This window comes from Leuciscus leuciscus (genome assembly GCF_965113295.1).
Source record: "Leuciscus leuciscus genome assembly, chromosome: 8".
Lineage (NCBI taxonomy): Eukaryota > Metazoa > Chordata > Actinopteri > Cypriniformes > Leuciscidae > Leuciscus > Leuciscus leuciscus.
In genome coordinates, this window is record NC_138732.1 from 36,957,064 (window position 1) to 37,081,626 (window position 124,563).

The window sequence follows — 124,563 nt, forward strand, 5'->3', positions numbered from 1 at the left end:
TTATCATATGCACAGTTCCGTACAATGTAGCCTACAATGTCTTTTCCACCATGAAAGACGTAAAAAAAAAACAACAAAAAAAAACAAAAAAACATATACATATATAAATAGAAAAAAACATATAAACTATGAATAGGCTACAAACAGACTAGTGCAATATTTATATATAGTGTCTCTGCAAGTTTGGGTGCCTGAGTGATGACAGGTTCAATGAGTGTTTGACCCCTCAGTGTCCTACTTCAGAGATTCTCAAGAAGTAGGGTGCCCACAGCAAAACATTCAGGGGCACAATTCAAATTTTGTAAACAAACAAAATATATATTTACATAATCTTAATTGAAATGCAAAACAAAGTAAACCCCACTAAAAGTAAACATACAAATTACACTGAAATCAAAAAATGTATTTATAAAAAAAAACACACACAAAAAAAACAGAAGACGTGTCTTGTCATTGTTTTCTATTTTTAGATTTTTATTTCACAAATTCAATTCATACTGCAAGCTCACAACCAGTCTTTGTCACAATTCGGGTAAATTTGATTTATTTTGTATTGGCGCTGTCGAACACCTTGAGCAAACATAGAATCCTCATTAATGGCCGTTTCAAAAACCGGTCCGTGAACAACCGTAGTTTGCATGAATGAATATCTATTTCTGCAATATACTTCTTCAGCAGATGATTTTGCTAAACTAACACAATACAACAAGACAAAAGCGTAAGATACCACGACATTAAAACGTCACCATCGTATAAAAACTTGTAATATTGAGTTAATACATATAAAACACAAACCAACACATTCTCACCTGTGAAAGGTTATCCCATTTCTTCCGATAGTATCCAACTGCAGATTTAAATCTCGGAGGTTTCACAACCAGAAGCTGCGTAATGTTTTGCATCATTGATTCTAATTGTGAGTGACGACATATTGACCGTTCCAAGATGGCGTCCGCACCGACGTTTGCTGCGGTCAAATGCAGATTCTATTTATATTTCTATATGTGAGCGACCAGAACAAGCTGATGACACTGCGCATGCGCGTCTCAATACGACGAATGCAGCATGGCTGAACACGGGCAGAAACACGCGCTGGAGATGGTAAGTAAAACTTCATTCACGCTTTCATTTTTTGGTTTTAGTACAGCTTTTGGTCAAATTTGACGATTGTGAATGTTGTGTCTTGATGTATTCGTGGACTGCTAGACTGTAATATGTATCACTTCACTAGGCAGTGTGAGTGGTGTTTTGTCTGTGAAAATATTTGACATGTTTCTCCACTTTGACAAGTCAATACAAAGTAAATTATATACACTAGGTAGTACTATTAATTTTTATTTGCTTTTATATTTTTGAAAAGCAGACCCTGAGAAGTGATAATCATATATATATATATATATATATATATATATATATATATATATATATATATATATATATATATTACTAACATCTATATAACATTATTTATATAATATCTATAATGGATTTTGTATGATGTTATACTGTAGATGTTATTAATATGTTGCCATCTAAACATCTGCCTTTTCAAAATTTAGATGCCAAGAACCTTTATATTGAATAGACGCATATTATATATTATATTTTAATTATATTATGTTATGTTATATTATATAGATATTAGTAATATAAAGATATGATCACTTCTCAGGGCCTGCTTTTCAAAAATATAAAAGCAGATATGCAGCAGCAGGACATTAATAGTATCTTGAAAAAAATTATTTTATATTGACTTATCAAAGTGTTTTTGATAAGCATGTCAGAAGTACATTTCATATAGCTTTAAAGAGAATATATATAAATGCTATATAGCCTAACCCCCAAAGAGCACACTAAAGGCAACAGTTTTATCCAATTGATAAATGAATAAAGAAATTATTAATTATCAAAATAATCATTAGTTGCAGCCCTAGATCAATTATTTGTAGATTGTTCAGATTTAAACTATCAGATGAGTATCAAAACCATTTCATCTGTAGAGAATGTTGAATGTCATCTGATTTACATCCAAAAGTCTCTTTCACCATTTACAACATAAACTTCAGTATGAAGAGTGTTAAACCTCATGTTGCTGCTGAAACCACAGTCGTGATCAACAGTCTTCTACTCTTAATAGGTCCGGACAGATGGAGCAGATGAAGGTTGTGTGACGTTTGTGCTCCATGAAGAGGATCACACACTGGGCAACTCGCTCCGATACATGATCATGAAGAGGTAAGATAAGCTACCAGATTTAACTTATCTGTTTTTTCTTTTGTTTAGCCACCAACATCGGTTGTCTTTGTGATATCAGTGAGAACTTTGTTGAAACAAGTGATATGGACATTGCTATTAACAGGCACTGAGGTGAACATTTTGGCAGGATTGGCAATTGTACTTCTCTGCATCTGTCCGTCTTGGCAGTGTTTAGTTTGATTCATGTGTGACTTTGTTTCCTCAGTCAGGACGTGGAATTCTGCGGATACAGCATCACACACCCATCGGAAAGCAAAATCAACTTTCGGATACAGACTCGAGGTGAGGGAAGTCCTTTATTCAGCTCAGCATGTCATCTCTCACAGTTAAGGTCCTGGCTTTTTGTTGTAATGAAAACCACTAATTTGTAGGCAAAAGCATGAAGACGTGATGCAATAATTGTAGGTCAAACTGTTACATCTCTAGTAACATATCTAGTAACATGAGAAAAATCAGAATAGCGCCTGCACTGAGAGCCTGAATATACCGCAGTATACTTTAAGCAAAATTGAAAAACGAACTGGGATGACGCCATTTAGGACCAAATCCGGCCAAAATGAAGTTTGTTTGGAGTTTGTTGTGGGACTTTGAAACAGCTTGTCCAAGTGTAATTTTTAGAAATGTTCCAGATGCATACATGTAATGTTTGTAAACATGTTTCTTGCATTGTTTGTATTTGAATGAACAAATCATTAGATTGACACTTTTTGAAATTGCGTATATAAGTCTTAATTATCATTTCAAGAGGTCTTAAATTTGGGAATGGGAAAACAGGAATCGCAATATGGCTGAATGTGATTAATTATTAACTTCAAAACAGGCGATGGTTTTATTAAATGTGAGCGCTGCACGTTTGAAAGTAAAACTTGTTCTGTAGGCTCACACTTTCAGTTAAATTTTTTTATTTTACATTTTATATTATTTTATATATTTTTTATTTTACATTTTAGGGTTAGGGTTATTTATATATTTAATATAAATAATAATTTATAATTTTGATATTCCTTTTCTTAAAAAAGGTTAAAAGGCTGAAATGTCAGGTTTATCATGACTGTAGGCAGCATGTAAACATAAGAGTGTTCATTAGCTCTCTGATCAATGTTGCAGAAGGAACTCCAGCATCTGAACCTCTGCGCAATGGGCTGAACAACCTGACTGAAGTGTGCAAACATGTCTTGCAAACTTTTGAGGTAAGACTGAACATGGAAAGTATTATTTCCCTTTAGGGGTGGGCGATATACAGACAGAAATTTGACAACGGTATACATTACGATTGTTCAAAATGCTACCGTGTTTTTAAAAGTGATTTTCCACCATTCAAGCACAATGAGACGTGAAAGAGAACTCGATTCGGTTCTCATGATCTGACAGGCAGTTTTCTGTGCGCACACCCCTGAAGTGCACATACAGTGCATGTAACTACTGATTTGTTTTCTTACTTATTGCAATATTGGCTTATTTAACAGTCAAAGACATGTCAAAATGTCTGCTTTAAGGCTGGCGAATGTGACTTGATATGTCAGTAGAGCAATATGAAGTAGAGCTGCACCAGATGACTTAAATAGCTCTATCTGGATGGAGTTAATCATTCTAGAATGATTGATGTGATTTTGTTAGGATAGTTCACCCAAACATGAAAATTACCCCATTATTTACTCACCCTCAAGCCTATGTGTCAGACGAATACAATCGGAGTTATATTAAATAATGTTCTTGCTCTTCCAAGCTTTGTAATGGCAATGAATAGAGGATGAGATTTTGAAGCCCAAAAAAGTGCATCCATCCATCATAAACGTAATCCGCACGGCTCCAGGGGTTTAAAGGGATGGTTCAGAGTAAAATAAACCTAGGTTCCTTTGCACCATGACCTCGAGCCAAACACCCCCCAGAAGCCTTTTTTCCCTTGGTTGAACATTATTAAAGTTAGAGCTTATTTAGAGAAATCAGCTGGATGGCTTAGTGCAGGCGCTAATGGAACCAAGGATGTATCTCGTAAATTACCCAACTAATAATGCCCAGAATGGTACCAAACTTCTACAGTAGAACAAATAGGTTCTGTACTCATAAAACGAGGCATTGGAAAGTTTGTAAGTACATCAGGAGTTGATTTAAATAACACTTGCCTGATGGCTAATGCTACTGCTAACCGGACGTCGAGGTTACTTCCATTATTTGGCAAAACAATAAAATCCCATATTATTTATTTTAATTGAATATTAAATGTCCCCAACTAAGCAAGCTAAAAGCCAAAGGCGAAAGTGGCAAGGAACCAAACCTCCATCAGTGACAGAATGGAGAAAAAAACCTTGGGAGAAACCAGGCTCAGTCGGGGGCCAGTTCTCCTCTGGCCAACAAACGAACGAACAGTGTATGATTATGATCCAGGCAGCATTACAGGTCAGAAGGCAGGTTGGATCAGAACATTCCGAATATTTATCCAGTTCCATCTGGTTGAATAATGCCGCTTTGGCGTACAATACCAAATAGCAATAAAATATGTACCTAGGGGTGTGCGATATGACGATTTTTTATCGTGGACGATTAAAATGTCTCCACGATCTGGTTTTGAAGAAATATCGTAGTATCGCGCATTCTCAGTTGCTGTTCTGGCGCCTCTGTCCCTTACTGAACAACGCGACGTATATTCAGATCAAATGTTAACGCAGCAGAACGGGACACTGCAGTTTACAAAAGTTCATAATTTGCATGTGCTTTAATGCCTTGTCGGTTAAACATTTAATTCGCGTGCTGATGCGCTGTTCTAACGTGTGCGTTTCTCAGCGCGTACATGTGAAGCTCACATGCACTAAAGCCAGTCTACCAGCGCCTGGATACCAAGGGGCAACATTCTGATCTGAAAAATGAAGCCTACCCGGAAGTGCGAAAAACTGCAATACATCGAAAATCCGCTAGGGGAAGGTCCCAAAAGGGAGCAAATGTCCATAGCCCCCATGTTAAAATGTCCGTTTTCACAGCATAAAATCATGTTTTTACAGGTTGGTCCCATGGACTTTTATTGGATTTTTCGATAGGTTCCGAGTGCCTGACAACGGCGAGGGTAGTGAATTTTTTTCTAACTCGTTAGTTTAGATAGTATTTAGATATAAAATGTATGACAATAAGGGCGTGGTTAACTTTGATTGACAGCTTGATTGACAGCTGAAAGGCAGAATGACAACATAAGAAGCGCCATTTTTTAATACAGTTGACATATAATACTACTGTTTCTGTATCATGAAATGTAGTTTTAAGAGTTTTTCAGGCGAGAATGTAGTTGTTTAAAGCTCAAATCTGTGGTTTATTTATAAAGATTTATGAAAATTGTATCCAGTTGTGAGATCCAGCGATGACCGGGCGCTCGGCGCGATGTACCCCGCCTGGAGCAGCCTTTCATCGGCTAGACGTTTTGAGGTTTGCCGCTGACTCTGGCGTCTCTGTAGTGGTTAAACATGAGATATAATTCGTCTTGTCTATATCTAACGGGCGATTTTTGGTCTCGTGGGCAATCGTTTTGGCTGAGGGGAAGTTTCATAACTTTATAAGCTATATTTAACTTGTACCGTTGTATGGTTAGACTAGATCGAGCGCATGACTTTTTATGTTTGACTGAATTGTTTGCTTTATTTGTATAGCTTATTGTAACTTTACCTTTTACTTATACTTTTATAATAGCTAATATTGATAAAACTGAAATTTAACAAAAAGAGACTGGGTTGAGTTTTGTCATTTTAAATTTTAATACAACGAAGATGATCTGTAATGTTGTTTACTGCAACATCTGTTGTTTAGTACAAATGCACATATTGCCTGGACCATATTAAAATGTTTAATATTTTTATATTATATTTAAAACGAAAAGAGGCAGGTTTGTGTTTTATATTTCGTTTTGTTATAAATAGGCAAACGTTATGTGCAGTGAATATAATCAATACGCGTTGCCTGAACCACATTTGTGTGGCTATAATGTTTAAGATTTCTTTAAATGAAAACGAAAAGAGTTAGTATGGTGTTTTATAACATATTTCGTTGCCTAAAATATACACAGAGATAACCGGAGTAGCTGAGTGACGCGCGCTGCGTCAGAAGGTGGGCGGGGTTAGGGTTTCCCAAGATTTTCCAAGATGGCGCCGCCCATACCCCCCATAAACGGCTTCAAACCCGTTCTTCAGAAAGTCTATGGGTGACGTCACAGACGCTTTGTCCATATTTTTTACAGTCTATGCTGGATACTGGTCTAAGTTATCTTTCGAGTCTTATTGTGCTAATACTGTTATATACACACAAGGTTTACATAAACAAAGTCGGTGATGTCTAAAGTGAAAGCAAACTTGAGAAAATTGAGAGAAAATCTGCTTGTCAAATGCGTGTATAAAAGACGCGTCGAATGCAGCTCTTAAAGAGACAGTAGTAATAGTAAACACGCTGCCGTTTGTCCTTAAAGGGATAGTTCACCCAAAAATAAAAATGATCTCATTATTTACGCACTATAATGTTGTTCCAAGCCTTTATTAATTTCCTTCTAATATTTTTCTAATATTAATATTTTGAAGAATGTGGCTATCCAAACAGTAGCTGGTCCCCATTGACTTCCATAGGAGAAAAATATACTATGGAAGTCACATTCTTCCAAATAACTTTTATTTTCAACCGAAGAAAGAAACTTATTCGAGTTTAAAACAACTTGAGAGAGTAAATTATGACAATTTGACTTTTTAGGAGAAATATCCCTTTATTGTTAATAAAACAACAAAATGCAAAGAGAAAATCACTCACTGCTCTTGACTGATAACTTTAATAGTAGCTTTAATAAGTATCAATTTATAATTTATACAGTGAAGTCTATGTTTTGTTTTATTTTTATATTTGTTCATTTAATTACTTTCTTCAATGCTACTGTTAAATACACCTGTAGCTGAAAACAAAGCACTGTTTATTTAATTTGTATATTAAGTTGTGTGTGTAATGTGTATCTTTGATCTTAATATTTAATAACAAAGAAAATAATGACAAATATTTTTTATCTTTGCCCCGTCTGCCATTCTTTTTTATTTTATATTTTGTTACCTAAGGCTTTGTTTTTAAAATATGGACATTAGTTTGGCTGTAATGCTCAGTCACAAAATAGTAAAACCAACATAAAAAAGAATCGTGATAAAATCGTTAATCGTGATTTTCCTGAAAAAAATCGTGATATGATATTTTTACCATATCGCCCACCCCTATATGTACCCCTGATTCAAGATTCAAGCGTCTTTATTGTTATTTATGCTCACACATAACGAAATTTTGTATGAGACTCTCGGCTTTAAACGTTATCAAGAGCAAAAAATAACACAAACAATTATATAAACACTAGCAATTATAAACCCAGCTTTTAAATAGAAATATAAAATAGAGATAGAAATGTCAACTCTAAACACCTCAAGTAAGAACTAGACACTGGGATACATTGTATGTACCTAAGAGAAATAAATAATTAAATAGCAGCAGAGTAAATATAAACTAGAATGTAAATAAAGTCAAATAAAATAAAAACGAAGTGCGGTAATGCAACAGCAGTCAGAGTTATGTATTCAATATCCTTTTGCATCAGTAGGGGTAAGTGTGCGTGTGAGCGAGTAAGTGTGTGGCTGTGTAAGGAGGTTGCATGTGTGTATGACTGCGAGGGAGTGGAGGGGTGATGGCTTTCACAGCTCTAGGAGCATATTGATGTGTAACATACTTGTGAGTGAAGCCTATTACCCATTAAAATAGTTGAAGGCAGCGGGTCTCCAAGTGATTAGTCATTTATAATTATGTTTCAAGTTCCGTTTTGTGTAATAATGCGTTAAATATGAATTTTCTGATTATAGGCGAGGGGTGAACCAGCTCCAGGGAAAGTCTAAGGAGATGCGCTTCCCATTTAAAAACACATTTAAATAAATTTCCTTGAAATAGTTTTAAGTTACTTGTCACCGCACAACCTACACTTCTCAGCATAAACTGCTGATAAATGATTTATTAAAGCGTCTGCCCCCAAATTCCCCCCTTGGCGACGGGCCTGTTCTCAGGCAAAGATTCTGAAGTCATTTGCAAATACAATGTGTCATTACAAGATTCAAACAATGTTGTGTTTCTCTCTGATCCTGATTTAAACAGGCACGGATGAAAGCATTCAAGGATAAAGAAGAATCGATGACATGAAGATCTACACTTGTACAGTGCCGGACATTGATCTGCTGAAGAATGTAGAAGCTTTAGGAAGGAGTAAATGACAGTCAGACGTGTTCCTTGCAGTTCCTCTCTTTTTGTGAGGAAAAACAACAAAATCCTTTGAATTTGTATATTGATTTTTTTTGAGTACATGAACATTGTTTTGTGCCTGTGCACTAAAAAAAAAGTTTCAAAGGTTATAGCAATAGAGTATATATCCAGTAAAAAATTCTACTTATGAAAATAGTTGTAAAATGTATTTGATTCAGAATGTGTTTTAAAATCATGCAAGTAATGCATTTTCAAATATAAAAAACACATAAAAGGTCTTGGATTAATATTTATCTGCAGCATTTAACATGTATACAACAGATAAGTGCTGCAGGTGCTTTGATCTCAGATGATACATTTTGATAGAGCATTCCTGAACAATAAAAACAGTATGTATGTTTTTCGCAAGTCTTCATTCCTTCTCTCAGAGAGAGAGAGCTTTTGCACTTGACAACATTCTCAAGCTACATTTGGACTTAAAAGGGTTAGTTTGCCCAAAAATTCTGTCATCATGTACTCACCCTCATGTCGATCCAAACCTGTAAGATTTTCGTTTATCTTCGGAACACAAATGAAGATATTTTTAATGAAATCTGAGAGATTTCTGTCCCTCCGTTGACAGCTACGCAACTACCACTTTGACGCTTCAAAAAGTTCATAAAGAGATCGAAAAACTAATCCATATGAATTGAGCAGTTTAGTCCAAATTTTCTGAAGAGACTCGATTGGTTTTATTCGCATATAAACATTGATCAGTGAACATAAACAGAAGCACAAATGTTCTGCATAACACGAGAATGAACCTCGTTGGTTCTCGCATGTCAAGAGAACATGCTTAAGCTTCCGTTAACCACAACTGATGTGTGTGTTGATGAGCTAAAGTCTTACGGGTTTGTAATGACATGAGGGTGAGTAATTCATGACAGAATTTTCTTTTTTGTGTGAACTATCCCTTTAAAAGCATAGTTCACCCAAAAATTTGAATTCTGTCATCATTAACTCCCAGAATTGTTTATCAACATTCTTACAAATGAAAATAATGCAAGTTAACGATAGAATTTACTTTTTTATATTGTCATCAAGCTAAGATTCCAGTGCTTCTGTAAGATTTAAAGTCTGTGTGTGAATCTCACAAAAATAATTAAGCCTTAATGTGATGTTTTATGCTTATATCCCTATCATATTAGCAGCAAACACAAGAATATTTTAGTCAACATATATTTCTCATGGCTAAGATTGAAATCTATAGCTGTCAAATAATCAGCTGATTTTTTTTTATGTTTATTTGAATTTGGAGTTCACAATAAAAAGACTCGAGTGGCTTCAGCGGGCACCATAAGTGTGTGATAAATCACAAAACTGTGCCAATTGACAAGTCAGACGGTACATTTGTTGTGTTTAGTTTAAAGGACTGGATTTTATGTTAAATGTTTTTAACTGTTCCTGTTCAAATGGTAAAGTGTGTCTCTATCAACGCCAACGTCATGAGTTTTTTGTTGCTCAGACCCTCCACCAAATTACAGATTAGTCAAACATGTACAATTGTCAATCAAGGATGTTTTTTAATCAAATAATTGTGACAGCTCATTTTTACGCAGAAACAGGTCTTGAAGTAAAACGCCACAGGGAGGCCATGCTGATGCCAGCATTATCCATCACCAGCAGAAAACTACTGCAACATGGAGTTTAAAGAGCACAGGTCTCTCTCACGTTTACATTTAAAATAGTAGTGGACAAGCAGCATGGCTGACCTTAAAGAATTGGTAAAGATCGACTCCTTATGACACAAGGAACATATGCCCTGTTTCACAGACAAGGCCTATAAGCCTATACACTCAGGAAAAAAATTCAGTTAAATTGACAAAAAAAAAAAAAAAAAGCCAGCTGTGGTTGCCAGAAATTTATCGTATAAAATAAGTTGGTAACATTTTTAGGTTTCACAGATTTAACTTAAAATTGCAGTAAAACAAATTATTAAAGACCCCCTGTAGTGAAAATCATGTGGTGTTTTTAAAATGGTTTAAGACAAACCATGTGTAAAATCATAAGTTAATGTTACACATATAGAAAGGAGCAGACGTTGTTTCTGGTGCAACACAATTAATAACAACTGCCTTTGTATTACGCGTTCCTGAACATTTTCTAAATACTCTATAACATTCTCTGTTGTTCACTAAACTAATTTAAACATATTCACTTAAAAATTGTTTGCATATCAAGCATGTGAACACACATCTTGCTCAATAACATCAAAAACAAACACTGTTAAACTGAATTTAAACATATATCTTATTCTTTTTCTTTTAAACACTTTTCAGAGTACATCAATTCTCTGTCCAATTATGTGATAATTGTTTATTAAGCGTGCAGTGCAACCACCCATAATAGCATTACAATAATCTAGCCTTGATGTCATGAACGCATGAACTAATTGTTCTGCATTTTTCATTGAAAGCATATGACGTAATTTAGATATATTTTTAAGATGAAAAAATTTGGTTTTACAGATACTAGACGTGATATTCAAATGAAAGATTTTTTTCAGAATTAAGTAGTAGGAAGTTGCTAGTCGTCCAGTTTTTTATATCAGCTATGCATTCCGTTAATTTTGTGAATTGGTAAGTTTCGTCTGGGTGTGAAGAAATATAGAGCTGAGTATCATCAGCATAACAGTGAAAACTAATGTCATAGCCTACTTCCTAATGATATCTCCCAAGGGTAGCATGTACAGAGTGAACAGCAGCGGTCCTAGTACTGAGCCTTGTGGTACGCCATACTGAACTTGTGATGGATAAGACATCTCTTCATTTACTGCTACAAACTGATAACGGTCAGATAAGTATGATTTAAACCATGCTTATGCAATTCCACTGGTCGCACTCTCTCACGAGGCTCAAGGCCTTTAAGTGAATCAACCCTGTTCCTTGCGAGGGATTTTCACTCTCCACTACCACTCCTTCCACCGAAGCTTGAAGAACTTCTAGTTGCATTTGTTCTGTGCACTGCTCCATTAACTTGTTGATGTCTAGCAGCATGTGTGACAGACCGTTCGCATCAGCATTACTTTTACCTGGACAGCATTACTTTTACCAGCTGCGCAACCCACCGGTGCCCGGTGGCATTCAGTTTGGCGGTCGTGAGCAGATAGGTAAGAGGATTGTTGTTTGTTGTCAGTGTAGACAACAAAAGATGGTGCGTAGTACAAGTAATGGCAGAAACGTTCACAAACAGCCCACTTCAACGCTAAAAATTCAAGCTTTCCAGAATGCATGTGGTATTTTTTTTCTGGGGTGCTTAGTGTTCTGGACCCGTATCTCACTACCATCTTCCCATTCTTGCATTGATACAATACTGCACCCAACCCTCCCTGGGATGCATCAAAGTGTAGCACAAAGGGCTGAGTGAAATCTGGGAAACTCAGGATTGGAGGTTTTGCGAGGTGATCTATCAAGTTATTAAGTGTCGCCTGATGGGTTTGTGTCCAATCAATGGGTGTCCGTGATGCCAAATTACCTTCTTTCCTTTTCTCTGTGGGTTTTCCTTTCATTGACACAATTCCTGCTTCACTCGAACCCTTTTCTTTCGCTGTAAGTAGCTGGTACAGTGGCTGGGCGATGCGTGAGAAATTGGGGATAAAAGAACGGTAATAGGACAGGAACCCTAACATCTTCCTTACGTCACCCACTGTGGACGGTGTCCTTTCCTACAGGGCCTGCACTGGGGCAATCTCCGCTGGGTCCATCGTATAACCTTCACCAGATACCATCTTACCCAGGAACCTCACTTTGTCAAGAAAATAACATCACAGTCCAGCTTAAGTTCAGTAATGTTTAATTTCTGTTGTAAAAAAGTTATTAATTGAATTCATTTATATATAAATAGCCGCTCTGGAGAAAACCATGATGTCATGGTCCAGCTCAGTTCAGTTCTCATATAATGGTGTCAATGCAGGCATATCAATAATATTGTTGAATATTAAATTAAATGTCCCCAACTAAGCAAGCCAAAAGCCAATGGTGACAAAGGCAAATGTGGCAAGGAACCAAAACTCCATCAGGTGACAGAATGGAGAAAAAAACCTTGGGAGAAACCAGGCTCAGTCGGGGGGCCTGTTCTCCTCTGGTGAACAGTGTATGATTATGATTCAGGCAGCATTATAGGTCAGAAGTCAGATTGGATTGGAACATTCAGAATATTATCCAGTTCCATCTGGTTGAAGATCGGAGTGATGACTCGGGTATGGAGATGAATTTGTTGAGGATCAGTGCCGATGGCTGTCGTGTCGATGAGGCGTTTACAGGGGAGAGTCTAGTTGCCAATCTCTGCTGACACTTCAGGGATGCGTTGTGGTCGTGTTTAGGCGCAGGTCCTACATCTGATCTGGATCCGGCCCGGATCCGGCTGACTACATCATGCATTGAGGTTGTGTCTACACGCAAGTCCACCAACTTATCTGGATACTGCCCGGATCCAGCTGATTAGATTATGCGTTGTGGTCGTGTCTAGGCGTGGGTCCGACTGATTAAAGTAAACCTCGGAATAAACAGAAAGACTAACATTAGCGTAGATGCCATTCTTCTTATGATGTAACGAGTACATCGGGTGTTATAGGAAGTGTTCCCGGTTCTGGCTGACCTAATTAATGCAGCCTAATAATCATTTAACTGATTTGAATAAATGGAATGTATAATGTTCTACGTGTTGCCAGCTTAAAGAGATGTCTTTTTAGTCTAGATTTAAACTGACAGAGTGTGTCTGCTTCCCGGACAATGATAGGAAGACTGTTCTAGAGTTTAGGTGCTAAATAGGAAAAGGATCTACTGCCAGCAGTCGATTTTGATATTCTAGATATTATCAACTGGCCAGAATTTTGAGATTGCAATAGACGTGAAGGACTATAATGTGTTATGAGCTCGCTCAAGTATTGGGGAGCTAAACCATTTAGTGTTTTGTAAGTAATCAGCAATATTTAAAAATGTATACAATGTTTAATAGGGAGCCAAAGCAGTGTTGACAGAACCGGGCTAATACAGTCATACTTCCTGGTTCTAGTAAGAACTCTAGCTGCTGCGTTTGGAACGAGACATGGCAGAGGAAAGAGCCGACTGGAACAACGCAATGCTGAGCAAGCCACCAGAAAAGTAGGGTCAGACAGATCAGGTAAAGGCAAAGGCAGAAGTCATAACATTGTCATACTTTCAGAAAGCAACATCAAGCTGTTAAACCTTTCCTGTAGTTCTGCGGAAACATCCGTGTGATGCTGTCATAGACACTGGTAGCTCATATTCCCTGATTCAAGAATCCTTGTAGAGGAGATGGAAAGATAATGTTAAGACCTGGAAATTCAGCAGAGGACTGTCGTTTTTTGTTGTTGTTTGTTTTCTCTTGCCAATGGCCAAGTACAACGAGCAATGGGGAAGTCAGTTGGGAATGTATATTGCCAGATAATACATACTCAGTTCAATCAAGACCTATCATTTCCACTCAGCCTTGATTTCCTTGTGTCAGTTGGCTTAACTTGACTTCAACAGTTCTTCTTATTAATTTCCTGGACAGGAGTCACCACAATCTTTTTCTTGCTATCTCCAACCTGCCAGCATTAACATTCACTGTGCATTGTCAACTATTCAAGTGTACCATAACCATAAATACCATAACCATCATCAAGGATTTGGTGAGTCAAGCCGATATTTCACGTACTGAGAAGAGGCAACTGTGGTCTCTTATTGAACTGGCCCACTGTCTGTACCGATGACCTAGGACAAACCTCCGTTATCAAACAGCAGATCATGACTAGTGATTCCATCCTAGTACGGAAAAGACCATACCTTGTACCAATCAACAAACAAAAAGTAATCGATGAGGAGATTGAGTCGATGTTGAACAAGGGGATAATATGGCCGTCTACTTGACCATGGGCAGCTCCTATAGTCCTAGTTCCAAAAAAAGATGGAAGTGTTTGTTTCTGATTATCGATCCTTGAATGCCAAAATCCCATTAGACAGATTCCCAATGCATTAAATACAGGACATCTTGGAGTCGATGTACGGAGCCTCAGTATTCAGCACCTTAGATCTTAGGAGTGGATACTGGCAAGTTATGATGGATGACTGCAGCGTCCAGAAGACTGCTTTCACTACCAAAAATAATCAATATGAGTTAATTCGTCTTCCCTTCGGGCTGAAGAATGCGGCAGCTACCTTCCAAAGACTGATGAACAGAATATTGAAGGATTTGCTTGGTAAATGTTGCTTTGTGTATATTGATAACATTGTGGTGTTTTTCAAAGACATCCAACAACATATCAAAGATCTTAAGGCAGTGTTTTGTGAAATGGAAGCAGGTGGCTTGACACTAAACCTTAAGAGGTGTAACCTTTGTAAAAAATCACTGTCTTTTTAGGATGTGATTTCTGAAGAAGGGATCAAAACAGAGGGGACCAAGGTGGAAGGCGTGAATAACTTTCCCACACCAAGAAATTTAAAGGAAGTTCAACGCTTTCTCTGCCTTGCTGGATGGTATCATCGGTTCATTTCTCGTTTTTCAGAGCTCGCTGCTCCTTTACATGCTCTCAAGTGGAAGAATGCGCTGTGGAATTGGACTGATGAGTGCCCAAAATGCTTTTGAGAAACTGAAGGATGCTTTACAAAAGGCCCCAGTTCTTGTAGAACTGTAGAAATTCTTATATTGTTAAAAGCGCTATATAAATGAAGGTGACTTGACTTGACTTGTACCGCCAAACCCTAGCAGACCATTTAAATTACAGACTGATGCAAGCAACATCGGTTTGGGGGCTGTTTTGACCCAAGAATCGGACCAAGGTGAACGTGTCATTGCATATGCATCACGACTACTTCATGGAGCAGAAAAATCGTACTCCGTATCGGAGAAGGAATTTCTTGCTGTGGTGTGGGCGGTGGAAAAATGGCAGAAGTATCTGGAAGACAGTTCCAAATTATCACAGATCATGCAGCTCTTTTCTGGGTATTTAACCATCCTCGACCTACTTCGAAACTCATGAGGTGGGCAATATGACTTCATGGACTTGACTTCACTGTCCAATACAGGAAAGGCCAGTGCAATGTTGTTCCTGACTCATTATCTCGTGTCTTACCTGAAGAGGATCTCCGGAGTCCAATTGCAATATGTCATGCACAGGATGTGGGTAAGGATTTGCCTGTGGACTGGGAAGAATAAGGAAGATAACAGAAGTATGACCAAGCACTTCAGGATCAATGGGACAAGGCAAAATATCCCCCACAAGACCCGGATCATATTCACTACATTGTACAAAATCAGTTTTTGTTCCGATGCATTCCTGACTCGCTGAAAGGTATAGTGGTTATTCCCACAGATCTTCGTCAGAAATTCCTTGAATTCGCCCATAATAACCTGAGCGGACATTTGGGGCTTATGAAGACAGTATGTTGGTTGCTCAATGTGGAATACTGGCCAGAAATTCTACGGGATGTTTGGAATCATTGCAAGCAGTGTCAAGTTTGCCAGAAGTATAAGCCACGCATATCCAAGCTTTCTGGACAGCTACCTGGACAGTTCAGACACAATCATTAATAATATGCTGTGGGGCTTTAAGATCCTCTCCTTCAGCATTACAGGTGGATGTAGGAGACATGCCCATAAGTGTGCGTAAAATGAATTTAACAAAGAATTATTGGATTAATATGAAAGGGCATTCAGAGACACATCCAGTCAAGGAAATACTGAAAGAGTTCTGGGAATATGGAAATGATAACATCAAAATTTTGGTTGTACCAAGTATTCCTCCTTGGTTGCTTCCTACGCCTCAAGTACATTTTTATCTACAATATAAAATGAAAAATCTATAGCTAAAGAGGTTGTTGTTCAGTAGTATTTAGATCAAGCATACTCTTCAATACTCCATTTATTCACAGATGGGTGAAAGGATCCTATATAAGGACATATACGGTTGCAGCTGTATATATTCAGAGATTACAACATTCAGAAAAGGACATCCAATTATAAGTTAGAATTATTATAAATTAAAGAAAAGTTTTACTGAATATAGTTTGCAGTTTTAACAGCAGAAGTCAGCTTCAAGACTCACAAGGAGTTTATAGGCCCGCCCCGCTTACAGTTACACAGATCCCAGCAGTTATACCCTTCACCAAGGTCTAAGCTACGTCCTTGTTTCAGGTTGAATGATTCTGATTGGCTAAGAAATAGATAAACATGGTAATTTTCCACAGATAGACTGAGGCATATCTCCATCGATTATGCAGCTGACAATCGGACACTGAAGTTAGGCACGTCGTGACCTTCCAGGTCGCAGATTTGCATTGCTGGGTGCCAGCCTTTCCAGAACAACAACTCAGTCAATCTCCAATAATGCCAGTGGTTCCTTAACCTGTAACCAAGAAGACTAAAACACACACTGACACACAGCTTTTCCAAGGTTGGATTTGGCCAGGCTCTAACTATAAACAGGAGAGTCCTCTCAAAACATCAAGATAATACGTTCTTTCTCTCAAGGAGAAAACACTTTAGTCTAACACAGTAAAGTAAAGCTTTAACAAAGAAATGGTCCCTTAAACTATATGACCCCTGTATGTTTTAACACATCTTGAAGACCTTTCTCAAACACGAAACAAGGCCATATTTCATTTCTGGAAGCCGTGATAAATGAGCAAGCACTGTTACTGCTGTCAGATATCAAATACAGCCATCAGAGAATACATGAAAAGAACATTTCAGTAATCACACTGGTAACAAAGTACAAAAATCAATAACAAAGAACAATAACAAAGTAAAATCTCATAAGCCTAGATAAGTCATTCAACTCATGTGATATTTAGAAGGAAAAATGTTGATTAATACCTTAATTATAATCACTCATTAGATATATATTGAAGCAGCAATGTGCACATGTGGGAAGGTAATGAAATAGTCGACAAACTGGCAAAACAGGCAATACAACATATGAATGTTGAACTACAAATTCCACTGAGTAAAGCAGAAATAAAAGGAAGAATTAAAGAACACATGAATAAAAAGTGGCAAAAAAAATGTAGAACAGGGAAATATCCAAAACCAAGTTAGTAAAGGGAGAGTATGCTTCAATAGAAAGAGTATTTAATAATTAAACGACACAAAATAGGAAATTCTGATTTAAATTATTCATTGTTCACAAAAGGGAAACATCAAACTGGATTATGTATATCCTGTAATGAAGCTATGTAGTGAGTATACTATTGAGCACTGCGACAGTATTTACTAAAGAAAGAGAAGAGATGATTAAGACATTGAAAGATATAGGTTTAATCAATTTCAGTCTATCAAATCTATTAAGTTGTGCCTCAGGACAGAAATACTTATCTCAAAATAACAGGACTGGAAAATAGAATCTATATTACATTTGGCGTAAATATTTTTTTCTTTTCTTTTTCCCCCCTCATGATTATGTTTTTCCTTCCCTGCAAACGTTGGCTTGTCAACTGCTATTAAACCGTACAAGAAGAAGAGTGAAGAGAGCTGCATGGAAAGTGTGCTGTGCCCACAAAAAACAATTGTTCGTTTGAAACTATTCTATTTGAGATAGCTGAAAATCTCTTGTGCTTACTATTTGTTTATGTGTATGAAGAAGTTTGTAATAAAGAGACACTCTGTTACATAGCTGTGAATCTTTTCCTTGCTTAGCACACAGTGTGTTTCATTTGATATCAGAATGTTTTAGCAAGAAGTCCACATCCAAAAGCTACTGTGGCCGAGAGCTCAACGCGCAGCAGCTGAAGTAAACACATGCAAATAGAAAAAACACACGCAAATAGAAAAAAAAAACACATGCAAATAGAAAAAAAACATCTTCATCAGTTTCACAACACACGTGTGCTCCAAATAACACAACCAAATACAGAAATGCGCTGCAAAAGTTCACAACACAACCAAATACAGAAATGTGCTGCAAAACCGTAAAAAGCTGAGTCTGTATGTCACAATCTCAGCCTATGCTTCCCTGTTTTACAAGGGACTTTTATGTTGTTGTGTTCACTCCTGTGTGTTCAATTCCCGTGTGCCTCCTGCCTTGTTTGTCTCCATTGTAACCATGATTCTTGATTTTCCCAGGTGTGTCTTGTTTGCCCATCTCCCCTGGTAAATACCCCAGTGTTTATTTTGTTCCTTGTCGGGTGTTGCCAGTATATCGTTGTATCGTGTGTGTGTTGTAACTTCATGTTCTATTTCCTCGATTTATCTTGTTCCTTGTCTGGAGTTATTTCTGGTGTCCTGTTTCAATACAGTTTCACTGCACTTGGATCCAACGCCTCTTTTGCCTACAGCAGCCACGTTACACTGTAAAGGCAGATCTCACGTCAGAACTCTCTGAATCAACAGCAGTGTCTTCTTGTTCCACAGACATTATCCTGAGAAATACAAGGTAAAACTTCTCTTAAATTGTTATAGTTCTAAATTTGGCTAAAATTTGAAAACCTAATTATTAGTTAATGTATATATTTTTTTGTTCTATTTAGGATTAAGTTACGTTAACAATGCTGGATCTGTAATAAGAGAAATTAATAAATGTAAGTTAAGGAATTGATCATGTTTTGGTAATGAAACATTGTTGAAGCAAAAAGATCTAGAGTAATCACTGGTCTTCCTTTTAGCTGTAAATTGAATAAGGAATCCCGGCAGTATATAAAATCTATGAATTATAAATGTAGGCTAAATAATGTTCCACCTCTGATATAAAAAGCAGCATGTTAACAGTAAAGCTGGTTAAAAACGAATCTCGACCATGTGCTTGATCCAAGTGTTTTTTTCCCCTCCAGGACTTTCCATCGATCTCACAATGGCGAGCCAAGGTATAAAAGTTTCTCCAAAAAAATAACAATAAAAATAGCGTGTTTGGTCTACAGTCAAAGATTGAGGAAATATAATAAGTCTCTCCTAGGTACTAAAAGAAAGCATGATCACAAATCGTCTGACTCAAGCATAGAGTCACCACTGAGATCAGGCAAGTAAAATTATAATCTGTCTACCCTTAATCTGGCACTACTAGAGTCACTAATCACTTAAGGTCTGCACAAATTTTCTTTATTTACTGTGTGCTTTAAATAATCCCCATTGTGATTCTCTTCATCATTGTGCAGATATGGAGATCATGTTTAAGGCAGAGCAAATCATGAAAAAAGTCACTGACAACTTAGTCCACACAATCATTATGCACAGAGACATCATTTTAAAGATAAATAAAATGAATAATGTCAGCAGGAAAAAGGCAACCATTGGGATTTTTGGAAAATCAGGAGAAGGGAAGAGCTCTCTATTAAATGCAGTCTTGGGGAAAAAGGATCTTCTGCCATCTGGTTGTTTTGGTGCCTGTACAGCAGTTGTTACTCAGGTGGAAGCCAATCTGACTGACTCCAACTACATAGCAGAGATTGAACTCTTCTCGAAAGAGGTTTCTTCATTTGTATTCATTTTACTATGCTTTTAATTAGAGTTCTTTATAAATATGTAAATAAATCAAAGTTGAAGGAAATAAAGCCTTACTGTGCCTCTGCAGGACTGGGAGAAAGAGCTCAAAGATCTTTTCAGAGTTTTGTCTGATGAAACTGAGGACAGGAATGATGACTTGTTTGAAATTGCTGTAGAAAAGATCACTGCATTGTATGGAGCTGATGCAGATAAGAAAACATTAGAAGAGCTCAAGAAAGACATCAAATTTGATGAGATTGAAACCTTTTTGTCTATCAGTAAGAAAACAATCTCAAACAATGATGTAAGTTAGTAGACTAAATATGTTAATGCCTGATGGTTCATAACATTAAATGTATAATGAATATCCAACATTACTTATTTTCTCAACAGGTCTCTGAATTTGCCAGTGTTGCAGAATCTTACATTCTGCACAGTGAGTCCAGTCCTGGTGACTGGTACTGGCCCCTTGTGAAGAGTGTGACCTTTAAGGTTCCAGATTGTCATGAACTCCTGGAACACATTGTGCTTGTTGATATTCCTGGCAGTGGAGACTGCAACAAGTTAAGAGATGACCTGTGGAAATCTGTACGTATATTACTGCTCTCTTTTCCAATGAACCTTTTGCTAAGTATAGGCTACTATATTGCGGAAAGTGTCTTCTAAAAAGGGTCACGGCATGAGAAATCAAATTTACCTTGATATTTTTGCCATATAAGAGGTCTTTGTACTATTAAAACATCCTGCAAGTTTCATGGCTCAAAACGTCCTCATTACAATCAAAGCATTTATTAAATCAAGCTCCAAAAAAGGCTAATTTTGATATTGCAGGATCTTTGTCACACGGGCAAACACATTTACATATGACTGCGTCTAGAGCAACACATTGACCAATAGTATACATCATCACACCATATAGGCTCCGCCCATTGGCGTTCAGTTGTTTAACAGCTGACACATGCCTACACTGGATGCGAGCATCACGTCGTATCAAAAGCAAACAGAACCCATTATCACTGATGCTGTCTACACTGGATACAGTATAAAGATGCAAGTTTAGTTTGACATACACCCGTTTGAATCTGTTAACAACAGGACAAATGGATAAGTGAAAAAACGCTCGCTTTGACACGTCTTCAGAAGGATCCTAGCGTCAGAAACAAGTAGATGGTTTATTTAATGCAATTGTGGTTTATGTTGGAGGACTATATGTTTGTTCAGAGCATTTTGTTTTGTAAACGAGGCACAGTGTAATCAAGAGTTTGCAAAGAAACGTACTTGGTTACTTACGTAACCTCGGTTCCCTTAGAGATAAGGGAACGAGTACTGCATTGCAAACGCTGTGGGAAAACTCCTTTTCTCGAGAATATTGAAGCCTTTATTTTAAAACGCATTGCAGCTGCACAGCGAGAGCATCATAGCTCGTGTGAGCGAGCTGATTGGCTGTGCTGCGGCAACTGCACAAACCTATGGCGAGTGAGCAGGAGCGCGCAATCCAATAGGAGTGCTTGGCGCCCTGCCAGACTCGAGCGCGCCAAATTGGATGCGTCAGGAGAGTATAAATTCAGATAAAACTCGCCATATGACAGGTCTATATCGACTGAAGCGAAAACACCTGATATGAGCGAAATAGCACGGCAAGGCAAAAGCAGTACTCGTTCCCTTATCTCTAAGGGAACCGAGGTTACGTAAGTAACCAATTACGTTCCCTTACGAAAAAGTTCTCTCGTACTGTGTTGCAAACGCTGTGGGAACCCAATTTAAAACGCTGTGCTATTCGCCCGTGACTACTACGTCTGGTCTAAAATGATATGCAAGTATGTAGTGAAGCACAAAGGCCACTCAGAATATGTATAGGGCTGGGTCGAAAGGGACCTAGAATATTATTCCCACATAGAATTGTGAAGTCACAACAGTGTGTCTGAGTTATACACTGGCCTGGGTCCATAGAGCCAGGGCCTAGATGGAGAGAACTCGTGCCTGCAAAGCAGGGACCTCTAGGTTATAAAACCTTGCAAATGTGGACAGAGCGGACCAGCCGGCCGCCGCACAAATGTCTTCGATAGGGACTTCACTGGACCACGCCCAAGAGGCAGCCATGCCTCTTGTGGAGTGAGATCTTACACCTATGGAACACGGGAGGCCCAGTGAGGTGTAGGCCAGAGCGATAGCATCCACTATCCATCTGGATAGTGTGAGTTTCGTGACCGGCAGCCCTTTGGTGCGGCCCCCGAAACAGACAAAGAGCTGTTCAGACTGTCTGAAAGAGGCAGAACGCTACAAATATATTCTCAGAGCTCTGACGGGACAGAGCGTGAGAGCATCACTATCTTCTCCTGAAACTGGGAGAGCTGATAGAGAGATAACCTGGGCTCTGAACGGTGTTGAGAGCACCTTAGGTACATATCCGTGTCTTGGCCTAAGGAAGACTTTAGAGTCGTTAGGTCCAACTCAAAACAGCGCTTGAGCGCTCGTGGAGAGCGCTTGTAAGTCCCCTACTCTTTTTACCGACGCCAGTGCTAACAGCAGAGCGGTTTTAAGAGAGAGAGGTCTTAAATCAGCCCACTGAAGTGGCTCGAAGGGGGGTCCCTTAAGAGCCCGTAGAACCAGAGAAAGGTCAGAAGGCACTGAAGGTGGTCGAGGCGGATTAAGCCTTCTGGCTCCTTTAAGGAGGCGAACTATGAGGTCGCTTTTACCTAAAGAAGAGCCGGCCACCTGCACATGGAAGGCTGCGATGGTCGCCACATACAATTTGAGCGTGGAGGGGGAGCGTCCCGCGTCCAGCAGCTCTTGGAGAAAGGAAAGTACTGTTGGCACTTCGCAAGTGTGTGGGTCGAGGTCCCGAGCTAAACACCAGCTGGAGAACACTGGCCATTTCAGGTGGTAGAGGCGCCTAGTAGACAGAGCTCTAGCCTCCATAATGGTATTCAGGACACCTTCTGGGAGGTCCTGGGGTACCCGTTGAGCGGCCATGCATGGAGGGCCCACAAGTCGGGATGGGGGTGCCAGATAGTTCTGTTTGCCTGCGCAAGGAGGTCGCTCCTTAGCGGGATTGGCAACGGAGCAATCACAGATAGCTGCATTAGCTCTGGGAACCAAATCTGGGTTTGCCAGAGGGGGGCTACCAGAACTGCGCAATTCGTGTTCCTGATCCGTTCGATGACCTGAGGGGGTGGCAAAAGGGAACTTTTGTTAAAAGATGAAGCAGTCGACTGTATTGGATCTGACAGCAGCTGCATCACAAACCGCAAATAAATGATTTCATAATGCTTTGTCTGTACATGGTAAAAAAATTTATTGTTGCATGGATGATGTTTCCAAAACAATTACTCACTTGCAATAGTGCGTGGGCGTTGATACTGTTTCTTATGCAAAAATGTAAACCAATCATTAGTGTCCATTTATTGACACTCCTTAATGGAGCCACCCATTAAAACAGATCCTTTCAGGAGGTTCAGAATGAAGGTTGAAAATAATTGTTTTGCCACATATATATTTGATTTTTTTTGTGTGTGTGTGCAGAAAACTTTAACATGAGTGAAGCTCAAGGAACATAAAATGATAAAAAAAAAGAAAACATGTAATGACATCTTTAAAAGTAATGCGTTACAATAGTGCGTTACTCCCTAAAAATTAACTAATTACGTTACTTTTAATGGGAAGTAATGCATTACGTTACTTTCTGAGGCTGAGGCTTGCACTCTTCCAGGCCTTACAGGTGTTTTAGTTCTTTTTTTGCAGTAATGCATTCAACGACATAGCCTATATAACATACACCTTTATTTTCTTTTAAAAACACATATAGAATTTTACTATATTTTGACCACTTAGAATATTTCCTGATCCCTAGAGCTATGTATGCCATACAAAAAATCTCTCAACATTATATATATTTATATATATATACCGTCATTTTTACACGTCTGTTAAAAAATTACACTGTGAACATCAGTTACAGCTTTAACTTGGCAAATTTTAATGTCAAGAATTTTAATGCACTTAGAGGCAACCACCCTCCGCTTCGCGTCGGGCGGTTCTTCGCCTCTACGTCGTTCATTAAAATTCTTGACATTAAAATTTGATGTTAACGTTAAGTTAACGTTACCTGTGTGCGTCTCTTTAAAGTCTAGCAGCTACAGTCCCCTCGTTGCTTAAGCATATAGCCAAAAAATATGGCAATTTTGAGAAATGTGCCCAGGCACAAGACGAAATAGAAGACTTGGAGAAGACGTTGAATGACAAAAAGCGGCACAAAGAATTAACACCGGCAGAGCTAGATAAGATCGAAGACGACAAAGATGAGGTCAATACGAAAAAGACAACTAAATGGGCAGTTAACACTTTCAGTGACTTTTTGCGCCAAAGACAGAACAATTGTGATTTCGAGACCTACTCTGCTTCTCTTTTAAATGAGACATTGCGGGAGTTTTATGCCTCTGTTCAATCTACCGCTGGACGTGAATACAGTGTTGCAAGTTTGATGTGTCTCAGAGCAGGTATAAACCGTCACATTACAAAATACAACATCATAAGTGATAAAGACTTCAAGTCAAGCAATGCCGTCTTTAAATCAGTTTTAAAGCGCTACAGGAAAAATGGAAAAGACACCAGCGTTCATCATCCGCGTATTACTGAGTCTGACTTGGAGAAAAATAGAAATGCACCTGCACTCTCCCCTTTCACACTCACAGGACTTGTAAGAAAAGTTTGGTTTGACATACAGCTGTGTTTTGCACGGAGGGGAAGAGAAGGAAACCGTAACCTATCAAAAGAGTCTTTCGTTCTCCGGCAAGACGAGAATGGGAAAGAGTACCTGACCCTGGCGCATAACCCAGAGACAAAAAACCACAAGGATCCCACTGCATCGGATAGGGAAAATTTACGAGGATTTATGTTTGCGAGCCCCGGCGACCCACTTTGTCCCGTGGACAGCTTTAAAAAATATCTGTCAAAGTGTCCAGAAAATGCCGGAGCGTTCTATTTGCATCCGAGACGCATCCCTCTGTGCAAACTCGAGAGCACCGAAGTGTGGTTCACCAGGGAGCCGATGGGGCTCAACTACCTTGGCAATATGCTAAAAAATATTTGTGAAGAGGTTGGTATAGATATTTCGTTTTTGCCCATAAATTTAAACTGTGTTTATATTATTTTCCAAATCTAAATTGTGTACTTTAAATTCTTGTTATTCAGGTGGAAGGTATCTCACAAATGTACACAAACCATAGTTTGCGGAGCACTGCCGTTGGACGACTCTCTGATGCAGGACTAGAAAGTCGCCAGATCATGTCAGTGACAGGCCACCGATGCGAGGCGAGTTTGCGGTCATATTGGGCCCCATCTTTGTCAGAGAGGAGCGCATGGAGTGACATACTGACATCTAGCACCTCAACAAGCAAAGCGAAACATAATTTCACCTCCAAGCCTAAACCTGAAATAACCCTACCCTTTTCCATGTCTAACTTCACGATAAATGGAAATGTGGAGTTTAACATCAGTTAGTAGGCTATAATGATGAGTAAAACAATCCCCTATCGAAATTTCCAACTGTTTGATTTTTTTGTTTTCATTTCATTTAATGCATTTCAATAAATGTAATGTGTCTTTATATAGTAGGCTAATTGTGGTTAGAGACGCCGGTTTTATTTAACACTCTACATAATTCATTTAAATAAATGACATGATTAGTTCAAATAAAGATTGCCTTGTCATTGTCAGTGTTGCCTGTCATTCATAAATAATTGTAATAAATCCATTAAAGAATCATTAAGTTAGCTATATGCTTAAGCAAGGAGGGGACTGTAGCTGCTAGACTTTAAAGAGACGCACACAGGTAACGTTAACGTTAACTCGCGCACGCATCTCTCTCTCTCTCTCTCTCTCTCTCTGTTCCTTCTCTTTCAGTTCTCTGTCTCTCTCTTTTAATAATCATTAAGTTAGCTATATGCTTAAGCAACGAGGGGACTGTAGACTTACACACTCAGGTAACTCGCGCACGCATGTCTCTCTCTCTCTCTCTCTCTCTCTCTCTCTCTCTGTGTTCCTTCTCTTTCAGTTTGTGATAATTCATTCAAATAAAAGCAATCCGATGGCTCTACTTTATTTAGAGCGGACGGAGTGCTAGAACTAACGAGCTGTAACTTAAAAAATAACCGTCATTTTTACACGTTTTTACACATTTTTAACTTGGAAAATAACCCAGGTATAAGCGGGATAATCCACGGCTAGCCATGCATTAAAGAATTTTAATGCACTTCGTAGAGGCAACCGCCCGACCCTCTACGTCGTGCATTAAAATCCTTTAATGCATGGCTAGCCGTGGATTATCCCTTACATATATATAGTTTTTTTGTTTTGTTTTTTACTGAAATTTGAAAGTAATGTGCTTTTATTACTTGTATATTTATTATCTGTTCCCGTGCTCAAATGAGTGAATATGTCTAAGTGACTGTTTTGGAGAAGAGAGAAAATTAATTCAGTAGATTAAAAAGTGTTTAAGCAAATTAATTAAACTGTAAAGTAATGAGCATTAAGCAATTTTTTTTTTTTTTTTTTTACTCAAATATTAATCTGGTAATTTATAAAGTAATGTTACTTTACTTGTTGCATCGAAAAAGTAATCTGATTAAGTAATGCATTACCCCCAACACTGAATACATATAAACACAATCTATTAGGCTACTAAAAGCTCGTCATCTAACTCACTATTTTCAATCTTGTAGAAACTAAAAGAGTGCTCTTTTGTGTGGATTGTAAGTGCTATTAATCGAGCAAGCACTGACAGTGGCCCTTGGGGGATTTTAAAGCACTGCATTGAAGAACTGGGACCAGGAGGAGAATGCAAAAGCATCAACTTCATCTGTACAAAGACGGATGATATCAATCCAGCAGCCTATATGAGGTTAGAATTAGAATCTCTTTGCCATTAAAGGTGTCATGATTATTATTGCCAGATATCACTGAAGTAGGTATCAAAGATAAATCAACTTGTCTTTGTGTCTCTACGCTCTCTCAAAAGCAAAAAAAACACAAAAAAACACACAAAAAAACACAGTGTGGACCATTTGAGCCGGTCGGGAAATGTGTCAATCGTTTTGCTTGTTCAGGTTTCCTGACATGGTTTGGAGCAGGGGTGTCCAACCTGGAGACCTCAATTAAACACACCTGAACCTGCTAATCAAGGTCTCACTAGGCATACTTGAAACTTCCAGGCCAGTGTGTTAAGCTAAACTCTGCAGGACAGAGTTTGGACACCCCTTTTTTGGAGAATGGTTGAGGGGCTGGATGGGAGACTAATTCAGTCTGAATGTAATTTGCGGAATGTCACAAACAGCACCCCTTTATACAGCTTCTGTTTGTCACAGGTATTTTGTCCAAAACAAAGATCAGATTTTCAAAACAACAACACATTGTGACATTTTAATATTTATTTTTAGAGCTAGACGGCTTAGAGACCAAATCTCAGGAGACAAGGTTTGGAAAATCTTGAACTGTGTAGCATGTATTTCACCTTGATACAAGTTTTCCTTGAAAGTTTGTATTGAAATATTTTTTTATTCAGATTAAGTAAAACCAATACCAATACCTTCAGTCCTGAAAATAAACTCATAAAAAAAAGAAAAAAAAAAAAAGCCATATTTTTAAATGGCCATTTTATTGTCCACAAAATATAACTTAAAATATGCTTGAGTGTATTAAGTACAATGTATTCCAGCTCTGAGCTGACTTGATGTAAAACATTTCAAGCTGTTTTTATTTATACAGCTAGTTTGAGTACATTGACTACTGATTTACAGCTTGTATAATCAATCATTGAATAAAATTTCACACTGGTTTTATTTTATTATACATTAAATTAATATATTGTTGTTTTATCATTCTTATAAGGATCAGAAAAAAGTATGCATACTTCATAGAAATGAACATGCCAAGACAAGAGTCAAAGAAAAGTTTGAAAATTCCGAAATCAAGGTATTTTCTTAAATTAAAAAAAAAAAATTCTGGTAATATACGATTTTATATATTCTTTTTTAATTTTTTTTAGAAAAGATTCAGCACTGATGGTAATGTCTTCACTGTAAGTTCCAATGCCTTCTTCGACCATAATTTAAATCTGGAACCTGGTGAAACAGGTAAACTATCCTGTTTACCAAACTACCACATTATTCATTATTCAAAAAATGTATTGCATCATCTAAAGTTATTTTACAAGCAATACAGTCAAAGGACTGACCAAAATCACACACTTCTGTAGAAATCCCAAAGCTGCAGGATGAACTGAGGATTCTTAACAAGAACATTAACAGAGAACTGACCAGAGATTATGTCAATGAAGCAAAGGGAGTTTTGTCCTTGATCCAGAGTGTCCAGCTGGATACAGACAAAAAAACGGTATGAGTCTGAATTGCTGATATTTTACATGCACATGATATTCATATTATATTTCACATCTTCAGAATGTGCCAATATACATTATCCTGTTATTCACTGCTGTTGTGTGGATGTGTTTCAGGTTGAGACAAAAGTTAAAGTCTACATGGAATTAGAGAATAACCTAATGAAGGCACTGAATGAATTGGACAGTCGTTTTGACAGAATTTATAGTGATCTGGAGCAGTATCTCTCAAAAGGAGTGGATGAATCAGTGCAATTATGTGTTGCTTCCACAAAAGCAATGGTATCCCCCGTAAGTTTTTTTAGTTTTTTTATGTTGTGCAAAATGAATCATCATTTTCTTGCCCTTTTAATGGCATTGGTATTTTTGTTTTTGTCAGAATATGGATAAAAGAGGATTCCATAAAATCCTTCAAGCTTTGTGCAAGAACGGCGGATGCTACCGGTCGAAAAATTGGGATGTAACCCTAGATCTGAACAAGCAATTGGTCAAACACTTGCAAGAATATATTGATAAATATTTCAATATGATTTTCCCGTAAGTCCATTTTTATTATTCCATATAACATATTAAGCAAGTTGTACATGGTAGAGTGTTGTGTACATGTAACATGTTAGAGTGTTAGTATTAGTTGCCGAAAAAGATGCGTCTTCAGCCTTTTCTTGAAAATAGCTTAGGACTCAGCAACTCGGGTTTAGTTAGGCAGATCATTCCACCAGCAGGTAACAGTCCAGGTAAAGGTCCGTGGAAGTGATTTTGTGCGTCTTTTGAGATGGCACCACTAGGCGCTGTTCACTTGCAGAATGCAAGCTTCTGGAGGGCACATAGACTGAAGTAATGAGTTTAGGTAGAGCCAGTGGTTGTTCTGAAGGCAAGCATCAGCACCTTGAATTTGATGTGAGCGGCAATTGGCCACCAATGCAAGTTTCTCTTAAGTGTCTCTCTTCGGCTCGTTAAAGACCTCTCTAGCGGCAGCATTCTGGATCAGTTGCAGAGGTTTGACAGTGCATGCTGGAAGACCTCCCAAGACAGCATTACAATACACTAGTCTGGATATAACAAGAGCTTGGACAAGGAGCTGTGAAGCAGCTCGTAATATGCTATCAGTTTCTGATGCAGAAAAGTTAGTTCATGCATTCATGACCTCGAGACTGGATTACTGTAATGCTTTACTAGCTGGTTGTCCTGCATCCTCAATAAACAAGCTACAGTTAGTCCAAAATGCCGCCGCTAGAGTTCTTACTAGATCAAGAAAATATGACCATATAACACCGATTTTATCATCACTGCATTGGTTACCTATAAAGTTCCGTATTAATTACAAGGTATTGCTACTGACCTATAAAGCCCTAAACGGCTTAGCTCCAGTCTATTTAACGGATCTTTTATCACCCTATAATCCATCGCGCTCTTTAAGATCACTAAATTCAAGGCTTTTGGTCATACCTAGGATATCCAGAACCACCAAAGGAGGGAGAGCATTTTCACATTTGGCTCCAAAACTCTGGAATAGTCTTCCTGATACTGTTCGTTGCTCAGACTCGCTCTCCCAGTTTAAAACTAGATTAAAGTCTCATCTCTTCAGCCAGGCATTCATATAATCCTACAGTTCAAACTACAATCCGGCCTCTAGCTCATAAATGCCAGAGGAGAACTGGCCCCCGACTGAGCCTGGGTTCTCCCAAGGTTTTTTTTTCTCCATTAGGTCACCTGATGGAGTTTTAGGACACCATTAGGTCACTTGATGAAGTTTTTCGGTTCCTTGCCACTGTTGCCTTTGGCTTGCTCAGTTGGGGATATTTTGGGGATATTTAATTTAATTTTATCAATCAATAAATTCCTCTTGAAACAAACTTTGTTGTATTATTTTAATTTAATACTGTGAAGCTGCTTTGATACAATCTGTATTGTGAAAAGCGCTATACAAATAAACTTGACTTGACTTGACTTGAAGCATGCTCCAATAGGAAGGGCCTAAAGCTAGGTTTATATTCGCCGCGTCCGCACGAGCGCAAAGGTGTGTGGGGCAAAAATGACATCATTACAGTGTGGGAGATACCATTTCGCTTGGCGGTGTGCACAGCTTTTTTTGTAACGTGGCTCCGCATCCGAAGATGTTGAGTTGAAGGTGGTGGTCCTTTATCCAGCAAGAATGGTCTGTCAGGCAGGCTGAGATGCGAGCAGCTACCGTTGGATCCTCTGGTTGGATTGAGAGGTAAGTTGTGTCATCAGCATAGCAGTAGATGACCATAGACCAAAGAGGATAGGTGGGAGGGTAAGACTGAACGTAAGTTTGGCCGAAAGGTGACCTGAGGAGGATTGTGTGTTTCCTGAGCCAGGTTGAGGTTAGGAGTAAAGAGGATGTGATCTGAGGTGAGCAGTGGTGTGACTAGCGTTTGGTCAGTGGAGCAGTAGCGTGTGTAAATACGGTCCAGTTGGTTACCTGATTTGTGAGTAGCCACAGTAGATACTTGTTTGAGGTCAAATGAGGCAAGCAGAGTGTGAAAATCAGCAGCTTGAGGCTTTTCTAGGTGGATGTTGAAGTCTCCAAGAACTATCAGAGGAGTACCATCCTCAGGGAAGGATGAGAGTATTACATCCAACTCCTCCAAGAAATTACCAAATTGACCTGGGGGACGATAAACAACTACAAAATGGATTTTAATAGGACTGGTAATTGCATGTGATTCAAATGAGCTGTTGTCACATGAAGATGGTAAAGGATAAAATGTCCAATCCTTGGAGATAAGCAGACCAGTTGTGTGAGAAAGTGAGATTAGTGGAGAGGGCTCCAGGTGTGTCAGTGTCCTCTGGTCTGATCCAGGTCTCAGTCAGGGCCATGATGTTGACACCTGAATGACTATAAATAGATGTAATGAAATCATCTTTGTATACAGCAGACTGACAATTCCAGAGACCAATAGGAAAAGAAAGTAATGTACAAGAAGACACAGGAAAAGTATGCAGGTAGTTAGGATTGCACTGCCCCCTATTGCATGATGTGATTTACATGTGTTAGTAATTGTTGGGATTTGGAGGCACATAGTCAAAACAGGTCACAAAACAAAAAGATGAGAACAAGTTGTGAAAAAAGGAAGGAAGGAAAGAACAAAATACAATACTCAAGTGCCTTGTCTGTGTCCTTGCTCGTTGGAGGTAGAGTCGCTGATCTTTCCACTCTTCGGTCTTCACACGAGTGCTGCCGCACTAATCGATTAAAAACTCCCCTGAAATGTCATAAATGAATTTAGCTGGGCACACGTCCCTACCAAAACTGTTTACAACGTGACCAAAAGAGACCATAGCATGTGAACAAACAATGTTTCCTAGTAACGACAGCTGTGCTAAATCAAATGAGAAAAGATACAAGACACTACAGTTACTGTCTCCTTCTGTTGCTTGATTGCTTCTTTACAGAATGAATCCACAATTTGAATAAATCGGTTGAATGAATGATTCACTGCCGACATGCTGTCATTGGCAGATTAATATGAGACCAAAAGCTTTGTTTCTCACAGCGTTAGACAGGACCAAATATATAATTAGGTTTATACTAGTTAGCTGGTCATTCTTGTATTAGATTATATCATTTCAACAATATTCTGTGAACTGTTTTAAATGAAACTCTATTTTGTTTTCTCTTGGCTTCAGTGTGACTGGAACAACAGGGAAGTCAGTGCAAGAACAGATTGACAAGTTCAGTATCATCAAGAGTGACTCCGCTTCCCCTGAATCTCCCATATTACATCACATTCAGAACTTCATCAATACAGAAGTGAGTTCAGTTGTCCTCTTGTGTGCACTCGGGGGTCTTAATACGAGCCTGGGTCTCTCTGTCTTTACTTCCTCAATGTCTTCAATCTTCCAATACTAGAGTAAACAGTGACATTGATTAAAAAACAAACTTTAGCCACTCTGTGTTTTGACACTTTTCTGACTTTGTGTTTTTCCCCTATTTTGTAAGGAAACTAAACTGAAGGCATTACTCAAAAGAGGCGTTGTTGATACAAAGAAGCACATCTACTCATCAATCCAAATAACCATTGAGAAGGAAATGTCTTCTTGCTATGAACGTAAGCTAGCATTAAAAGTTAAAATTAAATCACTAACTATTTATTTCAATAGTCACCTATATGGGCTTCCAAAACAATTATTCTAATCACTAGCTCATTTTATATACAGTAAAAGGGAGCATTTCTATCACTACTAGAATCACTACAAGAAACATCTTGATTACTAATCTAACACTCTTGAAGGAGTGTGAGTGTCCTGAAGGAGGGAACGGGAGACGTTACGTCAACATTGCGACGTAATTGGGATCACTTCAGGGAGCCCTACCATCTTCGATTATCTACAGAACGAGCCAATGAACGTTGGCGTGCGTGAATCGCGCAACGCAGGTATAAACAGGAAGCGGGCACACGCATTCATCGTTTTTCGCTGAGGAGCCAAGATCGTGGCGGCCGTTACATTGATGGTCAGCAACAGTGGCGACGGGATGTAACGTCTCCCATCCCTCCTTCAGGGAACAAGGTTTACATTAGTAACCAAGACGTTCCCAATTTAGATCCCTATGGAAAACACCACGGTTGCTGCCACATCCAGCACCCTACGCAAGACTCTCAGACCCCCAACTGACTGGAGCGGAAGGCCTGCGTAGAGGGAGTTCAAACTGCTGTTCTGTTATACCCCACACAATGGAATTTCTGGATAACACTGGGAACACTGCTCCATGTGGAGGGGAGTGGCGCAGCAAGCCGACACTAGAGCGGGAACTTCGGTGTTACCGGCTGGTTGAAGCGAGCACACAGGAAGAAACCGGTTCAACATGTAATGGCTAGTTCACACTACAGGATTTTAAGCCTGATTTAAGCCCAATTTGCAAGTTAACGAGCTCGCCGACCGGTCGGGCTGTAATCGCATGCAAATCTGCGGGTGATCCGCACTTGCCAATCTTTAAGTGTGAAATACTTAACGACGCATCAAAAACGCTCGCTGACACATCGCCGACGCCAGACAAATATCTAGCATGCCAAATATCCCAAACTCATCAGGCATTATAGAAGAAGACTCAGAGCAGTTATCTTGGCATAAGGAGATTGCAAAAAGGTATTTAATAAAAGGGTATGAATAATTGTGGCCAAAGTGTTTTGGAGAAAAACATTTATTTTATAATGTGCTTTCCCCCCCACTTTCAATTCTTTTACTTCAATGAAAGGTTAGGATATTGCCAAATTTTTTTTAATGAAAGATCAGAAGGATAAACGATGCAGATATATTTTTATTTTTGATCATATTTACCAGGGGTATGATTAATTCTGAGCACGACTGTATATATATATATATATATATATATATATATATATAATATTATTATTATTATTATTATATATATTTATTTTATTTGTATTTTTTTACCGCCAATTTTGTCCCGCCGTCCATTTTCAAATATACAATGCCCATTGGAATGCGCCATTTCCCATTCCACTTCTTGCGCATGTTTTCTTGACAAAATGTGGTTTTGGGACCGGATAGAGTCGTTGGGTGACAGAGTTGTTGTCAGCTCGTGTTGTGTGTAACCCCCTGTTGCAGAAGATTTACGTAGTGTCACATAGTGTGAACACCACAACGACTTCAAGACTCCAGAGCAAGTCATGTAGTCTGAACAGCACAGCGATCTGCCAACGTTTAAAGTTGTGTAGTGTGAACTAGGCATTAGCTATAAAACCTAGCGAACGTGTTAGGTGTCGCCCAGCCCGCAGCTCTACAGATCTGCAGTTCATTCTCAGGGAACGCCCACCGAAACCAACACAGAAATTTGTGCTGTGAAAATAGCAATTTGTTTGAGTGTAATTCAGCCCGCGGCCACTCGCTGAACGTGCAGTCACACCAGCACTGCAGGGAAAGGAGAACAAAGAGATCTTCAACATGCAGAGTCTTGTTGCTGGAGACAAACAGGAAGCTCGGCTCCGAAGTGAAAGACAATGAGTGCGTTTCACGCACGCCAACGTTCATTGGCTCGTTCTGTTGATTCTCGAAGATGATAGGGCTCCCTGAAGTGATCCCAATTACGTTGTCACGTCGACGTAACGTTGAACGTGAGCGACTGATAGGGAACACAAAGCCATGATAAAAAAGTGATGCAGAAACAAGCTATGTGACTAGTTGGAGCACATCAACATTTTCACACTGCAAAAAAATATACGTTTTTTTTTCACTGTATTTTAATGTTAAAGAAAAAAATATTACATTTAAATAGGAAGTTGTTTTTTTACATTAAAAACTTTCAGTCCTACTCAGTTTACCTGCATATCCAGGCTATTTGCATATGGATGTAACCTGCAAAATGTGTCATTGAAAAAGTCTGACAGTCTGTCTGGAACATGCAAATACAGATAAGTGGAGTGATACAAAAAGAAATGTGAAATAAATTAATTCTGTAACCTTTCTTTACAGTATTCAGATCCCACTGAGAGATACTCGGCAGTCGTTGCCACGCTGCCACAATGTATCTGACAAAGGCTGACATTTTTTTCTATAGAATCTGCCTGCTCTGGGCCCTGAAACAGTCAACTTGCAGGGACCGACCGAACTGACGAGGAGTAAAGGCCTCATTATACTTCTGTGTCGGACCTACGCCGGAGCCTATACGCCGTAGGCAACGTGTTGGTTTTAATTTATACTTCTGCGTTGACGCGCACCTAGGGAGCATGTGAAACCCCGAGGGAGGGGTTCTGGCAGACCAATCACAGCGCTTGCGTCCGCGTAGAATTTACGTGTTGTTACATTTTTGGAGAGGTGCACGTCAGGGTACGCCGAAGGGTACGCGCGCTACACACAGTGTACGACGTAGTATAAATAGGCCTTAAGAGTGACTGAAGAGCGAAGATAGGGTGGATAGCCCGCAAGATACCTCTTCCTCCTAAAGTTAGGCACACGATGGCATGGTGTGCACAGACCTCCCTCGGGAGTGGTCACTCACAGGGACCTGGGCAGAGTGATGTCTTTTTTTTCTTTTCTTTTTTAAATCCGATCTCCCCCTGTAGACAGCCATGATTGAGGAGACACCCTGGCCCCCCTTTCTTTACGAGGGGGTCTTGAGTGGCCACACTTACTTTTTGTTCCTCTCTCCTAATGCCCGCCCTGGTCAAGCCCGGCTAGTTGACGCCATGGGCTCCTGGACAGATTGAGGGATCAACTCCTTGAACGTCGCCAACTGACGTTTTGCCTACTGATGCCTGTCTTTACTCACATACCTCTCGGAGGAGTGTCAAGCGGGATCGGAGCTTACGCTAGCTGAACTTGTCACAATGAACACATTCAGCCCCCTCGAGGACTGATCTAGCTTGCTTCTCACCCATTCACATCACGCACATCATATGAGTCGCCTGCCATAATAAAGCAGTGTCACACACCTCCTGTACTTTAATCCTGACATGTTTTTCTAAATCCTGACTAAAGACTTCAACACACTCACAGGAACAGATACACGTTGAACAAACATGCGGCTTCTGAAGACAAAGAAACTGATGATGCACATTTCTGATGTCTATTAATGGTCTCCGTGTCCCCATGTTCATATGTTCCACCAATCAGATTGCTGTGTTTAGACACCGGCTCACTCAGTAGTGTTCCCATAGCATCAACACCATGACGCAGCATCGAAGTTCCACTTTGTAGAAGAACCAAATATTTAAGTTTGCAAGGCATCATTTTTTTTTACTTGATCAAATAAATTCAAGAATGAAGACTATCCAGTACTGACCCAGGGCTGGCGGGCCATCCTCATTGTTGAGCTCTGATTTACTATATCATTTGATAAACATTTTCACAAGTCACCAATGCAAAATGGTACAATATATAGATAAGCAGTGTTATAGTTTTATTTTAAACACGTTCTTGTTCTAATGTGTCTTCATAAGAAATAAAGCTGAGTGTTTCTTATTTTAGAAGCTGCAGCAGTGACTGGAATCGGATCCATGAAGAAAAGACAAGAACTGCTAATAACCACAGTCGATAAAATAAAACATGACATGTTCAACAAGGCCAAAATTGAAATGCTTAAAAAGTTCAAAGATTTGAAGGTACTGATATCATATTAAGACATTCATGTATTTAGTTGTACAATGACTAAAGTCAAGCAGAATCTTCTCTTGTTTCTTTGTAAAGCTGGACATAATGGATGCTCTTGAATCAGGACTAAAGAAATCAATGGAACTCTCACTGTCAAAAACCAGCAATATTAAATTGATGGGTAAGAGAGAATGTCATCCTATTTTACCACAGAAACAAGAGTTTAAACAAATAATATTTTGTGATGTGAAGTGTTGACTAATTAATCTCAATCACTCCCTAATATGTAACATCTGTCTTTAGATGTCTCTCGAGAGATTGAACAGCTGGAGAGACTTGCAGAGCAACTGTCAAACTGAGGTCAAGCAACAAAAGGCCCGAGAAGAAGTAGAATTAACAGATTATCATAGGTAACACATTTTAAGTAAATGTTTTCATTAGTTTTACATTAGATTCCTCACAGTAATGTGTTGGTATTTTAGTGGTTTTTAAATAGTTCACTTTCATCAGATTTCTTTGAACCTTGGGTTTTGTTTTAGGGTGAAAACTGCATGATACACAAACGGTGCATTCATTTATTGCACTTTTTATTACCAAGTTGTTTTTTTGTTTTTGTTTTGTTTTTCGTGACAGTTTACAGCAGGAAATTGAAATGCCATTTAAAAGCTGGGTGAAGCTGTCCCATTTTCAACAACCTTTGTGTGATGAATTTAGATGGATTTGAAGCAAGGTTCTTTTTTCATGCAATAGTACAAAGCAGATCTGCTCTTTCTTTACAATGTTAGCGTAAAGAATGTTGTTTTACTCTTATCTCATGTACATCGTTAATCTTTGATATTTTTTTCAGCACATTTAGCATGAAAGTAAATTAATTTCATAAGTTTTGAAAGCCTAAATTTGTGTTAGCAAATACTTGTGATGGATTGGAAGTTTGAACGACTAAGCCATTTCTCCTTCCACTCACCTGAGCACGAGCAGAAATGCTGAAACACAGCACATACAGAGCTCGCCTCACTCAGCACTCAATTCAAACAGAAAGAGCTTTGGTGACAACAGAAAAAGAAACATCATCTGGAGTTCTTTCACTCAAATAAATAAATTCTATGTTTTTTTTTTTGTATCTGGCTTTAAATAATTGCAAATATATTGTTAAATATATAAACAGGGTATGCGAAGAGTGGTACGTGGGTATAAAGTTTTTTTTTTTAAGTGCTTTTTACGTTAGGAATGTTCAGCTTAATCTTTAAGTGCTTTGAACTACTCTTCTTGTATTAAATCATTAAAAAAAATTATTTAATTGAGATTTTTATTTAATTATCAATAAATAATGAAAACTCATATCAACTTTACTGTTTACTTATTTATAATGATTGCTTGCAAATATAAATGTGAAATGTCTTTAATCACCAATTTTGTGCTAGGAAATCACACAAAATGTGTACATGAGTCATTATTGTTATTACAGCGATATTGGCTTTGATACTCATGGCTTTGATATCATCCACGCATAACATTCAAGCACAGGCGCACCAGCTTTGCCATATAATGATGTCAAATATCATTGGTCCTCACAACCGTCATGACTGATCTCTTCAAACATTCATTACTTGTTGAATGGTTAAACTATAGTGTTAAATAACATCCACGATGAGCAAATAAGGTGGCTACATTCTTAGAAAAAAAAAGTTCAGTGGGGTTCAGTGTAGAAGCTTCGAGTTCTTGACTCACTTTCAAAGAACCCTTTATGCCAAGAGGAGAATCATCTTACATGACTGCATAATATTTTCATGTTTAGTGGATTATTTCATTTATTTCTACTGATAAAGTTTTATGGGATGTTTAATTCATACAATGTAATGGTAACACTTTACAACTAGATAAAGTTTGTAGACAGACTTTAAGTTTGCTTGAAAAAGCCTAGCCAGAAAGTTTTAAATAGTTTTTCTAACACTTTAAAAACATAGTTCACTCAAAAATGAAAATTCTGTCATCATTAGCTCATTTTTTTCAACACTTTTAAAAATGAAAATGATTATTGTTAATGATTAGTAAATGACAGAACAGTCCCGTTATTGTCATCAAGCTGAGATTCCAGTGCTCCTGATTCATCATGATGTGTGTGTGTGTGTGTGAATCTCACAAAAATAATGAAGCTTTAATGTTTTTTAAATGTTTTTTTTGTTGTTGTTTTTTGCTTATATCCCTATCATATCAGCCGCAAACACAAGAATATTTTAGTCAACATATATTTCTCATGGCTAAGATTGAAATCTATGGCTGCTGTCAAATAATCAGTTGATTTTTTTTTATGATTATTAGAATTTTGAGTTCAGAATAAATTTACCTTTATCTTACCTTTTGCATATTCAGTGCGTGCATATAATTATTATGCAAATTGATTTTCTGATCATATTTTTTTCAAAGATCAACTTGCATAATAATTATGCACGCACTGTACTTACCTGGACTCCATTCACTTACCTTACTCTATATGCAATTAAGAGATTTGACAAGATACTTAGCCTATGTCACAAACACATCACCCTAACTGTGTAACAGTACACAACCTATTTTCCCAATATGTAAATATTGGTAGGCCTTAATACTTTTTTAACTTTTCCTTCTGACAGGACGAAGTAGTTAAATATGTCCCCATAGGTTACCTCTGGCCACTTCTTCATATAGAGAGCCCAAGTCCCTCCCCTCCGCTTCCGGCTCATGGGACCTTATTTCGGAAAAAATATGTATGGTAGTCAATGGCGAGAGACAACTTATCTTTTTATTCCGTCTGAACTGTGCCCTGAATTACACATATGATGTTTGTCAATTTAAAAGATAATTATGAAAGTCAAGAAAGTCGCAGTTTGTCATAAAACAGAAGAGTAACATTTAGTTTTATGTGAAAATCGCTCAATGAACTACATCTCTCGTCTCGCACTATGTACGTCACCAACATGGCAAGATCCGTTGCTCGTATGTGTGCAGTCTGGTACAAAACACTCAGGCACTCGGCGTAACGCTACGATTATAACGTAAGACTATAGAAAAAATGACAGACGTTAGCTTCAGTAAAGTTAGCTTCATTCATTGAGAGAAAAGGTATGACGTCACATGTGCACCTTTTGGGTTTGTAGTCTTTGTAATTATGTATTTTCACAGTCTTATACCTCAACAGTTTTACATCAAACTGTGACTTTCTTGACTTAAAAATTTATCTTTTAAATTGACAAACATCATATGTGTAATTCAGGGCACAATTCAAACGAGATCAAAATATTTGTTGTCTCTCGCCATCGACATACCATATTTTTCCGAAATAAGGTCCCATGGTGGTCCACCGGAAGGGGAGGGACTTAGGCTCTCTATTGTCTACCCATGTTAACAATGACGATGGATGGGACATGAGACCATCTGATCGTCGTACGAAGTTTTCTCCGTGCTCCCAATTTAAAACATTTACGGGATGAACGTTATTTGTCATTTAGCTAAAGTTATATAGCTAGCTATAAACAATCTTCTAACTACTGAACTAGCTACCGGATGTGCCGTGTCAGTTTAGTGGAAGTCAGATGACAAAATGTGGAAGAGCAAAGTATTAAAGCAGCACTCAGTAGCTTCGGGACTTCTTCGCTGTATTCTCGCTTTTTGCTCGCAGGTTTCTCTCTAGAGCTCCCCCCACAGCTTCGGAATAGATATTTGACAACACTGTTGTAAAAACTCGTTGTTGATTCTCAGACACCAGAGGCTATAGATCAATGACATCAAAGCAGATGGGACGTTCTTTAAAACGTCTTCTTCTTTTCGGGTTCGGACAGCGTGAGGGAGCGCAATAATGACAGCATTTTAGCAGATTTATTTTGGCCGTAAAGCAATTGTTTACATCGCGAGACCTGATATCACGCGAGACTTCCTGACGCGGCGGCCGGTGGCCCGCCGGCTCAAAGTTGCAAGTGCGTATTTTCCGCTCACGGGCACCAGGGGGGTGCGAAACGACCACCATTCAACCCGAAATAAGTAATATAACCATTCCAATGACTCCGAAGCTGTTCAGTTAAGGTAAAAAAAGTTACTTAGTTCACCTTTAAAGGTGGGTGGGGCGCAATAAGGTGAATAGAAAAAAAAATACTATGGAAGTCAGTTGGGCCCATCAACTGTTTGGTTACCGACATTCTTCAAAAAATCTTCTTTTGTGTTCAGCAGAAGAAAGAAATTCATACAGGTTTGGAACAACTTGAGGGTGAGTACATGATGACAGAATTTTTATTTTTGGGCGAGCTATACCTTTAAAGAACCCTGTCGCGCGTGTGTGACGCAACCCGGAAATCTTTTCGTGGTCGCACGTTTGTGACGTATCGCGGAAAACAGTGACGTTTGTTCATTTCTGTATTTACATAGACTGCTGTTATTTTTCATAGTATCATTTGTTTATGATTTCAACCATGTTTGTCAGGCAATGAAAGTACTGTTTATGGCCACTTCCGTTTAAAGACATCAAAGAGCGGAGCGCGAGCGGCTGTTTGATCATCAGAAAATCAGGTAACTTAGACAAAAGATGATCGATTGGTTGATCATGTCATCAGATCATCTTATCTAATCCACAGTCATTTACTATCAGACTAATCTCATGCTGGAAATGGTATTTTATGATTTCTCATCGTTTTGATTTCCTAATAAGTAGCCCGATGGTTGACGGCAGCTCTCAGTGTAGTTCGGTTACTAACTTCAGCTGATGAAAAAAGGAAACACTTTTCCGCATGTCATTAACTATGTCAGATAGATTTTAAGTCAGATAAACTAAAAGCTCACGAAGGCAGATGTTACACATATGTTGTATGTGGTTAATGTAACGTAACAATATATGAAACCGCACTGTAATGCTCTCGAATGAATTCATATTGCACTAGTACAAAATAATGTCAAAACACATCTAGAATGAACTAGACTTTCCATCACGAAGACAGGCTTGAACAGTAAAATATGATTCTGTGAAAACACAGGGGAGAAAAGACGAAGATCTTATGAAAAACATATAACGTTAGGCGTATTATAATAAAATTCAAGCGCCAGAGAGACACTTTATAATGATTTAATAAAGAAAATGATACATCAAACAAATAAAATAGTTTTCCAGTTGAAAACATACACTGAAGTAGTTTGGCATAATGTTTTATTAGCAATCAAGTCTCTTTATTTTCTCTGTATTTTTCGTTTAGTATTCACGATGTAGAATATCAAACTGTCAATTGTATTCTTTTTAATTATGATTATTGTCGAGTCCTGCATGAATTCAGTTTTCCATGTATTTTATGTCTTACATGAAGATTTGAACCAAAAGCTTTTCTATTCAACCACTGCTGTACTCAAGCATGTGATTGCCCGAGCAAAATTGGACATTTTCACATAAATTTGACATTTAAGTGGATGTATAATAAGTATATCCCAAAATGGTAGAATTATTTGGTAGTCTTGTGGTGACAAACTCATCTTTTGTTGCCATCAGCCACCATGGATTCAAAATAATGATTTTTCACCCAAAGGCCACAAATGTACAGCAATGATCATATTTAACCTACAAAAATCTTGGAATCTTGGAGATTTTTTAAGGTAAATAAAAAAAAAATTTGGAGGAATTTTGCATTCAAAATCCTCGTGCCTCTTCAGACTGAGTGGGCACAGCACTTGTCAGGAGGTGACCAAAAATTCCCACTGGCATTATGGGCTTGACTGTTATTGGTCCTTTGATTCTGACTCATAATACACCAAAAATACGGAGGTATACCCTCTCAGAAATGCTCTCTGCCTTTTCCACGTCTACAGTATATCGTGTGAATTGTCTCACGTGTGTTTGTTTGTGAACCGTGCAGTGTTGGATCAGGTTTATCTGCGGTGATGGCTATCCTGTTTGCGGTGGTGGCTCGAGGATCGACCGTTTTGGCCAAACATGCGTGCTTCACTGGCAACTTTCTGGAGGTGACGGAACAGATTCTGGCCAAAATCCCATCGGAAAACAACAAACTCACGTACTCCCACGGCAGGTACGACTGACGTTGTGCTGTTCGGCTGTGAATGTTTAGTGACGTTTGTCTGTTCTGATGTTCTGATGCGCTTCTGTTGTTTTCCAGCTATCTCTTCCACTACATCTGCCACGAGAGGATCGTCTATCTGTGCATCACTGATGACGTAAGTGTGTCTGCCTCGTGAGCTCTGTTTCCCTGCGGCTCCGCTCACACACTGAGCTGTCCGTCTCTCTTGCAGGAGTTCGAGCGCTCCCGTGCGTTCGGCTTCCTCAATGAGGTGAAGAAGAGATTTCAGACCACCTACGGCTCGCGAGCTCAGACCGCGCTGCCCTACGCCATGAACAGTGAGTTTTCCAGCACGCTGGCTGCACAAATGGTACGTGCGTCTGCCGTATTTGTAAACGCAATTGCCTGTTCAGACTCTTTTATGTTTGTCTGTGTGGTAAGACACGAAATGAGGTTTAGCTGATCAACAGTGTTGCCAAACTCTTCCCTCTGAAAACCCTCAAAAGTCTCAGGATTTCACAAAAACATCCTACATGTACAGTAGTAAACCGATAAACAGAGCCATACTGGTGCATTAGCTGAGGATGTAACTGTACAGTTCGAGAGCTGTTACCTCTAATGTAATTTCTTAGCATAAAGAATGAATTTGCAGGATTTTGCGAAAAGCTTTTGTCGCCATTCTCATGGTGATCTGAAGTACGCGGCTTCTGTCAACCAGCCATGAAAGGCTGGGTCTGTTGATGGTGTTGCCTTGGAGTTTCAAAGCAAATGAAAAAATCTTGGTGTCATATTTGATGCCACGCTGTCATTTGAGCCTTTGGTGCTGAATACGGTTAAGACATCCTTTTATCACCTCAGAAATATAGCACGTTTACTGTCTTGTCCTTCTCAGTTGCTGAGAGGTTGATAAACTCTTTCATCTTTTCTCGTGCTGAGTACTGTAATGGTCTTCTAGATGGGGTATCTAAATCCTCAATTGACAAACTTCAATATTTACAAAATTCGGCTGCTAGAGTTTTGTCTGGGGTCAGGGCTAGTGATCATATTACCCCTGTGTTACAAACCTTTTGAGTCTAGGGAGAAGGCGGCGTGCAACATCAAAACTCTGAACGTGTACTGGAAAACATCTCAAACAAACCAGTCTAATTTAGGTATTTATTACAGTGAGAAACGAGATGAAAAGAATACCCCAAGAGACTTATTTACATAAATGTACAACTTATATACAAATCATAACCAAGGAAAAGGCTCACAAAAGAAAGAGGTAAAGAGAAAAGAAAGAAACAAAACCAAAATCAATCTTAGGCACATGTGTATCACGTGATATCTCAGCTGTTCTTTTCTCTTCCCTGTTTAATAACAGGTTTAACAACCAGGTCAGAAAGAACGGCGAAATACTCACAGAGAAATGACAGCCCAAATGAGCCTCTAGTTACCAAGTTCTCGAAGAACACTGTGTTTCTCAAACATTAAAATAGTACAGGGCAAACCATGCATCACAGAAAGATCAAGCGAATGTGTGCAAATCACTCCCGGCTCCCACTCAGGTGCGCTCTTTATAGGATGTAACGCCCTGTCTGGAGTCTTTGCACTGGCTCTTTGTCAGGTACCGTATTGATTTTAAAATCCTTATGTTAGCATATAAGGCTTTGCATAATCTGGCTCCTCAGTTCTTGACTGATCTATTAATGCCTTACACACCACGTCGTAATCTGCATTCCTCTCAGAGTGATCTCTTGGTTGTTCCCGAGACACGGCTTCGTTCTAGGGGTGATAGAGCAGTTTCTTCCTGTGCTCCTAAGCTTTGGAATTCTCTCCCAACTGACATCAGGGAAGCAAATACATTTGTGACTTTTAAATCTCTTCTCAAAACATTATATTTTAGGATTTCTTTTACTTGATTATTCATTTTATTTGTTTATTTTTGGTTGTTTTCTCTGTTGTTTCTCTGTTTGCAACTTTTAATGGTGCTATATGAAATAGATGTATTATTATTACTCAGAAAGGCTGCTCTTGATTTTATCTGGATGCTATCGAAATGAGCAAATGTGCAGCAAAACCAATTTATTTAAATAAAGCCAAAATTGTATTTAGAGGTTTTATTTTAATTCTAGGTTTTCCATTTTCTGTATTCTCTTTTAATGGTTTATTTAAATATGAATCACCAAAAAAAAAAAAAGAAGTTTAATATTAAAGCATTATCAATGTAATAATTTATTAAAATCTGAACAATAAAAGGGCCCTATGAAATCTGTTTTATTTTTATTTTTAACAGCATCATAACAACTGAACGTCCATGAAACATCAGCCACTTTAAACAATGGCACTTAAAAATTACAACTAAAATGTTTTTGTAACCATGTATAAATGAAAATGCATATATTTTCATATTAAAGGGACCTTCGAGAATCGGTATGAGCTGCCGGTGGTGCTTGGACTATGTTGTGTTTCTGTGAAAAAGACTAACAATAATGAGGTCCAAGGTTAAGGATACACTAAAGGTTACTTAAACTCTTTTTCTCTGTTTAACATCTTTAACTTACCATAGTGAAAGGTGATTTCCCTTTTTGATCACGTTTTCTTGCTTGGCTGGTTGTTGGTGTCATGAACAATAATACTTTTTCTGCATTCACTCAAACTGATTTGCTAAAATCAAAACGTACACCGTGAAGGGAATTGCTGCTAGCAAACAGCCAACAGAGGATTCTGCACGGTCTTAAAAACTTTCGTGAAGGGCTATGTTCGCAAATCAAGCAATGATTTGTACAAAAAGAATGATTCATTTTCAATTTAGAGTTTGTTATACGTATGGTCTGTCATATTCAGGGTGGGCACACGCAGAATCCCTTTAAAAGTAATTGGTCACATGGCATATACCTGCGTGTATCCTAGACCAGTGGATCTCAACTGGTTTGGGATCCATGGGACCCACATTTTCCCATGGTCATTAAGCCGCGACCCAAATTTTTAGGAATTTGAACCAAGCAAAATTATTTCAAAAAAATTGCAAACACACACAAGTACCCACAACATACATATAAACTGTACGAATATTACTAACACGGGACAAAGCTGTTGAATGGCAGTCCCAAATTAGTTTTTATTAATGCAATACATACAGTAAGTTGGTATGAGCCACAGTCATCAAAATATAGAAAGCACAAAGTGAAAATAGTGGTATCTTTTTTTAATAATCCCCCTAAATGAGATGCAGTGACTGAAAAATACTCTGTTCCAGATTTCCCCTTACTGTGATGTCACAGTACAAGCCCCGCCCCATGACTGGTGACGATCTGCCCAATTAGCATAGATCCCGCCCTGAGTGAGCCTCACATAGTCCGCCATGTTTATATCCTCGTTATATAGCACCTATTGATATAATGTCAGCGCCACAGAAACATTACAGATGTTCTGTTGTACCAATCAACATAAGTCTCCATAGACTCCCGGTACTGAGGACACAGTGGATGAAGTTTATTTATGAAGGAAATGTAGCAAAGAAATTAGATAAAGTCTTAGGCCTATATGTTTGTGCAAATCACTTTACACCGGACTGCTTCGCAAACAGCGTCAGTTCAACAATTTATTGATGACCATGACAGAACATGCTAATCGATAAGTTGAATCAACTCCAGCATTTTGGCTGCGTGAGATTCTCCAGTTTAGTTGTTGCCGGAGAATATGAATCACGAACTGTAAAGGCTCCGCCCTCTTCTGGAAAGGGGGCGGAGAGCAGCAGCTCATTTGCATTTAAATTTACACACACACAAAAAACTGCTTACACACAAAAAACTGCTTACACCCAAATAGGGGCAAATTTGACATGCTATAATAAATTATCTGTGGGGTATTTTGAGTTGAAACTTCTGGGGACACCAAAGACTTATTTCTTGTAAAAAGGGGCATGTCTCCTTCACAGTTACAGAAAGTAAAGTAACCATGGTAAATACACAATACTAACATTAACTGTTAATAAAACAAATTTATCCTGATGTCCATAAAACATCTGATGAATAGGATGAAAATCATGCAAACCCGTGATGTACCAGCTACATAATATATTGATACTTTTTGGTAATTTCATGACTTAGTAATTGACAACGTAACTAAGACGTTGCATGTTCATAATTTAGCTTTTTCTATATAGTGAATTGACAAGAGAGGAAAGTTTGTTTTTCTGAGGTGAGAAACTGTTTATTTTGTAACAAGTTACGCAAAATAACATTAGAATAATGATACTGACATAAAGCCGGACAACATGTCATCTCATCTGAGCGCAGATACTGAATCAGTACAATGCATTTTTCTCTGGGAATCTTCACTTAAACTGCGTCTGACAGAAGAAACAGCAACTTTGTCATGGTCGTCTTTCAAAATAAAAGTTTTGCATCAGAAAAACATTTAGAATTACGTTTTTTGTTATAGTTGTTGTTTCTTCGACTACACACTCCACGACCCGCTCAAAAAGGTCTGGTAACCCACCAGTTGAGAAACCCTGCTATCACGTTGGTATGGATCATGTAGGTTTAGGATTAAGGGGCCTGTGATGGTGTTGAGCTTTAGCTTAGATCTCACTCAATACTTTTCACATGACTGTGTTAAGTAATAATTAGAGAAAAGTGTATCCTTTTGCTACAACATGACATAGGCATCCATTGACCAATGAGTCTGGTCCAGTTGTGCTCTGGGAAATACACTTCGCTGTTTTTCTGTTTGATTTCAAACACCCTCGAAATGTATTTTACTCATTCATATTTATTAAACTCTCCGCCAGAACATCCTTTAGTGTGTAGGTATCGTAAATGTCTTGCTCAAAGGCACAATGGTGTGTCAAATGTCTTTGCTAATCCGTTTGTTTCCGGGTCTAAGCACTTTTCAGATCCCAAATCCAAACGGTGCTAATATAAAAAATATATAAAAAAGTGTGCTGTAAAAAAATCATGATCATAACCTTTATCTCCGTAGTGAAATCTCAGTTGGCCATACAGTGGTTTAAATTAAAATATTGGTGTCCAAGGACGCCATGAGCCTGAAGACTGTAGTGTACACTGTGTGTTTGGAAAAGCTTAGCTTCAGTGTGTGCTGTAAATAGATGGTGCACACACTAAATGACTGTTGAGATGGTATTCTCAGAGTTGAGCTGCACAATATTTTTAGTATATAATATTTATACTTATCATATATTGTGATTGTGAAATGATAAACATTTCATTTCATAAAAAAAAATAAAAAATTTAATCTTTAGCTTTTTATAATCAGTTGCAAATTTTGCAAATCAAATTGTATTGAGCCGCTGATCATTAGTGTCTAAGCACAGCCAACAAACCTACAGTATGTACATTTGATCCAGTAGTCAATTTCCTGCATTATAAATGCAGAATTTGTGAGAATGATTCAAACAAAACCTGCAATCCCATGCTAAATTTGGGGTATCAAATGTTATTTGACCTGACGGAAAAGACAGTATCATTCAATGAATAGTCTCGCACAGAAAGACTTTGACTAGCCATACTGCAGAACCCACTCAGTGAACCGACTTAACCCCGGGTTATCGTCGCTCTAAACCCCATTTTTAACCCTGGGTAGAGGAATGTTTCACACTTGTAAAGCAGGGTTATCACGCTTTTTACCCATGGTGCCAAGCATGTGCAGTGTAAAAAGATAGATGTTAGAATAATGTTAGAATAGCTATGTTTCCATCCACCTATTTTTATGCTCATTTTGGGATATCGCATCAAAAACTGCTGGATGGAAATGCCAAGATGCGCATAAATGCAAAAAATGTGGATTTAAAACGTATGCGCTCATTTGAGTCAGATTATCTGATAAGAAAACATGCGCATAAATTACGATGGAACACATTTACCGAATAAACCAGTGGACCGGTCTCGTTGCACAGAATCTGAAGTGCTGTTTTGGTTGTTCTGAAATACCTAAACAAAGACTGTCGTCAAAATGGTTCGGTATAATTCCCTCCCAGATCTCCCTTACACCAGTGGTTCCCAACCTTTTTTTGTCTGAGACCCCCTTTTTCCCAAGAAAATATTTTAGGGCCCCCCTTCACATTTAATGATATTATCACTCTTGTAAGCTTGCAGCAAGGATGACAGAATATGTTGTTTTCAAGCAAACGGTATGTTTACTATAACCAGATATGTTTATGCACAAATAATATTGAAAATAGCATAACAAAAACATCAGTAGGCCCTTTGTAATTTAAAAACGTAAGCCTAGGAGTAGCCTATAAATTGGCCCTATTTGAAATGCAATAACAAAAATATTCACACTGGTGTGTAGGTAAAAAACTACTTCTCTCTATGTACTTCTATGACGAGTCACGCAGGTACTGGGCTACTCCGCAGCGGCAGCGATCCGAACCAGTGTGAAATAGTCCCAATGTAAACACTTATTATAGGTGTATCATAGTGGTTTAGGATAAGACAAAAACACGGATTGGAAAATGGATTCATGATGAACTATATACATTTTGTAAATTTTGAACAGAAAAAAGTTAAGGACTTTTATTTAATGCTCATTGCTAAAAACTATTCAAAATATGACGCGACCCCCCACAGAGCTCGCTGAGGCCCCCTTGTGGGCCGCGACCCCCCTGTTGGGAACCGATGCCTTACACGACCACGTTCCCAAACAGCAGCATCTGCCTCCGAAAGCAAGATAACACGTTTATTGCATTTCGTCTGCACTCTCTGATACAGAAGTCATTTATTATATACGGAAATTATTATATACAGTGACTTCTCCTACTTTTCTTAGTTTTTGTTCTCTTCGATTTGCTGGATGGAAACGGTACTTTATTCGCAAATGTTTTAATGCGATATTACAATTTTGCGCACAAGTTAAATTTGCAACCAATCACGTACCTCATATTTACATGCTTTGGATAGTCAGGGAAACACTGCGTGCTGCATAAACATTAGTTTCATGGGAAAAATGTCAAACATGTCAATTGAAGTTCTCAACTGCTGTGTAAAATACAAATAACTCCTACAAATAAATTGTCATCATTTACTCATCCTCATGTCATTCTGTGCATTTCTCTGCCTTCTGTAGAACTCAAAATAATTCTCATTTTTGAGTAGCTATGCCCAGAACAATATTTTTTGCCGTGTATTGACATGCATGTGTTTTGCTGTAATTGTTAGAAACATCACTCAGATCCCAAAGGCTCAGACAGACTGACGGAAACACAGATGCACGTAGATGACTTGAAAGGCATTATGGTCCGGAACATTGGTGAGACTGAGTCACTTTTAATCACTTTTATAAATGTCAGTGAACGTTTGAGTGAATATGTGCTGTATTGTGCTGTATTGTGCTACTGTAGATCTCGTGGCTCAGAGAGGAGAGCGGCTCGAACTGCTCATCGATAAAACCGAGAACTTGATGGATTCTGTGAGTTTTGCTTTTATGTCCTGTTTGAAACATATTTGTTCATGTCACTGTATAATATGTACACTAATGAATGTTTCTCTTTTATGTGCAGTCTGTCACCTTTAAAACAACAAGCCGTAACCTGGCCCACGCCATGTGTATGAAGAACATGAAGTTAACAGTCATTGTCGTAATAGTTGTGCTGGTAAGTTCTGGAGCGGACTGTAGGTTTATTGTCAGAGCGACACAGCAATAACTATAAAGCAAAACACTATATAGTCAGATTTACTAAACCCTCTTTTGGCACTGAAAAACTAATGTCAGGATTTACTAAAGACATGAAGTGTAAAATTAGCGCTGAAAAGGCGTGGACAGTTATTTTTGCGGCTGACCTTATTGCATATGCATTTATAGGAGTTTCCCTTTCAGGCGCAAAATTTATGGGAGGAGAGAATTTAAATGAATCAGGGTTTGCGGACTTTGCGCTCGTCTGTTTTTTGCACCATTATTTACCGTACCAAAAAAGCATGTCTTAAACTGGACGCTATTTTGCGCTGCTCTTGTGTTGGTCATTATGAAAATGATCCGGCTGCGTCTGTGTTCTTTAATTTGCGTCAGTAGATCACGAGCAGAACTTTGGAGTTGCGCTCTTAAGCTAATTTGCCCTGTTTAGTAAATCTGGTCCTAAATCTCAATCTGTATGTTTTTTTCTTCTGAAATTGTGCAGAAGACTGATTTTCTCCCCATTTAAACCAAATTAATTCCAAAATGTTTAATGTAATAAAACAGAATAAAAATCAAGTTCAAAATAATCAAGACATGTTCTCCACACTGTTTCACTAAATCAGGGGTGGGCAAGTTCTGTCCTGCAGAGTTTAGCTCTATCCCTAATCAAACACACCTGAACAAGCTAATCAATGTCTTCAGGATCACTAAGGGGCTGTTTACACAACCTTTTAATGCGTTTTGGCCGTTCGTTTACACGACAACAGCGTTTTGGGTGCCTAAAGACGATGACGTCATGCACATGTGTATTACGTGTTCAGTCTATAGTGTTTCATCGCCATCTACTGGCCTGGCAGCAGAATACAGCGTTTTTAGTCGTTATCGCGGATCCGTGTGAATGACTTTGGGTCTGTACGTGGAAAACTCAAAGGAAAAACATCTTTGTTTTAAACATATCGTTGTTGTGTAAACGTACCCTGAGGCTACAGGCAGGTGAGGGTTTTTTCAGCTAAACTCTGCAGGACAGCGGCTCTCTAGGACTGAACTTGCCTACCCCTGCACTAAATGAACCTCAGAAAGACTCATATGTAATGATACTTCTGTCAACATTTTTCACTTTTTCTTGTGCCACTGATTGGCCAGACAGATAGTCCTGCCCCAAATACATGCCAGTGTTTGAGCTGTTGATCTGATCTTGCTCTGTCATGCTGGTCAAGTTACGCAAGAACAGCAATGTTTTAATGTTGCCAGGAAGCTGCATTGCATTCGTTTTAATGGACAGAGACAACTATAAGCAAGCTATTCATTCAAAACAGATTATAATACCAAAATTTTTTACATATTACTGTATTACATTTTTGCTACAACTTGTCCCTAAACTGTGTAAATAAATGTCCAGTACAAAGAGTTATATTATTACAACATATATGGTTCATATACAGTGGAGGCTCAAATATCAACAGTTTCTTACTGAAACTGCTAAATTAAACTATTAAATCAGAGCACAGGCAGCTGTAGCTGTAGCTCTACTGCAAGTGAAAGATTGCAATTAATACTGTCCTCAGTATTAATACCTGTCCTTAGTTGTGCTCATTGGCTTTTAGCGAATATCTGTGGAATTATTCGTGCCACTTTTTGACATCCTGTGGTGAACATTTTGTAACGTTTGTTAATAAAATGCTCTAACTGCATGTGAAGAGGCCAGACGTACAGTAGACGGTGATCTAGTAAATGATGTTCTTCTGGTTTTGTCTTGTCGTCTCAGGTGGTGCTGTATTTTATCGTGACGGCTGCCTGTGGAGGACTCAGCTGGCCCAGCTGTCGGAAGCAGTAGAAGAAACCTTTACTCATTCTCCCAACTCACCTCAGAGACTTACAAACACAGGACAACACTAAACTCCTGCAGTGTTTCCTGTACGCTTACAAATGATACATCATTGTCTTTTCCCGTTGATGTTAATCATCTAGTTTTGATTCTTTGAGTTCTTTTCACAGTGTTTTAGTGCAGTTCGTAAAGATGGGGAAGTTTAAAGGAGTAGTCCACCTATAAATGAAATCTGTTGTCATTATTTTTTCTGCGAGACACAGGAGGTGTTCATTCACGCTGCTCATCATCATCACTATACTACGAAAATAGAAGGGGATTTATTTTGTCATCTTAAAAAAAAGAAAGTGCCATAAAAGTTGTCTATAATACTCTTTTCTGAAGCCATATAATCGCTTTGTGTGAGGACCAAAATTGATCTTCCCCTCCATCGTAGTGCTTAATTCTCATTTGCTGTTGCATCTTGAAGATTCTTTACATCCCAGTCTGTCATTTTACATGCGGGGCACATCTAAAGGCACCTTTTTGTTTTTTGGTTGGTATTATTATTTAAGTGCAAATTATATTTGATAACTTAAATATTAAAGTACAGTTGGGTTTGTTCCTCACACGAAGCTGTTGTATGGTGTGCGTGTGTTATGGACTACCTTTGTGATACACCAGTTATATTATCTTATTTTGCAAGGGGGGAAAGCAGAGTAAATGATCTGCTAAACATCTCTATTTTCTGTGTTTCATGGAAGAAAGTAAGATGAATAGAAAACGAGTCAAATCTATTTAGGGTGACGGGGAGTTTTATTTTTATGGTTAACCCCATTCATGTCTTGAAGGAGAAAAGCATAACTGTGATGAAATCTAAATCCATGATTTTTAACAATGACCTGGCACATCTGTTCGATCTTTGTTTTAATTAGATTTTGATATATGCTGCTTACAATATCAGGATTTGTATGTTAATCTTTCACATTTATTGTTATCATACTGAAGGGAACTCCATGGTTTCTTACTCTTACCAAGTTCATATTCTACAGACTTAACTAATGTCGTTCACCAAGATGACTTGTGTTTGATTGAGTAGCATATTTGTTTTTAAAGTCATCTGTATTAAATAGTATTCGTGTGTGATATTGTTCATGCAGCACAGAACTAGTCTAATTCACAACTTACATGTTTTTGGGTGAATTTCACAAAACCTGTCAATAACATGTTTCACCCCAAGATTAAATAAAGAGGAAACTATATTGTTGCATAAAGAAAATGAAGATGATTTTAGGACCATTATTATTATTTTGCATTATGACATTTTCTTAAAATTACCACAAGAAAAAAAAAAGCTTCCACTACTCACATAAAATACAACAGCTACACAAGAGTAGTGACATGTATAGAACATAGAATAACATGTACAGAATACCTGCTATATACAGATTACTGGGAGTATTGAATGTAATGTGCAGAAGTGGTAAGAGTATGTACAGGCAGTGTGAAATTTGAATTTACATATTGTATTTAAGATTGAAGTGCTGTGAATGTTTGTACACACCATAAAAAGTGGATTTGTTTTTCCCCAACATATTAGGACTTACAAATGATACTTCGAATGTACATTTTGTAATAATGTGTACAGCGTAAATAAACAGAAATGCCCAAATCTTGTATGGAAAAAGTTAGTACATCCTACATTTACCAATTAATTCATTATTTGTATAGCACTTTTCACAATCCATGTTGTCTCAAAGCACTTTTCAGAAATTCATTCCTTTAAATCTTAAAAGTCAACGGTGACTGGCAAGGAAAAAACTCCATAAGATGTTTAAGTAAAGGGGGGAAACAGTGTGAGGAAGCATGTCTGAGTAACTAGTTATGTGTTCAATAAACAAATTATCATTACATCAAGTGCCTAAAATTAAGGAACCATTAGTACAGTCAAGTGCAATGTAGTAGAACATTGTTTAAAAAGAAGGGCACATAGTCCTCTTTGCTAAGATATATATATATATATATATATTATGCAACATACCCGGTTACATTAACAGTTAATTAAACAGATGCATTCAACAATCATTCCAAAAACTGAGGTGACTTTCAGGGTATGTAAGTAACATGACCTGCTCCGCTTAGTTTAGCATTATTATAACATAAACAGATGTTTGATTAAATTACTTTAGCTCACAAATTTTGAAAACCTTCTTTTTCATCACACACATCATTGATCTGCAATTAAAAGGTTTTCTTTTTGCTTCTAGAAATTTTCTGAATAATAAAATTCTACTATAAAAAAAATCTAATATGTGATGCATCTCATTACCAGGGATTCCCTGAAGATTTTCCTACCAGTTTTTATAATGTGGTTTTTCAATTTACGAGTAAAATAAGGTAAAAAAAACTTTTTTTAAATACGATACTACGTTTTGTTTAAAAAAAAACTTTTACATTCTACGATGTAAATTATAAAAGAAAGTTATATAATTTACATTCTACAACATAAATTAGATAACCTGGGCACTGAACGAAATTGAGAGCACCTAAGGAACATAACCTTCTCTTGGTCTGAAGATAACCCTACAATCATCACTGCCAAAATCCATACATGTCTTACTGACTGAAAGAGCATGTAATGTCGCCCACTCGTTTAAATTACGATACAAGTGCAAGTTAAAGCGCCATCTTAAAAAGAGAGCACTTTTAGCAAAGCCAACTGGAACGGCTCGTTTGGCGAACGTATCAAGACTTTTAAAACCCAAGACCAAATCCCTACAGGGATCGTGCATACAGGGGTGAGGAGGGTTTGACTGTCTCCAACCTCCTAGAAACCTGACCATCAGGTCATTCCTGCCAACCGACTGGCTTTTAACCTCGCTGTGAAATGCTGACACAGTGGCAACATATACTTTGTGCGTTGAAGGCGCGCTGCCACCATCTAAGCGCTCTTGGAAGAAGGACAATATGACTGGGATTGAGCAATTCACAGAGTCATCCTTGGGTGGGTGCAGGACACTATACGCTGATTTCACGCAGCCGCCATTTTGAAATCGAAAGTGAGGCTCCGGTGGTAAGAACCCCGTAAACAACAATGCCTTGGACTACCAACCTGAAGCTGCTGCCGCGATTTACACTATTGGATGTTAATATCCAATATAGGATATGTATATCTCATTCCTGCTTCTTTTTTTACTTTCTGAATTATATATAAAAAAAATATTTTATTTAGAAATTAATTTCACTGTATATAGTCTAAAGAATGAAAGAAATGTATGTACAGTTTTAGAATTGACACAACATCATTAAACACAACAATACGCCATCGCATTCACGACTCTCCTGTGATTAAAGGCGACACTTCCGGTTTTCTTCCCACCGGAGCCTCGCTTTCGATTTCAAAATAACGGCTGCGTGAAATCAGCGTATAGCTCATTTATGTAAGTGAGGATAGCAAACTAAAGTAAACTGTGACATATTATACCCAACAATTCTTCATACAGTGGCTACCAGTAAAATGTATACAAATTTGGGACCAAAAATGATTCAGACACTTTGACCAGACCATGTTTTGCTTGAATGTGTTTTTTCTTTAATTGCTAATGTGACCTTTTTACACCACAGACTAAACAAAATGAAGCATTGCTTGGTAATTGGTTGAACCAAATTGGTATTATCTAATTGTGTAGTTAAATTTAACAGTGGACAGCTTTTCAACTTAATTAAATTGTGAGACAGTCTAACAGAAGGATGGACAAAACCAGTGAAATATCAACTTATTTGATAACTCTGAGATCTTGTCGTATTTTATTACCATTTTCTAAAGTATAGCAAATAAACTGTGATAATGTGAGAAATGTTGAAGGTGTCTGAATAATTTTGGTCTGACTGTACATCAGTGTCTAACAGGTGTCCAGAAGCGTCCTACCACGTCTCGCAACGAGTTGCCAAATTAGGAAAACCTCACGCAATTGCAGAGGTGCGAATCATCCCTGCTGCCGAAGATATCTGTCAAGTTATGTTTGAAGAGAATTTCCCACAACAGATTAATGACATCCCTCTTTCTAACAACAATGTTACCTGTTGCATATCTGACATGGCAAGCGACGTTGAGGAGCAATCGCTAGCTAACATCATGCAAAGCCAGCACTATGTCCTGCAGCTTGACGAGACAACTGATGTTGTGGGACTAGCACGGGCTCGCTTACCCATGTCAGATATATAAAAATGGCAATATTGAGGAGGACATTCTTTTCTGTCTGTCTCCTCCAGCGAACACAACTGGCGAGACATTGTTTGAAGTTCTGGATGGGTATATATACAGGGAGGCTTTAGTTCCAAAAGGTTGAGAACCTTTAGAGTCTTGCAAGACTTTTTAAACATTTTGACTTTTGTTAAGTCACTTGTGTTAGACTTTCCAGTGATGCCTCCCCCCCGCCCCCCCCCCCCCGCCCCCCCCCCCGCCCCCCCAAAAAAATATTTTTCTTTCTTATTAGCCAAGGGCTCAATTATCATTATTTATAATTTAATGACCAATCTGGCATCTTTCGCTCAAGATTAAGAGAGCTTGGGAGGAAGACCTTGACAGACCCCTTCTCTGAAGACACGGTCCAAAGTAGTTCACAGAGCTCATATATATCCAAAGGTAAACTAGCTTAAAAGTTTCCTGGTACTAGCCCCATGTGCAATAGATGTCAATGTGCTGAGGGATCATTCATTTACATGTTCTGGACATGTCCCAAATTACTGGCAATCGATATTTCACACCCTTTCAGCAGTTCCTCAACACAGAATAGAGCCAGTGAATAATTGAATAATCCCTTCATAGCTGACCGTAGGGATCTGTGCCGAGGTCTTCGTCAGGATCTGTCCCGTGGGCTTTTGATGCAGCCTGGAATCATCATAGTTGTTCGTTCATTTGGCCAGAAGAGAACTGGTCCCCCGAGTGATCCTAGTTTCTCCCAAGCTGAAATTATTTCTCTTTACAGCTGAAATTGAAGTTGTTGATGAATTTTGCAACATTAACACTATATTATGCTGCTTTGAAACCATCTGTATCGTATAAAGCATTACATAAATAACTTGACTTGACCAAGTCTTACCCTACTGAAATTTAGTAATATTTAGTATGTAATTTTGAAGACATTTTGAATGGCTATCACTGTAGGAGAGGTTTCAGTGCGCTGAAAAACTTGTTTTGTGAGAAAACGGCTTATCACTTAATGAAGTTTGCCAATGAACATTCATTTTGGTTTGATCTCTCAAATTCTCAAAGTCAAAGTCATGGACAATGTTGCAACTGGTAGGATTCAGTTTATGACACTTCTCAATCATTCATATGCTCTCCACAAACAGTTTTTGACTGTCACCGTCAAGACAGCACTTCAGAACGTTGGTTAAGATACACACGTGATCCAAGCTCACCATTACACCAAAGCAGGGTTTATTGAATAATCTTAGCTGCATATGTATCAACGCTGACAAGCACAATTCTAACAAGTGTTGTGCTATCAAACATCATCTCATAAAATTAATAAAAATCTCACAATAATAACATTAAGCAATAGAAAGCACTGCAAGAGCAATTCATATAAATATAATAATATATAATTAATATAATACATAGATAATTAATTTTTGATTAAACGATCAAATTATAAATAATACAAATTATTAAATTATAGAAATTATCAAATAAAATGAAGAAAATAGCACAGATGTGGGTTCTCTCTTGAAGCTGCACACTCATACAGTTTGCTACTGAAACAGATCCTTAGATCTTTCAACCCATAATAAGAACATCTCTGAAAATATGCTCTGATATCATAATATGTTCCACATTTAAATTTCATGTTTGATGCAATTAAATATCAAAATCATAAACATTTAAATTCAAATTCAAATCCTATAGTGGGATATATACTATTCAATAGGTTCCAACATTTTTACACAAAATATATTTATCATACATTATACATTTTGACAGATGCAGTCTAATAACTTGCATTTTGAAAGAGGTACATATTAGAAGCACTGACCTGCATGCTTAAACTTTTTTTGTGTGTGTTGATTTTCTTACTTGTAAAGTTGTCTCTTCAGCAATGCACCTTTCACTGATTTTTCTTCCTGTCAAGTTTGTCATTCTTGTAAATCTTGAATTATTAAAAAAAATATTTATACATAAATATTTTAATGTAAAAAAAAAAAAAAAAAAATGACGCTGTCTTAGAAATGCTATTAGTACCCCAGATAGCACACGTACATCACATAGACGTCTATTTGATGTGTGTGTTTACATTTGGAAGACGCATTTTTTAGAGTCTTTGCTCATCTGCAATACGTCTATAGGACGTTTCCTGTCAGATGTCAAATAGACGTTTAGAAAATGTCTTAAAGATGTAATGATTTAGAATGTATGTTAAATTGACATCTTAAAGATGTCTATCAGATGTTAATAAACAGCAGATGCTTTCCAGATGAAGTGATCTTTAAAGGAACACTTCGACTTTTTGGGACTTTAGCTTATTCACCGTATCCCCCAGAGTTAGATAAGTCCATAAATACCTTTTTCATCTCCGTGCGTGCTGTAAGTCTGTTTGACGCACCCACCGCTAGCCTAGCTTAGCACAAAGACTGGATGTAAATGGCTACAGCTAACATACTAATCCCAATAAGTGACAAAATAACGCCAACATTTGTGACCTGATCCAGCAAAATGAGTCACAGTGACCCAAACTTCAAAATTGAGATTTTGGTATTAATGGAAAGAGGAGACCATAAGCTTTCAACTGATATCCTAGTCAAAGTCATACCTTGAATGGTTGTAAAGATATACACATTTGAATTATGGTCGTCTGCCCTCTTTTTCCAATTGAAAACCTGAGAAAATCGCTTTTAAAGTTTTTTGCCCGTTTTTTGTTGATATCTTTCAAAATCCATTGCATTTAAAGGGATGATCTATTTATTGTACAGCTTAATTTGACCAAAGACATTAATATATGCTATTATGCCAGGCTGAAGCTCAAATTATTTTACATTTTTTATTTGAATAAATAATTTAAAAGGCACTTTTACAAACATTTACTAAAATCAGAAAGATTGAACAGAGGTGCTACAGTTTTGCTTGAGAGAGGGTGTGTGTGTGTGTGTGTGTGTGTGTGTGTGTGTGTGTGTGTGTGTGTGTGTGTGTGTGTGTGTGTGTGTGTGTGTGTGTGTGTGTGTGTGTGTGTGTGTGTGTGTGTGTGTGTGTGAGAGAGAAAGTGAGAGAGGCAGAGAGACAAGGAAACAGAGAACAAATAATGTAAGCCTATGCAGTCATATCTTTGTGTTGGCTAGTTGACAACAACAGTGTAACATATTCATAACGGAGATACCAACAGTTAAATATTGGGTTAAAATAAATCAAACACATTGTAATGGATTCTCCTTGCAGATAAATACACTCACAGAATAATTGCACTCACTCACATCCATACACGATAAATACCACAGGGCTGTCGCTGTCATCAGAGGATGACACGTCTCCAGATCCCAAAAAATCACTGACTATAACGTTAGCCTTAGCCACTCTTGATGACCAGCAGCAGAGCTTAGGTTAGAAGCCTCCAGTGAGTTCAACGCTTTTGGCGACTTTGCTCTCTTTTGACAGCGACATTTCTCAAATTAATAATATTTAATCTTTCTGAGGAGATCTGCTAGCTTGTTTACACATAGCGCTACGAGTCTGTGGAGGATGGCTGGACCAATCGCGTGCCGGTCAGTCGAAACGGGGCTTCCCATTGACAAATGATCAGCATTTGTGTACATTTGTAAGCTTTATGATTGGTTCTATACAACGTGTAACACCATATTTGGAAAGCAGAGACGTTTGAGGGGATTCCCGGGAAATGCTCAGAGGTGACGAGAGGAGTTGAGAAAAGCAATATTCATTTCCAGCGAATTTAGTAAAACTTTGTAAACTTTAATAGTCATTTAAATACCTTTTCTCAATTATCTGGACTACGAAACTTTAGGAGATCATTTTTGAATGTCTGTTCTTTGAAATTTTGCAATAATAATAATAAAAAATTAAAAAAAATATTTCATTGTTTTTCCACATAAACGGCCCATATCTTAAAATGGAACGTTGCGACTTCCGACTCATTTCGCCAGATCGGGTCACATTTTCCTATTTACATGTTGTGATTTGTATAGTCACAGTGTATACAAATAACAAGGTCATATGAGACACAGCCATTTTTTAAACGTTTAAATACTGAGTACTTTTTTCTCTGAAGGCGAAGCACTGCTACTTGGGCGGAGTGATTTAGCGCAGCACCCGAGAAGCGCCGTTCCGTCAACAAAACCAACGTGTCTAACTAGCTAGTAGCGAACGTGATTTGTGATCATGGCTGACTTTGAGGAACTGTCAGAGGATTTTTATTTGGTATCAAACCAAGATCCAGAATAGACAGACGAGGAGTTACAAACTTTGGAAGCTGATAGACAAGATGCCGAACAGACTGAGGTCGAGGGGAGAATCAGAACAGGAGTAGCCTACTATTTCACAAACAAGGTCACTGTTTCTCAAAAATGAAAACTGATTGATTCATCAGGTCAGCGGATCATGGTATTACCTGGTCTCCCCTGTTTATTGTCGCAGCTCTTTACAATACAGCGAACACCCATGATTGTAAACTTTGCATTTACTGTCTAGTAATTGCTGACTCTATTACTCCAACTCTGAGCGAACTCTCTGCTCCTCACCACGGCGCTTCTCGGGTGCTGCGCTCTTCACTCCGCCCAAGTAGCAGTGCTTCGCCTTCAGAGAAAATAGTTCCCAGTATTTAAACGTTTAAAAAATGGCTGTGTCTCATGTGACCTTATTATTTGTACACACTGTGACTATACAAATCACAATATGTAAATAGGAAAATGTTGGCGTTATTTTGTCACTTATTGGGATTAGTATGCTAGCTGTAGCCATTTACATCCAGTCTTTGTGCTAAGCTAGGCTAGCGGTGGGTGCGTCAAACAGATTTACAGCACGCACGGAGATGAAAAAGGTATGTATGGACTTATCTAACTCTAGGGGATACGGTGAATAAGCTAAAGTCCCAAAAAGTCGAAGTGTTCCTTTAACAGACATCTTGCAGACGTACGTAAAGCTCAAGTCTGTGATGAGCTCAACAATACATTGTCACACAAATGTAGTGTTCTGCAATAACATGAAACTTTTAGTGCAATGATATCACATTACAATTTATATTTTTATCTCTACACTAGAACAAATGAGTCACTGCTTTAAGTGAACCGTTAATGAGAGAACTATACTGAATACTTCTGCACGGCATCGCATTTGCAAAGCTACAGCTGGAAGAATTTGCCTAATTAGTTTTATTTGTAGTAATATGTTGGCTCGATTACAAGAGATGAATGTAAATCTGCACAGCATCTCATCATTTCACACTATTAAAACAGGATGATAACATATCTTTCAGTTCAGTAAGGAGTCAGGACCACTTTTGTCAAATTCATATTTTATAATAATTATAATGCATACACAGTTAGTGTTGACGGTATGGTTGTGTTCTGGGCAAACTTCAAGCTCAGCAAGTCAAACTCCCCTTGGGGTAACAGAACAGGTCCAGTAATCATGCATACATAATTACAATTCACAAAACGAGTTGTTTTAAACGAGCCAAAATACACGAGGAAGGATGATTACAATGTAACTTGCTGGTATTACTGAAGACAACTGCAAGACAGATATCAGATTAGATTACAGATCTCTAGGCTAGGTGGAGTTGGGGATGGAGAGGGAGTTAGCATCCAGCTGTGCTAAAGAAGAGTAGCTGAATGAATGTGGACTTAAATGAACCTCTGTGAAAAAAATGAACAGCTGATTGCCGGCTGATGCAAGCTTGATTGACGTGGACTGCTTGAACTAACATGATGCTTGATGTCACTCTGCTGAGGTTTGCCACTGACTCTGTGAACTGTGAAAATGAAAGAATAATGGTTTAGCCAGTTGGACTGTCAACATTTATGGAATGACAGAAACATCATGGGTCAAATCCCATGAAAACATGTCTGGGCCATATTTCATCCTAAGAATCAGTAACATCACAACATGACAATTTTCTTCTAAATACACTGTAATGACCACTTAACCAGCTGACCAAAGACATTCAATCACTGAATATGTTAAGGAAACATAAATGCACAGCATTTTAAAACTACTTTAATCACTTCATGTGCCAAATTCTGCACTGAATACATCAGGAGTGTTACAACCAACAAGTTGGTTTTGTAAATTGTAAATTGCAATACAATCAAGAATAAGTTTTGGGATGCCTGCCTTTACATGCACAAAGCTGTTCTATCAGGTTGAGTTCAGGACTCTGTGCAGGCCAGTCAAGTTCCTCCACACCAAACTTGCTCATCCATGTCTTTATGGACCTTGCTTCGTGCACTGGTGCGCAGTCATGCTGGAACAGGAACATCCCCAAACTGTTCCCACAAAGTTGGGAGCATGAAATTGTCCAAAATGTCTTGATATGCAGAAGCATTAAGAGTTCCTTTCACTGGAACTAAGGGGCCAAGCCCAACCCCTGAAAAACAACCCCACACCATAACCCCCCCCCCCTCCACCAAACTTTACACTTGGCACAATGCAGTCAGGCAAGTCCCGTTCTCCTGGCAACCGCCAAACCCAGACTCGTCCATCGGATTGCCAGACAGAGAAGCGTGATTCGTCACTCCAGAGAACACGTCTCCACTGCTCAAGAGTCCAGTGACGGTGTGCTTTACACCTCTGCATCCGACGCTTTGCATTGCACCTGGTGATGTAAGGTTTGGATGAAGCTGCTAGGCCATGGAAACCCATTCCATGAAGCTCTACGCACTGTTCTTGAGCTAATCTGAAGGCCACACGAAGTTTAGAGGTCTGTAGATATTGAAAGTTGGCGACTCAGCATGCGTTGACCCCGCTCTGTGATTATACGTGGCCTACAGTGTCACTTTGTGGCTGAGTTGCTGTTGTTCCCAATTCCTTCCACTTTGTTATAATACCACAAACAGTTGACTGTAAAATATTTAGTAGGAGGAAATTTCACGAATGGACTTATTGCACAGGTGGCAACCTATCACGGTTCCACGCTTGAATTCACTGAGCTCCTGAGAGAGACCCATTCTTTCACAAATGTTTTGTAGAAGCGTCTGCATGCCTAAGTGCTTGATTTTATATAACTGGGGCCATGGAAGTGATTGCAACACCTGAATTCAATCATTTGGAGGGGTGTCCCAAAACTTTTGCCAATATAGTGTGGAGATATATACTGTATATATATATATAAAATGTTCTTCTAGAAACAAACTTTGTTGTATTATTTTCATGTTATCACTGTGAAGCTGCTTTGATACAATCTGTTTTGTAAAAAGTGCTATATAAATAAAGATGACCTGACTTTTCTTAACGTGGCACAGTAATCTGCTACCATATGACAGTCAAAGGACAGTAATACAATGATTCTGACAGTATAAGTATTAATAACAAATACAACCATAAATTATTAATGTTTTTGCAGTTACGGTATATTGGTCTTTTTGTCCACATTACAGTAATAAAGATGCAGACTATATTTTTGGGCAACATGTGACCTGGGCATGAGATTCACTCTGTGTGTATCATACTTACTGTTAACTTGTCACTTCTGAGCTTCTTGGAGCCCTCTTGACCGCTCTGCTTTTAGCCTCAACTCTTGTTTGATTTACACCTTAAACACAAAAATAAAGAATTAATTTTATGACTAGCACAGTGCAGTTTCACAGGTCCTGTAAGCATCTCTCACCATCATTATGAGTGACGTGTTCCTCCATGTCCGGTCGTTCATCTGTCTGAGGCTCGTCTGTTTTTTTATAGTAATAATTTTGGTCTGGTGGACCAAACCGCTATAATAAACACACATACAGAATATTGAAACAATCACAAATGAAAGTTATTTTGTGAATATTTTTATTCATTTATTTACCTTATTAGGCCACATGAAACTAATGAAGAGGATGATGGGAAGGCCCACAGTGAACACATAGACACCCCAGAGCCACGGCCGCTTGACCGTCGCCATCAACAGCTTTTCAATCATTCCAGGCTACAAGAGGACAGTGTGAAACAGATGTGATCAATTTACTGTTAATTATTTTAAAACATATGAAAAACACATTTTTGGTTTAAATATTTCCTTGATTGTAAGTGAACGATTATCTTATATCCTAGACTTGGTGGTCACACTTTATAATAAGGTTCATTAGTTAACATTAGTTCATGTATTAACTAACATGAACTAACAATGAGCAATACATTTGTTACAGTATGTATTACTCTTTGTTAATATTAGTTAATAAATACACAGCTGTTCATTGTTTGTTCATGTTAGTTCACAGTGCATTAACTAATGTTAACAAATACAACCTTTTATTTTAATAATGTATTAGTAAATGTTGAAATTAATATTAACTAAAGATTAATAAATGTTGAAGAAGTATTGTTCATTCTTAGTTCATGTTCACTAAGGTAAGTTAATTAATGTTAACTAATGAACCTTATTGTAAAGTGTAACCGACCTGGTCGCCATTTCTTCACATTTTGCCTTCACTAGATCATTTTAATCGGGTGTGTCAGTGGATGAAGTGTTTTGAATAGATGTGGTCTCATTAATGTGAGCTTATAAGAGCTGCATGCTAAATGACAGATTATGACAGAACATGCGAAATGCTCTTTATCACAGATGCTAGTCAGTTTGGTGATGCAGACTGGCTGTTCCAGTTAAAGGATAATGGGTTAACTGTTGCTTACTACCTTTCTCTTGCTCCACGTGTCTTCAGTCCAACGCCTGGCCACTTCCAGACTGTCACAGAGAAAGATGTTGTCAAACATCACATCTCCAGTGAGGGTCCACAGCTCAAATCCCACAGCAGCGACGGGGCTCATGGTGAACGGCTGCTCTCTGCTGTCCTAACACAACAACCACACGAGGACAATGATGAACTGCTCACGGCTAATGCAAATGAGATATTGTGGAGTGCTAGCCTACTTTATCATTAGGGTTTGTGCTGGGTTGGCTCTCTGGATTTGATAATGCAGGACGAGATGAACGCTCACGAGACGACGCCACACCATCTGACCTGTCCAAACAAACACACATAAACACGACTACAGATTGATAAAGAATACTTTGGTTGTCCAGTGGCTTGTAATGGACAAAAATAAGCCAAGTTAAGTCAAGTTTATTTATGTAAGTCTTTTTACAATACAAACTCAAGTTTACATCTTTACAGTAGTCTGTACAGAACTCTCTCTCCCCTATATATATATAATGATAATTAGTGTTCAAAGCATTCTTAACTGACTCTTCTGTTCACCAATGGAGACTTTTCACATTTCACACTTGACACATTTCCACAGTGATCAACATCACAGATGTAGTAGTTTTTCATATCATTTTTTTTATGATATACATTAACAAGGCTTTACTTTGTGTTACATTACCTCGGCAGAAGACCCAAAATGAAATAGCGCTGCGCGGGTGTTTCTAATACAACAGCTGAGGGAGCGATGGCAAATTTCACGTCGTTCTCCTCCGAGTCCGACTGATCTGACTGACTGATCTCACGATATTTTTTTCCCTCTTTTAGAAAGTTGTGGAAGCACTTTTTTTCTTTTGTTATGGAAATGTGAAAAGAGTTAATGTAGCATTTAATCCACACTACAGTCAAAACAAATTGCAATGATGTCAATTATTATTACTGTTTGAAAAAAATAAGTATATTCTATTTTTAGCAGCTACTACTCCAGAAATACTCCAAATCCTTCTGTCCCAAGGGATAAAGGCTGAGAAGGAAATGGATTCACTAAACATTTTTAATAAAATTCTTCTCATCATTTCTTATTCTCTAAATTCAGAAAGAAAAAACAACTTTTTAGAATGGTCTTTTCCCCTTAAAGGTACAATATGCAAGAATTTCTGCCGCTAGAGGGCGCTACATTCCAAACAACAACAACGGCGTAGCTTGATGACGATGTGAAGGAGCGTGGAATGATGGGAACTGTTGTTTTCAACTCCACCGTGGATGTAAATCAGTCAGACGGGAATCGAAAAATCATGTTCATGGATGAGGCTAAGTTCTATTTTTATAAATGTTGCGTTTAATGACATGCTTTTTGTGGCGAGGGGGGCGTGGTTCAGCGCGGTCTGTGATGGGAGAGAAAAGAGACGAGCAAGTAGGTCAAGTGCAAATGCACCTGTGTCTTATTGCAGTGATCGGCGTGGAGAGACCGCTTATAAGCTGAACGAGAGAGAGACTGGAGAGAAAATTGGACGCAGAGGAAGAAAACCGGTGGATCCGAGCTCTCATTTTTGAACTGTTTTGTGCCGTCGCGGTTGCCACAGTGAATGCGCGTTGTGCGCGGCTTTTGTTTGTTTTGCTTTATTTTAATAAAGTACGAGTCCCAGTCACGACGACGCGTCTTCTTCCTTCCTGACTCTTAAACCTCATCACACTTTTATTTCATTAAAATGAATTAACCGCAAGAAAAGTAAGGTTTAATACTTCATAGATGTTACTGTATTTGTTGAATTCATTGTTGTGATAACACTGCGCAGTTTTACGTGTTCTAAACAATTGTTGTAAAAGTACATTCGAACATGCCCACATCATTTGCCAAAATACTGATTAATCTTTATGTATAACACATGCTATATTTATTTACATGGCCATAAACACCAGACGTGATAAACAATGTCAATAAACTAAACACAAATCTAAAGCAATAATACTTTCCTTACATAAACATAACTATTACCGAATGCTACATTTGGAAAATATAAAATTAAGCATGCTTTGTCGACAGAACCAGCTGCAATCGGTAAAGAATAATTGTGTCCCATAACGACTGCAAGAAACAAGCTAACGTTTGTTGCTTGATAGACGCTACAACTACAACTTCCGCATTTGTCCAGGACTCCACGCAGTACGAGCGGAAACCGAGGGTAACGCAGATATGACGCAATTGACTGGCGACTCCCAGCTCCCCCTGCTCTAACGCCCCGTTTCCTTGGTTAAAATCGCAATTTTCTCATTATTTAAAAATAGTTGGAAACATTTGGGATATTGTAAGTAATCAACTTAACAAAATATATAACACTGGCCTTGAGATTTTGGGATATTTTAATGCAAAATTCTTACATATTGTACCTTTAAGTTTGTTATTGTGGCAAAACTTCTTGAAAAGTTTTTTTTTGTTTGTTTTTTTTGTTAAACTTTTAGATCCCCATTTAGTCAGTTTAAGATAGTAAGTTTTACAGCATTACACTACTTATTACTACTACATGATTTTACATTTTTATAATTATATATCTTCCGGGAGGGCTGGAGTCTCTCCCAGTGTCTCAGGCTACAGGCGCGGGAACACACTGGACAGACGGCCAGTCCATCAGGGCTCATGTTTTAATCTAGAAAGATAATTCTCCTATGACAAATAATAACATATCGCACACAGTTTACATCCAAAACATGATTGGAAGGTGCTTGCTGCTTCATCTATGGACACATAAGATTTACCATTTACCATTAAGATTTACCAGTGTATTCTTTTTTTAATTTGTTGTATTAGACAAGGCAACCTCATGCATAGGAGGATTCACACCATTTTATTTGTATTATTTTATTATATGTTGTATTATGCACTACTAAGGCCCTTTTTCCATCTTAGAAATGTTGCTTAACTAAGACATATGCACTGTTCTAGATTATCTGGTACACAGAGCATCAGTATTTACAAAAGAAGGCAGATCCTTGGCTGGCTCCTATGTTCTAGAATAGTCTACCTAGGCTATTATTATTGGCTTTAGATTCTATAAACAATAAAATTTGATTGTGAAAGTTTTTTGAATTTAATAAAAAATGTATTAATCATGAATCAAATAAAGTCTAATAATAATAATAATATAATAATAATTTGTTACACTTATATAGCGCTCTTCTGGGTACACTGGGCGCTTTACATATAAGGGGGGAATCTCCTCAACCACCACTAGTGTGCAGCACCACCTGGATGATGCGACGGCAGCCATATTGCGCCAGAACAACCACCACACAGCGGCTTATTGGTGGAGAGGAGACAGAGTGATGAAGCCAATCAGTATATATGGGGATGATTAGGAGGCCATGATGATGGATAGAGGCAATTGGGCAAATTTGGCCAGGATGCCGGGGTTAAACCCTGACTCTTTTTCAAAGGACATCCTGGGATTTTTAATGACCACAGAGAGTCAGGACCTCGGTTTAACGTCTCATCTGAAGGACAGTGCTGTTTGACAGTGTAGTGTCCCCATCACTTTAATGGGGAGTTAGGACCCGTTCAGACCACAGGGTCAGCAGCGCCCCCTACTGGCCTCACTAACACCTCTTCCAGCAGAAACCTAGTTTTCCCAGGAGTCAACCCTTCTCAGCTTCAGTGGGCAAGTCTACTCAAAGACTGCATGATCAGTTTTAAAGGGATAGTTCACCCCCCAAAAATGTAATTCTGTCATCATTTACTAGTCCTCATGTCGTTCAAAACCCATAAGACTTTCGTTCATCTTCGTTACACAAATTAAGATCTTTTAGTGGAAATCTGAGAGATTTTTGTCCCTCCATTGACAGCTACGCAACTACCACTTTGACGCTTCAAAAAGTTTATAAAGATATCGTAAAACTAATCCATATGAAATTAGCTGTTTAGTCCAAATTTTCTGAATAGACTCAATCACTTTATATGATGAACAGATTGAATTTAGGCTTTTATTCACATTAACATTGATCAGCGAACATAAACAGAAGCTCAACCACAAACCTCATTGGTTCTTGCAGAAGCTCAAACGTGATGCGTAACACGAGAATGAACCTCATTGGTTCTTGCAGAAGCTCAAACGTGATGCGTAACACGAGAATGAACCTCATTGGTTCTTGCTGAAGCTCAAACGTGATGCGTAACACGAGAATGAACCTCATTGGTTCTTGCTGAAGCTCAAACGTGCTGCGTAACACAAGAATGAACCTCATTGGTTCTTGCTGAAGCTCAAATGTGATGCGTAACATGAGAATGAACTCATTGGTTCTTGTTGAAGCTCAAACGTGCTGTGTAAAACGAGAATGAACCTCATTGGTTCTTGCTGAAGCTCAAACGTGCTGCGTAACACAAGAATGAACCTCATTGGTTCTTGCTGAAGCTCAAACGTGATGCGTAACACGAGAATGAACCTCATTGGTTCTCACACGTCAAGTTTATATGTGATGAAGGGACAGAAAGCTCTCAGATTTCATAAAAAATATCTTAATCTGTGTTGCGAAGATGAACGAAAGTCGTGGTCTTATTGGATCGACATGAGGACGAGTAATTAATGACAGAAAAATTACACAATCATTTTTGGGTGAACTAACCCTTTAAGATTAATTTCACATATGGCACATCGACATACTTGCATACATTTTACTAATGCAACTTGAAAGTCATTGTCCACTCAAAATTTGGACGGTATTGCAGCTCTTTTACTTTAACAGTCATAAATAAAAAATAAATAAATGTAATATTCCAAAAAGAACATCAATAATATGTCTTTTTCTTCTAAATGCTCTCTGAAGAAGAGCTTTGTCAGATTTCAGAGAACGGTCAGAGAGACAGTTCCCTTGTTGAGTGTTCAAAGAGAGTAAATGTTGGTTGTGTCCACACGTGTAAATTAGGGACTTCACCTGTGAGTGAAGATTGAAGATTACAAGCCACCTATTCAACCAATTAATTAATTAATTCATAAACCAAAGAAGTGTTGAACCCATTTTGTTTAAACTGATCCAGGAGGACCTAATATTAAACAGGTTTCAAAACACTGGACTGCACAGCTATTACAACTCATCTATCAGATATCTCTCAGTGTATAAATAACTCATATACCTGTTGTTTATATACAGTATAAATAAAAATCTGCATACCTTTCATGTTCCAACTTTAGGTCAGAAGTTTGAACCCCATCCACTAAGGCCGTATGAGGTTCCTGTGTTTCGTGAGGAGTGTCCATGTCTTCCAAAAGACTGCCCTTGTTTATCAGTGTCAGGTCAATAAAGATTTCAAAAGTGTTGTCAGGATACACGTCTGAAAAGAACATTTTCACTCAAATAAAATTGCAACCAAGCATGTCATTATACAAGATTAGACACTTTCCATACATAAGATTTGCTACTAAAATTGAACTGTCTAGTTTATTACAATGTAAACTTACTTCAAATCACAGCATTGATTTGAACATGAAGTCACTGAACATGTATTTCTTTACTGACTACTCACTTAACGTGTAGAGATGTGGACGCTGGTCAATAAAATAGTCACTAAGATCCACTTCTGGTTGCCGAGCATGTTTTTCCTCATATGTCCCTGTGATGGGATTGCGACGGCTAAGGATGAAATGTATCTTGTGTGCGCTGCCACACTTATCTGGACCAAACATAATCGTGTATGGGGTGGCATCACTGAACTGGCTCTAAAACGACAATGACAACACAGTGTAGAGAAAGCACTTTTATTCATTGTGAATTTCTTTTTAAAATGTAAAGATTTGACTGTTTGTCTCATTTAATAAACTGTTCTTCGTGTTTTAATACACCAAGCTAAACCTGTTCCGGTGCATAACAGGATTGTGTGAAATGAAAGTATTACCAAACGAAGATCATCTGAATGAGAAAGCAACTTAATGTAGGCTCCACCACAATCAACCAGCTTTTGGAAGAAAACCTCATACCTGCAGATGTTTTCAAAAGAAGATTTAGTCAAGTGATTGTATTTGTGTTTTAAGGATAGAAGCAAATTGATCAAAATATCTTACTGTAAGCAAAGCGGTTTGTCTTTAAAATGGTACACTTTCCTCAGGTAAGCAGATATGGCGTGGTGTCTCCCAGGGGATTTGAGGACCAGGCCTCTGTTTCCCAAAAATCTTCGTTCACTTGGTTCCTCTACTACCCACTCACCTGTGTAAAGAAAGGTTTTTCATATTGCCATGTATTTGTTAAGTAGCACTGTAAAGAGCAGAATAATATACAGTACTTTATATTGATAAGCCATGATAAGCAGGTCATTATTGCACAATAAACCCCTTCCTTCAGACCCGCATCACGTCCTGATCATCCTTCAGGGTTATTTTGTTATAATGAATGGCTGACTATATAACTCACATTTTAACACTGCTACATTGTTTTCAATATTCAAATTTATATTCACAAAATGCATATACCATTATATTTGAGAAGTTTCAGTTGCTCATCTTTCACCGCTTTGGACAAAACCCAGTTTCTTCAGTGCAAACAAAGAGACAGAGAATTTGATGTTAATGAGCAACCATCACTTAATAACTGGATATAACTTTGATATAATGTAAACTTAATATTTTATATTATTTATTTTGGGTGTTTCTGCAACTACGGTCACTTTCGACTCTCCCAAATAAAAAAATTTAAAAAATCAACCCCTTTGAATACATTTTTGTAATACAGTCTTGTAATACATTTAAAAATGTACACACAATTGCATGCCATTAAAATTTTTATCTGGAATATGTAAATTTTTTATGCTTTTATACATTACAATAACAGTCATTTTATTCACGTTTCTTTTTTACTCTCTATAAAAATGTAAGACATTTAAATAGCTATTTTCAAGATTTGTGCATTTTTGTAAATACTGATATATGTAAGTATTTCTAAGAAAATCGTAAAATACCCTAAATATATAATGTAAAATATAAATATGTAATATATATATATATATATATATATATATATATATATATATATATATATATATATATATATATATATACAGTGAGGAAAATAAGTATTTGAACACCCTGCTATTTTGCAAGTTCTCCCACTTGGAAATCATGGAGGGGTCTGAAATTGTCATCGTAGGTGCATGTCCACTGTGAGAGACATAATCGAAAAAAAAAAATCCAGAAATCACAATATATGATTTTTTAACTATTTATTTGTATGATACAGCTGCAAATAAGTATTTGAACACCTGTCTATCAGCTAGAATTCTGACCCTCAAAGACCTGTTAGTCTGCCTTTAAAATGTCCACCTCCACTCCATTTATTATCCTAAATTAGATGCACCTGTTTGAGGTCGTTAGCTGCATAAAGACACCTGTCCACCCCATACAATCAGTAAGAGTCCAACTACTAACATGGCCAAGACCAAAGAGCTGTCCAAAGACACTAGAGACAAAATTGTACACCTCCACAAGGCTGGAAAGGGCTACGGGGAAATTGCCAAGCAGCTTGGTGAAAAAAGGTCCACTGTTGGAGCAATCATTAGAAAATGGAAGAAGCTAAACATGACTGTCAATCTCCCTCGGACTGGGGCTCCATGCAAGATCTCACCTCGTGGGGTCTCAATGATCCTAAGAAAGGTGAGAAATCAGCCCAGAACTACACGGGAGGAGCTGGTCAATGACCTGAAAAGAGCTGGGACCACCGTTTCCAAGGTTACTGTTGGTAATACACTAAGACGTCATGGTTTGAAATCATGCATGGCACGGAAGTTCCCCTGCTTAAACCAGCACATGTCAAGGCCCGTCTTAAGTTTGCCAATGACCATTTGGATGATCCAGAGGAGTCATTGGAGAAAGTCATGTGGTCAGATGAGACCAAAATAGAACTTTTTGGTCATAATTCCACTAAACGTGTTTGGAGGAAGAAGAATGATGAGTACCATCCCAAGAACACCATCCCTACTGTGAAGCATGGGGGTGGTAGCATCATGCTTTGGGGGTGTTTTTCTGCACATGGGACAGGGCGACTGCACTGTATTAAGGAGAGGATGACCAGGGCCATGTATTGCGAGATTTTGGGGAACAACCTCCTTCCCTCAGTTAGAGCATTGAAGATGGGTCGAGGCTGGGTCTTCCAACATGACAATGACCCGAAGCACACAGCCAGGATAACTAAGGAGTGGCTCTGTAAGAAGCATATCAAGGTTCTGGCGTGGCCTAGCCAGTCTCCAGACCTAAACCCAATAGAGAATCTTTGGAGGGAGCTCAAACTCCGTGTTTCTCAGCGACAGCCCAGAAACCTGACTGATCTAGAGAAGATCTGTGTGGAGGAGTGGGCCAAAATCCCTCCTGCAGTGTGTGCAAACCTGGTGAAAAACTACAGGAAACGTTTGACCTCTGTAATTGCAAACAAAGGCTACTGTACCAAATATTAACATTGATTTTCTCAGGTGTTCAAATACTTATTTGCAGCTGTATCATACAAATAAATAGTTAAAAAATCATACATTGTGATTTCTGGATTTTTTTTTTTAGATTATGTCTCTCACAGTGGACATGCACCTACGATGACAATTTCAGACCCCTCCATGATTTCTAAGTGGGAGAACTTGCAAAATAGGGTGTTCAAATACTTATTTTCCTCACTATATATATCGTAAAATACCCTAATTTTAAATGTATATACAGTGGGTACGGAAAGTATTCAGACCCCCTTAAATTTTTCACTCTTTGTCATATTGCAGCCATTTGCTAAAATCATTTAAGTTCATTTTTTTTCCTCATTATTGTACACACAGCACCCCATATTGACAGAAAAACACAGAATTGTTGACATTTTTGCACATTTATTAAAAAAGAAAAACTGAAATATCACATGGTCCTAAGTATTCAGACCCTTTGCTGTGACACTCATATATTTAACTCAGGTGCTGTCCATTTCTTCTGATCATCCTTGAGATGGTTCTACACATAGACATGTATAGAAAGGCTAGATAGCTTACCGGCGCTGAGAGCCAATGGGACCCGACGACGTCACACGGCGGCCATCTTAGGACAGGACCGCTCGTCCAGTTATAACATTAAAGTCTATTGTGCATGTAGTGCTGAAATAACTATATTTTGCTCAATTTTCAACCGATTTTCAAACGACTTGGTGTGTCATAAACGTCAGGGATGCGGCTATTTAACTGCATACTTGTGAAAAATTATAGCCACAAACGGCATCAGCACAAATCATAGCCACGTTAATAAGGTTTGTAATAAACCAAACCGTTTGTAAATCCGTCAAGAATTCAGCAAGTTACGAGCATTTTAGTTGGCGTATGTCACTCACCTTCCGTCCACAGCAGCAGGGAGCAGCAGCGCAGTCTCCTGACCTAAGATGGCCGCCAAGTGACGACACAGCTGACTCCGCCTTGAGCCATCTAGCCTTTCTATACATGTCTATGGTTCTACATCTTCATTTGAGTCCAGCTGTGTTTGATTATACTGATTGGACTTGATTAGGAAAGCCACACACCTGTCTATATAAGACCTTACAGCTCACAGTGCATGTCAGAGCAAATGAGAATCATGGGGTCAAAGGAATTGCCTGAAGAGCTCAGAGACAGAATTGTGGCAAGGCACAGATCTGGCCAAGGTTACAAAAAAAATTATGCTGCACTTAAGGTTCCTAAGAGCACAGTGGCCTCCATAATCCTTAAATGGAAGACGTTTGGGACGACCAGAACCCTTCCTAGAGCTGGCCGTCCGGCCAAACTGAGCTATCGGGGGAGAAGAGCCTTGGTGAGAGAGGTAAAGAAGAACCCAAAGATTACTTTGGCTGAGCTCCAGAGATGCAGTCGGGAAATGGGAGAAAGTTGTAGTAAGTCAACCATCACTGCAGCCATCCACCAGTCGGGGCTTTATGGCAGAGTGGCCCGACGGAAGCCTCTCCTCAGTGCAAGACACATGAAAGCACACCTGAAGGACTCCAAGATGGTGATAAATAAGATTCTCTGGTCTGATGAGACCAAGATAGAACTTTTTGCCCTTAATTCTAAGCAGTATGTGTGGAGAAAACCAGGCACTGCTCATCACCTGTCCAATACAGTCTCAACAGTGAAGCATGGTGGTGGCAGCATCATGCTGTGGGGGTGTTTTTCAGCTGCAGGGACAGGACGACTGGTTGCAATCGAGGGAAAGATGAATGCGGCCAAGTACAGGGATATCCTGGACGAAACCCTTCTCCAGAGTGCTCTGGACCTCAGACTGGGCCGAAGGTTCCCCTTCCAACAAGACAATGACCCTAAGCACACTGCTAAAATAACGAAGGAGTGGCATCACAACAACTCAATTGAGCATCTCTGGAGAGACCTGAAAATGGCTGTCCACCAACGTTTACCATCCAACCTGACAGAACTGGAGAGGATCTGCAAGGAGGAATGGCAGAGGATACCCAAATCCAGGTGTGAAAAACTTGTTGCATCTTTCCCAAAAAGACTCATGGCTGTATTAGATCAAAAGGGTGCTTCTACTAAATACTGAGCAAAGGGTCTGAATACTTAGGACCATGTGATATTTCAGTTTTTCTTTTTTAATAAATGTGCAAAAATGTCAACAATTCTGTGTATGGGGTGCTGTGTGTACAATAATGAGGGGAAAAAATGAACAAATGATTTTAGCAAATGGCTGCAATATAACAAAGAGTGAAAAATTTAAGGGGGTCTGAATACTTTCCGTACCCACTGTATATATATATATATATATACATTTAAAATTAGGGGATTTTACGATTTTCTTTATGCCAATCAATATCTTGCAATATCAGTGAATGACTTGTAATTTTAATGTGTAAATCAAATGTAGCCTACTGAAGAGGTAAAATAATTTTTCGCTAATAGAAATCTGAATAATAATTAAAATAAAAACATTGTTGTGGTAATGACATGTTGTTATAATATATGTATTGAACAGTAATATATGTATGGTGAGGACACACAATAAATACTTCAGAAGAAAAGATGATATTTATCTTATTTTTCTGGATCTTGTGAGTAACTTAATGTGGGTGGCCCAATCTGGCACATACTCATTTCTGTTTCCATAGAAACTAGATTTGTTTGGTTTTGAACAAATGCTTTATTAAAAGTATTTTTCAGAGTTACGGTGTGAAAGAAAAAAATAAAGAAAAGAAAAAAAGTAATATTAATGTGAAACTAATTAATTTGTTACTAACAAATTGTAAAAGAATTTGCTCATTTTACATAACTACCTGAGGATTGAGTCCACAGTTGAGACATTCTGACAAAAGGGGTGTGTTATCTATGAATGCTTCCTCATTTTCATTAAATCATAACCAGTAATTCTTTCTATGTCAATGTATGATACTTTGTTTGTATTTATTAAACATCATACGAAAAATTTGAACATAAATCTAAAATCTGCCGGGACTTTGTGCCATTAGTTGCAGAAACACCCATATACTGTATTATATGTTGTCAGTGAGTTTCCGAAACCAACCTGTCCAGCGCGTTTGCGTCAAACGCCTCGGCGAAATAAACCTCTTCTGGTGTCGCGACGGGTGTGTTTGCCTTCTGAACAGCAGAGTTCGTTTCAACAGGGTTAAAAGCAAAAGCAGCTGTGATAGGACTCTTTACACATTAATACGTTTTATGTGCATTGGTCACACACAATGCAATATAACCATAATATTTACCTGTGATCCACTGATGTGAGCGAAACACAAACAGAGGCCATAGAACAAAGGCTGACAACCCATCATATCTGTATCTGTGAGCAGGAACAATATTCCAAGATTATGCTTGATGAAAATCCTTATTTCTGTCCCTCAACTCTACTTTTAACGATTTAGTTTAAGACATGCTTTACATGAGCCTATATTAAACCTTGACTTGGTAACGTGCGTAATCATCTTCCTGTATTTATGGGTTAATAAACGTGGACTTTGATCTCGGTCCTGCTGAGCCCTTGCGCTTTACATATAAGATGGCAAAGGAGTTTAAATAAGGAATCATTGACAGGGGGACAGAATGTCAAGTGTAATACCAGTTTTTTTCAGACTTTTGTTGACAGGTTTTTGCTTAATTGGCTTAATATGCTATTTATTTTTAAAGCAATAAAACAGAAAGAAAGAACGATGTTCATTACTTTATATTGCACATGCAGGGTTTTTCCTGGCTCAAAACTAGGCGGAAGTGGTAAAATCCTGATCATGCATTTTAATAATAAGATAATGAAATTTGTATTTTTCATAGACCATCATATACTGTGTTTGTGGGTGGAGCTCGGTACCCCTAGGGGGGTCGGGGGGCATGCCCCCCTGGAAGAAAATGTGTACATTTTAAAGATAAATGCATTAATCTGGTGCACTTTGAGTCACCCGAATCTGCTGTTAAAAATAAATAATCCACCCGCCAACCGCCCAAACCTATGATATTTGATCATCACATTACAATTATTCAAACTACAATTATTACATCACTGTTGGAAAACATTTTTATCAGAATAAGTTTTTTACCTTTTTTCCTTAATTTTATTAAATGTAGCCTATGCTCCATCTTTCATTTCAAATTGAAACTTTGTTACCATCAGTGTATTATTATCAACTATAGGCTATCAATCGCCACTTAACATTAAATTAAATTAAATCAGAATCATCCTTGCATTATCTGTGATTCCCTATTTATTATTAATATTATTTATTATCTATCTATCTATTAATCTTATCTATCTATCTATCTATCTATCTATCTATCTATCTATCTATCTATCTGCCTGTCTGTCTTACTAAACTAAAACTTTCCAATTGAAAACCTTCAAACTTCAAGCTTTTAAAACTACTTCAAACTTTCTGGTTAGGCTTTTTCAAGAGAACTTAAGTTTTGTCATCATGTACACATGTTACAACGCTGCCTGATTCAAGCAGGCTGTTAATGCATGAAAATACAAATTCAGCATTAGGCTAACAATCACCATGTTTATTCTAATTTGAAGGGCTTTGATAACATCTGTGAAAATAAAAGACATTACGAATAAAAAAAGATTGAAAATAAACGCACGTTTGTGCGGGTAGTGAATATTTTCAATTTAGGCCTACAACGAAACTTGTTAATTATTCAACAAGAGAAATAGGCAGAGTTATTCATCATTGTGCAACACAATTCAGATACCACATGACAACTTACTTACAGCGCTTGACTTTTTCGTGAAAAAGGATCGAGTTAAGAGTTAAGACTGAAGAGTTTGTTGTCGTTTTGCAACCTCTATGAAAAAAAAATGGATTGGGCGCGGGTGCGAGCATGGGCGTGATGCACGAGTGACTGATTACCATGGAAACGTGAAAGTCACGTATGTAGATAGACTTGACTCTTTGGATTTTAAATCTCGATGTAGGCTATGCACACCCGCGAAAACCGGGTGTGGTGGACACACTTGCCCTATGAAAAAGTGCGGGGGACGAATTTACATTTTATAAAAAGTGGGGGGGACACGTCCCCCGCGTAATCTACGCCCACCAAACACACACACACACACACACACACAAACAAATCCAGTAATTCAACAGTTAGTAGGGCGGTCAAGCGCAAAAATCGACCACTTTGCGATAAAAGCATCAAATTTGGTATGAAGGCTCACAAAGGGGGTCTGATCAGATTTAGGACCGTAGGCGCTTGAATTTTGACCCCTGGGGGCCATGGCGGCTATTTTTCAAAATGGCCGCCAATTTTGGATTTCGTAATGGGAAAATGGATTAAAAGCTGCCAGAAACATAAAATGCAATAACATATTTCACCATAAATACATGTAAATATGAGCACACTTTCACAAAGAAGGTCTTCACACTTTAAAATATAAGATATGTTTTAAAATTTGCTCCTGTAATACTAAATATTAGCTACTATACATGGGTTAATGAATTATCTGTAAATTCATGTTATGTGATCAAAATTAGACATCACAGTGACAAGTGATTAAGAGCTGATCTTTGTCTGGTCTCTACCAAAGCAATTCACCAATGGTGATACAAAAAGGTCAACTGTTTTTGAACAGCTGACATGGAAAGAGACACGCAAGATAATCCACCACGGCAAGGTGCCAGCTCGGCAATATATCCAGGATTAAATCATTTGAAGGTTTTAGCCATTGCATTGGATCACAGTAGTTCTTGTGTACTGTAGTGGTCTTGTGGTTTTAATTTTTCTTATGAAGTGGAACTGTATTTGAGGTCTAGGGGAGCGTGGGGCACAACGTAACATGGGGCTAGTTGTCACACACTTGTTTTAAATACTTCCACACATGCTAGGATGACGAAACTCTGTGTATTTACTAGTTGCCATATCAACACTATATAGAGAAAAAATTGCACCATTTTATTTTTTTGGAAGATATCCATAGAAATGTATTAAACCATAGCAAAAGTAAATTTCTTAAGTAAATTTTTCATCTCTATTTTTTGTGTTTATTTAAAATTAGATAAATCTGATATTATTTTAATCTCCAATATGTTATTTAACAGTTGAGATAGTTCTTTAATGCTTCACTAACTAGCAGAAGACACTAGCTGGGTTTAAATCCCAGTTGTGCAGGCGGGGGCATGTTGTAACACTGCGTTACAATGTGCCCCTATTAGAAATATGCTATTATATTCTATACTTTTATTAATTTTATTGAGAAAACGTGAGAAAAAGGTGAATAAAGAATGTTAGTCAATGTTCAGAAATTATGTTCAGCTATACAACTATGTTGTATAGCTGTGTTTTCCTGTGTTTGTAGTCAAAACTCAAAAATGAGTTTATATTTAATTATTAAAAATGGCCATTATTTAATCCTAAATCTGATCAGACCCCCTTTGTGAGCCTTCATACCAAATTTCATGCTTTTATCGCAAAGTGATCGATTCTGATGAAAATCTGCGCTTAGCCGCCCCACTAAGTCTGGTGTCACTGGTATCAATACCACACCTCAAGACATTTTTTCCCCAGTTGTTTCAATCATTAAGTCAATAAGAAAGAGGCAGAATGTGAAGATCTCTCTCTGAGATCCGTCTTTTTCACGTCATGTGGGGAAGATGCTGGAAAAGCATGTGCTGGACCCAGGTTGAGGATTTTCTGAGGAAAAGTGTGTAGTTTAACTGTAACGTCTACAGGGGTGTGGGAAGGTCCTGTCTTTGGTTCTTCACATTATTTACAAACCCATTTATTTTCATTGAAACTAGTTTTAATTTCTTTTAGATTATTATTTTTATTTTTTGGGGGTTTCTGCAGGTCAGAGTAATGGGTGTGTCTCAGCTTGTTTGGTGACCCCAGGGTTCAGATGGAAGCGTTCACACTTATTCAAGTGAACCGCACTAACAGAGCAATCACACCAGGGTTTGTTTTAATCCAACCAAACATGCCAAGTGTGAACACAGTAAAATTTGTCCACACATAAATGATTGGAATAACCCAGGACTGGGCCACTCTGGTCCTAGCAGTCACTGTCCAGCAGAGTTTAGCTCAATCACACTTGCATGTAACTCAAGACTTTGGTTAGATTACAAGTGTTTTTGAATTGGGTTGGCGATAAAAACAGCAGGAAAGCTCTGCAGAGTTGCCCATCCCTTGAAAAAGGGTGTCCAAATACTCCTGTATGTATTTATTCCTGTAAATACTCACTACACTACCATGTAGTGCGTGCCATTGTTATTGTAATAGTTCTATCGTAATAGTATGTTTTTTGTAACATCATAATTTTATTCATTTTTGTATGTCAACACTAAAATCATGTACTGTATCTTCCTGCGTTAGCAAACAAAGTGCCAATGAGACTCTAACGGACAGATTTCTCCAGGTCCTCCTTGAAGATATGAACTTACATAAGACGTTTGACAAATCAAAAGGTATTTCTAAAAATCACTGTATGATCCTGTTTGGCTGAATTAACACACACACGCAAGACAAAAACATCATGTCAATAATGTTCTTTAATGTCAATATGTACATCACCTGAAAGAAAAAATAAAATTTTAAAAATAAGTGAAATAAATACAATATGATACATTTCCACAATGTCTTTAAAAAGTTTTATGGAATATTTTTTCCCCTCCACCTGGAGCAGAGAGATGTGATTTCATGGATTCAATCTCATCTACATTCATTCACCTCATTCGATTTTATAAATATAGATTTATTTCTTCACCTTTTGCTCATGTACTTCCCATTCAACAAAAGGCAAAGAGCGGTCTGAGACGGGAACCGATGGAGGGAGAGGAACGCCTCGCAGAAGCAACGACCTGCCCAAGCCTCAGTGCAAATGTGCTCAAGGTTCCACACAAACTTAATGAATGACTTTATAATACATCGAGCTAAAGAACGCGTAACACTGAGTGCTTCTGAGGTAATGCCATGTGGTTCGCAACACTAACAGGACAAAAAGTGGCTTAGAAATGGATAATGTGAAGGTCATCAGTATATCTTGCATGAAGAAAACCACACCAGTTTTTAGGACCATTTAGATGTTTTGCACAGTAATGTTTTTCCCAATTCTAAGAAGAGAAACAAATCCTATCATCTTCTCATACATTTAATATGGAAAAACTAGTTTCATTTCAGCTGTAAAGTACTTAAAAGTACCACATACTGGTGAATTGAATGGAAAACCCTCCTGATGATATTCATTTCTGTACACCAGTATTAGAAAATATAGGGAAAACGGCTTGAATGTCATGCAATGTTCTTCATGGTCCTAAAAACAGGTTTCTTGCGCTTGAATGACCTGGACATTTCTTCATGAGATCTGGGTTTCATTGGGCAAGAACATTCGAAACAGCTCGCTTATGCGTGAAACACTTCAGACACGATGGAGAGATGGAGCTGGTGTTTTTCACTCTACCAGAGAGAAACAGAGGGGCTTTCGTGCGTTTCCTCCGAAATGTCGCGCACTCCCTGAAGCATCACGTACGAGAACTCGAGAGGAGATGCCAACCCTTGGAGACGAGCACAGGGACATCACGAGCTTCACGACATGTCTGTAGACGTCAGCTTCTTCATGTTCCTGCGCTGAGCTAGACTGGAAGCAGCTACGGGTTCCAGAACCGGCTTACACGTCTTGTGGTTCAGCGCAGAGTATGTGGCAGCCATCGCTCCCTAAGAGAGACACAGTCAAACTCAAGCACAACTTCCATCTAAAGACCCGACATGGAATCAAGAAACTCTAGCCATACCTTGACCAAATGAGGCGCTTCGTGGCGCGTGAGCTGAAAGTGTGGGTTCTGGTCCCGGCAGGCGATCCACGAGTGTTTCAGTACCTGTTCTGCGGAGTATCTCTGATGAGGGTCCACGTGCAGCATATGAGACAGCAGGTCCTGCAAACACACAGTTAAAACACTTATAAAACCCAGTGTGTGTCCAGATACTGATGGGATTTATGTACACTGCTCTTGAAAAACCATACAAAAGATTTCACAAAGTAGAACCTGTTCCTGGATCAACATCCTTCTTGATCCTGACACAACATTCTGATCAACCAATCATATTAGGGATAGGTTTACAGTTAATGACAAGTTTAGGCTTCCAACAAGGGTTCGGGGCGTTTACACCTTTTCTATCATTTTCCTGATTTTGGAGATAATTTATGGATAGGGTTAGGGACAGGATTACGATCGTTTTTTTTTTGGAGAGGAATGTTGTTCAAGGATCATTCAACTTAAGTTTATTTAGCAAAATTCTGGCCCTTATTAGCTTTAGTTTAAACGAAGTGTTTAAACGGGTGTTTAGTGCTCACCTGAACTAGTGCTATTGACGTCCAATCAAATACAATAACCACTATGGATTGTTATATTATGTACAATTATTTCATTCAAGAAAACAACTGGGATTGTTTTGAACCAAACTTGACAACGATAGCACCCAAAGATACTCTGTAGAAGAGAACATGTGATGCACTTCTTCTAGATCTTCAAGTCAGTCTTGAGAAGTGCATGATGTGGAATAAACTGTGCAACATCATTAAGGACGCCTAAATCCGCTCCGAGTTGAATAAATGTAACAAACGTTTATGTTTGTATTAGGGGTGTAACGATACCCTCATGTCACGATTCAATACATAACACGATACTGAACTATTATTGCGATACTCCAAGACATATGGTAAAAGGTTAACAAAAATGTACAGTTGATTAAAATGCTAAATTTGGTATTACATTGTGTGTGTAAATGAATAGTCTTGGACTTGGTGCTGGAAACCCAAAGCACAGGACAATAGAGACACCAGAATAACAATATTCATGATTCTGAAGCTGAAAATACAGGCTTATTTTAGACAAATATGCTTGCACTGTCACTGACTCGATTTATTTAAAATAATGTGGCCACTTTTACTGGTAACATCATTTGGCATTATCACGAGTCACGACCCACAAATATTCCCCCATTGCATTATTATACATATTCAACATTTTATATAGTAGTTTAATGTAGAACTGACACTAAAACTCTGATTTTTTCACGCAGTGATTTTCATTTTGGGTGAACTATACACAATATTGTCACTATCAATATAAATGTTGATGCATTTTAGTATTGCGACACGATATATTGTTACACCCCTAGTTTGTATACATTATGCATGTGCGTGTTGATTCAGGTCACAGTAGAGAAAGAAAACACGCAGATGTACTTTCGACGCATAATAGGGTGGAAACCATGGAAATTCTCAGAACAAGCATAATACAAACACAACTGAAGGATTCATAGGCTATATTCACACAAGTATGTTTAATATAAAGCAGTGGTATTCAATTAAAGATCCAAGAGGTCCGGTCTCTATATTTCATTCCGAGAGAGAGATAGAGAGATAGAGAGATAGAGATAGAGATAGCGATAGAGATAGAGAGAGAGAGAGAGAGAGAGAGAGAGAGAGAGAGAGAGAGAGAGAGAGAGAGAGAGAGATAGAGATAGAGATAGAGATAGAGATAGAGATAGAGAGATAGAGATAGAGAGATAGAGATAGAGAGATAGAGATAGAGATATATAGAGAGAGAGAGATAGAGAGAGAGAGATAGAGATAGAGATAGAGAGAGATAGAGATAGAGAGAGAGAGAGAGATAGAGAGAGAGAGAGAGAGAGAGAGAGAGAGATAGAGAGATAGAGAGATAGAGATAGAGAGCTAGAGAGATAGAGAGAGAGAGAGAGATAGAGAGAGAGAGAGAGAGAGAGAGAGAGAGATAGAGAGAGAGAGAGAGATTTTGATTTTTAAAATCCGTTTTATTACAATTCTGTTTTTCATTCATACAAGAGGATACATACAGCTGAGCTTAAAAAAAAACTCACAATATACTGTTAAAAGTCAAAATATTATTGATTATACTACAAAGAACACCTTTTATACACCATCTTTGCTCAAACAACATTAGATTCTTTGTTGCATTGTAATAACAAAAATCTATTTGGATTCTTGATTTCAACAACTTTGACAAGAGCAATACTACATCTGCATCAGAATCTGTTTCAATTTTGCTTCTTCTGCTTACATAAATTGCCATTTTTGCTTGGCCCAAAAAAAAGTTGAACAACTGGCATTCATAAGAGCGTTTTCTTGAATACTTAAAACCACAGATAAAAATCTCCAAAGAGAATACTTCATCAAACAGTTTAAATAGATCTTGTAAAAAAGTAAACAAGGGCTCTAATCTTATACAATGCATAAAAGTATGAAACACAGTTTCCATTTGTGAACAGAAAGGACAATCCTGAGTAACTTCATGATTTATCACTAAAACAAACGCATTAACAGCTATAGCCCCATGCAAAACTCTCCATTGCAAATCCCCTGTTTTCTTAGGCAATGGTGACTTATAAAGTGCCCCCCAATTAGGTCTTGTACTCTCACTTAAATGTAAAACATTGCGCCATGGTGTATCGATTTTGCCATCAAGACTCTTCTTGTTAAACGCTTTAACACAACACTCATACACAACTTTGCTAGATGCTTTCTCTTTCCCCAACAAACTTAAATTATTAGACTTTATTAAAAAACCGTCACACATTTCAAAATCAGGAGCTAAAGACAAATTTGGAAAAGGATCGTCATCCTTTGGCTGAATCCACCCTTCTTCGAAGTCCTTTATCATTATTAACTCTTCCTTGGTGATGACTCCTTTCCACTTAGACAATAGCCGAGTTACCACCCGTGTCGACCTCATCTTCAACCTTTCTTCCATCGCTTTGGAGTCAGATAGATCATGTCCAGTTATGCGAATTAGACTTCCGAGTGTAATGATACGAGATTTGATGAGTAAGTCCGTCAAAGCAGGAAAACCTCCTTCATTGGACACATCTAAACGTGAACCACCAATCAACGGTTCTTGAAGAGTCCAGTACAAAGAGTCTGTTTTTTCACTTCTCAAAACTTTAAAAAGTGTCCACACTTTGAATAAATTACAATAAAAAATCGGTAACTTAGACACAGGGAACTTCTTAAGGTTCATCCAGAACAAAGACTTGTCTAAACCCAAACCTTCAAAGTTCCTCAAAATAATGGAGGCGACCAAGTTCCAGTTCTCCTTTAGAGAACTCCCAAGAAACCTTTGTACATACTTAAGCCGAAACGCTGCCACTCGACTCTGTAGATGAACCAAGCCTTGTCCTCCTTCATTCTTTGACAGATATAGGACACTTTGTGGCACCCAATGTAAATTGTCCCAGAAGAAATTGACTAATATAGATTGGATTTTTTTCAAAAGAAGTGCTGGGGGGTCAATACATACTAGCCAATGCCAAAGAGTAGAGGCTGCTAAATTATTAATAATTAAAACACGTCCTCTAAAAGACATATTAGAAAGTAAGAACTTCCACTTATTCAAACGCCCCACAATTTTTTCTTCTACCCCCTCAAAGTTCTTCCTTACAGTATATCATCTCCCAAATAAACACCTAGATATTTAAACCCATCTCGGCTCCATATTAACCCCCCAGGGAGAATGGGCTGTCCATGCGGCCACTTTCCAACTAAGATAGCCTCACTTTTGTGCCAATTTACCTTGGCAGAGGAAACAACCATAAAATCATTCAAAATCTCTGTTAACTTTGACACATCACTTTGTTCTTTGATAAAAATAACAATGTCGTCAGCATAAGCTGATAATTTAACAACTTTCTCACAGTTTGGAATAATTACACCCTTTAAATCGGCTCTAAATTTCCGTAACAAGGGTTCAATTGTTACGCTATATAGCATACCGGAAAGAGCACAACCTTGCCTGATACCTCTAAAAACATTAAAGGGGGCACATAAGTCACCATTTACCTTCAACAGACTTTCAACATCACAATACAAAACTTTCAACTTATCAATAAAATTTGTACTAAAACCAAAAGCTTCTAAAACCTCCCATAAATAACTATGTTCGATCCTGTCGAACGCCTTCTCTTGGTCTAATGAAACCAAACCAAAATCCACATCAAAGAGCTTACTGATGTCAAACATATCTCTAACAAGAGAAATATTATCAAAAATTTGCCTTCCTGGCACACAATAGGTCTGATCAGTGTGAATGACTTCCTCTAAGACCACACTCAATCGATTCGCTAATGCTTTGGATAGAATTTTATAATCGCTGCACAACAATGACACAGGCCTCCAGTTTTTTATTTCACTCAGGTCTCCCTTCTTGGGCAGTAGAGTCAGCACTGCTCTACGGCAGCTCAGTGGTAACCTTCCACTGCTTAGACTTTCTTTGATGACTGTATGCAGATCAGCACCAATCTCAGGCCAAAACGACTTATAAAAGTCTACAGATAGGCCATCTACTCCCGGTGCTCTGCCACATTCCATGCCTTGAAGAGCTTTCCTCAACTCTTCCAGTGTTATCTCTCTACAGAGATCGGCATTTGCCTCTTCAGTCACCTGAGGAAGATCCTCAATAAACACATTAGTGTTTGGCCTGTGCATAAGTTCACTGCTATACAGTTCTTTATAAAATTCTACCGCTCTCTTACGGATATCTGCACGATCCGACAAGAGTGCACCCTCCTTGGAACGCAAAACATGTATAGATCTCTTTTGGCCATTTTTTTTTTCCAAATTAAAAAAAAACTTGGAAGATACATCCATCCACTCTATGTTCTCAAACCGGGATCTGATCAGAGCCCCTCGTGCTTTCAGGTCTAAAATTCCTGCCAATTCTTTGTTTTTCCTATTTAAAATTTCAATAAGCTCCTGATTCTGTTCGGTTCCAATAGATTCTTGTAGTTTCTTTATGTCATCCTCTAAAATTGTCATTGAAAGATTTGTTTCTTTAGTGATGTTGTAAGCATACTGTTGACTCAATTGTTTAATTTGCGTCTTTCCAAAATCCCACCACTGCTGCAAAGATTGGAAATCAGATTTAGTGGTTCTAAAATCATTCCAAAAAAACTTAAAGATATCCCTAAATTCCATATCCACTAAGAGGCTGTTATTGAAATGCCACATTGCACTCTTTGGTTTTATGGAACCTAAAGTTAAAAAACACTGTACTAAACTATTATCCGAAAAGCTAACTGGAATGATAGAACAATCTCTAAAAAGATTGAGTTGATGACTTAAACCATAAAATCTGTCCAATCTTGCGAAAGACAACCTATTATTATAAGAATGAACCCATGTATATTGTCTCTGTGTCTTGTGAAAATTCCGCCAAATATCTACAAGATCATGTGTTTCTAGAAATTGAATCAACCTTTTTCGAGAAGCCATATGAGGCTCAACATGATTTCTATCTGAGGCAACTTCCGTGCAATTAAAATCTCCTCCGATTAAGAACAAATCTTCAGTATTCCAATCACTTACTGCTTTACATAATGTACTCAGAAAAACCATTCTTTCAACTGCATTGGTGGGAGCATAAACACAACCAAAACAATAAAAAACATTGTCAAATTGAGCCCTTACTTTTAAAAATCTGCCTTTTACAACAACTTCTACTTCATAAGAAATTGGAATGGAGTTTTTAGAGAATAAGATAGCAACACCACCACTTAAAGATGAATTATGACTCAAAATGCTTAACCCATCAAATTCCCTTGCCCAATCATCCTCATTGGTAATATCACTATGAGTTTCTTGTGCAAACAAAATGTCTATTTTCTTTATTCTCATTAACTCATACAATTCAAACCTTTTCTTCCCTTCTCGTGCCCCATTTAAATTCAGGGAAGCAAAATGAAAATCTTTCATAAAAGAGAAGAAAAGGATAAACAAGACACAAAAAAACTTCATCTCATAAATATAATTTTAAAACTTCTCAGCATTAATTCCTAATTGAAAATTCACTTTTGTGAGAATTTTCCTCAGTCTGTATACCTCTTGATAAGAAAAAAGACCCTCACTCTTAAAAGACTTTGCTTTCTCTACAAATTGCTCCAAATCAGGAAAGTACTCAGTAATGCGCACATTTCTTGCATTCTTTGTTACTCTCAAAAAGAGCTTCACATCATCTACACTGTAAGACCGCTCTGAAGGCTCATCATTTGTGTGATCAAAAGTAACACTACATTCTGAAATATCTGTGTCACTTTCGGTATCAGTTTGACTATTCCCTGGCTTTCTAGATTTACTAGAGTGGCTCTGTGTCATTCTCCTCTTTTGTGGTGTTTTAAAAACACATTCATCCTCTCCCCCAGAAACCTGACTCCCATCCAGCTCCATAACTTGACTACTTCCTGAACTCTGCATATCTAAACCACCAGTTAACTGACACCTTTCATCAGAGACAGAAACTCCTTCTATAACTGCCACTGACTCGATCCCCTTTTGCTTCAAAACTGCAGCATCACCTGATGAACCCGCTAAGCCTGCATGATCTACAACAGAAGGCTATACATTGTTTACCTCAGCTAACGTTACATCCGCTGTTGTCGGCACTTCACTGCTAACATTCTGCGCTAACGGTACACCCTCAACTTCACCAACTTTTTCAACCAAAACCGATGGAATTTCACTATTTGATTTAGCGTCTTTTTTGGGGCAAAACCTCACAAGATGTCCTACTTCCCCACAACTAAGGCACTTCATGCTGTTAGTCGTGGCATAAACTACATAGTTGAAATCGTCATGACTGAAGTTAAAAGACAAATCCAACTCTTCTCTATTGTCCTTTAAAACCATGTACACAAAACGTCTAAAAGATACGTGCTTCAGTAACGTCGATTTACAACCAATTTGCATCATCTTAATTGGAGAAACCAGTCTACCGTGTCTCTCCAACAACTTAACCAGCACATCATTTTTGATGAACGGCGGCACGTTTGATAGAGTCACCTTATTGGACGGTGTAGACAACGGTAACACTGGAACAAAAACATTGTCAATAACAACTCCACTTTCAACCAACATGTTCGCTAACTCAACGGTTTTCAAAAACACAACAACCGCGTTGTTCATCCTTGATGCCGACAGAATGTTTTCACAGCCAACCACCTCCCCAACAGCTAAACTGCACTCTTCCACAGTAGCGTTCAGACTAATTTTCACAGCGTGACGCCGTGTGAGGAAATCTAACGTCCTCACGGCCGAAGTCATCCTGCCAGTTATAAAGAACTGGCAGAGAGACAACAAACCACTATCTTAATACTTTTCAACCAGTATACCACAAGTAAAAAAAGTCAAAGATAGAAAGAATAGAAAACTTCTTACAGGCACAGCGGCCTCAAAGAAAGAGTCCACACACTCACCACGCGTCTCACTCGCTCTCACAACAAACGCTCGCGCATGCGCACAGAGAGAGAGAGAGAGAGAGAGAGAGAGAGAGAGAGAGAGAGATAGAGATAGAGATAGAGATAGAGATAGAGATAGAGATAGAGATAGAGATAGAGATAGAGATAGAGATAGAGATAGAGATAGAGATAGAGATAGAGATAGAGAGAGATAGATAGATAGATAGATAGATAGATAGATAGATAGATAGATAGATGTGTGTGTGTGTCCGGAGTTCTGGATATATACACAAGTTGTGCTTTGTAAAAGAAAAAAAAATCCTAAGCAGTGAAGATGGTCATTAAAGATGAGGATATTGGGCCCTCAGAGGCATTCTGCATTCACACATTCTGAACATTTTTCTATAAAAAGTATTAAAAGGTTAGATCAGATGTTTTATCAAGCTATTATTATTTTATATTTAGATACATGAGGCAGAAGGCCATGTGACAGAAAATATATTGTATGGGGTTTTAGGGTTGTTCATCCTGAAGTCTGGACCATTTTGTATTAAGTATTTAAATAAGTTTCTACCAAAAACAACATACAATGTACATTATAATCAAAACGCAACAATTTTTTTTTCCAATTATAGCAATTATGTTTATTTTGAAATGCTCCTAACATGCCGATTAATAATGCAAAATGTAGATGAAAAAACATCAAGTGACAAACCTGGTTGGAACGGTCAGAGTCATATGACAGATAAAAATAACTATTTGCAGAATTGTTGTTTTTTTGCAGTGTTTTAGTATCTATTTCACTACTCGCCATGTTTCTGCTACTGCTGTTAATATAACCGCATCATCTGCAGTTTTATGTGGCGCTTTAGAGTCTTCAGCAGGAGAGAAACAACGCGTGGGGAACGGAAAGAGCTTGAATGAAGCGCTTTTGCCTCTAGATAAAAATATTAGAGGATGTAGCGCCGGAAGATCATTATCATTAATGACCCTGAGCATTTGTGGTGTGAATCGCTCCGTTGTTTCGATGACACGCTGCTCACTTTAACTAGAAACGGTAAAATGATGCTACAGTTGTCATTGTGTTTCTCCTTCCTGTTGGAACCAAGCCAGGGTCCGGACCAGGACATCGGTCCGCTAGGTCGAACCCAGAAGTGCTGCACTGTTTTTAAAACGTGAACCACGAATGATGACACGGAAGAGAAGAAATTGCTGAATAAAGTAATTTTTTGTTTGTTTTTGCACACAGTAAGTATTTTTGTCACTTAATAACATTAAGGATGAACCACTGGAGTCACGTGGACTATTTGAACGATGTCTTCACTTCCTTTCTGGGCCTTGAAAGTGGTAATTATGTTGCAGTCTATGTGGGGCTGCACAATATATAGAAATTATCAAAATGATCACAAATGTATATAATCGCGATATGCATATCGCAACAGCTTGCAATAACTGGGGTCATGAACAAAAGTCAGAGAAAAATCACTCACTGCTCCTGGCTGAATAACTTTTGTAGCTTTAATAAGAATCAGTATATATTTAATTCATAGAGTGAAAACTAAGCAGTTTTTTTTTATTTTTTTTATTTTTTACATTTGATTATTCAGTTTCTGTTGTTAAATAATCCTAATGTAGGATAACCTGAACCCCTAAACCCTGTGGTTTACACTGATGTTAAAGTAACACTTCTTATACTACAGTAAAACACTGATGTTCACTATCAGAAGTTGTAGAGATGTTTTCTTGTCACAAAAAGAATGTGAAACATGTATGTAGGTTATATCGTTTTAAATATATTTTAAAGATAATTTTACTTTATTTTACACACTTAAAGCATTATCGTATCGCATATCGCATAATTAAATGAGTTATCGCATATCGCACTTTTCTTCAATATCGTGCAGAAAGCTTTCGTATTTCTTCAAAAATATATTAATTTGTGTTTTGGAGATGAACGAAAGTCTAACGGGTTTGGAATGACATGAGGGCGAGTAATTAATGATAGAATTTTTAATTTTGGGTGAACTTTAACTGAAGGTTTATTTAAGATAACAAAAACCAGCAGGAAAGAATGACCTTTGCCCCAATGGCTCTCAATTAAGGCATGCTGCATTTCCATTTTATAATGGAGAAATCATATATAAATGTATAGTATAATATGATTTTATTATATATTTTATGTTGCGTTTTATTTTATATTTTTTATATATTCTACGCTTATGACATTTTTCTTATTTGACCAAAGCGATGTCATATGAAAACAATCAAAATGGCTGCAGCTTTAGCAGTGCCACATTTTCCCAAAGCTTTTCCAACCGCTCATACTTAAGGACTTAAACAACAACAACAAACATTATAGAGATTGCACTCAAAGTTCTAGTTCAAATATTATATCTATAATATACATTTTAGACCGGGAAAAATTATGAATCTTCTTAATTCTGACATGAATGCATCATAACTAATATAGTTACTAATATAACTAAGGAAGTGGGGCTAATTGTCCCTTTAAAGGATTCCTCTGCTACCTTTGAGGAGTCCGACACAGAATCCCAGTTTCCTCCACTCAGAGAGAATTTTCCACTGCCGATACGTAACAGGATCTCCTCAGGTGTGTCATTGGGTCCATTGGCAAAGGGCGTGTACCTACACAGATTAACAAAAGATCAGTGCAAAAACATTATAAACAAAGACTACATCCAGATTGGATTCAGAACGATGATCAAAACACAGATGGAGTAGATCGAGTCCATCTACACCCTCAAAGCTTCACAGTCCTGTCCCTCGTCCTAGGTCAACATTTCATTCAGTAACATTAGGCAGTTTTGATTTATATGCTATTTAATGTTGAGGATCTATTTATTTTGCATCTGCTTTTCTATGCTATCGCTTGTTTCTGCTGCTGTACCACATGTTTTGATCAGGAGATTCCCTACTCTTTCAGAAGATGTGTAATAGCACCCCTAGCGTATAACAGTGATAACACAGAAAGAGTTCATCTATTCTGACTTTTTCATGAATGTTTCACATACCAGATTGTATATGGATGCTGTGGTAATTACATTGCTGTGGTAAGAATAATGGCGCTTTTCCACTGCATGGTACGGCTCGGTACGGTTCGACTCGGCGCGGAACGGTTCGGCTCGCTTCGCTTTTCCACTGCGTGGTACGACTCGGCTCGGTACCGTACCATGCAGTGGAAATGCGCCATAAGTGAGCCGTACCGAACCGAGCTGTACCGTACCATGCAGTGGAAAAGCGCCAAAGCGTGCCGTACCGAACCGAACCGTGCCGTACCGTACCATGCAGTGGAAAAGCGCCATTAGATGCGTCTCAAACATTATCCTTATTTTTTTGTAATTTTTGTGGTTTTAATTTGATAACATTGCAAATTAAAATGTTTAATTATCAGGGTTTGAAATTAACTTTTTCACTCACCGGCCAATCTGGCTACTAAATTTGTAAGTTACCGGCCATTCAGAACTTCTACTAGCCAAAAAAATAATAAACCAGATTAACTACGTCACAGCTTATATATTTTTTATACAATTTGAATTTCATACATTCATTTCTTATTCAACTAAAATCCTGTCTAGCCATCTCCTCCCTTCCTTTTTCATCCTCATCCCTTTCACCAAAAATGTATTTTTGGTGAAACAAACACCATGCAGAACAAAACAAACCTGTGGTCTCAGGATAAGCCAGGTTCTGCTAAAACTGTAGGATGTTGGCAAATTATGTCTTTTCTGTTAACCAAATGCTCAGATGTCCTCAGAGCTCTCATCTCCAGCTGTATCAGTAAGGAAGTGCTGCTTTTCACCTCAGTCTTTGCGTGTGGACTGTGTGAACTCTGGTCTGCGGGAAGTATCGCCACAATGTTGTTTTTATTTTAAATCTTCGCTATTGCTTCAGTGCAAATGAATCGCGCACCGTTATTTGTTGCGTTTTGACAGGTATGTTCAAGAAAGCTAGATATAAGTAAGCAATATATGCTGTATTTAATATATCACGATGACTCACGAGTATTTGCGCTAAATCTGCGCATATTTGCCTAACACAAACTTCCCCAGCAGTGAGTAAACATAAGTAACGCACCAAATTGGCTAGTGATTGGACAGCGTTCCCGCCAAAGTAGATTTTTTTTATCCACATTTGGCGGGTGTTAATTTCAAACCCTGTTCATTACATTCTGAATACCCAGTGATTGCCCTCCTTTCAAATGTAACACTACCAAGCATTTCATTTAAATGATTAGTAATAAAACATTAGATTTCAGTCTAATTAAAGTAAAAAAATTTAATCACACAGCCCTAACACAAACCATTTTATCTGTAAAAGGCCAATTGGATGGAAGATCACTTTATCGATAACAGAGCAAAAGTGTACAAAAACTTGATTGTCCCACTGACCCCGCCAACATGGTGTAGAGCAGGACTCCCAGACTCCAGATATCACAGGCAGCGTCATAACCCTGACGCATCAGTACCTGCAACACAACAGACAAAGCCTGTCACTTCAATTCAGGACACGCTCTGGACATGAAGAACATGCAGAGCAGCTGATTCCTCACTTCAGGAGCCACGAAGTTGGCGGTGTAACAGGGTGTGAGCAGCAGTCCGTTGTCTCCTCTTAGTTGCTTGGCAAAGCCAAAGTCACAGATGCGTATGGAGTCAGGGTTTCCTGAATCGTCCATGTAGAGGATGTTGCTGGGCTTCAGGTCCCTATGCACCACCTGCGTCAGGAACACAGCCTGTCACAACACCAGTTCATTCCAGTTCATTAAAAATCAACAGAGGTCTAAAACAATGGTTCTCAACCAGGATGGCAGTGACCACTAGGGGGCCTTAGATAAGTCTTAAAGGCCTTAAAAGTCTTAAAATGGTCAATATTTTAGTGCAATAAGCTGTGAAAGAGAGATGAATTTAGGATCACACACAGAGGAGGCTTTCTGAGGCGGCTTCAGGTGTGTGTCAGGTGGGTTGTTTTCCACAGCTTATTGTGCTTAACTTGTTTTAACATCAAGCAAGTCAACCGTCGTTCCAGTCTATTCTCTGTTATATGCGTCGACCTAAAACGTTGACTTTTTGCAGTAGCCTATTAAAATCATTCAGATGTCGCAAGCCATTGCGATATACATATTGTGTTATGTACATTACAGGGCATCACATTAAGCCTTTTCATGTAAATTAGTCATTCACTTGTCCTAGTAAAAAATTAGCTTGTCCAGAAAAAAATAGGTTGTAAAAATAATTTATTCTGAAGCAATATTCTCATTAGTGTTCAGTCAGCTTTGACATTTAAATCTCCATATTTATGATATTTTAACCTTTATAAAGGGCATGTTTCCCCTAAACATTTTAAATATACGCTTCATCTTTTATTTTAAATTCTTAAATTTGATCAATAAATTAATTTAGAAGAATAAGACACAATAGGACTGTTTAAAATACTTTTTGAATATACAAATAAGAAATGTTGGAAAGAATGATAGTTTTAAACACGAAACTAAACCACCAGAAGGTGGCGGCAGGTGACCGTCTTAATGAATCAGTCATTGAGTCATTTATCCAAACGATTCATTAAATCGGCTGATTCGTTTCAGGAATGAGGCAGTTGTTTATGAATGGGTCATTGAATCTTTGCCTCAAACGGTTCGTTCAAAACGCTGAACCATTCATTGATTAAAACACGGTTAAGTGTTCCTGTGAGACGCGTTATAGTTCTGCTGTGATCTTTTGGAACTATTTTGAACTATTTTCGCTGCTGAAATAGAACAAAAACAGTCAATATTGCATCTAAAATGTAAGTGACTTAAAGGTTGTATCAGCGATTTCAGGCCCAAAAAAGGCCCAAACATAAATGATCACATTCATCTAATCTTTCCTAACGATCCGCTAGCTGCCCGTCCCATAAGCAGGCCGTCAAAAAAAACGCGTCTCTGTAGGAAGCCTAGGCTCTGAGATTTGCACACAAAAACAATTGGTTTCACCAACAACTCAAAACCAAAATAAATAGTGTTCCAACCAATCACCGACACGGGGTGGGTGTTGTGAGGTTTTGCACTCGTGACTCCAACTTCGCGTGCAGCCGTGAATGAGCGCAAAACCTCACAACACCCACCCCGTGTCGGTGATTGGTTGGAACACTATTTATTTTGGTTTTGAGTGGTTGGTGAAACCAATTGTTTTTGTGTGCAGATCTCAGAGCCTAGGCTGCCTACAGAGACTGCCAACAGATCACTGATACAACCTTTAATATTAATTTCTTGTTTATTGAACTGTCATATGAAATCAGCGTCACATTTTCAATCGTGATGGAATTCACTCTTGGTCGTGTGATGTTGCTTAACTATATCATTTGTTATAAATATAAAAACTCAACATTTCGAATTTTTACTGCAGTATGTTAACTGAGTTTCTTTGTGTGTTTGCTGCGCGCATTTGTTTCCATTTCTCCTCATGATTTTCAAGCCTCAACAGCACAACCTTGTTACCGTTAGTACATTACATATTATATTATTTTTCACTATCAATCGCCACTTACAATAACTTTGTTATTGACGTTTTAATCAGGCTACTTGTCCATTCGATTCACTAGCCGCAATAAGTAAATAACAGAGAAGATAACAGTGTATTAAACGGTAAAACAATTTGCACTACAACCAGTGTTTGTGATTACAATAATAAATTAAAATAATACATGAACTAACACCAGTTTGCAATACCAGACTTTTTTTGCACAGCTAGAATAACCGGAAGCAGCTGAAACCAGAAGCCTTACACAATCAAGGTAAAAATGTCTGTGTCCACTCTCAGGTTGAACATACGGTGGGTAGTGTGCAGAATATATGTGTGTGTGTGTGTGTGTGTGTCTCACCCCCTGGCAGTGCAGGTAGTCCACAGTTTTGGTGATAGTGTACAGCACAGCGCTGGCCTCTCGCTCAGAGAAGAACTTCTGCCTCAGGATCTTATCCAGCAGCTCACCGCCCTTCATGAGCTCCGTCACTAGATACACGAAACGACCCTCGTCATACACCTGAGTGACACACACACACACACACACAATGACGCCTTTGATCTCAAACGTCTCAGAGTAATAGAGTAACTGAGTCATGTCACTCACATCCTTCAGTGTGATGATGTTGGGATGCTGGCCATACCGCATCAGGATCTCAATCTCCTCTGATGGGTCTCGCTTACTTTTGTCAATGATCTATTTGACACAATCACAGTGAAAACATCACACCAGAACACAACACTGACATAAACGTTCATGTGAAAGTTGACTCATAAGCCCCTTTCACATATACAGTCTTTACTGGTAAATGTCCGGTAACAGATCATGTGTGAACAGGACCTTTTCAAATATACCAGTAAATTGGTTCCGGCAATAAGGAAAGTTGTAACATTACCACTAAATTACCAGTTTAAGCGCTGTGTGAACACTGAATGAAGATTACCGGTATTTTGCACCTACGAGGTCAGAACACACTGACGTAAGAAGTGTTTGGGTCAATCAGAAGCTGTTGAAAGCCAGAACGCGTTTGCTTGTGTGAACAGCACATTTTAGAATTTACCAGTAAAGTCGTCCTGGCAATTTTTTGGTAATTTACCGGGATTGCTGTGTGAAAGGGGCTATCAGAAATCATGATTTTGAGGTCATGTCATCTCACCTTCACAGCAAACTCCATGGCGGTGACCCTGTGTATGCAGCGTTTGCATATGGAGTATGAGCCCACGCCGATGTCCTCTTTCAGCTCGTACATGTCAGAAAACTGAGCTGAGCCACCATGCATCTGACACAGAACACAACTGCCTTAAAAATCTATACATTCATGCATACATACACTACCAATCAAAAGTTTGCCATCTGTATGATTTTTTTGTTTGTAAAAGCAGATTATGATGTTCACCAAGGCTGCATTTATTTGATTGTTTCATGTGATAGCAAAGTTCCATTTTCTCTGTCTTCTGTTAATTGTTTTAATACACTCAAGAAGCTTATTTGTATCCTTACAGCTTTTCATAGACACTGTTTACACAGCTCAGTTTTCAACTAAAAACCGAAGACGTTTTATGCGTTTTGGCCATGGATCGGTGTGAACGGGGATAGTTTTGATAACGTTGTCGTATGTACAAAGAAAAAACTTTCCTGTTTTTAGCACAACTTTGTCGTGTAAACGTACCCTGTTTGATTCTCTTTGTTTTCCTGGTCCCCTTTGTCCTGTGTTCCCGCTCATTTGTTGCTATGGCGATTCATTGTTTCATTAATTAAAGAGCAAACCTTGTTGTATTTGAGTTTGTTATCTTGTGTTTATACAGTCTCCTCGGTTATTTGTCTGCTGTTGTTTGTGTTAAACACACTGTAACATTGTCTACGATTTTTGGATCGTTTGTATTGTACTCTTTTGTTTTGTTTAATAAAGTTACCTAGCTACTCTACTACTTCCTTTACTCTTCCTCGTCTTTTTCGTGGACCTGAAGCTTGACAGCATTAAATTGATCAAAAGTGACAAAAAAAACTGGTTTCGACATTGATAATAATAATAAATGTTTCTTGAGCAGCAAATCAGCATATTAGAATGTGAAACTGAAGACTGGAGTAATGATGCTGAAAATTCAGCTTTGATCACAGGAATAAATTGCATATTAAAACATATTCAAATAGAAAACTGTTCAATTTGAAATTGTAAAAATATTTTTCAAAATTACTGGTTTTGTCGTATTTTGGATCAAATAAACGCAGCCTTGGTGGGCAGAAGAAACTTATTTTAAAAACAAAAAATATTAACAATGTAAAACTTTTGAAAGCACACAAAAAATATAAACAATACACACTGTATAGAACTAAGTGAATTAAAGAGATACTGTGATTTACCTGCACTATGGGGAGAATGTTGACTAGTGGGGAACTTTTGCTGCTTTCCTCCATCGAGGCTGGAGCCACAAAACTGAAGCCTTTAAAGAGCTGGTGAGCGTTTGCACTGGGGGGAATGCCTGGAGAATCTGCTCACAGGAAACACACACAAAATACAACTCAAGTCATCTTAGAACCGCTAGCAGATACATGTGTCAGCACTAGCTTCCATCTAATCTCTCATGAGCACATTCTCCGTCGTACCTTTGGGAGTTTTGGCTGTGAATTCTGGGTCGAAGCAGAAAGTGTCATCTGCTTTCCCTGCAGCAGGTTTGAAAGGAGGCTGAAGTTCTCTTCTGTACAATTTCTACACAGAACACAATAACACGTTACTCCAATAATATGTTCAAAAAGGTAAGTCCTAAGCATCAGCCGGACTTACGTCAACATGAAATGGCATTCAAAACCCATTTTTCTCCAATGTGATGGATTTCTGAGTGAAGCATGATGCTTTTTTTTTTTTTTATGACCACAAAGTCAGAGCTAAACGTGAGACTCTTTTTTTCAGACTGTGGGGTGTCATGGGGGACTGAACATCAAGTTCACCCTTCAAAGAATGTCCACATATCCTACTGCCAACCCTTCCTTTTCAAATGTACCCTTATTTGCTGTTACTGTTGCAATCTAATACAATTACATTCATGTTCATCATTAGAAATGACAATTTCAGAAAGGCTGCATTACTTACAACAGTAACTTACACTATATGGACAAAAGTATTGGGACAGATCTCTCAATTATTGAACTAGGGTGTTTCAATCAGACTCAGACATCAGTGTGTATGAAATCAAACACTAAGCCATGCAGTCTGCATTTACAAAAATTTGTGGGAAAAACAATAAAAAAGGGCCGTCCTGAAGAGCTCAGTGAACTAAAGAGTGGTGGTGTGATGGGATGCCACCTCTGCATTAAGTCAGTTCATGAAATTTCATCCCTGCTAGATACTCCAGAGTCAACTGTAAGAGGTATTACTGGAAACTGGAAGCATTTAAGAACAGCAGCAACAAAGCAGAAGACCATGTATTAATCCACTGGTTCCACCGCTGAAGAGTGCCAAACTTCCACTGGCATTAATATCAGCACAAAAACTGTGCGGCGGGAGCTTCATGGAATGGGTTTCCATGACCGAGCAGCTGCATGCAAGCCTTACATCACCAAGTACAATCGCTAACAAGCGTTAGATGGAGAGATGAACAGCACGCCACCACTGGACTCTGGAGCAGTGGAAACGTGTTATGTAGAGTGACGTGTCACACTTCTGTTTGGCAGCCTGATGGCCGAGTCTTGTGCCAACTGTGAAGTTTGGTGGAGGAGGGATTATGGTGTGGGGTTGTTTTTCAGGGGTTGGGCTTGGACCCTTACTTCAAGTAAAGGGGAAATCTTAATGCTTCAGCATACCAAGACATCGCAGTGCTTCCAACTTTGTGTGAGCAGTTTTGGAAAGGCCTTTTTCTACTCCAGCATGACTTTGCCCCAGTGCACAAAGAAGGTCCATTAAGACAGTTTGGTGTGGAAGAACTTGGATTAGCCAGCACAGAGCCCTGACCTTCACCCCATCAAACACCTTTGGGATGAACTGGAACGGAGATTTCAAGCCAGGTCTTCTTGTCCAACATCAGTGCCTGACACCACAATTGCTCTACTGGAAGAAATGGGCAAAAATTCCCACAGAAACACTCCAAAATCTTGCGGAAAGCTTTCCTAGAAGAGTGAAAGCTGTAAAAGCTGCAAAGGGGGGACCAACTCCATATTTAGAACATAGACATTACAATCCCTGTTGGTCTAATGGTCAGGTGTCCCAATACTTATGTCCATACAGTGTATGTGTAACCAGTAATCCAACACAAGTGATGTGATCATAAGTCAAGCTTGATCTGGCACACCGTCTGACCACACACTCAAGCACTGGAGGATGGAGCACTTAAACTGTGTGCAACTGGGGTTAACTGATTCTTACATTCCAGTCAATGGTGGAGAAAAACGTGTGTCGTTTGATCTCCTCCACTCCGTCAGGACCTGCTCCTGCAACAGACCAGTTATGATGATTACCATAATGGTGACACCACTACCAACAGTTTGTTTCTATTAAAATTCAACAGCCAATGGTCTTTGTGTTTTCACAAACTGTGAAAAGAAACACAGGTGACTTACCTAAACGATTTGATGGATTTCTTTTGAAGAGCATTCGTAAAAGACTTTGTGCTTCCAAACTTAAAAATTGTGGCATTCCCAGCTTTGCTCTGATGTACAGGAACAGGAAAAGAAAAAAGAAATCAGAAAAAGCAACATTACCAGCATTTTATGTGCATGGTCATCATGATCAAACCAACCATCATCAACCAACCTTATTGGTTCTTCGGTTTACCTGTCAATTACATTTTTCTATCTGGCAGCCTTGAGAGAGATTTTACCAATTAAGCATTGCATAGACTAGCATGATTTAACAGCCACACTCACTTGAGAATCATGTTCATAGTCTCATTCCTGTCCTTTCCTTGGAACGGTAATGTGCCGGTCAGCATTTCAAACTGGAAAAAAATAAAATCAACCATCAAACAAGGTGACAAGCCGCATTTACTTGGGCAAATTATCAAAGCACAACTGTCTGGGAATCCAATATGTGATTTTAAGGTAAATGTTCTCTTTCAGTCAATTTACTTGGTATCACACAGATATCAAGACCATGTGTCACACTAAAGATGCATCAAATGTCTGTGTTTTTTGTCAATACATAAAGACCAGCCTCCCTAACACAATTGAGCCCTACCGGACCAGGCACTCACCACTATAAAACATACATTTACGTTTTGGCGTATGACTCTAGAACTGTACAGGTCTAGAATATATGTTTTTTTAATTGTTCTGAGTATTGTTCTTTTAATATATATATATATATCTCTGAGAAGTGAGAAACAAAATTTACCCGTTTTCATTTCAGTCCATAAAACGGTTTTGGGATTGCCCTAGGCCAACTCTCAATTTACACAAACCATACATAGTCTCCTTGCCTTTTTAATAATAATAATAATGCTTAGAACAATAGTACTGGGAGTCTGGGACCCTAATAATTTAGATACAAATCAAATGTGTATAAGTCAAATCAACTTATAGGTATGGCCCATGATGATTAACTGACAACATCAGAAACGATTGATTACTTAAGTCAGCAAAACACTAAATAAATTACACCTTCTGAAAGCAAACTTACTCTAGCTAACGCTAGCTAACACTCCTCCAATTCCCTGGCATCAAACTGTCAAATGAATAACCAAATTCCCAGATAATTTCCAACTTTATTTCTCAGACTTGTGAGTTATAAATTCAGAATTGCAAGACGTAAACTTGCAATTGTAAGAAAAGTCGCAATAATCTTTTAAAATGTTTTATTCTGTGGCGGAAACAAGCTTCCATACAATCAGGAGTTTTGCCTGAGAGCGGAAAAGTTCCCCTAAGCAGATTTCACTCATGTTCAAGTCGGTCGTGCGAATTTGCTGTACAGACCAACAGAAAACGGCTTGGTTTGGAAGTGACTTGTGTGTGAGTCAAGAGGGCTTGAACAGCACAGTCTCCACATATATTGTGCTAATCTGTATTCCTAGCCTTAAATCAAGTCCTTCCCGCTCGGACAGGTCATCCTGCGTTTATCATGATAACTGTGATGCTCTCCGTATTGCACCTTGTTCCTTTGCTTCAGAGAACAGGATTGCATATATAATAGAGATGAAACGGTATGAATGTGTCATTTCACGATTATATTGATCAAAAGGTGTAAAATGTGCAGGAAGTGTTCAAAAAGTACTGAAATTTTATCCTGGTTTTATTGTCAAACCAGTAACCGTTCCATCCCTAATATATAACTTGACATTTTCCAAACAAGCTCATTAAGGTGTAGGTGTGATGATCTCCTACCATTAAGACGCCGAGAGACCACCAGTCAGCACTCTGTGTGTGACCTCTCCTGTTGACCACCTCAGGGGCCATATATTCCACAGTGCCACAGAAAGAGTACGCTTTTCTGTCCTGATCTACGGATTCTTTACTGAGCCCAAAGTCTGCAAGAGGCACATCAGCACATTAGTCATATTTACATCAAGTCGCAAAGCTTAAGCAGGGGTGTCGAACTCTGCTCTTGGAGAGACACCGTCCTGCAGAGTTTACTTGAAAATTGGTGTTAAGTCTGCAGGATGGCTGCTAGGGCTGGGCAACAAATAAAAAAAATAGATCTTTCAATTAATTAATTTTTTCAAATAATGGTTGATTCAATATCGATTCTCAAAAGCGATATGATTCTCAAAATAATAAAAAAGTATTCTCTTTCACATCTCCCAGCGTTTAAACGGACAAATTCACACAAATTTATCTTTGCGAGTATCCAAGTAAACATAGTCGGTTATAGACCTGCTCTTCACTGAATAACGTTTTTGTAACTTTAATAAGGATTAACTTTTATTTAATTTGTACAGTAAAGATATACAGTGTTATTTTACATTTGAATACTTTATTAAATTTCTGTACCTGAGAACTACTATAAGACCAACCTTAAAAGCACTGAATATTTCATTTGTATCTTTGTTCTATTGTATTTATTTATGTTATTGCTTGCATTTAATTTTGTTTTATTTATTTATTTTTTATTAATGACCGTTTACTTGTTTTGAATAATCGTTAAAACTTGTATTAGTAGTATTTGTTAAATTTCACTGGTTTCTAAAATTTTGGGTGTCATAACCTTATTTACTATAAATCAAGGATACATGGGTCAAAAAAAATAACCATTTTATAAATGTATAACTTTTTTGTGGTGGGGCCAGTGAAAATTGTATTGAAAATTGAGAATCGAACTGAATCGAATTGAGATTTTGTGAATCGGAATCAAAACTAATTGAATCGGGACATCCGAATCGATACCCAGCCCTAATGCCTGCGCTCCAGCAGCAGAGTTTGACAAAGATACCCATCTGACCACAACCCAAACACACCATACATGACTCAAATCAGTCTCAATTCAGTACATGTAATACATTACAAATTTGCCTCTATCTACATGCACAAGTTCAACAGGCAGGGAAGTGATGTAATAAAGGGACAATAGTACGTACCTGTTAACTTGATATGTCCAGCTTCATCAAGCAAAATGCTGAAAATTAAGACCACATTTCTCCAATACAGATACAAAAATACATGAACTAAATAAGAGTCAGCAAACAAAATCAGGCTAAGAATTCAAAACCTCTCAATTATAAACTTGCACATTGGTTCTGTCAGATATATCCTTCCTTACTTAATAAAAGATCAAAAAGAGAGGGCAGGTGAAATGCCAGAAAGAGAGAGAGTATGGTTTCTACTCTACACACACAGAGAGAGAGAGAGGGAGCGAGAGAAATGCAGAGGTGAAGGGGGATACTTTACTTTTCAGGCTTCAGGTCTCTGTAAACAATGCCTAGGTTGTGTAGATGATCCAATGCAAGGGCCAGCTCTGCAAGGTAGAATTTCACATCCTCCTCTGTAAACATAACCTAGTAAGAACTGGACAAATTTACTCTCTCATCAAAGACCACACACACACACATACAACAACAATATAATACACATTATCAGAACGACAAAGAAAAAGATGGATATACGCCAAGCATTTTTGTTTGCAATGAATATTAAGGTCGGGTTAACAATTAATGGACTCTATACAATCAGATTTTTTTTTCTTCTGTGTAACTTGAGAAATTTGCAGTTATTTTAAATAATTAACACATTGCTTTTCTATTTAAACCGCACATTTACTGGCAAATACAGCTGAAAAAGCATTTGAAAGGGTGTGTTTACATTCACTAATTTTCCTCAATCCAAATGAAACCAATCTGATTTCATATTCTGAAAGGCCCGTTTATAAGATCCCTAAATGTTGCAATCCGACTCACATATTCGTTTACATGTGCATTACATATTCTGAGCAAAACTTCATGCTTAGAGCTCAGTCACTGCATTCACATGTCACTAGAGCTACCGTCAGTATAACTGTTGGTTTTGCCTTGATGACATCTAAAAAGTAAGCCAACATATACATCAGAAGAGCTTTTTTCTCCTCCACAGTTCGTAAGACGTAAATACATACACACGCTCATAAGTAAACTGTGCATCAGGGCACTGTGCAAGCAAGCTACTTTTGAATCCGATTGAGAAAATAGTTTCTTAATTATATAAGCTAATTGATGGGATTACTATCAATCACACCAAAATTTTATTCGGACTGAGCTCAATGAGATTGATTGCGATGTTTACATAAAGGCTTTTCAATCCGATTGAGCCGCCAGTCCCATTACTAATGCATTATTTGGTTGCATGTAAACCTAGTAAATCTGTGAAGAGATGAATTCCCACACAGAAGCTGTATTAAAATATGCCTCATTCCCTAATATAAGGGAGTGGATTGATGAAATGCTACATCAGTAAATATATGTAAATATTAGTAAATATTTTTCTGGCGATTGAGCACATGAATCAACATTGTTAAGAAAGTACAGAAAACGTACAATAAATAAACAGACAAACAAATAAATAGAACAAGTTCTTGAAACACACAAAGGGCTGGCAATGCATACAGACTAAAGGCCTGTTAACAATGAACACAAATTTTCACTGCGACAAGTTCTCATCTACGCACCCCAGCACACTGACTGCCAAAGCAAATCAGTTGTTTGTGGTAGAGTACAGTTTAACAATAGTGGTGTACTTATCAAATATAGTCAAATGAGTCCAGCATTCAAACATGTAAATGAACACAAGAAAATTTCACTCTGGATGAAATTTAAAGTTATTTGTATATCATTTTGGTGCATTTTCTGGTTACATCGCTCCGGGTGAGAATCGGCCTTAAGTTTATAATCTAACGCTTTTAAAACCTGTAAATGAACACAAGTGAAAATTTGGCAGAGGACATTACACTTTAAAAGACATTTGGACATTATTACAAACAATCAATTGTTGGGGAAAAAAATAGCAATACAAAATAGTTATAAGAAGAGCTGTTAGTCTGTTAACATCAACATCATAAATCAGACAGAAACTGTTAGAGTAGATCACACGATGCTTACCTCTTTGGATAAACGAGTAAATACATCCCCACCCCTGAGAAAATCCAAAATTAAATAGAGTTTCCCTTCTGTCTGAAAGGCTGTAAGAAAAACAACAACAGACAATCACACCTAGAAGTCAATCCTGGGGAATTCCATGGAAAAGTCAACCATACCATAAAGAAATAAAGCAAAGGATCAAAAAACGTGTTCCTTTAAGGCTATATTAACTGTACTGAAGTGTTATTTAATGGATTTAAATAAGTCACATTGTTATTTCACTACACACAAGGCATCCACTACTATAACTAGATTATCTCGAGACGTAAAGAGGACACTTCATGTTATCAATTAGCATTTTACAGATAGACAAGACAATACATACAATGTCATAACAGCACTGCTTTCTGAATTCATAAGGGTCAGATTTCCAAAGTCACTGGGCTTCAGTGATGCGTCACGCCCATAACGTTTATAAGTTTATAAAACAATATTCATACAAATAAATTGAAACTTTCTATGCCAAGCATTCAATCTGGAATGTGTAGTATTTGGGGGATTTTTTCCCCACTACTCCCACCGAAATTGGCTCAAATGATCACTGGACAGGGCTGAGCAAACCAAAGTAAGTCTGAAAGTGAGGCTGTACCTCAGCAAAGCATTGCTCTTTCAAAATTAAGTTTGGTCTACTGCCTTTTTGGTTTCTACTTTAGAAATGTTTGTGTGATTTTGGGCTCTAAAACCACACAAATTAAGACTATACCAACAAGTACATTTCATGTTTTCATTGCAAATTGTCTGCAACATTACAATTGCACCCTTACACTAAATGAAACGAAGCTACGTCTTATCAAACGCGTTGGGAGTTGAGCAAACAACCCAATAACTATTACTCAGAAAGACCGAAAGAGTCTTACCATAGTGCAACTTCACAATGAAAGGATGATTGACCTCCACCAAAATATCTCTCTCCATCTTAGTGCGAACTCTGTCCCTCACTGCAACACAACATGCACACACAAATGATGAATAAACATGAGTACACCATCACAGAAATGTGTTGCTCACACTAATGAAGACCAATCACTGACCTTTTAAGGATGCCTTTTTGAGCACCTTCATTGCATAAAGCTGACCGGCATCCGGACCAATTAACTTCCGCACCAAAAACACCTGAGGTCAGGACAGTTCACAGATCACCTTCCAGTTTACAGACACAAGAAAGTAGATATACAACTTCCCTAATATCAGCATAACTTGATTGTTCACAACATGGAACAATTCAAGTCAGTCATCAGAAGAAATGGATGACAGTATTAAACCCGTCAAGAAATGTTCAGGTCTCAGTTCACAAAAAAAAAAAAAAAAAAAAAAACAGAAAATATTTATTATATTGGAAAAATAAAATGAATCTATTGATTCAATGAACCAAAGTCAATGGGGTCCAAAATAACTCTGGACAGCAACGCAGTGAGACATCTTTTGTTAGCGCTCCACTGAAGAAAGAAACTCATACAGGTTAGGGTCATCCTTTTTAGGTAAGCTATCCCTTGAACTCTAGCACCCCACCACTACACTAGGCACACATAAATAGACCGTAAAATTAATCCATATGAATCGAACGGTTTGGTCAAAATTATCTGAAGAGACTCGATTGCTTTATATGATGAACAGATTGAATTCAGGCTTTTATTTACATATAAACATTCATCAGCGAGCAAACAAAAGCTCAACCGAACCTGCTTGATGAACAAGAATTAACCTCATTGGTTCTCGCACGTCAGGCGAACATGCTTGAGCTTCCGTTAACCACAACTGATGTGCGTGTTGATGAATGTTTGTGTGTATAAAAGCCTAAATTCAATCTGTTCATCATATAAAGCGATTGAGTCTCTTCAGAAAATTTGGACTAAACCGCTCAATTCATATGGATTAGTTTTACGAACTCTTTATAAACGTTTTGAAGCGTCAAAGTGGTAGTTGCGTAGCTGACAATCGTGTTCTGGAGATGAACGAAAGTTTTAGAAGTTTGGAACGACATGAGGGGGGAGTAATTCATAACAGAATTTTCATTTTTGGGTGAACTAACCCTTTAAGTGGATCTATTACCAGTAATAGAAGGGAAAAGAGAGAAAGAAAGAAAAAGTAATGTGCTCAGAAATAGCTATTTTCTTAACAACTGAAAAGCCTGAATGTAATGTATCATAAACTTCTCTGTTGGAGAAAGAGTGTGAATGTAATATTCTCATTTCCATCTCTCAGCATGTTCAGTTCATTGTCTCAGTTGGTTTTGTTTACTTGCATTTTAATAACTGAAACCAACTCATCCAGATGTATTCATGATCACATTCATTTGATGGCCACCTGATGTAGCAATTCATTATTCCACTGATTACACCAGGTCTGTAAAACTTTTCCTTCTCTACTACTTTATTTTTGAATTAGTGAAGCATATTAAGCAATTAATACAGTGTTGATTAATTTTTACCATTTTGCATTTAGACAGCATTGTAAAACAGACCGGTTTTACTTTCCACACAGTAATTCCGCAAAGAAATACGAGGAAAATAAAACGTTTCATCTGAAAAAAGTGCAGACCCTTTTATTATTTATAATATGCTAAAACATTATAAAGAATTAATTATAAAGAATAACTATATCTGAGATATTATGAGGCATTATTCATGGGCTTTCCTGCACATAAAGGCGTATGTAAAGATGTTGCTGCAAGTGATTTCTGGACCCCTTTGACAGTGTTTCCTTCTAAGCTTTGATGGTCCAGAAAACCTGGGGAAGGGTCTAAAACAGATGGTTCTGGTTAAATTTGGATTTAAGAATTAAAGAAACCTCATCCCAACTATAACCAGGCAGGTGTGATTGATTGCTTAGGGTTGGAGCTGAATTCTGCAGGACAGTGGAGCTGATCTTAACACAATAGATGAAGCGCTAATATTTTACTGTGCTGTGGCCGTCAGGCCCAAATATGCGATTGTATTCTAAAGGCCCCGATATACTCACGGCAAAGTACTTCTTCGTTTAAGGGTAAAACAAAGTTCAAAATACGCGAGCAGCGATATACTGTTATCGAACATCTGACACAGCCGACTCTGCTGGGAGCGACCGCTAGATGAATATGTAAATTTAGATGAATATGTAGAAGAACAAAATAAACAAAGTTGAGAAACAGCAAGCATTTGAATAAAGCATTAGAAAAGCATCTGATTATAGCACAGTGGTTATGTACTTTGCACGAGCTCTACGTTACTCCAGTGAAGTCACGGCACGTTTATTTATAGATCACTATATACAATAGATATCTTAAAATCAAGCAGCTTTACCGTATTAAACATGAAAAACAGTGTCAGTACGACTGCATTTTTGTACTATAAAGCAGCAGTCCAGTGTGTTCCTGTTTTCACTCACGGGGTCTGACCGTGAACGACTGCACAGGCCGAATGAAACAGAAACGATGTTCACGTGAAAGAAGGCGGAGCCTCCACGCACACCTGCTGATAAGGTGTTTAAGGTGTTTTGCAGCCGGAGCAAACTACGGCAAGCAAGCCGTTTCGAATTCCCAAAACAAACTTCATTTGGAGTTCATTTTGGCCTGATTTTGATTGAAATGACGTCACATCAGTTTGCCGTTCTATTTTGCTTTAAGTTTATCGGGGCCTTAATAAGCACAGATGCACAGCAACATTCCCACGACAAAACAGACCAAAAGCTGCTCTGAAAATACCTGAGTGTTAAATTGTATATGACAATTGATTTTTGCTTATTGAAAACAAAACATATTTAAAACCTGAGATTTGATGTTGAGAAAAATATTTGAAACTTCAACAATAACTTGTACCTGAAAATACCACTTTTATTCACTTTATTCAGACAATTTGTCACGTTCAAAGGTTTCGTTCAGATGCGAGCATTCTCAGTCATACAGGAGCCATAATGAAACAGAAATCTTAACTAACTAGTTATTTTAGTTCTTATGTCAAATAGTTAAGTCAGAGGGATCACATGCATAAAGTCATGTGCAAAAGATCACCTTGACAATGAGAGCTGTTGCAGTCATTGTGTTTACAAAATAAATCATTTCAATACAGATTCTTTGTTCTCATTGTTGTACCAAAATTCTACCAAACCATGAATTTAGTGCACCGCTGCAGCCCTACCATAAACACATAAAGTAAAAGAATAAGAGACCTTTCCAAAGGAGCCTTGTCCCAAAACCTTGAGCAGCTCAAACTGGCTGGGCTCGGCCTTCTCACAGCCCTCCTTCACATGATGAGTGATGGGAATCTCTTTATAGGCCCCCTCATCCTGCACACACAAACACACACACAGCTGTAGACATCCGGACAAGAGACAAATCAAAACAAACCATGCAAAACCAAAAAATGACCTGTGTGTATGCGTGCGTCCGTATGCGTACGCGTGTGCGTATGCATGTACAGACATACACACACATACACATATCAGAAAATCTTGTTTTTGTTCACAAATAATGAAATTAATACATGAATTCACAAAAATACAGTCAGAGCTCCAGACCACTGAATGACAGCATTGGCACACAGCTCCTGATTTTGTACATGAGGATGAGGACTGAATCCCTGTATTGCGTATTAAAGACATTTATTCTCATAAGAAACTATAATTTCCTGAAACTTTCTAAAAAAAGAAACAATTTCCTGTCATACTGTATAGTGTAAGTGTTGTTATATCGAAACGTGAACCTCACAAAATCTGAGATAACCATATCACCACACTTCTAAAAATGTAAATTAATTTCACTGTAGCAATGTTGGGCTTGAAGGGCTCAGTGCAAGGAATTTCCTGGACTTGTCCAGTCGGGACAGTGATTCAGATTTTTACTTGCCCTGAAAAAATATTCACTGGCCACATATTGTACATCTTGCGCTTCAATGGCTTAAAATTACTTGAATGATTTAATTTGCAAGACTTTAAAACAAGTGAAAATGATAAACTTTCGTGATGCCGATGCCAATCAAGCCAGTGATGATAATCCATCTTTCTCGCTAGTCTCGGGCCATCAAGGCACTTCTTATTGTCGAGCCCTGGCATGTGTTATTTACTGTTATAAAATGTAATTGTCACCCTGCTGTCTCTAAGGGTCATTAAAATCCCACATGGCTGGAACGTGGAGCCGTTCTGAGAGGTTCACAGGCCAAGCACCAGCATTTTACACAATTACTCACACAGTGTGTGTAGGACTCCTCCTCCATTGGCTCATCCATGATCTGATGCCCATTAACCTGAAATCAAAAACATAAATATCACATTATGGTTTTCACAATACAGCAGCATGAAACCGTAATCTTTCATTCACACCAAAATAGGGCTGCTTATTTTTTCTATCAAAATTTTTGGGGGTTTCGAAAACCAGAATAGACAAACACCGAAGAAGAGAGTCCAGAGGAGAGAAGAGAGTGGATGCTGAGTGCTTGTTATCATTGGTATCCGAGAACAGATTTATTCTCACGTTCTTTATACAGAATATCATTTCCATTCATTTTCCACTAAATGATGTGATCACTGTCCGTTTTCTTCCCGGTGCGCGAGTGTTAACTTATCATTCTGAGCGCACGTTCTAGATACCTTCTGCTCCTCCGTATATAAACAAAATTGATACTTCATTTTTCTACAGATGAAATATGAAGGCATATAGACATGATTTTACATAATTAAATTGATTGTATTTGATATTTACCCCAGGGTGTTATTTACCTTTATAAAAGGCCTTTATAATATGTTTTTATCCTTATTAAATGTATTTGTCATCTTTCATGACAAATTCTTCCATTTGATCAATAAATTAAATTATAATAATAAGACACTATAGGGCTGTTACCAATCAAATTAAACAATTTACACTGCAGAATTACAACTGCAATAAATAATGTTATGAGATAAAGGTTTTAAATACATTTTTGAGTATACAAATAAGAAATGCTGGAAAAAACGACAATAGCCGCGTTTCCATTACAGATTTGCGCAAATGTTTTGCGCTATTATCTAAATATCGATAAAAAACTATTGCGAAATGACGGCGTTTCCATTAACCGATGTTATGCGACTAAAACGTCTTTTTTTCTCTCGCGATAAGTCATTCCAAAAATCACGGCAACGGACGTTGGTTATAATATCACAGCCACCGCATTAGACATTATTATTATTATTAATGGAAGGAGACGTGGCGTGTTATCCAAGCATTAATGGCAGGGAAAGACCCCCGAACGACACATATAAGGAGTTTCTGGGTGTTTCGCCCTCATTTCTGCTCCGATTGTGGCATTTCTTTGAGATTTAGAATCCAGTATTCCTATAGGCTAATTATTGTTTCTTTTATGAATTTAATAAATAATTCTGTCTCGTGTTCTGTCCAAATGATCCATGTAGGCAACTTTTGTGTCTATTTGTTTTTCCTTTTTTAACCCCTAATTGAAAAACGAAAAATGAACGGTTGTTGTCTTCTTAAAACAAGTTGAACACCAAAATTTTAATTTGAACTGGCTACACACAACTGCTGTGCTTTATTTATGACTTTTTGCCCCTTTATTAAACATTTAAAATATTCACAAATTAATATGGAAAACATGTCGATTTGACTGGTTTTCTAAGGCCAAATTAGAAACTGGAATTGATGTATTTCCCGCAGTGCTGAATGAGAAGAGCCATTAATATAATTAATAAACTATTGTTTTCTAAGTGTCGGCTAAAATCACATCTCCATCTCCGCTGTTATCAGATGCGCTTTTAGAGAGAAATGCAACTTTCATACGGATTAGCCTACATAATCAGAAGGTATTAGCTTTCGATTCGAATTTGTTCGTTTTAAAGTGGACATTTCAAGCTTTAGCCTACACAGGCTATATTTTGTTTCAGTTCTCGCGCCCCAGTTTACGGAGATCATGTGCGTCTGATTGTTTCTTTTATTTTACAAAAGCACAGCATTTTCTTGTTATTGTGAGTTTACACAAATAAAAGTGGTTGAGAATAATGTATTATTATTTTCTGTCTGACCAGAAATGATAGAGTATAAGTTGTTTCCACTGTTGATAGGAAAATGCAAGTGTTTGCGGCCACGCCTCCGTGTCATGCAGTGCGCGCTCCACGCTCAGCTTTGTTCCTTTTTTGCATAAAAGCCTCTTCTAAATATAGCCTATTAAATGTTATAATAAAATAATATAAAATAATTATTATTTGCGTAGCTATACATGGACTTCAAACACACTGCGTCTTCTAAGTCAGGTGACTGTAAATGCGCAAAAACTGTTTCCATTGCAGTTTTGCGAAATATTCATTTTTCGAATTGCCTGAAAAACCACCTCATGAGAGCGTAAAAACTTTTTTGCGATAAATGGGAGTTTTTGCGAAATTGACGTGTTTCCATTAAGCGTATTTTCAATTCGCAATTTCAATTTGCGCAATTTGAAGGGTAATGGAAACGCGGCTAATGACACTTTTAAACATGAAACTGAACCGCCTGTAGGTGGCGGCACTTAATGAGTCAGTCCTTAAGAAATTAATTCAACAGATTCATCCAAAACGCTGAATCAGGGTACGTTTACACGACAACGATATGCTTAAAACAGAGACGTTTTTCCTTTTGAGTTTTTCGCGTACACACGGATCCGCGAAAATGACTAAAACTCGCTGTTCTCTGCTGCCAGGCCAGTAGATGGCGATGAAACACTATAGACTGAACACGTAATCCGCATGTGCATGATGTCATCATCTTCAGATATTCACGTTTTTGTTGTTTACACGGACACGTTTTCAAAAACTTGCACTTTGAAACCCGTTTTCAAAACTTTGCGTTTTCAGGCACCCAAAACGCCGTTGTCGTGTAAACGAACGGCCAAAACGCATACTTTTTTAACGTTTTTAGTTGAAAACAGTGTCGTGTAAACAGCCCCTCATTCAGTAACAAAACACTGCTGAGAGTTGCTTTAATGTGCAACAGTTCTGCTGTGATCTTTGTTTGGAACTATTTTCGCTGGTGAAATATTGCAGGGCTGTCACTAATAATCATTTTGGTAATCGAGTAATCGTTCGATTATTTTGACGATTTATCGAGTAATAGGATTTTTTTTTTGTGGTAATAAAAATAGACCTAAGCAAATCTTTTGGCACCTCACGATTCGATAAAAAATAGATCTCAAATTTCGATTTGATCTGCATAGATTTGATTGTGGTTTACTGTTTAATTATTTGACTGTGGTACAGTTTAATAGGTCTAGAAGAAGAACAAAATCTCACTGAATTAACTGTAAACCTTGAAATTTATTAAATTTTTTCTTCCCATTTTATTCAACCCAATATTATAAAACACATGCCCTTTAAGCTGACAGCAATCATTACATGACTGGCATTCTTCTGTAATAAAGCAAGGCAGCCCTGAGAAAATTTGAAAAACTACTTGGTACATAAATTTTTTTTTTTTTATAAATTTAGGATGGTGGACAGCAGTGTGAGATGATCCGGCCACGTTAAAGTTCAAAGTCTGGACACACTTCGGCTTTTATACCATTGATGGGACAAACAAAATCGACAAAGAGCATGTGATGTACAAGCACTGCCTGGTAAAAGTGAAGTGCACGCACGGGTAATACCACCAACATGCAAGGCCACTTGCAACGCCATCACCCTGATCTCATTGAAAACATCAGAATCAGAATCAGAATCAGAATCAGAAAGAGCTTTATTGCCAAGTGTGCTTGCACCCACAAGGAATTTTTCTTGGTACTGAAGCTTCCAGTGCACATATACAAATACAAATACAACAAGAAACATAGTAATACAAATTCTAAGAATAAAATATATAAAAAAATAAAATAAAATAAAATAGTATAAAAAGTAAAAAAAAGGGGTCACAGTTGGGTTTAGTCTGAATAAACATTTACAGATTATGAACATATTTACAGTATTTTGAGAAGTATGAATAATATAAATATCACCTGAGTTAGAGAATATTACACTAGACAGTGGGAGTCTAGTGCATGTTACAGATTATGAACATATTTACAGTATTTTGAGTAGTATGAATAATATAAATATAAATATAAATATCACCTGAGTTAAGAGAATATTGCACTAGACAGTGGGAGTATTGCACTTGCAGGCATATGCCTTGGGGGGCATGTTAAGTGTTCAGAAGGGAAATGGCCTGTGGAAAGAAACTGTTCCTGTGCCTGGATGTTCTTGTGGCCAGTGATCTGTGTCGCCGTCCTGACGGTAACAGTTCAAACAGGGGGTGTCCAGGGTGAGTGGAGTCTGTGATGATTTTACCTGCTCTCTTCCTCACTCTGGAAGAGTACAGGTCCTGGAGGGTTGGCAGGGGGGCACCAATAATCCTCTCTGCTGTCCGGACTGTCCGTTGTAGTCTCCTGATGTCCGATTTGGTAGCTGAACCAAACCAGACAGTGATGGAAGTGCTTAAAACAGACTCAATGACGGCTGAGTAGAACTGGATCAGCAGCTCCTGTGGCAGATTGAACTTCTTCAGCTGGCGAAGGAAGTACAGTCTCTGCTGGGCCTTTTTCACAATGGAGTCAATGTGATTTGCCCACTTCAGGTCCTGAGAGATGGTAGAGCCCAGGAACCTGAATGACTCCACTGCTTCCACAGTGCTGTTCATGATGGTGAGAGGGGGGAGTGCTGGGGATTTTCTCCTGAAATCCACAATCATCTCCACTGTTTTGAGCGTGTTCAGCTCAAGGTTGTTATAGCTGCACCAGACAGCCAGCTGTTCAACCCCCAGTCTGTAAGCAGACTCGTCACCATTTTGGATGAGACCGATGACGGTGGTGTCGTCTGCAAATTTCAGGAGCTTGACAGAGGGGTCTTTAGAAGTGCAGTCATTAGTGTACAGGGAGAAGAGCAGTGGGGAGAGAACGCACCCTTGGGGGGCGCCAGTGCTGATGGTGAGGGTCCTGGATGTGAGCTTCCCCAGTCTCACTCGCTGCTGCCGGTCTGTCAGGAAGCTGGAGATCCACTGACAGATTGAGGATGGCATGGAGAGCTGAGTCAGTTTGGCTGTGAGAAGATCAGGGATGATGGTATTGAAGGCCGAACTGAAGTCCACAAATAAGATCCGTGCATAAGTCCCAGGTCTGTCAAGATGTTGCAGGATATAGTGCAGTCCCATGTTGACTGCATCATCCACAGACCTGTTTGCTCTGTAAGCAAACTGAAAGGGATCCAGAAGGGGTCCAGTGATGTCCTTCAGATAGGCCAACACCAGTCTTTCAAACGACTTCATGACCACAGACGTGAGAGCGACAGGTCTGTAGTCATTAAGTCCAGTGATTTTAGGTTTTTTGGGAACCGGAATGATAGTGGAGCGTTTGAAGCAGCAGGGAACTTCACACTGCTCCAATGATCTGTTGAAGATCTGCGTGAAGACTGGGGCCAGTTGGTCAGCGCAGGCTTTTAGACAAGCAGATGAGATGCCGTCTGGGCCTGAAGCTTTCCTAGTCTTCTGTTTTTTGAAGACTCGGCTCACGTCCTCCACACAGACCTTAAGCTCAGGTTGGATGGCAGAAGGGGGGAGGAGAGGGGTTGCAGGAGGTGATGGTGGATGTGTGAAGTGCACATCAGAGCGGGTGTGAGGTGTGAGTCTGGGCTTCTCAAACCTGCAATAGAATGCATTGAGAGTGTCAGCCAGTTGTTGATTCTCCACAGATCGGGGGGATGGTGATTTGTAGTTGGTGATGTTCCTCAGGCCTCTCCAGACTGATGCCGGGTCGTTGGCTGAAAACTGGTTTTTCAGCTTTTCAGAGTAGCTTCTTTTAGCAACTCTGATCTCCTTTGTCAGTCTGTTTCTGGCCTGGTTATACAAGATTTTATCCCCACTTCTGTAAGCATCCTCTTTGGCATGACGAAGCTGTTTGAGTTTCCCAGTAAACCATGGTTTATCATTAGTGAATGATAAGAATGTCCTGGTAGGAATGCATGTATCCTCACAGAAACTGATATATGATGTTACAGTATCTGTGAGCTCATCCAGATCGGTGGCTGCAGCTTCAAAAACAGTCCAATCAGTGCAATCGAAGCAGGCCTGTAGATCCTGCTCTGCTTCGTTGGTCCATCTTTTTACAGTCCTTATTACGGGTTTAGCTGATTTCAGTTTCTGCCTGTAGGTCGGTATAAGATGAACCAAACAATGATCAGAGAGCCCCAAAGCTGCCCGTGGGACGGAGTGATACGCATTCTTTATCGTGGTGTAACAGTGGTCCAATATATTACTGTCTCTGGTAGGACATGTAACATGCTGTCTGTATTTTGGCAGTTCACGGGAGAGATTTGCTTTGTTAAAATCCCCAAGAATGATTAAAAGAGAGTCTGGGTACCTTTGTTCCATTTCAGCTATATGTTCAGCCAGCTGTTGTATCGCCGCGCTCACACACGCGTCTGGAGGAATGTAAACATTCGCGAGAATGAATGAGGAAAACTCCCGCGGCGAGTAGAAAGGTTTACAGTTTATGAAATGTGCCTCTAAATTAGGAGAGCACATCTTCTTCAGTGTTGTTACATCTGAACACCAACTTTCGTTAATGTAGAAACACAATCCACCACCTCTCGTTTTCCCCGTTAGTTCCGCGATGCGATCCGCTCGGAACAGCTGAAAGCCCGGCAGATGTAGTGCGTTGTCCGGTATGGCTTCACTCAGCCAGGTTTCAGTGAAGCACAGAGCAGCGGAGTTTAAAAAATCCTTGTTAGTGCGGGTGAGGAGAAGAAGTTCGTCCATTTTGTTAGGAAGAGATCGGAGATTCGCAAGATGAATACTGGGGAGTGCAGTACGGAGGCCGCGCTCGCGGAGTTTAACCAGCGCGCCAGCGCGCTTCCCGCGTTTGCGTCTGACCGCGCGTTTGAACAACACCGCTGCCCCTCCGACGAGAATGTCCAGTAAAACGTCTGAGTAATCAAAATCTGTAAAAAAGTTGTCTGGTGTGTGTTTCCTAATGTCCAGTAGTTTGTCTTTGGTGAAACTGATAGGAAAAGAATGACTAAACGCAGAACAAACCAACAAAAACAACACAATAACTGGAGAGCTCCACACCGAGGCAGCCATCCGGGGCGCCATCTTGGATATATAACATCTTTGCGAAGACGCAGATTCAGACGAATGCAATTCCATTTATGAACATCTTGGTCTTAAAGCCACAAGCTGATGACTCCGAGACCAAGACCATCAGTAGGGATGCACAATTGATTAATCTGATTGATTAATGCACAATGAACATTTTGGCCGATACCGATAATTCTTTATATTTGAAAGCCGAAAACTGATATCTAAATCCAAATTTGTATCATTTTTGAGAGCTTGATTACAAAAACAAAAGTCTCACCATTTAAAAGCCATGTCCTAAGGCTAAGCACTTCAACATAAATCAAACATATACAAACAGTAGCCTTGTTTGAACTAGGGGTGCGCCGATCCGATATTCGGTATCGGTATTAGTCCGATACTGGCCAAAATCACTGGATCGGATATTGCATGAATCGCGGGAGTATAACCCGATCCGATACGATCACGTCCCTTAGTCCTAAATTGTCATACAAATGCTTAACAACACCTGAGAGACATGCCGTAAAGAGAGATGAGCAACACGCGTCACGCAGCGTTGCCAGATTTTCACATACAAATCCCGTCCAATTGCTTCTTAAAAATAGCCAATCGCGTTTCGGGGTGGGAGAGACCGCGGACTTGGCAACACTGGCATCACGTGAACGGTAGCTAGAGGTGAGTGAGGTAAGCCCTCTCAGCAATTAAGTTATCATGTCAGCTGTGTGGAGTTATTTAAAATAAGACGCGATACGTTCATAATTAATAAACTAAAGAACAGCGCGAGCAGGAAGCGGCGCGCCTCACGCGGGCACGGCTTATGCTCCGAGAACGGATTACTGCACTAGTGATATAAAACGCATCTTCCCCATGAACAACACAAAGTAAATACACTCGCACGTAACACACACACACACACACACACACTGTTAACTTAAGCAATACTTTTAATAAGGTAGTCTAATATTTTTCTGACTAACAAATTACTGACACAGTAAAGGGTAGATTTAAATAAATAAAAACGAAATTTAAATAAAGAAAAACGAAATTTAATTAAAGAAAAAAACGAATTTAAATAAAGAAAAACGAAATTAAGTTAAATTCAAAATGAGATTAATTTAGATTGATAATAAGGGGTAAAAAGCTTAATACATTTTGTTTCTATTGTTCTATTTTCCACAATGTCAAAGCAACGCAGCTTAACCCAAAATACAAGCTCGCAGGCATGCACTTCTGTCCTTACAAACTCCGCTGTTCTGCGCTCTAGCCAGAGAATACTACCGTTGCAGGAACACTTTAGTAGGCCAACTCAAGAAGCATCAAATAACGAGGTTGGGTTCCTTCAACTGTCCATCCTATTAAAAATGGCTAGGCCTTATAAGATAGTTGTAAAAAAAAGAGTTCTCGGAGCATATAAGCCCTGCCCGCGTGAGGCGCGCCGCTTCCCACTCGCGCTGTTCTGTAGTTTATTCAAAGTTTATTCATTCTGAACGTGTCTCGTCTCGTGTGTCTATCTATATTTCGTCAGATTTTATAGTGTTGAACATATTCAAGCGCGAATGAGAACCATTTCGAGGGGGATGCCAGGTGTAAAAAAAAACCAAAAAAAACCCGAATATTCGAATGTCAAATTCTCAAATCGAATACCAACCCACCGAACGAATATTCGAATAGTCGGGTACAGCCCTATGACTACATAAGAGTTTTGTGTTACATCCAGTTTTTGGCACTGGAATTATAATTTTTGTTTTATTTGCACAGTTGCACTTTAAATTTCATTAATTGAATGGTGCTGAATAATTAAAAATGCTGCTACAAGTTCTGTTTAAAAATTGTTTTAATAAAAATTAAGCAGCAGTATTGCACAACTGAGTCATGTTGTGGGCTACTTATATAGAACATTTATTGCACTGTTTGAGCATGATGCTTTTTAGATGGCTAGGTTAAGCAGTGCATCCTCCTGACAAATGTGTTATTAACAGCTTAATTAAGAAAAAAATATATGGTATTGTATCGGTATCGACAGATACTCAATTGTGTGTTATCGGTATCGGTATCGGACATGAAAAAGTGGTATCGAGCCACCCCTAGTTTGAACCAGTGATGCACCAAGTTTTAAAATTAATTTTACAAATAAAAATATATTGCCTTACAAATAAATAAAACAATGCCTTAATATTATTTTTATTATAATTGTATGTAGCCTATTTGACAGATTTGCACTTAACTGTATTTTCCTTTTCAAAGTGATTGCAATCATATTTCAAGCAATAAAAAAAACAATCATTGCAAACAGTGAAGTCTCAGCTGAAGGAAATAATCTGTTATTTATCAGCTTTAACACATCGGCCAAATTTTCTTATTGGGTCGATAACGATAAATGAACATGTATCGGCTGATGCCGATATATCATGCATCTCTATTTATTTATATAGCACGTTATACAATACAGATTGTTTCAAATCAGCATCACGGTAATAAACAGGAAAATAACAGAATCAATGTTACAAAATTCAAAGTCTGCCGTAAAGCAGTCCCAAATAGACAATATAGTGTCATCATTCATATCAAGTCAGTTCAGTGTTGATTTAATACAGTTTAATAACTATGTTAGGTTCAGCTATTATGAAAAGAGTTCATTATTCACTTTGAGTAAGTTCAATATTGATTCAAATCAGTTCAATAACAGAGTCGATAATCAATTATGAAACGAAGTTGAAAAAGCTATGAACAAGACAGCACCTCAGCAAATGACGTACAGTTTATCGAGACAAGGACTGTTGCAGTTATGCTTGATTTGTGTAACGTTTACGTCACGTCAACATTACTATTGAAACTGTAACGTTAGTCTATTCCCAAGTGCACACTAATCTGCGTTTCAGAAACACATCAGTACCAAAAAATAAAACAGAAAGCCTTTATGAGAAATAATATTTATGTAACGTTATTGAAAATATCTTCAACAGACAGCTGCAGAATAGGCTGATATACAGACATAGAGAGAATACATATTTAGTTTATTAGAACGGACGACAGACACACACAAAAAACAGAAATATGAAACTATAATATCGCACATTCTTTGTCTGATACGTGTACAGATTCATATTGACAGCTCAATCAGTGTGTAACTAACAGATGAAGGCAGATGAGACTGTGTATGTGTGTGTGCGCGCGTGCGTGCGCGTGCTTTAGTCATGACTCATAAGATGAATCGGATCAACAAGCGCAGACTAATCTTCATTATCATCATCATCAACTCATTACATTAACACGCTCGTGTTTTACACACTGCAGAAACACGATGTCATTGATATGAGCGTCATTTGATTTAATACTGTGCAGGAATCACGAGTAGCATCATTATCACATGCTAACCGCTCGAGCTAACGCTGTCGTCACGCGAGTCTCCACACTGCGCGCGCGCACCCGCGCGACAGGGACACACGCTCGCTCACATCATCACCAAAAACACACAAAGCTGACATTAAAATCACCGAGCATCAATACTGGTCAATGAATGTTGTCATTTATATGACATACCTCACTGCTGACGCTCTGCACCTCCATTTTGAGCGAGGACTCCTGCGCGGGGCCGAAAGATATCATATGGTTGGGACTAGAGGCTTATTCCGTGAGGCATTTCTGCGTCGTGTGTGACCATTAAATGTGCATGAAGATCAAGTGACGCGGCGATTTGCAGGAGCACACAAACCGCGCGGGCCGCTCCGCTCGCTTATTCCCGCAAATATGGCCGTCTCTGTCCGCGCGAGCTGAACACGGCAGCGCTGACGTCACCGTGACGCAACCCAGCGGAGGATTTCCCCATCAACCAACTGAGCTTTGTGTATCATCTTTCTCCTCACAGAATTCATATTTGGAATAACGAAATATGTACTAATATTGTACTGATTATATCACTAATAAAGATATTAGACCAGAAGAAGAAAAAGGAAAAAAAAAGTTATTCCAAGAATAATTTTTATTGGAATTCCTTTCTAAGGGATGTTAATTGGAAAAAGGCATGGCTGTTACCCTACACATTTTTTATTTCGAATAAGTTAAGAGAAATTCATTTAAATATTTCTAATTGCTAACAATTGGAAATACTCAACTCACTCTTCTCTATGCAATAATACATTTAAAACTTCCATTAAGATCCATATTGTAGTTATTTATTGCTCCACAGGTCAACTGGGAAGCTATGTTGAGGAACAGGATGTGCTGTCCTCTTTCCCTGAGGATGGCACTCCACTTGTAGTCTTTGGTGATTTCAACATTCATCTAGAGAAGCCTTATACAACAGACTTCATCTCTCTTCTAGCCTCATTCGATCTCAAACAGCTCATCACCACAGGTACTCACCAATCAGGCAACCAACTGGACCTGGTTTACACACACAACTGCATCACAGATAACATTTTGGTGAAACCTCGGCACATTTCCGATCATTTCTTCATTACTTTCAATCTTTCATCTGCTGTGTCATCTTCTCTTCCCTCACCCTCACAATTCTCATCTCTGGGTGTGAATACTGCAACGGATACTTTATATTCCACTTGAACTTTTTCTCTAGACAATATCTTCCCTCTCTCCTCCAGGCCAGCACGTGCTACTCCCTAACCCCTGGTTATCTGATGTTCTTTGTGAACACTAGGCATGTGCCGGTATCACATTTTCATGCTGCGATTAATTGAGTGATCTTTTATCACGGTATACGGTATTATCACGATATTTTAATTGCACATGAGAAACAGATGGATTTGGGGGGGGATGTAAAAAATTAAATAAAACTTGCATCACAAGGTGTAATTGTGATTGTCAAAACATTTGGTAACTAAATTGAATTTTATTAAGTTTAGTGACAACATCATGTTACAATGATTACATGGTACAATGACTGGTAGGCTACTGTTTGTATTGCTTAACACAAATTTAACGAAATTTAAATCTTGATTCAATATTGACTTATTTTGGATAAATATTAGGAAGGCTACAGTAGATAGCCCACATGTTATTTTTTTCTCATGAAAAAAAAAATATCTCACATAATGCTATGTAACCATATAGAGCCCTATCAGCTGGTATTATTAAAGGTTACAAATAACTAATTAAATCAAATATAATGTGGTTTTCATTATAATAACAATTATGTAATGACACAAGTAAAAATATAATAAATATGTAAAAAAGTGCAGTGCACATATTCAGCAAAATACTCCTCTTTATGTTTTAGTCATCTAACATGCTGCTGGTCATTAAATAGTTTAAATGTAACGTTCTGTGACACAATTGTTTTCCTGTTTCATATCAAAAGTAACCTGCTTTGTCTTGTTTGACGGTCTTCGTGTCCTCTTTGCTCCGCGATTTTTCTCTGCGTGAGAAAACGGATGTGTGGCGTGAGCGTGTGAGGAGTCTCGCGCTGAATGCGTCGAGTTGGCAGCTCTGCTTTTAGAAGCGGGATGGATCCGGACAGAGCCATAGAGAGAGAGAGTTGCGACACTCCCATAGACCTCCGTTGTAAGTAATGGCGGCGCTTTTAACCGCCTACTTCCGGGATATGAAGATCGGAATAGTTCCAAACACTGTCATTTGGGCGTTGGACACCATTCACTTACATTGCTGCGCGTCGAGTTGTTCCAGAGTTAAGTTGCCGAAATATCGACCTCTTTTGAATTGTCGACTGTCTATATTGTATCAGAGGCCCTTTGCGATGCTTATACTGGTCTTCATTTGTACATGCACAGCGTAATTATTTATATTTTATGTTGGTTGTTTCAACCAATTTTCAAGCACTGCCTGCTAGCTAACGTTAGTTAGCTAGCGCGACTTCGTCAGCTAAGAGTTCGGTAATGAATCGCTACCACCTTTATAGCAACTTTTATTTAATTTAATTTTTTGGGATATACTAACTTTTCATTATGTTATTATTGTCTTGAGTGAAGCGGCTTGTGAGAACAATGCTGGACCTTTAGGATTGTTATGGCCATCACCAGTCCTGTCTGTTTCATGGATCACCTGCCCCTGGTTTTTGTTTTTCTTGTTCACACACACAAGCACACATTTTTGTTGTCTGTCATTGTTTAATAAAAAATATTTTATTTGAAAACCTTCATTTGTATCAGCCATGCTTAAATTCGTTTTTAATCTGTTATAGTTTTGATAATGTGTATGGCCTTAATCTTAAAATAATATTCTTAGTCTTAACATGATCATGTTTCACGTTGTGGTCCTGGGGGTGGCCACTTTCATCAGAAGAAGTGAGCTAGCTTCTAAGCGAATTCTGAACGGACCGCCACGGCAGACCTCTTGCGTGATCATGAAGGTAGGCTAATGGCTGAATCAAAATTTATAAGCAAAATCACGGGAATCAATAGCCTAATAAAGCAAAATCACGGGAATCAATAGCCTAATACAGCCCAGTTGTGCTAAAATAAATATCATGAGACGTCCATCATCAGATGAATGATATGGAAAAGTTAAGTTAGAGCCGCTAAAGCCAGTGCTACTACCCATGCGAACATGAACACTAAGCTTTTCCCTCCAAAAATATAGCCTAAAACTTATCTCCAAATGCAAAACTGACATTAACAAAATGCAATAATGCAATAACAGCTGAAAAAGTACTTGGGTGTGTGTTTTATTTTATATTTACCGTTCAATAATGCAATCGCTGCTGTCTGTCCCATAGAAGAACATGACAGCCAGCGTACGTTTTGGAACTATTGGGGCTTACATGAACCACGTGACAGCCATAGCGGCGACATCAAAGAGTGTCGCAACTCTCTCTCTCTATGGCTCTGGATCCGGATAGATCGGCGGCGGCCATAGACTGTAGGCGGCGTTCCTCCTTCCACCATGCTGCTTCTCCATGTGAGGACTGTTTACATTAGACTAGAAGTGCGCACCGGCCGCATGCTTATACACGTGGCGATTGTTTACATCAGAGTGCGCACGTGTTTCGCGCAGCATAGTGCTTGTTTAAGCGGTTGATGGAAAATAAGCTATAATGCGCGTTCTAAAATCTAAATTCGGATCTATTATTTTTCACGGTATTTTGAAGTGCCCGCGATAACAATATCGTGCATATTCATTACCGCGATTTATCGCATTACCG

General features: G+C 38.3%; 6 protein-coding genes and 2 long non-coding RNA genes across 13 annotated transcripts; 5 read left to right on the forward strand and 3 right to left on the reverse strand.

Moving 5' to 3' along the window:
• Nucleotides 1-1,009: 1,009 nt before the first annotated feature.
• Nucleotides 1,010-8,899, forward strand: polr1d (RNA polymerase I and III subunit D). Its single transcript, XM_082178487.1, has 5 exons — nucleotides 1,010-1,101; nucleotides 2,138-2,235; nucleotides 2,462-2,538; nucleotides 3,364-3,446; nucleotides 8,395-8,899. The coding sequence occupies exons 1-5, from the start codon at nucleotides 1,066-1,068 to the stop codon at nucleotides 8,437-8,439; spliced, it is 339 nt and encodes a 112-aa protein (XP_082034613.1). The 5' UTR covers nucleotides 1,010-1,065; the 3' UTR covers nucleotides 8,440-8,899.
• Nucleotides 8,900-18,565: 9,666 nt separating this feature from the next.
• On the forward strand, nucleotides 18,566-37,754 carry LOC309504980 (nuclear GTPase SLIP-GC-like). Of its 6 annotated transcripts, none has more exons than XM_082178315.1 (19): nucleotides 18,613-18,627; nucleotides 18,774-18,910; nucleotides 19,005-19,055; nucleotides 19,305-19,489; nucleotides 19,626-19,936; nucleotides 20,042-20,257; nucleotides 20,347-20,541; nucleotides 26,673-26,851; nucleotides 27,387-27,423; nucleotides 27,838-27,921; nucleotides 27,995-28,082; nucleotides 28,205-28,341; nucleotides 28,463-28,636; nucleotides 28,725-28,882; nucleotides 31,997-32,120; nucleotides 32,310-32,418; nucleotides 36,296-36,429; nucleotides 36,515-36,599; nucleotides 36,722-37,754. In XM_082178315.1, coding segments are annotated over exons 3-19 (2,274 nt in total). In that variant the 5' UTR covers nucleotides 18,613-18,627; nucleotides 18,774-18,910; nucleotides 19,005-19,053; the 3' UTR covers nucleotides 36,778-37,754. The 6 variants fall into 6 exon arrangements, 5 of the variants coding, with proteins under 5 accessions (XP_082034439.1, XP_082034440.1, XP_082034441.1 ...); XM_082178317.1 differs by lacking the exon at nucleotides 18,613-18,627 and having other exon boundaries at nucleotides 18,782-18,910; nucleotides 19,305-19,337; nucleotides 19,427-19,489; XR_014208247.1 differs by lacking the exon at nucleotides 19,005-19,055 and having other exon boundaries at nucleotides 18,566-18,627; nucleotides 18,746-18,910; nucleotides 36,490-36,599.
• LOC309505294 (uncharacterized protein) lies at nucleotides 24,244-25,452 on the forward strand (the record flags this gene model as incomplete). The annotated part of the gene is made up of 2 exons (XM_082178671.1): nucleotides 24,244-25,048; nucleotides 25,144-25,452. Exons 1-2 carry the CDS (start codon nucleotides 24,434-24,436, stop codon nucleotides 25,450-25,452), a joined length of 924 nt encoding a protein of 307 aa, XP_082034797.1. The 5' UTR covers nucleotides 24,244-24,433.
• A 2,989-nt stretch (nucleotides 37,755-40,743) lies between the features above and the next one.
• sybl1 (synaptobrevin-like 1) lies at nucleotides 40,744-53,534 on the forward strand. Its single transcript, XM_082178452.1, has 8 exons — nucleotides 40,744-40,954; nucleotides 42,283-42,453; nucleotides 42,541-42,598; nucleotides 42,674-42,811; nucleotides 49,605-49,695; nucleotides 49,787-49,854; nucleotides 49,946-50,038; nucleotides 51,824-53,534. Exons 2-8 carry the CDS (start codon nucleotides 42,308-42,310, stop codon nucleotides 51,890-51,892), a joined length of 663 nt encoding a protein of 220 aa, XP_082034578.1. The 5' UTR covers nucleotides 40,744-40,954; nucleotides 42,283-42,307; the 3' UTR covers nucleotides 51,893-53,534.
• Nucleotides 53,535-61,323: 7,789 nt separating this feature from the next.
• On the reverse strand, nucleotides 61,324-76,640 carry LOC309505022 (calmegin). Its single transcript, XM_082178377.1, has 13 exons — nucleotides 76,397-76,640; nucleotides 76,201-76,274; nucleotides 71,161-71,219; nucleotides 70,756-70,897; nucleotides 70,590-70,671; nucleotides 70,221-70,413; nucleotides 69,869-70,028; nucleotides 64,936-65,026; nucleotides 64,701-64,856; nucleotides 63,874-63,993; nucleotides 63,694-63,793; nucleotides 63,540-63,618; nucleotides 61,324-61,839 (listed from the first exon to the last, which is right to left on the reverse strand). The coding sequence occupies exons 1-12, from the start codon at nucleotides 76,460-76,462 to the stop codon at nucleotides 63,542-63,544; spliced, it is 1,320 nt and encodes a 439-aa protein (XP_082034503.1). The 5' UTR covers nucleotides 76,463-76,640; the 3' UTR covers nucleotides 61,324-61,839; nucleotides 63,540-63,541.
• A 4,004-nt stretch (nucleotides 76,641-80,644) lies between these two features.
• On the reverse strand, nucleotides 80,645-121,237 carry rps6kal (ribosomal protein S6 kinase a, like). Its single transcript, XM_082178323.1, has 22 exons — nucleotides 120,990-121,237; nucleotides 110,575-110,631; nucleotides 109,559-109,675; nucleotides 106,447-106,528; nucleotides 106,273-106,353; nucleotides 105,377-105,456; nucleotides 103,698-103,804; nucleotides 103,388-103,425; nucleotides 102,198-102,340; nucleotides 100,746-100,816; nucleotides 100,440-100,528; nucleotides 100,246-100,310; nucleotides 98,493-98,595; nucleotides 98,250-98,377; nucleotides 97,045-97,167; nucleotides 96,495-96,584; nucleotides 96,249-96,407; nucleotides 93,943-94,104; nucleotides 93,782-93,858; nucleotides 91,901-92,018; nucleotides 81,902-82,042; nucleotides 80,645-81,824 (listed from the first exon to the last, which is right to left on the reverse strand). The coding sequence occupies exons 1-22, from the start codon at nucleotides 121,053-121,055 to the stop codon at nucleotides 81,696-81,698; spliced, it is 2,226 nt and encodes a 741-aa protein (XP_082034449.1). The 5' UTR covers nucleotides 121,056-121,237; the 3' UTR covers nucleotides 80,645-81,695.
• On the reverse strand, nucleotides 83,922-91,892 carry LOC309505172. The gene is made up of 2 exons (XR_014208350.1): nucleotides 90,495-91,892; nucleotides 83,922-90,386 (listed from the first exon to the last, which is right to left on the reverse strand). It is a non-coding gene; the product is annotated as an uncharacterized lncRNA (long non-coding RNA).
• On the forward strand, nucleotides 92,025-93,506 carry LOC309505120. Its single transcript, XR_014208296.1, has 2 exons — nucleotides 92,025-93,303; nucleotides 93,345-93,506. It is a non-coding gene; the product is annotated as an uncharacterized lncRNA (long non-coding RNA).
• Nucleotides 121,238-124,563: the final 3,326 nt, after the last annotated feature.

Bases quoted from the DNA above. Each gene is read 5' to 3' on its own strand.
- LOC309505022 (XM_082178377.1), bottom strand. From the start codon at position 76,462: ATGATGGGTTGTCAGCCTTTGTTCTATGGCCTCTGTTTGTGTTTCGCT. The intron at 65,027-69,868 runs GTATGCAGATTT...TTGTTTGGACAG, and splicing joins CTAAAGTTGGAACATGAAAG to GTCAGATGGTGTGGCGTCGT. The intron at 63,794-63,873 runs GTAAATAAATGA...TGTTTATTATAG, and splicing joins GTTTCATGTGGCCTAATAAG to CGGTTTGGTCCACCAGACCA.
- LOC309504980 (XM_082178313.1), top strand. From the start codon at position 18,581: ATGATTCTTGATTTTCCCAGGTGTGTCTTGTTTGCCCATCTCCCCTG. The intron at 20,258-20,346 runs GTAAGTTAGTAG...TTTTCTCAACAG, and splicing joins AAACAATCTCAAACAATGAT to GTCTCTGAATTTGCCAGTGT. The intron at 32,121-32,309 runs GTGAGTTCAGTT...CTATTTTGTAAG, and splicing joins AGAACTTCATCAATACAGAA to GAAACTAAACTGAAGGCATT.
- sybl1 (XM_082178452.1), top strand. From the start codon at position 42,308: ATGGCTATCCTGTTTGCGGTGGTGGCTCGAGGATCGACCGTTTTGGCC. The intron at 42,454-42,540 runs GTACGACTGACG...GTTGTTTTCCAG, and splicing joins CTCACGTACTCCCACGGCAG to CTATCTCTTCCACTACATCT. The intron at 42,599-42,673 runs GTAAGTGTGTCT...TCTCTCTTGCAG, and splicing joins ATCTGTGCATCACTGATGAC to GAGTTCGAGCGCTCCCGTGC.
- rps6kal (XM_082178323.1), bottom strand. From the start codon at position 121,055: ATGATATCTTTCGGCCCCGCGCAGGAGTCCTCGCTCAAAATGGAGGTG. The intron at 110,632-120,989 runs GTATGTCATATA...TTTTGATTTCAG, and splicing joins TGCAGAGCGTCAGCAGTGAG to GTTAATGGGCATCAGATCAT. The intron at 103,805-105,376 runs GTAAGCATCGTG...AGTTCTTACTAG, and splicing joins TTACTCGTTTATCCAAAGAG to GTTATGTTTACAGAGGAGGA.
- polr1d (XM_082178487.1), top strand. From the start codon at position 1,066: ATGGCTGAACACGGGCAGAAACACGCGCTGGAGATG. The intron at 2,236-2,461 runs GTAAGATAAGCT...TTGTTTCCTCAG, and splicing joins CGATACATGATCATGAAGAG to TCAGGACGTGGAATTCTGCG. The intron at 2,539-3,363 runs GTGAGGGAAGTC...TCAATGTTGCAG, and splicing joins CTTTCGGATACAGACTCGAG to AAGGAACTCCAGCATCTGAA.